The sequence below is a fragment of the Lathyrus oleraceus genome, chromosome 6 (genome assembly GCF_024323335.1).
Source record: "Lathyrus oleraceus cultivar Zhongwan6 chromosome 6, CAAS_Psat_ZW6_1.0, whole genome shotgun sequence".
NCBI classification, from domain to species: domain Eukaryota; kingdom Viridiplantae; phylum Streptophyta; class Magnoliopsida; order Fabales; family Fabaceae; genus Lathyrus; species Lathyrus oleraceus.
Genome location: NC_066584.1, coordinates 334666046 through 334810224, shown reverse-complemented (window position 1 = coordinate 334810224; position 144179 = coordinate 334666046). Strand labels below are relative to the sequence as shown.

The following is a 144179-nucleotide window of genomic DNA, read 5'->3' as shown; positions in this document are numbered from 1 at the left end:
TTGACCTCTGGTCAACCCTAATCAGTTGCATTCTTCTAGTCAGGGTTTTGCAAGGAGATGAGGTCTTTCTTGAGATGGAGATCATCATATGATTTTATTGAGCTTGTATAAGCTAGGGTTTCATTTTTTGTGCCATTTCATCAAGTGGTTGAGGCTCAGAATCATCAGTGCATGACCAAGTCACCTGTCAACCATAAAAGTCAACAGAAGTCAACTATCAGGTCAACTGTTGGATTTGGAGGTGGGAAGTGAGTAGAAATACTTCATTCATGTTCAAACAAGTCTCATTTGACATTTCAAACATCAACATTGAAGAATTTAAAGTCAGGACAAAACTTTCCAAAAATAGAAAGTGACCTGTAATTTGAACTTGCCAAAAATGGAAAGGTTTTCAACTCAAGATTACATCATCAAGAAAGCTTCAAATGAAATTTTGTTGAACATGAAAGTTGTAGATCTTTCTCTCCCATTTCCAAAAAGTCCAAGATCATCAATTTCTCATGTGTGGTTAAGGAGATATGATAAAAACTTGACAAAATGTGCATTGGACTTCAAATGAGCATAACTTCTCAACCAAAACTCCAAATTGGATGGCTCTTTTTGCATTGTTCTTATTTTGACCTATATTTTCCAAATCTTGCATTACATGACATGCATTACATTCACATGAATATTTGAAAATTCACTTGATTTTTGGAGGGAAAATATGGAATTTAAAATTTGTGCATTGTTTGAACACTGTGCCATTGCCTTTAGCTCCAAAACAGATTTTTGAGTGAAAATGAATCACAATTCGTGTACTGTTCACATGCATTTTCATGCATAAGGGTGAAAATCCCAATTTGCATTTACACCTCATATTTGTTAATTCCATTTGCATTGGCTTAAACTTGATTAAGGCATGATTAGTAGAACATATATAAGCCTAATCTCTAACTGTTTTCAGCATTAACAATCACAATTTCAGATCTAGATCAAATTTCTCAAACTTTTTCTCTCAAATTTTCTTTCATTTTCTTCAAACAAATTGCATTTCTCTTGGTTGATTCATCATTTTGAAGCATCATTGAGCAAGTTTGGAGGTAGAATTCAAGAAAATCGTGGCACATAGAAGCATATTCAAAGCATGAAGCATCAATGGTGATTTGAAATTATGGTTGAATTAAGTACAATTGAACCTCAATCTCTCTTCCAATCATCTGTACAAGCTTCATAGAGGAACATTGGAGCATTGCAAGGCTTGAATCAACACAAATCCAGATCTGCTCTTCAAGAGGTCATTGAATCGAATCTCTCATTTCTCAAAATTATTATGCTATTGTTGTAGATCTAAGTGTGCTGATCACTCTGAGCTTTAAATCATGAAATTCCATGCAAAATTGAATTAGTTGGGTTGATTTAAAGTTTTGTGCATAAATGTTGATTGCTTCGATTTGCTCATGTTAGTTTGATTCAAGCTTAGCTATGTGTGTATTCTTGATGTATGATGAAGGATCTTCACATTGATATGTTCAATTTTGAATTCTGGTAAATTTGTTCTTGGTGTGTTTGAATGTTTCACTGTTCATGCTGTGCGTGCAATGAAGAAGATGAAATGCAGGTCTAAGGCCACGGTTTAGATCATTTTTTGCCACGAAAATCTGTTGCAAAATGTTTCCTTAGGGCTTCAACGTGATTGGTTCATGTAATATCCCATGCGCGCTTCTGATTGGCTTATGGCTTTGAACGTGCCCTTGGCTGGCAGCACATAAGTGAAACGCTGCGTTTCACTTGCTGGCGCCAATTAATTCAAAATTAAATCAATATTTCATTTTATTTCATTTCCATTGTCACATTTTATTTCATTTCATTTTCAATCTTTAAAAAATCATATCAAATCCAAAACACATCCAAAAATTACCAGGTTTTTTGCATCATGATCCTGATTCTCTCTAGTTTTTTATCATCATATTTTCACAAATTGTGCTTGGCTGAATAATTTTTGGTGCTAGAATGTTTGAACACATGTCCATATTTGACCTACCTTGCTTATACATTTGTGAAATGCTGGTCTTTGATCCAATGAATCTGAAATTTTGCATGCTATAACTAGACTCATTGCTTGAAATTATGGTGTTGATTTGGTATTTTTATCATGTGTCATTGCTGTTTTATGAATGTGCTAAGTTAGGTGTGACAATTTGTGTCACACCTTGTGATGTTCAACTTGTCTGATGAGTTTGCCATGCCAAATGATCTCCAATTGCCTTGATTTTATGTATGATGCATGATATGAATGTTGTGATTGCTTATGATTTTTGTTGGAATTTTTGGGATCATTTCTGATTTAATTGAGATTTTTCATTCTGGATGATCACATTTGAGCTTTTAAATTGCCTTGAACTTCATTTGATCATGAAATGCTTGTTCTTTATCCAATGAATGTGAAATTTTGCATGCTATTTCTAGACATGTTGAGTGTTGTTTTGGCTTGGGTTTGAGGTTTTTACCAATTATCATTTCTGTTTTATGCCTATGCTAACTTGGTGTGACAATTTGTGTCACACATGTGCTTGTTGTGCTTGTCTTGACTTATGCTATGTGATTGCCATGCCTAGTGATGTCCAATGCCTCTAATTTTTTGTGTGATGATCATGTTATATGTCCTGTTTACTCATGAATTTTTCCAAGATTATTTGAATCATTTTTTATTTAATGTGCATTTGTTTCTTCTGATGTCACAATGTGGTCACAATTGGCATACCTTGCCATGTTTGGTTCATGAAATGCATTTGGTTATTGATATTGATATGGGACTTTTTGGATTGTGTTCTTGATTGAATGAAGTTGATCCATATTAAATTTCATGTTCTGTTTTGAATGTTTGACCCTCTTTTAACCCTAGGCTTTGACCTAGTGGTTTGGACTCACTGTTTGGATTGTGGATTTCAGGTTAAGAAGCACATTACCATGGTGAAAGTGGTTCACTCATTTGGATTGATTAGTTGATGGATGTTGGCTAACCTTATGTTGTTTTGTAGGTTGATGCCAAGTTATTTGTGTTGTGCCTATTGGCTTAGGGCTTGCACATTGTTGCTTAATGCCTTATCTGTCTGATTGTGTGATTGACTGTTGTTTGATTGTCTGAACTTTGTACTGATTTGTCTGATGTTTCCACAGGTACATTAGTTGCTTTAAGTTCAATTTGAACTTGCTTTTGCTTGGTTGCTTAACCACTGAGGTATAACTCTCTGACTTCATGTAGTCTGGAAGACCTGTCCTGTTATGTGGGCAGGCACCTATCTGAAGCCCTCCTTAAGAGGCAATGTTTGTGTTTGTTTATTTTGTGCCAAGCAGGAAAAGTCCTCTTATGAGGCAATTGGCAGATAAAAGAGGTGTGTAATCCATCTTCTGCTATTCAGTGTGTCATCCACTTTGCTCACACCTTGTGTTGATGCATTGTGGATATTAACTCAAGATCTTTGTTGTGTCAGTCATATATGGAGAAGAGTTCCTACTTTCTGAACTCCCACACTTTCATTTGTCTGAAGCTCTCCCAGGCCAGGGATAAGAGCTGTGAGGTCTTACCCTCACTTCCCATTTCATCTGCTTCACCCTAACTCTCAATGTTAGGGTTAAGAGCTAACTACACCCGATTCCAGTTGGCTTGTGTTTCACAGCATAACCTTGTATGAGCCCATTTGTTTGCATATAGTGTGTGTGCTTGCTTTTTGTGCTTGTATGTGTTTGCTTGTGCTGTTTAGGATAGCTTGCTGCCTGTGCAAGTTAGATAGAAACCTCAACCTAGGACCATTGTGGATTGCATGATAACTATTAGGCTCGAGTCAGTCTCCCTTTTAGTTTGTCATTTCCCAGTCTCTGGTTAGGAGAAAGTTTCTGTTGGTGTAAGCCCTAGAGGCCAATACATTTTGGTACTTGTATCGAATAATAAAAGGCATTCTCTTTATTATGGTTGATTAATAAAGTCCCTGGAATATATAGTCCGTTTAATGTATTAAGTGTGACTTAATCATGAGAACACATTAAACATAAGGACATTATTCCTAAAGTATCCGTAGTCGAGCTTTAGTGTGAAGTGGGATAACATTAAAGCATTAAGACTATTATGTTTGTAGACTGATGATCACATCTCATGGATCATGGATAAAGAGTTATCAAGTCTTAAACATAGGTATGAATATTAGGAGTAATATTTATACCGGATTGACCCGCTATGAGAATACTATATAGAAAGTTATGCAAGGTGTCATAAGTTATTCTCATGGTGATAATAGTGTATTCCACTCTTCGACCTGAAACCACTATGGATCCTAGATGTAGAGTCGAGTGCTTTATTGCTGATCCAACGTTATCCGTAACTGGATAACCATAAAGGCAGTTGATGGGTACTCCACAAAGCATGCTGAGGGACATGAGTGACCTAGATGGAATTTGCCCATCCTGCATAACAGGATAAATGTCTATGGGCCCAATATTGAACTGGACAAGGATGACACGGTCTATGCCTTGTGTTCAATATAGACATAAGGGCAAAAGGGTAATTATACACATAATTATTATCACAGATGGTTTTGTCAGATCACATGACATTTTCGTGTCTTGGGTAGCAGTGATGTGTTGCTAGATACCGCTCACTGTTTATTATATTAAATGTGTGATTTAATATAATTGCCAACGTCACGAAAACCTACAGGGTCACACACAAAGGACGGATTGATGAGAGATAGAGTAACTAAGGAATACCGTAAGGTACGGTGCCCTTAAGTGAGTTATAGAGCATCGTAAGGTACGATGTACTTGAGTAGAATACGAAATATGGTAAGGTACCATGAGCTTAAGTGATTTTGGGCATATTATAAGATATGGGCCAAAATACACTTAAGTGGGCTTTTAGCTTGAAGCCCACACAAATGGTTCTATAAATAGAACCCTTGTGCAGAAGCAAAAATTTGCGGTTGCATTTTTTTCGTTTTCACTCTCTCTCTCTCTCTCACTCAAAGTCTTCATTCGTACCAGCTAGCACTGAGATTGAAGGAACCCGTTCGTGTGGACTGAGTAGAGACGTTGTCATCGTTCAACGTTCGTGATCGCTTTGTGGATCTGCATCAAAGGGTTTTGATCGTCACAAGAGATCCGCACCAAAGGTTTCAACCGTCACAAGAGGTAAATATTCTATCACTGATCATGACCATTCGTAAGGATCTCTAAAGGAGAAATTTTAATTTCCGCTGCGCTTTGGGTCGCAATTCTCCTTCAGTTTCTCCCCTGTTAAGGGGAACTACGTTGCCCTGATCTTCATACCAGATGAGGTACGTAGGCAGGAGATCGTACGAGATCTCTTCGGGCACCCTTTTTCTTTGTGTGTGTGTTTGCTTGACAGTTATTAGGCTCGAGTGCCAGACTCCCTATTAACTTGTTTGTTAACCTTCTTGTGTGTGTTAGGAGATGGATGTAAGACCAGCGATTGGCATTCTGTATCCTATTGGTGTTTGTTTGTGTGGAGTCTGACGTAAGTCCAGCGATTGGCAGTTGGTTTCCTGGGTGTGTTTGTTGGTTCGGAGTCTGATGTAAGTCCAGTGATTGGCATTCGGTTTCCATGTTTTCCTGTGTGTGTGGAGTCTGACGTAAGTCCAACGATTGGCAGTCGGTTTCTTGTGTGTGTGTTTTGTTTCGGCGTGCGTGAGCCGAACTACGGTAGCTCTGATTCTCATTCCAGATGAGATACGTAGGCATAGGATGCGATATCCTAGCGAGCCCATTTCCCCCTCTTCTTCCATCTGTGTTTTATTCCAGTGTGTGTGTGTGCATTCTTTTGAGCAGTGTTGAGCAACCTTATTCTATTTCTTTTGAGCGTGGATCCCGTCGAGTACGACGGACGTGAGGGGTGTTAATACCTTCCCCTTGCGTAACCGACTCCCGATCCTTGTAATCTCCGGTCGTAAGACCATTTCCTTTCCAGGTTTACTTCGAGCGTTTCCTTTCCCTCTTTGGGATAAATAACGCACGGTGGCGGCTCTGTTTGTTTTGTTTTTCCCGCCGGTTGTTTTTCGCGGATGCGAAACATCTCCACAGTAGTGAACCAGATAATTGATATTTTTGTTGTCCAAACTGCGTCGTCGTCATGGTTAACATGATGATCAATACCTAAATATGACCTCCAGATAAACTGTACAAGAATATGACGTGATTAAATGATATGTAATTGGATAATTTGTTTTAAATCAAATGTAGAGTTGTGCAGTAGTATTACATCGTCTGGTCCAATGTGGTCTAAAAGATTGCGATAGACTACTACAGCGTGTTTCAGACATCTGTTGTAGTTCATCCCTTTAACTGATCTCCTAGATCGAAAAGATTGGAAAAATATTATTTACAGTTAGTTGTAGTATAAAGTCTAATAAATTAGATGGTAAAATTTTAAACTTACTTTGTTGCAAAGGGAAATATGAATGGCTTCTCGTTGACCGGGGCGAGTGACAACAGTCTTGACCAACCCCATGCTTGTAGCAAATAGGCGTAAGAATAAAACGTATAAGTATTTTTTTTGGAATTTTTACACAACAAACTATATAGATGAGACACAACAGCTGAACCCCAACTATATGTGCTTACCTTATTTATGTTCCGTAACAACGACAAATACATAATATTTACCGTATTACCAGTACTTTCAGGAAATAAAAAATTACCAAATAGAATCATAATATAACACCGAGTTTTAATTATCTTTTCATACTCGGTAGATTCTCCGTTTAATGTTATACTTGCATAATATTGTTTAAGATATTTTAAATTAATACCTTGACCCCTAGCTTGACCAGAAGTCTCTCCCGTAGTCGTGTCTTCACACAAAGGGGAATCCAACAATTCATCATATATAGAGTTATCTTGGTTAACTCTACCATTTACGGTCTTACCATCGATACGTAGACCTAACAACATGTAGATGTCCTCAAGTGTGAGGATACACTCACTGAAATGAAAGTGAGTGTGTAGGTCTCGAGTCTCCATCTCTCTAACAAAGCAAGAATAAATGTATAGTCAATCGAGTATGAGACTATGTTGATTATACTCCATCATACAAGAAGGCTTGGATAACTAGGACTACGGCGGTTAAACATTCTGCTCCAAGGACTATTGTCAATTTGGAAACGTTGTCGGCGTATACCCCAAATGGGGCTTGTGCTATTGGTAATGGAATATTCCACCGACTCTTCTGGGCGTATCAACCATGCATCAAAGGTTTTGCTTCCTGTAAACCTATTATACAAATTAATGGTACATGGTTCTACGTGAAATATAAAGGAATGCTACTGATGACAGTGGCATAAGATGACAACAACAACATTTTTCCAATCGCCTTTTCCCTAGTTGAAGGGGAGACTGTTGAGGGATGAAGTATTTTCCTAAAAAATCTCTGATTGCACATTAATCCTCAACCTAACTTATGTTTGATCTCAGACCGACACCCTTCAATAGTGAGTGCCTACAAAAACATTGATAATGACTGTCAGGATCCTCCGTCGACGCATGTCTACTGCATTAGACATATCGTGCAAAATTTCATGCGGGAGATCAAAGATAAAACGTTTCGGAAGAAGGTTGTCAATGCAGGGTATGCATTAACAGAACCTTCTTTCAAACACTACCGCAAAGACATTAGATTGTCAAACGCATATGCAGTACGCTGAATCGACAATATTACATTGGAGAAGTGGACTAGGGCATACGACAAAGGTCAACGTTAGGGCCATATGACAAAAAATCTTATGGAATTAATGAACTCTGTCTTCAAAGGTATCTGAAACCTACCTATAACCGTTTTAGTGCAAGCAACCTATTTCAGGCTAGGGGCATTGTTTGAGACCAGACGTTCCAAATGGAGTCTAGTGTTATAATCTGGACAGTTGTTCAGTGATGTTTCAATGAAATTCATTAGACAGGAAACTACCAAAGCTAAAACCCATGTGGTCACTGTGTTTGACCGTACTAAAGGTTGATACAATGTTGCTGAGTCCATGGATCACAATGAAGGCATGTCGAGGGGACACTGTAGAGTGGAACTAGATAGACGTTGGTGTGATTGCGGAAAGTTCCAAGCCTTTCGTATTCCCTTCTCCCATGCCATAGCGGCATGTTCAAAGGTTTGACGAGATCCATCATACTTACTATTCGACGTTTACAAAGTCATAAGCCTTTCTAATATTTACAAAATTAATTTTTCAGTGGTAGAAAAAGAGGATTACTGGCCTGCATATCAAGGGGACATTCTCTGGCACAATGAAATAATATGAAGAAAGAAAAAGGACCGCCCAAACAACACCCGTATTTATGATGACTCTTTTTGCAATATTTTAATAATTATAGGTCATTAATATGTTATTGTTCACGGTGTTTCTCAAGAATCGCAAACACAAAACTCAAGAATCGCAAACACTTTTGTGTTTTTAATGTAATTGACACCTATTACAAGTGATACTTTTTTATTGCAAAAATTATTCTTTAATTTTACTCCTTAGGAATGAAGTGTTTTCATATACTATGTGGCAAATTGGCAATGTATGATTCATCTATAGTGCTCTTAACTTTGTTGTGTATGAAGATGCTCGTCTTTAGTGGCTACAAATCAGTGGTTCACAGGACAAGTTATATTGGTAAATTCACCACCATTGCATTTTAATGTATCTCCTGAATCCAAATATGCAGCAGACAAGAAAAAGAAGGAAATAAAGTTATATTTTAAGTTTTAGAATCTAGAAAGAAAGAAAGAAAAAAAAACCTAAATCAAAATATGTTTAAGGGCCATAGTTTGGTATACCCAACTTGCACTCTTAGAGACGGACATTTATTATATTTTTTTCTTTGCATTAGAAATGCTATTTTAAGGCATTGTGATTGTGCTTACTTGCTGTAATCACATTCAAGGTTTTAATAATCAAGTTGAACAGAAGAATAATATGATTTTTGTGTTGAATATTTAAATCACACACTTTGCATATTTCTAGAACACTAATATCAAATAGTAGGAGATTAAGGTATGGATAATTGTTGCTTTAAATAATGTAATTATCTATCTGATTCAAATTCGTACGGATTTTGTAGATTAACTCTCGTTTATTCGTATCTTATATAATAATCATGTAAGAGATCGTTTATTTGATTTTTAAGATGTTTAAGAATTAAGAATAAAAAGCATAGATTGGTACTTAATAAGTACTAGCTTTTTCAAAAAAGATAGAAGAGATATAACTTAAAAAATTTGGTACTTTGTACCACTTATTAGTAAAAATATTATTGGAAAACTAAGAAGCACAGTCACAAATAAGAATCTAACGTGCAAAATTCTTAAATTAAAAGAAAAGAAAAACAGTGGTTCTCTATATCAATATGATAATAACATTGTGATAAAAAATTTACAACACATAAATTTCTCTTCAACACTCCATGGCTTTGGTATATTCAACACTTTTCAAAATAAATATTTAAAATATATATATATCTTAATATTTAAGTTAAAAGTAATACATAAGAGAGGAGAGAGAAATAAAATGTAGATACAATCTTTTAGATATATCTTGTAACATGAATTAGAAGATGAACATGTCCTACTTACATGCACACCTGGTCAGGATTGATTGTAGAATTCTTTGAGCAAGTTTTCCTTAAAGAAAATATCATCCAATGTTATTTGACGTTGTTGAAATATTAATATTTATTAATACTGATTTGGCAAGATAAGATGATCAATCTATCGATATGATTAGTTGGAACAAGATTATTAAACCTAAAAAATTAGGTGATATAGATATTTGTCTGACCCAATTGTAAAACACTTCTTTGCTAGACATACTTGTTTAAAGCTTAATGCAATCATGCACTTCTAAATTTCTTAGGCATTTATAATTCATATATTAAGAATGGAGGAGATTGAAAAACATTTCGTAGAAAATAAGAAATGGTTATTCTAATATTATTTTAGTTTAATATATAAAATTTTAAAAGTTCTTAGAATTTGTTCCGAGATGGAACAAAAAATATATAATATCGAAGAAATGAGCTCTTCCTATGCATAGGGGAGCTTTAGGTACGAAGGAGTGAAGTGTTGGGAAACACTTAATACAAGGTCAGCAGATAATTAATTATTCTATGATTATACTTTTCCTTACTGTGAAAAATAACAATAATAACAGTGAAACAAAACAATGTCTTTTTTTTTTAAATGAATGAGAATACAAAAAATATTTATTACAATCTCACTTATATAAGATGTGGCTAAACTCTTTTTTGAGTTTTTCCTCTTAAAAGATTTTCTCTTAAACTTATTGAAGTGTTGTAATTGGTGATGATTTAAAATAAGACATGAAAATGGTTTTTATAGTAATGAAAATTAGTGAGTAATGACTATAGTTAATGGAGAAATTTTCTCCTTATGCATTTTTTCCTTTAATTATATTTATTAAATTTATTTCCTAATCCTTAATTTTCTTTTCATCTAAAGAGGAAAACATTATCAATGTCCCCTTCCTAATTTAGGCGGAGGGTTCCAACAGTCTAACAACTCTTCTAGAGAACTCATATATGTCCCTATGTAGGGACTTGATGATCATATCTAAACAATGATCATCAGTATAAAGTTTTTCAAATTGTAATTGTGAAGAAAAATTCTTCTTGTCCTTGGTTATAGTTTTCATGAAGACAAACGCATCAAAAAAAGAAGTCAAAGTTTAAAAACTAGAGCAATTAAGTTCAAATGATCATAAACTTTGGAAAGTCAATGAAAGAATCAAGATGGTTGAGTATTCTTTACAAACCAAATATATATATCTTAATTACTCAAAATTATCATGATCTTTTCATCTTGTTCATGCATCCATTTTAGCATCAGGTAGAACTTGTTTGAAAATTTATTTTTAAGTAATTTTCACTTTCATAGCAGGTGTAACTGGTTACACCAGTTGATTAACAGGTTACATAAACGTAAAAATGGTTTTTCAGAATATTGTTTCGAACATTCTGTTTTTGGTGAGTTATTTGAAACCGCCGTAACAAAACTTTAAAACCTCCACAATTTGCACCAGTTATACATTTTCTGGTAACCCGTTACACCAAATTTTTATGAAAAGTTTGATTCCAACATTTTGCAACCTTCATATATCAAACATGAAAATGTTTCATGAAAATGTTTCATGAAAATACATAACGGTATATATCATGTATATATATATATACACATGATTTCAGTTTCAAAAAAGAAACTCTTAGACACAAAACTTTTATATTTCAAAAGAGATTTTTTTATAACTTTCACATCTCATAATTCAAACAAGTTTCTAAACTTTTAAATACGAAACTTTCTGCATGAATCTTCATACATATTCACTAAAGTTTCATTCATATTATTCTTAGCATGTAGGTGTATATGTTTGGATTGTGATCAATATAAAGAGAAGATCAATTAATATATAATTGATTCAGGAGCTATAACTTCTGTTACAAACTCAGATTTAGGTATACCTTTTTGTCCAAGATTGTTGGAAACAAGAGAGTGAAAAAGAAAAGATTGTTTTTTTCTCTTGTGTTGCTTATGTTAGAAGATTGTAGAATAGGTCTTGGTGGAAGACTTGTACAAAGATCTGACATAGTGGAAAATCTCTTACTGTATAAGGGGATTGGATGTACTCTCGGATTCTGAGGGGAACCAAGATATATCGTCGTGTTCTTTTACTTTCTCCATTTATTTTTTAGCATATTTACTTTCATATCAATTCTGAAAAATAACAAAATCAGTGCTAACGCTTCAAATCGATAAAAGTCTAATAACGATGCTTTAAATGTAGAGGACACCCGAAATTATTCCTTCTCCTTTTAAACCTATTATTTTTTCGGTTCCTGATGAATTCATACTTCTCAAAGACGTGTTGATCTGATCTCTTCTAATCCTCTCAATTTAATACGATCTAAAGTGTGAAACCTTCTTAATCAACCTGCAACGGAGGACGCTTTGTACCCATGCAACACACACGAATAGGGTCCCTCGAGGGGAGAAGTTAGCAAATAATGCTCTTCTAGGGGATCCGTTCTTAAAAAGACCTCGAAGAGTGGAGTTGAAGGTGGACCTAGAAAATTCTGGTCTTGGTGGAAGTTCGTTAGTGATCTCGGTCAACTTGTCAATATTGTTCCTAGCTCGTCCTAATCCTAAGACAACTAGGGAGCTTCAATCTTTTGTCTTTGAAGAGAAATAGTATATGCTTATTTCACAATAATGTTTTATTAAGAGGATTTACACACCCATGCAACCATAGCCAAGGTTAGGGGTGGACAAAATATCTTGATCCATCTGAAATCGAATAATCCGAATAAAAATATTAATTAATGGATGGGTCGGATCGGATGCATAAATAAATATACGAAAAAAGGCAATTTCATGTGGATTAATTTGGAAGGATGTGGTTTAAACTTTTCAGCCCAACGAATTCCACATCTGACCGTAGAAGCATATTGTACATAGTTTAACATTTATAATTAAAAAATACCATGTGTCATACTGTTGTTAGTGCGTTATTTCAGAATTTATAATAATATAGTGTGTGCCTATTTTTGTACTAATTAATACCTATATTCTTTAATACCATCTCAACTCTAGCTGCTATTTTATAACCACACATAATCAGTACTGTTTCTTTATGAATATGGAGTAGTTTGTTTGTCAAAATTATTTATGTAGTTTTTTATTATATTTTAATTAAGCTTCGTAGTACTTTTCCTTCTAAGATCTAACTCCTCTCTACTCATTCATTCTTTTAGTGACGTTTTTTAATTAATTTATAGGACCCTCCATCCTAAATGGCGGAGGCCCCAGAAATGCAGTTGGGGTGTGTCATCTGGGATGGAGTGCTCTTTTTTTTTTTTTCTAATTTCTGAATTAATTTTAAATGATTAAAATAATTAATTAATATTAAATATTAATTAAAATATTATATTTAATATAAATAAATTTTAAAAAAATATTAATAAAATTAAATACTTTTTTATATATAATATTTTTAATAATTATTTAATATTAATAAATTATATACCTTTTTATTTAATATTTGTAATAAATATTTAATATTAATTAAAAATTAATATTAAAAATAAAATTTAATAATAAATTGTTATTTCATATAATTAATAAATTGTATTAAAAATAAATTGTTAGTTCATATAATTAATAAATTGTATTAAAAATAAATTTATTAATAAATGGTTACATAATATTAAAAATATATTTATTAATGATTATTTAATATTAATAAATTATATACCTTTTTATATAATATTTGTAATAAATATGTAAGATTAATTAAAAATTAATATGAAAAATAAAATTTAATAATAAATTGTTATTTCATTTAATTAATAAATTGTTATTTCATATAATTAAGAAGTTGTATTAAAAATAAATTTAATAATAAATGGTTACATATTATTTTTAGTAAAATTTAAAAATTAAACAAAAAAATTATTATTTCATATAATATTAATTAAAAATGATACTTACAATGTTTACATTCTTAATACTATTTAACTATAATAACAAATTACAAGAGATTAAAAAGAAATTAATTTTGACGTTGATTGGGATCTTTATTGAAGAAATGACTATCAATTCCACATCTTGCACGAATTCGAACCCGGTGACCACGACCTAATGGTTGTGTTGAGGTAGGTATAGGAGGGGGTGTTGTTGTGGACGGATAAGCAGTGGTTTGAAAAATGGGTGGTTGCCACGAAAAATTTCGAATGCCTCAAAATTCTCGAAATCCATATTAGGAGAAAAGTTATTTAATATTTGTGTAAATGAGGCGGTGTTTGGGATTGAAGGTTCTATGGTTGCGATGTAATAGTCGCTCCCATCGGTGGTTGTTGATTGTTGATGTGTAGTTGAATATTCAAAGTTAGGTGGTGGGATGGGTGTGTAGTTATGTGGGGGGCGTAGGTATGGTTGTTGTTGGGTTTGAGATGTGTAGTTTATAGGGTTTTATGGTGTTTGGTATGGGTAATTAGTTGGTTTTTATTGTGTTAGTGTATGGTAGTTTGGTTGTTGGTATGAGGTGTGTTGTGTTTGGGTTTGGTAGTTTGGTTGATGGTATTGGGTGTATTGTGTTTGTTGTTGGTAGGGTTGTGTATATTGAGTTTGTGGTTCATATTGGATGGAAGTCGAAGTTTGTGTATAATGTTGGTTGGGAGGGATTCTTGTTTGGGGGATTGTTAATTGTGGTTGTGGTGTAGTCGACATTTGTGATGTGTAACAGTGCTGACGGGGGTCAATAAGTAGTTGTTCAATTGACGTGTATTGTAATAAAAGATATCGAAGCCAATTAATATATTCTTCGGTTGGCTTCATTTCTCCCTGAAACGTTACCCCAGTCAAACACAGTTGGTGTCTGTTTTCCGAAAGTTATTGTTCATTTCTATTCAATGTTGTGTAGCTATAATTCCATGACTCTTGCATAGTCATGGTATGTTGTTCTTGGAGGCATTTAGGAGGATTGGGTATGTCTTGATAATACCCAAATTGCAATTTTACCCTATCCGATTGATGCATTTCAACGATCCAAAAGCACAAGATAGGTGTCGTTGCACTCCAAATCAAATGATCATCATTCTCCAAGGGGGGTATCCAAGATATGGCCTCCATATAAACTGTTATTGTATAAAAAAATACGCTACTTTACCATTTATTGTTTGAGTGACATGTAATAAAAAAGTAGAGAAACCAATATTACGTTGGTTGACGACATGTGATCGAACATGACACGGTAACCGTCAAGGTAATGACGAGGATTTTTAGAGCAAATTTTTTTTCTTGTTGGTCGAAGCCCATCTAAAAAAATTGAGATTACATTGAAAAATTAACATATTATATAACACAGAAATGTAATATAATAGATTTACATGAAAAAATTAAGACTTACATTGATGCATATGGGTGACTTGGAACGACTGAACTAATTGGTGCTATAAATGGGAATCGTGTAAATTCCCATGTTTGTAGCAGAATAACACCCCCCCATACCATCAATATCAATGTTAGCTGCTTTTCACATTTCCCTATATAGAAATGCTAACACAGTTGATCCCCAACTATATTCACCACACCGACGCAAATCCTGAACAAATGGTATCCACATACTATGTATATCAATATTTGAAACCACATAGCCACTTCAGATAGATGGGGGGTTGCTTGGCATGGAATTTAATAGCAAAGAGGGATGTGTATTAGCCATTCGCCAATTTCACATCAGAAATTGTCTTGATTATTCTGTTTATAAGTCTGATTCTAAACGACTCATAATCAAGTGTGTTAACGAGGAATGCACCTTCAAATGCAGAGCATATGTGGGGAAGGGGAGTGGTACATGGGTGATCACTAAGGTTAGTGGTCCGCGCACATGCATGTCTTCCACAATGTCTCAAGATCATAGAAAACTTGACTCTTATCTAATATGTGACAGTATCAAGTCTCTAATCAACAGTGATGCCTCACTAAAAGTGAAACACATCATCGCTCATATTCGGGAGACATTCAACTACACAATCTCTTACAAAAAGGCATGGATTTCAAATAATAAGGCTATCGCTGCTATTTATGGAAATTAGGAGACTTCATACAATGACCTTCCGCAATGGTTGTTGGTCATGAAAACATTTCTACCAGGTACTATAATGGAACTCGAGACCCTTCCTGTATTTTCAAACGAATGGACTCAAATTAGTGGTGCTAGAGTTTTTCACCGTCTTTTTTGGGCTTTCCAACCATGCATCAAGGGTTTTGCATTCTGCAAACCGGTGGTTCAAGTAGATGGCACATGGTTATATGGAAAATACAGGGGAACTTTGTTAATGGTTATGGCACAAGATGGAAATAGGAACATATTTCCAATAGCTTTTGCATTGGTAGAGGGTGAAACTGGAGAAGCATGGAGTTTTTTCTTGAGAAATCTTAGAATGTATGTTACACCACAACCCAACCTATGTTTGATATCAGATCGACATGAGTCAATAAATAGTGCCAATAATAACCCGGATAATGGCTGGCAACACCCTCCCTCATCACACGTTTATTGCGTCAGACATATAGCGCAAAATTTTATGAGGGAATTCAGAGACAAGGAACTTCGAAAAAAATTGTTAACATGGGTATTTTCCTAAACATATCTTTGTTAACATATCTAACAGTAACTTTTATATACTAATTTATTTTTCATTTTCATACACAGGGTATGCATTAAACGAGGCAACATATGAATACTACATGGGAGAGATACATAAAGTTAACATAGCAGCATTACAATGGGTAGACAATATTCCAAGAGAAAAATGGACGAGATCATTCGATGGAGGGAAACGTTGGGGTCATATGACTACCAACCTTGTTGAATCAATGAACTCGATTTTAAATGCCACACGCAACCTACCTATTACTGCTTTGGTAAAATCAACATATTATCGATTGGGCATACCGTTTGAGAAAAGAGGACATGACTGGACTAAAATGTTGGGTTTTGGCCGACTGTTCACTGAAAATTACATGAAGGGAATTGAGGAGGAGGTAATCAAATCAAATAGCCACACAGTTATGCAATTTAATCGTGAGAGGTTTGTTGATTGTATTTTTAAGTGTCGGGTTTTTGTTATCGTCTCCACAGGGATTGTGAGATATCGCCGCCGTTCGACAGTTGTTTCAATTCTTAACTCGTAGTAACAAGGGGGTTTTGGTTTTAGTCACGGTATCTTGCATAAAAGTGTGAGAAATGCGGTAAAAGATTTGGTTTTAATATTTGAGAAATATTGCCAAAGTTAGGGTTCGACGATCACTTTGCATGTATATGTTCGATCAACAAAACTTATAAACTCCTTTAGATGATAAACTATTTCACAAAGTCCTCCCAATGTGTTTATCTCTAACACACATTGTGAGTTTTCCCATTTTGATCCATTGTTTATCTCTAACACAATCTATCAAAATGACAACTTTTTGGTTCAACCTTATGGTGAACAAAATCATTCATTACTATCTCTAGCTAACAAACAAGATTGGATGAAAACCTAGGTAAAGAGTTGGTAAACATCTCTCGATCATAAACCAACACAAAGAGTTTTCAATAAAACAAAGTTTTCACCATATATTCATCATTAAAGAGTTTAAAAATGAAGATCATCTCATATACACACAAAGCTTATGACCATCTACATCTAACCTTGACAAAATGAAGAACTTAGCTACTCATTTTCATGGTAGCTTGGTCAACAAGTTTCAGAAGAAGGTTGATCAACATCCGAGTCGAATAATCGAGATTGGATGGGAATCCACCTTCTTTTTGTGAAAGATTGTTAAGAGATTAAGAGAAATGATTTCTAGGTCACAAAGTATCTCTAGAGCAGTGTTGGAAAAATATCTCAAAAGTACAAAAGTATGGAAGTGTAAGGTATGGCTCCAAAAAGTAGCCCCTGCTACTTATAGTGCTGCTACTGAGCTGTCATGCTCGCTAGGTGAGCAGAATGGCTCGCCTAGCGAGCCCCAAAATAGGCACTTGAGGCACCTGCGCCCAAAGAAATATCATTTGCCAGATTTGCATGTTCGCTAGGCGAACAAAACCTTCGCTAGGCGAAGCCCACGCTTCAACCTTCGCTCCAGCGAGCTTAGGAGGTTTTGCTACTGGAATTGCTCGCTGGGAGCTCGCTAATGGCTCGCCTAGCGAGTGAGTGTTGGCTGCGCTTTTGACCAAGTCTAGACGTGTTCGCTACCACCTTCGCTGGTTGCTCGCCTAGTGAGTTTGTTGATGTTTGCTACTGTAAAATACTGGAGATGTTCGCTGGGTGCTCGCCTAGCGAGCTCTTCGCCACAGCCCTCGCCTAGCGAGCAAGCTGATGAATGCATCCTTTTTTTGGTCCCTTTGCCAACTTTCTTGTGCCTTCATTTTCTATTATTTCATGCCTAATTCCTGCACAATAACACACAAATCAAAGGTACCAAGATCGTTTATCATTGTATTGCAATTCATCTAAAACAAAGGTGGTTTCGAACACTTTAGCAAGGAAATGGAGTGAAAGATGCCCATATTTGATAGCTCAAATAAGCACTTTTGGGTATCTAACAACTCTTCCCAACTAGATTCTTGCTTGTCCTCAAGCAAAGTATGCCTCTTGAAGGACAAGAGGATTTGCTTTAAGAAAAAGGTTTCTCCGAAGTCGGATAAAACAGCTCAAACACAAGTGAATCAGCAGATACAAATTTCCAACGGTTAGAATAGCATAATACACAAGAACTAAAACTTAATAGCAATGCGAAATATGTATCTATCCACAACATATTATCTTGAATGAATCACCCTATCTCTCCTCTTCGAATAAGGATTGAAGAAATTACGCGTTTGCAACCGCGGGAATAATCTCACTCTCCAACAAACAATGAAGAAATCAATTCAATTCATACAATGTCTAACAATTATAAATGGTAATGTGGAAGCACGAAGATCACTAAGGACTTTTCGGTTGAAGATCGGTTAGGTTAACAAACAAGGGTCATTTCTAAGGCCATTGAAAACGAAATTGCCGATGCAAAAGAGACATTCACTGTACATTATTCACACATCTCAACTTCGTTCCATTTGTTTCTCCTTTGAAACCTTCACAACTCTTATTTCACAACTCAATTTTTGTTTTTCACTATTTTTCTTCCAAGCAAGCATTCATTTTTATTTTCTCTATTTTTTCTTTTCTTTCACATCATATTTACAAAACAGATGTTTCTCTTTTCTATATATATATATATATATATATATATATATATATATATATATATATATATATATATATATATATATATATATATATATATATATATATATATATATATATATATATATATATATATATATATATATATATATATATATATATATATATATATTTTATGCTTGCTCGGTTTTTCAAGAGTTGTGGCACTTACCGATTCTCATTTTCGTTCTCCCCAACTTATTTCTTACTCACCCTAAGTGAATGCTCTTGACTTTTTACGGCAAAAGAACAATTATCAAAATTTTCCAGGTTTCAAGAAAAAAAAAAGATTTTTGAAATCTCGCTTTATTTCAAGCTGAGATTCAACTGTTTAAGCTCAAAGGGGTTAACGAATACTCTCTCTGCTCACAGGTAAGTTGTATTTGGAACTGGTTGTGCTCGATAGAAAACAAGTGCCTTGATCATTTCTAATTGCTTCCACATATTCACAATAATAAAAGACAAAGCATGAATCAAATGAATCAACAAAGCTTATTAGAATCCAACATTTAAGTGTACAATGGAGGTTTCCTCACAATTTGTGGTTTTAAGTCCTAGATGAAACATTCATTCAATTATGTTGCAAAAAGACAATATTCAATTACAAAAAAGAGTAAAGTTCTTAATGCATTCTAAAATTCTAGCCGGAGGTAACCATGTACCTTAGCATTATTCACTTGTTTATTTTTATCATTGCCATCCAAGCTCGGATGCACCTTCATTGGATACTTCTTTGAGGAGCAACCAATCTAGAAGGTTTGACACTCAACCAACCAAAAATTTATTAAAACAAAAGAAATTTAAAACATAAATAATAACATTACTTCAAAATTTAAAATTGTGCATGGGGGACAAAACACCCCAAAAGTACATAACCAAAATCAAAATACACAAATCTGAAAATACAATAGAAATAAAACATAATATGAAAATTAAAATAAACTTAGCCCTCCAAGAACTCATAACCCTCATCACTACCGGCTTCAGAACCGGTAGCATCATCATCATCGTCATCATCACCATCATCCTCAGCACCATCTGAAACACCAGTACCAGATGCATCGGCACCTGCCCCCTCTTCAACATAGGCCTGTCCACAGGCCAGCTAGCGTTCTGCAGAAACTTAGCGAAAGAGATTGATTGAATTTGAAGTGCACAATGAGGTTTGCAATGCAATGTAACCGTTTAGGGTTTGAGTGAGATGAAAAGTGAGAGAGTGTTTGTGAGTGCTAATTCAGACTACACCACTAAAAAGAAAAATGGTATTTGGGCCCAAAATAGTGGCCTGCTGAAACTTAAATTGGTTCTGTCACGCAGCGCTCGCTACTGCGTCACCTAGCGAGCAGCTAGCGAATCTTCGCTACTGCCTTCGCCTAGCGAGCAGCTAGCGAGCATGACAGTATTTTGCTTTTCAAAACAGAATGCAATGCACAATTCAGCAAGTTTCTTCAAGTTGAACACCAATACCAACCAACAACTGTAAATACTTACAATGTTGGGGTGCCTCCCAACAGGCGCTTGTTTAACGTCGGATAAGCTCGACGGTTCGATGCTCACTGAGGAGCATCCAAGGGAATTGTGCAGCTTCCGCGATCCACTTTATTGTTTGAGCTTCCGGGATCCATTTTGTTGAGAAACTTCCTCAAGGGCTTTGTTGTCTTCAAGAGGTTCTTGATGATCCTTCGATAAAATCTGATACCACCCTTTTTCGGAACTATTTGCACAACGCTCACCCATTCACCATCGGTGATAGAACAATTCATCCCGGCCTCTACTAGTTTGACAACATCCTTCTTTCTCAGCACCCACATCAATTGATTCTCCTCCTTTGTGAACAAAGTGCTGCTAATGATTACCGGTTTGGTACAGTTATCACTCAGGAACACATACTTCAAATTTGGCTCTAGTTTTGGCTCCTCCACTTTCTTTGTCATATCCAAGCCTTCCCTTGTTTCTTCATGATAGACAAGTTCCCCACAAGCCTCTAATTCATGCAACAATGCTTCCATCTCTTTTCCTTTATTTTTGGTCGAAACTTTGTAGACTCCGATAAGAGATCTTTCGGAAGGATTAGAAACACGAACCTGGTTTGCGACCTCCACTAGCTTCTCCTTGGTGGCATCGATTCGGAAAGAATCATGCTTCTCATTAAGATGCTTTTTGGCTTCAAAAAGATGGAAGGCTACCTCTTCATTTTGGACCCTTACTTTCATCTAACCGTTGTCTACGTCAATCATCATGCGTGCGGTTTTCATGAATGGTCGGCCGAGAATAAGCGGAGCATCATCGTCCTCTTCCATATCAATAACAATGAAATCAACCGGGAAGAAGAATTTATCAACTTTGACTAACATGTCTTGAGCTACTCCATATGGTGCAGTGGTAGACTTATCAGCTAGTTGTAAAGTCATCTTAGCAGGTTTGATATCAACATTTCCCAATCTTTTAACAATGGATAGGGGAATTAAATTGATGCTAGATCCCAAGTCAATCAAGCCATTACCCGTGTAGGTGTCTCCGATGGTTACCGGTAAAGCGACTCGTCCCGGATCGGATTCCTTCCTTGGGAGAGTTTTTTGAATGATGGCACTACATCGTGCATCAAGCAAGATTTTCTCTGGTTCCGTGTACCTTCGCTTTTTAGTAAGTATGTCTTTCATGAATTTTGCATACTTAGGCATTTGCTCTAATGCTTCGGCAAACGGAATGTTCACTTTCAATTGTTTGAAAATATCCATGAACCGGGCGTAATGCCGTTCATTCTCCCTCTTAGATGGAGCATGTGGGTACGGAAGGTTTTGGATTGGAGTAGCGCTCACTACCTCCTTTCCTTTAGCAACTCTAGAACTCCTCCATCTAGGCTTTTTCACTGGCTCCACCTTCACTTCATCACTATCGTTTTTCTCAATTTCCACACTTTCTTTATTTTCGACTTCACCGTTCTTTTCATCCTTTTCAACTTCTTCATCACTCCACTCCCCAACTTCACCATCAATATTATCCTCCAATATTTCCTCCTCATTTTTTTTCTTTTCCTCTCTTTGTTCACTCTCATCTCTTTTTTTATTCTCACTAATCAACTCCCTTCCACTTCTCGTCGTGAGCGCTTTACAATACTCTTTAGGATTTGTTTGCGTGTTCGCCGAAAAAGATGGACCGGGTTGTTGTTCCGCTAGTTGCTTAGCAAGTTGTCCAACTTGAGTCTCGAGAATTTTGATTGCCGCATCGTTGCTCTTTTGATTAGCCATTGACATTTGCATAAATTGTGTCAATGTCTCTTCTAACTTTGAAGTTACGACCGGCGGTTGTTGAGGTTGATAAGGATTTTGGGGAGGGTTTTGACGGCTAGAAGAACCACCCCCATAACCTTGGTTATGGTAATAGTTACTCCTAGGTTGGAACCCTTGATTCCCTTGGAAGTGTTGTTGTTGATTTTGAGGATGTGGTTGATAAGGTTGTTGTTGTTGTTGTTGTCTCGGTTGGTAGTCTCGTTGGTTCGCCATGTAGTTTACTTCTTCGAACCCGGGAGGTGGACAAAATCCGGTGTCATGCTCACCTTTGCAAAGCTCACAACAAGCTATTTGTTTAGCTTTTGAAGGTTCTCTCAACTCTTTTATTTGCTGCGTTAAGAGTTCCACTTGTTGTGAAATGAGTTTGTTTTGGGCAAGAATGGCATCGTTCGTCCCAAGTTCAAGTACTCCCGGCTTCTTCAAAGAGTTGCCTCTACTTTGACTTTGGAGATCATTTAGAGCCATTTGATTTATGATATCTGTAGCTTCTTCGGCGTTTTTAGACAATAAAGAACCACCCGAGGCAGCATCCAACAAAGTCTTGCAATTTGGTTGAAGTCCATTTTTGAAAATATGGATTTGAGTCAATTCATCAAAACCATGCCCTTTACATTTCCGAAGCATGGATTTGAATCTTTCCCACGCCTCATTTAATGATTCGTTGGTTCCTTGTGAAAACACTGAGATGGCCGTCTTGGATTCCATGAACCGGTTGTGGGAGAAAAATCTTTCGATGAACTTCTCTTCCAACATGTTCCAATCTGTCATGACGGCAGGTGTTTGATCTAAGTATCAATCTTTTGCTTTGCCGAGCAAAGCGTGGGGAAATAATCTTTTGAACAACGGTAGCTCTTGAGCTTGATCAACTCCGGCCACCAATGTTATCTCATAAAATTTGGTGAGAAAAGCAAAGGGATGTTCATGGTCCATTCCGGTGAATGGACTTCCATATAGTAAATTAAGAGTTCCCGTCTTCATCTCGGCTTGCCTTCCAGTGTGGTTGGCAAACTGAGCAGTATTCCTTGGACTGTTTACACATGGAGTGGAAATGGGCGGTGGTTGTGGTGGTTCCATGATAGGTACGAACGGTGGCGGACGTGTGGTAGAAGAACTTTCTCCTTGTTCTTGTCGTTGTCTAGCTTGTTGCCTCCTTCGTCTCGTTCTGCTATTCAGCCTCCTTGCAGTTCTTTCGATCTCGGGATCAAAAAGAAGTTTGTCCACAGGAATCTGCCCTCGCATAAAACGAAAGCTGCACACTAAACCAAACAAATTACAAGCACAAGTCAAAAATTCGAAAGCTAAAAATTAAGCAACTATTGCGATGCTCGCAATATCAATTCACAATCCCCGGCAACGGCGCCATTTTGTTGATTGTATTTTTAAGTGTCGGGTTTTTGTTATCGTCTCCACAGGGATTGTGAGATATCGCCGTCGTTCGACAGTTGTTTCAATTCTTAACTCGTAGTAACAAGGGGGTTTTGGTTTTAGTCACGGTATCTTGCATAAAAGTGTGAGAAAATGCAGTAAAAGATTTGGTTTTAATATTTGAGAAATATTGCCAAAGTTAGGGTTCGACGATCACTTTGCATGTATATGTTCGATCAACAAAACTTATAAACTCCTTTAGATGATAAACTATTTCACAAAGTCCTCCCAATGTGTTTATCTCTAACACACATTGTGAGTTTTCCCATTTTGATCCATTGTTTATCTCTAACACAATCTATCAAAATGACAACTTTTTGGTTCAACCTTATGGTGAACAAAATCATTCATTACTATCTCTAGCTAACAAACAAGATTGGATGAAAACCTAGGTAAAGAGTTGGTAAACATCTCTCGATCATAAACCAACACAAAGAGTTTTCAATAAAACAAAGTTTTCACCATATATTCATCATTAAAGAGTTTACAAATGAAGATCATCTCATATACACACAAAGCTTATGACCATCTACATCTAACCTTGACAAAATGAAGAACTTAGCTACTCATTTTCATGGTAGCTTGGTCAACAAGTTTCGGAAGAAGGTTGATCAACATCCGAGTCAAATAATCGAGATTGGATGGGAATCCACCTTCTTTTTGTGAAAGATTGTTAAGAGATTAAGAGAAATGATTTCTAGGTCACAAAGTATCTCTAGAGCAGTGCTGGAAAAATATCTCAAAAGTACAAAAGTATGGAAGTGTAAGGTATGGCTCCAAAAAGTAGCCCCTGCTACTTATAGTGTTGCTACTGAGCTGTCATGCTCGCTAGGCGAGCAGAATGGCTCGCCTAGCGAGCCCCAAAATAGGCACCTGAGGCACCTGCGCCCAAAGAAATATCCTTTTCCAGATTTGCATGTTCGCTAGGCGAACCAAACCTTCGCTAGGCGAAGCCCACGCTTCAACCTTCGCTCCAGCGAGCCTAGGAGGTTTTTCTACTGGAATTGCTCGCTGGGAGCTCGCTAATGGCTCGCCTAGAGAGTGAGTGCTGGCTGCGCTTTTGACCAAGTCTGGACGTGTTCGCTACCACCTTCACTGGCTGCTCGCCTAGCGAGTTTGTTGATGTTTGCTACTGTAAAATACTGGAGCTGTTCGCTGGGTGCTCGCCTAGCGAGCTCTTCGCCACAGCCCTCACCTAGCGAGCAAGCTGATGAATGCATCCTTTTTTTGGTCCCTTTGCCAACTTTCTTGTGCCTTCATTTTCTATTATTTCATGCCTAATTCCTGCACAATGACACACAAATCAAAGGTATCAAGATCGTTTATCATTGTATTGCAATTCATCTAAAACAAAGGTGGTTTCAAACACTTTAGCAAGGAAATGGAGTGAAAGATGCCCATATTTGATAGCTCAAATAAGCACTTTTGGGTATCTAACAAGGTTCTGCTTCCTGGTCCAGGAAACTCTACATCATAATGACGGAAGGCCGATTACCCATTACAACGTCGACCTTCGGAATCTGACGTGTGAGTGTTGAAGATTCCAAACGTTTCATGTCCCTTGCTCACATGTTCTTGCAGCGTGTTCAAGCATAAGACAAGACTATTATGTGCATATAGCTGATGTGTTCAAAGTTGTAAATGTATTTAAGGTCTACGAGAAGAGTTTCCTCGGGATCCCGACCGAAACAAGTTGGCTACAATATGAAGGTGACACGCTTTGCCACAACGACAACATACGGAGAAAAAAGAAAGGTCGCCCAAATAGTTGTCGAATTAGAACTGAAATGGACAACGTTGAAAAAGAAAAAAAGGAGGTGTGGTATTTGTCGAGAAATCGGACATATGCGCAGAAAATGTCCAAACAGGCCTGGCCCTTCTACTTAGTTATGTCTGAAGTTTTAGTCTATTCAATAGTCGTTATATTTCGTGTATTTTCTTTTTCAACAACGAGTTTTATTTAGAGCGTAACATTTTCGTCTACAACACAAGAAAGGTTACAACATAATAACAACTTCAAATAAAGATAAAAACACAACAATTATTCCAACACGTTATAACAGCTAATCACTCCAACACCTTTTATCATATTATCATTTTAAACGACAACAGCTAAAACAAGTGGATCTTCAACACCTCGACTAACTTCTCCATTATGCGTAGAAAACATACAAGTATCATCCAGATCATTTTCTACACGATCCCAACAATGCATGTATGTACCATCTGAGCTAGCATCCGTCAGAGTTATGTAAGGACAATAATATTCAATTTTTCTAACACGTCGAATCGGATCACCCAGTTGTCCAAAACTAGTGTTGATGGCAGAAACCAATTGTCTGAACTTCCATTGTGGATTCAAACAAACCCTCATCTGCTTATCTGTTTCAAAGAAAACAATACAACATACAGACATGATTCACAGATATGTAGAATAATTATTTGATACAACTAATATATTCATCTATCATATGCTTCCTCTATTTATAGAAAACCTAATGGAAAATAAAAAATAATATTATAATATTGTTTAGGCGGGAAAAATCTATACCAAAAACTTATTTGGGCGGGAAAAATTATATTCTATGTTTATGTACAAAACATACTATTAATTTTTTATTTAATTTTTCATATTTATTAAAAATATTATGTAACGATTTATTTAATTTGTTAAAAAAATATTAAGTAAAAAAATATTATGTAACGATTTTTAATTAATATTACATATTTATTACAAATATTATATAAAAAGCTATATAATTTATTAATATTAAATAATTATTAATAAATATATACACATGCATAGAATGAAGGAAGGGAGGCCATTCACAAATCAGATATGAATGAAGTTTCACCGATTTTACACCAGTTAAGTTACAGTGATGTACTTTTTACCAGTACAATTCATATTCTAATTTTTTTTTATATTCTTCATTTGTGCCTTTTAAATTGCCTTCTAAAGTTTAAATATCTTTTGAGCAATTAAAAAGTTAATATTAACTTTGAAAAAGTTGCATTTTGATACTGGTTAGAGTATGACTGTTTTTTATGATATTACAAGAATAACTCTTTTATGGTATTGATAATATGTTTATAAGTTGTTTTATTTATAACTTAAATAAACAACAATATTTTTTAAATTTTGTATATTTCTTTTATTGAAGGTCCAAATTTTGATATTAAAAATAAAATTTTAAATTATTTGTGATGACTCTTTGTTGCAATATTTTAATAATGATACATTAATATGTTATTGTTCGTAGTCTTTCTCAAGAATAGTAAACAATTTTAGTATTTTTAATGTAATCAACACCTTTTACAAGTGACACCTTTTTATTGCAAAGATTATTCTTTAATTTTACTCTTTAATTTTACTCTTTAAGAGTGAAGTGTTTTCATCCTATGTGAGGCTGGAAATCCATCAAAAATTATGGAGAATTTCAATCAATCTTGATGAACAAGATTGTTCTCACTCACATAATAACAATGAAAAGAGAAGAATAATGGAGAAAGAAAGAAAGTAAAGAACGATGAAGGAGAAGAAGAATTAAAATTCTGCAGAGTTTCTCTCTGTCCAAAAACTATGGAAAACTTCATATTCACTTTGCAACTGCAAAATACTGTGAATTACAATGTTATGAATACTCTATTCATTTTATTACAAAAATAAGGGTTACCTCTATTTATAGATTTAGGTTAACTTGAACCTCAAGCCAAAACCCAAAATTATAAAAGGCCAAAATAGCTAACACTATTAAAATAGGCCTAAGTCGAAATCCCGTGTGAAGCAATCTGCTTCGGCACTTCGACACACTAACACAACTCAACACACTAGGTGGTTCGACACTTTCTTGCTCTGTCGAGCAACCTGCTTCGACACAAGGAATTACAATTCAACATACCACCTAATTCATTGTGTCTAAACTATCTACATTCATCATAGCTCTTAGTCTTCTGAACACTTCGACCTGCACTCCCTTCGTCATGATGTCTGCAATCTGATTATCAGTTCTGCAGTGTTCCACATTCATCTTCACATCTGCTACTTGCTCTCGAAGATAATGGAACCTCATCTCGGTGTGTTGCCTTCGACCATGTGCTATCGGATTCTTTGCCAGATTGATAGCTGACATGTTGTCGATCTTCATGGTAATTTCTCCATGACTCTTCGTTGTTATCTCTTCGACCAGATTCACCATCCATGTTGCTTGACATGCACAAAGAGAAGCAGTTATGTATTCTGCTTCGCACGACGATAATGCCACTGTTGGTTCCTTTCTCGAACTCTAAGCAACTGGTGCACCATCTAGCATAAACACCTAGCAAGTTGTGGATTTTTTATCCTCAACATCACTACACCAACTTGAGTCGGTGTATCCTACTAATTTTCATTATTTTCCTTCATCAGCTGCAGGAAACAAAAGGCATAGTCGAGAGTTTCTTTCAGATACCTTAGTATCCTCTTCGTCGCTACTAGATATGATACATTTGGCTTCTGCATGAACCTACTCACCATACCTACACTGTACGCTAAGTCGGTTCTTGTATGACAAAGGTATCGAGGTGACCCAATAAGTCTTCTATATTGGTTTGGGTCGACATCATCTTCATATTCATCTTTCAACAATTGTAATTTGGGCTCAATTGGAGCCGAAGCCGAAGTTAGGTTGCAATCTTGCATCTCAAATCTCTTGAGTATTTCGCCTGCATATCTTCTTTGGTGCATCATCAAACCTCTAACACTCTTGTAGAATTCGATGTCAAGGAAGTATGAAATGTCACCCAAATCTGACATTTCGAATTCCTTATTGAGATCACCTTTGAAGTATTCAATCTCCTTCTTGCAACTACCTGTTATCAACAGGTCATCGACATAGAGACATAATATAAGCAATTCACTCTTGCTTATTCTTACATATACTCCATGTTCATATTTGCACTTCACAAATTCCTTCTCCCTTAGAAATCCATATATCTTCTTGTTCCAAGCTCTTGGAGCTTGTTTAAGTCCGTACGGGGCTTTATGCAGCCTGTACACCTTTCTTTCTTCGCCTTGTTTCATAAACCCAACTGGTTGTGCAACATAAACTTCTTCTTCTAATGGGCCATTTAGGAATGCACATTTCACATCCATCTGGCACATCTTCCAGTTGTTTATGTTTGCTAGACCAACAACCAACCTGATTGTTACGATCCTAGCAACAGATGCAAAAACTTCATCAAAGTCGATTCCTTCTTTTTGAAGAAATCCTTTCGCCACAAGTCTCGCCTTGTGTCGAGTCACTTATCCTTTGGGAATCAACTTCAATTTATATAACCAATTCACATTGACTGCCTTCTTGTCTTGGGGAAATTCGACAAATGACCAAGTGTTGTTGACTTTGATTGACTTCAGCTCTTCGTCCATTGCTTTCATCCACTTCGAATCTTTCAATGCCTCAGTTGCATTGACTGGTTTGACATCTGCGTAGAAAGCATAGTGTACTAGCTCATCTTCTTCATTGACCACATCATCTGATGTAATCACACATTCTTGAAACCTTGGAGGCATGTGTCTTGTTCTTTGAGGTCTGCTTGGGCCTGCTTCACCTCTGACTTCTTCCTGTCGAACTTCTCTTTCGACTTCACTAGTTGGTTCATCACAAAATATTCTCACTGGATCTTTCTTGACATTCTCAGTCTAATCCCACTCTTTAAGCTCATCTATGATCACGTCCCTGCTGATCACCACTTGCTTATTCATTGGGTTGAACAACTTGTATCCTCCAGTCGAACGATATCCTATCAGGATCATCTGACTCGACTTGTCATCAAGTTTTCTTCTCAACTGATCTGGCACATGTCTATGTGTTATAGATCCAAACACCCTAAGATGACTCAAGCTAGGCTTAACACCAGACTAACATTCTTCTAGCGTGATTCCTTCTAGCTTCTTTGTCGGACATCTGTTCAGGATATATGTCGCAGTCGATACAACTTCTCCTCATAATTCTTTGGATAGATGCTTGCCTTTCAACATACTTCTAACCATATTCATGATGGTTTTATTCTTCCTTTATGCGACTCCATTCTGTTGTGGAGTGTAGGGTGACACCACCTCATGCACAATCCCTTCTTTCATACATAATGTGTCAAAGTCTTTCGACATATATTCTCCACCACCATCAGTCCTCAAAATCTTGATCTTTCGACCGCTCTGTCTTTCGACCATAAATTTAAACTTTGAAAATACCTCGATCATTTCACTTTTCTTCTGGATCAGGTAAGACCACAGTTTTCGACTGAAATCATCTATGAATGTAACAAAGCATTTGTTACCTCCAACCGAATCCACCTAGAGAGGGACACATACATCAGATTATATGACTTCAAGAATTTCCTTCGAACTGCTTCATGCATCCTTACTGGAGTTGTTCTTATGATGTTTCGCATGCACACATTCTTCATACACTTTGTTGGGAATGTCGATTTCTGGTAATCCTGAAACCATATTTTTTTTCTCTTCAAATTTGTTATGCCTTTGAAATTGAGATGACCAAGTCTATAATGCCATATCCATTCATCTATATTGGCTGCTGTTGCAAGGCACTTATGCTCCATCACATTAAGCTCAAACTTGAAGGTTCTATTTTGAGAGATTGGAGCCTTCAAGATCAACCTTCCATTTTGAGTCGAGAACTCTCATCATCTTGTCTTTGATCGACACTTTATAGTTCTTTTAGACTAACTGCCTTATACTGAGCAAATTGCTTTTCATGCCTGGTATGTACAACATGTTTAAAATTACTAACCTCTTGCCATCTTTCCTCATAATCAGAACATCACCAATACCTTCAGCTGCTAGAGTGTTGTCATTTGCAAATTTCACCATGTTCTTCATTGAGGGTTTTATGTTGACAAACCAATCTTTCCTTCCATACATATGTGATGAGCATCCTGAGTCCAAGTATCATTGGTCCTTGAATCTCTCTTCATCTCTTGTTGTAACCATCAACAACGTCTCTTCTTCTTCATGTTTCGCCAGCTTTGCATAAGTTTCTTGATTCTTCTGCTTTTCTGGACAATCACTAGAATAGTGACCATATCTTTGACAATTGTAACATTGAATGTGACTCTTGTCTGGCTTTTGACCACCACCTCTTCCTCTACCTACAACACCACCTCTTTGGTTGCCTTGGTTCCAGGGTTTTCTCTGATTCGACCAGTTTCCTTCTTGCTGATTTCGACCAATCGAATTGTTGTAACCTCCTTTGTCTTTGTTGCCATTCCAGCTTCCTTTGCCTTTTCTTTCTTTTGTTGATTGAGCCTGCAAAGCCATTTCACTCTTCGACTTTCCTGCATCTCTTTCAGCCATTATTTGTTCATGAGATTCAAGTGTCCCTTGAAGCTCTTCCTTTGTCAATTTTGACAAATCTTTCGACTCTGCTATGGTTACTGCCATGTGGTCGAACTTTGGATCCAACGACCTCAAGATCTTTCCAATAACAGATCTTGATGTCAACATTTCTCCACATACCTTTATTTGATTCACCAGTTTCGTAACCTTGGTGAGGAAATCAGTTATCTTTTCATTGTCTTCCATCTGAAACAATTCATACATTCTTTTGTGAGTTTGTAACCTCATCTCTTTCACCTTCTCCGCACCTCCAAACGATTTCTCCAGAATTTCCCATGCTTCTTTTGCTGACTCTGCATCACTAAACTTTTCAAAGTTATCTGCATCAACACATTGATGGATTATAAAGAGATCTTTATAATCTTTCTTCTCCAATTCTTTATGTGCAGTCTTTTCTTGATTTGTCGCGTCTTCTGCAAATGTTGTTACTCCTTCCTTCACAAGATCCCAAAGATCTTGATAACAAAACACAACTTTTATCTGCTTGCATCAATTCTCATTATTATTTCTCTTGAGAATCAGAAGATTTGCTAGAAAATACCCATTTGGATGATTCGTTGCCATGGTGATTTTCTTCCCACGAATCGATTAAATCGGAGCTCTTGATATCAGATGTTGGAAATCTACCAAAACCTATGGAGAATTTCAATCAATCTTGATGAACAAGATTGTTATCACCCACACAATAACAATGAAAAGAGAAGAACAATGGAGAAAGAAAGAAAGTAAAGAACGATGAAGGAGGAGAAGAATTAAAATTCTGCAGAGTTTCTCTCTGCCCACAAACTGTGGAAAACTTCTTATTCACTTTGCAACTGTAAAATATTGTAAATTACAATGTTATGAATACTATATTCACTTTATTGCAAAAATAAGGGTTATTCCCTCTATTTATAGATTTAGGTTAACTTGAACCTCAAGGCAAAGCCCAAAACTATAAAAGCCCAAAATAGCTAACACTACTAAAATAGGCCTAAGTCAAAATCCAGTGTGAAGCAACTTGCTTCGACACTTCGACACACTAACACAACTCAACACACTAGGTGGTTCGACACTTTTTTGCTCTATCGAACAATCTGCTTCGACACAAGAAATTAAAATTTAACATGTTGCAATCTATGCTTCATCTATAGTGTTCTCAACTTTGTTGTATAAAGATGCTCTTTAGTGGATACAGATCAGTGGTTCATAGGACAAGTGATAATGGTAAGTTAACCACCATTACATTTTAACATTCCCCGTCTAAATATGAAGCAAACAAGAAAATGAAGGCAATCAAGTTTTACTTTAAGTTTTAGAATCTAGATAGAAAGAAAGAAAGAAAAAAACACCTAAATTAAAATATGTTTAAGGGCCATAGTTTGGTATACCCAACTTAAATGCTATTTTAAATCATTGAAATTATGCTTACTTGCTGTAATCACATTCAAGGTTTTATAATCAAGTTAAACAAAAGAATAATGTGATCTTTGTGTTGAATACTTAAATCACAAGCTTTGCATATTTCTAGAACACTAATATCAAATGAAAGAATAACACTGGTTATCATAATTTTTGTTTTAAATAATATAATTATCCATTTGATTCAAATTTGTACGGATTTTGTAGTTTAATCATTGTTTATTCATATCTTATATAATAATCAGACAAGAGATCGTTTAATTGATTTTAAAGATTTCTAAGTACTAAGAAAATAAAAAGCTAGATTGGTAGTACTAATTAAGTACTAGCTTTTTCAAAAAAGATAGAAGATATATAAATGAAAAGGTTAAAAAGGTACTGAAAAAAGGCTGATTAATCTATCGTGGCTATTTAAACTAAACAAGAATAACAAATTGCTTCTGGCACAAAATAAGAAAAAACAAGTTGCAACCGGATAACTCAAACTAGCTAATCTATATCATTATAAAATGTATTTACTTTGCACCACTTAATAGTAAAAACATTATTGGAAAATTAAGAAGCACAAACACAAATAACAATATAACGTGTAAAATTCTTAAATTAAAGAAAAAAAACAGTTGTTGTCTAGTACAATAGGAAAATAACATAGTAAAGAAAATTTACAACATATAAGTTTCTCTTAAACACTCCATGGCTTTGGCATATAATCTTTTTTTAGATAATACATCTTTTATATATATATATATATATATATATATATATATATATATATATATATATATATATATATATATATATATATATATATATATATATATATATATATATATATATATATATATATATATATATAAATAAATTAGGAGATGAAATGCTCTTCAAGCACACTTGATCAAGGTTGATCGTCCATTAGAAACTATCGGATGACAAAAACTTGTAGAATATTTTTTAGGCACTTGCTCCTAAAGAAGATTTCAAGATCTTTAAATCATAGAATTTGACTATGAATTCTAAGTAATAGCCCTAACTCAAGTACATACTATTCAAAATCATAAACTTCTCACTTATGACATTCACTAATTTGATTGTTTGAGTGCTTACAAATACATTCATTTTTTTTTACGATATAAGAAACCTCGTTATGCCAGAGTTTATGAGCATCAAACAACAACACTTGAAAGACAATATCCTCTGATAACACTTAGCGTTGTTGAGATATTAATATTTATTATAATTGATTTGGCCAGGTAAGATGGATCAATCCATGTATATGAATTGTTGGAACAAGATATTAAACCTAATTAAACACTTCTAAACATCTTAGGTATTTAAGATTCATATATTAAAAATTAAGGAGATCCGAAAACGCTTAGTACAAAATAAGAGAAGTTTAGTCTAATATTATTTTACTCTAATATATAATGTTTTGAGATTTCTTAAAACATGTTTGAAAGTGGAACGAGAAATACGTAATGACAAAAAGTTAAGTTCTTCTGGGGCAGCGGTGAGATCAACAAGTACGAAAGAGCGGAGAGAGTCGGTAAGATTAGCACTTCAAAGTCAAATTAATAAAGCCAAAGAGATGTAGTTTGAGAGTGATAGGGAGATAATACTTAAAACGGCGTGTCGTTAGGCTTATATATGGCCGACGGATAAAATTACTTGTGTTTAAACCGACGTGAGATGTGGGGAGTCTTCCAATTAAATATGTTAGTGGATAATGCACTAGTAGTTGGGATCAAGTGTATGTCTTTTGGAGAGTTTTCATACGTTCCTTTGTTTATTGAATGGATACTACAAATTAGGCCTGATAATTGGAACTTTTTCTTTAGGCCTTCGACCGGTCCTGAAGAGTTTTCTCTCAAGTCCTTGCTGATATTTGGTGAAGCGGAGATTGACATTGTCGAACCGCCCTATGATGTTGTTGTATTCAAATTGGGCTAGTTGTCCATTCGCGAAAGAGGGAGAATTTGGTTAGTTAGGGGCATGTGGTCTCAGTAACACATATTAAATGTATAACTTGTAACTGCAACGTTTCACAGAGTGAACTTGACATGTGGCCCTAGTTCTGACGGTAAAAGTGACTTTTTTAGGGGACCTGAATATCTATGTAAATTGATGTTCGATCAGGGTCGTTGATGGCATGAATATGTTTCCCCGTGTCTTCTAATGTTGATCGTGTAGTAGTCGATTAAGAAATATATGGAGATTCTAGGATGAACTTCCTCTTCTTTCAACTTCTGGTGCTTGTGAGGTTTAGAGATCCTTTTGTTGCTTTTTATGTTCTCGACTCCATATCTTGTTACATTTTCTTGTGAATTACTGTTTTGACACATCTCGCGGTGCTCTAGTGGTCTGAGTCGCATGCGCGTCAAGAATCCCCATTTTGTAAACAAGCAACATTTATTTTCCTTAAGTACTTGTCTATCATTTTCCAGGGGTTCTTATCGCTGCACGGAAAATAATCGGGCGTTCGCACACTCGAAATAATAACAAAGTCACCACCAAAGTTTATTTATTCCAAAAGGAAATGGAAAATATCGATAAAACTCCAAAAATAAAAAGAAAATGGCCATTGCAACCAAATTTGGGCTCGGGAGTCATTAATGCGAAGGGAAGGCATTAGCATCCTTAACATCCGTTGTACTTAACGGGAACCATTTAAATAACTTTGCGAATAAGTGTGTTACCTTCATGTTATTTATTTTCTTCTAATTATTAAAAGTTTTGAAAGTAAAAAGAAAAGGACTAAAACTAAGTTTTTTATTAGGGTGTCTGACGAGACATTGAATCTTGCTCCTACATATCCTCAAGTGCAATGGGGAACTCAAGGATATGTAGTTCTGGGTAGCAAATGTTTATTTGTTGTTCGATTTTAGCGAAAGATATTTAGTCGCATTCAAACGGAAAACATTGCTTGCTATCCAAAATATGGAAAAATGAACATTTTCATTGCATCAGAATGGATAACATAATCTGGATTCTCACAAATTTATGTTCTCATCGTATTCGAGCGGAAAACGTTCTTACTTCTTGCACATGGTAGGAGAGAAATGTTGTTTGCATCGTCTCAAAATGGATGAAGCATCTTTAATTTATCAAAAGGTTTTGACCTCGCATTAAGGCAGAAATAGATGGTTTGATTGGTTGGATTGTTTTTAGGTGGATGACGAGTATTCAAAAAGCGAGCTCTACAACCATTATCCAAATACTCGGGAAGGAAAGAGGCATATTCCTAATTAATCCTTTTTCATCCAAATTTATCATGAAAGATGTGAGGTGAATTGAGTCATGGTTCCTTAACAGAAGACGAGTATTCGAAAAGTGAGCTCTACATCTAGTATCCAAATACTCGGGGAAGAAAGAGGCATACGCCCAATTAATCATTTTTCATCCATGAAACAATTGACTAAATTTAGTTAATTATTGTATTTTATAATGGAAGATGAGTATTCAAAAAGCAAGTTCTACAGCTAGTATCCAAATACTCGGGGGGAAAAATGCCTACACCCAATTAATCCTTTTCATCCAATTTTAATTTAAAAGATTTTAAAGCGCTTTGAATAGGTGGAAAAGAACTTGATATTAATCAAGTATTTTGATTCGCGTTGGTATAAAAATAATTTGATTTGGTTTTTGATTCGATGATGAAATGGTTGTCAAATTGAATGAAATGCCAGTGAAATATTTTTGAAAATCGCTTGATGTTGATCAAGCACTTTTACTTCTAAAAGGTTGATTTTAATTAGTCACCTCGATACATTTGAGTGAATATACATGGTAAAATCATAAGGGCGTTCTCATAAAGTAACATGGTTAACACATACACACATAAACAAGTTTTCAAACTAATTTTTCTCAAGAAAACATTTCGAAAATTTCCTTGAAGTCGTGTCAGACAAGTTAGGAACTGTCAGAAAAAGATATGGGCAAGCTTTTTCTCTTGCCAATCGATTAGCAGCTTATCGCAATCGATTGGAGAAGATCATAAATCTTAGGACAATCACTTAATTACTGGTAATGGCTAAATATATTTTCTTACCTTTTTTAGCTTATTAATCGATTAATTTATGCCTACTAATCTATTGGAGCATGATAATGCCAATCGATTGACTTATCATTATTGGCCATAAAACTTTTCCTATTTTGTTGTCAACCTCTAGCCTATAAAAAGAGACCCCTTCCCACATATTTTCACATCAAAAAACGTGGTTTCATTTCTCACTCCTCACTCTCCCTCTCTCTAAAAAAATTATTTTGTTTACTTTTTCTCACTAAAAGTTTAGTCGTAGCGCTTTCAAGAAAGTAAGTTTTCGAGTGAGGAACTTGTAATTCTAGAAGGGTGGTTTTTTAAGATCACCAAGGAAGTTTTGATTTTACCTTGGTTAAATATTTAATCTATTTAGGGATAATTTGTTTAAGTTCGAAGCTAAACCCGTGAAAAGCTTTGGTTCGGTGGTTGTGTGATCAAGTCTCCGTTTAGGTTCGAAAGTTTAGCACGTTCAAAAGTTCTCAAGGTTCGAGATCATCCCAGTGGTGAAATCTCATAGGTTCTTGGTTAGTTCGGTATAAAACCAAGTTTCAGTTAAAGCTCGGCCCGGTGTTAAAAGCTTGTTTCGGTTTGAGATCATCCCAATGGTAAAATCTCTCAGGTTCTTAGTTGGTCTGGTATAAAACCAAGTTTCGGTTCGCGAGCTCAACCCGGTGTTAAAATCTCTCCAGGTTCAAGATCAGACTGTGATAAAATATTTATTTGAAACTTGAAGACTAACCGATCTAAGTTTATTGTGGAAAGAAGACTAACTGCTTCGATCTAGCGTTTGGAAGGAAGATTCGTCGTTTCTTTCCTTGTTTGTTATTTGGTTTGAAGTTAGCCACAAAATTCATTTTCTTATATAAGAGGGTTCGAGAGTTCAAACTACTAAAAGCTCTTAAGTTTATAGATACTCTCAAGAACGGTTCTTGGGGGGAGGATTAGGTCTCATTCTTTTGACTGAACCTTATAACATTTGGTGTCTTCTATCTTTCCTTAACTTTTTATATTTATGCATTTTATCTTCTGCAGTTTTATTTTCTGCTACTTGCTTCTAAAAAAGAAACCTCATGTTTAAGAAATTGTGAATAGGAAGCATCTTCAAGTGGAATCTTTGAAAGAAGAAAAGAAGGAAAGGCATCAACCTCAGGGAGGATATAAAAGAATCTTCTTCCAACAAAGAAGATGGAGTTTTCTTAGAGGCATTGTTAGATACCCAAAAGTGCTTATTTGAGCTATCAAATATGGGTATCTTTCTCTCCATTTCCTTGCTAAAATGTCGAAACCACCTTTGTTTCAGATGAAATGCAATACAATGATAATCTATCTTGGTACCTTTGATTTGTGTGTTATTGTGCAGGAAGTAGGCATGAAATAATAGAAAATGAAGACACAAGAAATGTGGCAAAGGGATCAAATGAAACAAGCATTCATCAGCTTCCTTGCTAGGCGAGGGCTGTGGCGAAGGACTCGCTAGGCGAGCGTCCAGCGAGCGTGCAGCGAAATGCTCCAGTATTTAACAGAGGCAAACATCACCACACTCGCTAGGCGAGATTCCAGCGAGGAGTGTGGCGAACACGTCCAGACTTGGTGAAAAGCGCAGCCAGCACTCACTCGCTAGGCGAGCCATTAGCGAGCTCCCAGCGAGGATTCCAGTAGAAAAACCTCTCAACCTCGCTGGAGCGAAGGTTGAAGCGTGCCCTTCGCTAGGCGAAGGTTTTGTTCGCTAGGCGAACATGACAGTCTGAGATAGGCTGTTTCTCTGGGCGCAGGTGCCTCAATTAGGGGCTCGCTAGGCGAGCCATTCTGCTCGCCTAGCGAGCATGACAGCCCAGTAGCTGCTCTATAAGTAGCAAGTGCCACTTTTTGGAGCCATACCTAGTTTTTTTACACTTTTGTACTTTTTCCAGATATTTTTACAGCATTGTTCCAAGGATCTTTTGTGACCTAAAAACCATTTCTCTTCATCTCTTAACCATCTTTTACAAAAAGAAGGTGGATTCCCATCCAATCTTGATTATTCGACTTGGATGTTGATCAACCTTCTTCCGAAACTTGTCGACCAAGCTACCATGAAAATGAGTAGCTAAGTCCTCCATTTGTCAAGGTTAGATGTAGATGATCATTAGCTTTGTGTGTAAATGTAAGGATCTTCATTTGTAAACTCTTTAATGGTGAATATATGATGAAAACTTTGTTCTTATTCAAAACTCTTTGTGTTGGTTTATGATCGAGAGATGTTTACCAACTCTTAACCTAGGTTTTCATCCAATCTTGTTTGTTAGCTAGAGATAGTAATGAATGATTTTGTTCACCATAAGGTTGAACCAAAAAGTTGTCATTTTGATAGATTGTGTTAGAGATAAACAATGGATCAAAATGGGAAAACTCACAATGTGTGTTCGAGAGAAACACATTGGGAGGACTTTGTGAGTTTATAAGATTGTTGACCGAACAAATACATGCAAAGTGATCGTTGAACCCTAACTTTGGCAATATTTCTCAAATATTCAAACCAAAACTTTTACCGCATTTTATTACCTTTTTATGCAAGATACTGTGACAAACACCAAAACCCTATTGATACCTTAAGCTAAGAATTAATACAACCATCGAAAGGCGGTGATATCTTACAATCCCTATGGATACGATAACAAAAACCCGACACTTAAAATTACATCCAACAAAATGGCGCCGTTGCCGGGGATTGTAAATTGATATTGCGAGCATCACAATGGTTGCTTAATTTTTAGCTTTTGAATTTTTGACTTGTGCTTGTAATTTGTTTGGTTTAGTGTGCAACTTACGTTTTATGCGAGGGCAAATCCCTGTGGACGAACTTCTTTTTGATCCCGAGATCGAAAGAACCGCAAGGAGGAACAATAGCAAAACGAGACGTAGGAGGCAACAGGCTAGACAACGTCAAGAGCAAGGAGAAAGTTCTTCAACCACAAATCCACCACCATTCATACCTAACATGGAGCCACCACCACCACCTATTTCTACTCCATGCATAAACAGTCCAAGAAACACCGCTCAGTTTGCCAACCACACGGGAAGGCAAGCTGAGATGAAAACGGGAACTCTCAATTTATTATATGGAAGTCCATTCACCGGAATGGACCATGAAGATCCCTTTGCTTTTCTCACAAAATTTTATGAGATAGCATTGGCGGCCGGAGTGGATCAGGCTCAGGAGCTCCCGTTGTTCAGAAGATTATTTCCCCACGCTTTGCTCGGCAAAGCAAAAGATTGGTACTTAGACCAAACACCAGCCGTCATGACAGACTGGAACGTGTTAGAAGAGAAGTTTATCGAAAGATTCTTCTCCCATAACCGGTTCATGGAATCCAAGACGGCCATCTCGGTGTTTGCACAAGGAATCAATGAATCCTTAAATGAAGCGTGGGAAAGATTCAAGTCCATGCTTCGGAAATGTAAAGGGCATGGATTTGATGAACTGACTCAAATCCATATCTTCAAAAATGGACTTCAACCAAATTGCAAGACGTTGTTGGATGCTACCTCGGGTGGCTCTTTATTGTCAAAAAGTGCCGAAGAAGCTACAAATATCATAAATCGAATGGCTCTAAATGATCTTCAGAGTCAAAGTCGAGGCAACTCTTTGAAGAAGCCGGGAGTGCTTGAGCTAGGGATGAACGATGCCATCCTTGCCCAAAACAAGCTCATCTCACAACAAGTGGAACTCTTAATGCAACAAATTAAAGAGTTGAGAGAACCGTCTAAAGCTAAACAAATAGCTTGTTGTGAGCTTTGCAAAGGTGAGCATGACACCGGATTCTGTCCACCTCCGGGATTCGAAGATGTAAACTACATGGCAAACCAAAGGGACTACCAACCGAGACAACAACAACAACAACAACAACAACCTTATCAACCGCACCCTTAAAATCAACAACAACATTACCAAGGGAACCAAGGGTTCCAACCTAGGAGTAACTATTACCATAACCAAGGTTATGGAGGTGGTTCTTCTAGCCGTCAAAGCCCTCCCCAAAATCCTTATATACCTCAACAACCGCCGGTCGTAACTTCTAAGTTGGAAGACACATTGACGCAATTCATGCAAATGTCAATGGCAAATCAAAAAAGCAACGACGCGGCTATAAAAAATCTCGAGACTCAAGTTGGGCAACTGGCTAAGCAACTCGCGAAACAACAAACCGGTCCTTCCTTTTCGGCAAATACGCAAACAAATCCTAAGGAGCATTGTAAGGCGATCATGACGAGAAGTGGTAAGGAGTTGATGAGTGAGAATAACAAAAGAGTTGAGAGTGAACGAAGAGAGAAAAAGAAAGAAAATGAGGAGGAAATAGTGGAGGAAAATATTGATGGTGAAGTGGGGGAGTGGAATGAGGATGAAGAAGTTGAAAATAACGAAAAGAATGGTGAAGTTGAAAAGAAAAAAAGTGTGGAGATTGAGAAAAATACGAGTGATGAAGTAAAGGGGGAGGAAGTGAAAAAGCCTAGATGGAGGAGTTCTAGTGTTGCAAAGGGAAAGGAGGTAGTGAGCACTACTCCAATCCAAAATCTTCCTTATCCTCATGCCCCGTCCAAAAGGGAGAATGAACGGCATTACGCCCGGTTCATGGATATTTTTAAACAACTACAAATCAACATCCCGTTTGCCGAAGCCTTGGAGCAAATGCCCAAGTATGCCAAATTCATGAAGGACATACTTACAAAAAAGCGGAGGTATACGGAACCGGAGACCACCGTCCTTGATGCGAGCTGTAGTGCAATTATTCAAAGGACGCTTCCTAAAAAAGAGGTTGATCCGGGAAGAGTGACTTTGCCGGTTAAAATTGGCGATATCTATGTCGGGAAAGGACTAATTGACTTGGGGTCAAGCATTAATCTTATACCTTTGTCTATTATAAAAAGGCTTGGCAACATAGAAATTAAGTCCATCCGAATGACGTTGCAATTGGTGGATAAATCGACAACCCATCCTCATGGCGTAGCCCAAGATGTTTTGGTTAAAGTCGACAAATTCTTTTTCCCGGTCGATTTTATTGTTATTGATATGGAGGAAGATGATGATGCTCCGCTCATCTTGGGCCGACCATTCATGAAGACCGCGCGAATGATGATAGATGTTGATGACGGTTTAATGAAGGTGAGAGTCCAAAATGAGGAAGTAACATTCGATCTATTCGAAGCAATGAAGCACTCAAAAGATAGAAATGATAGCTTTCGCATCGATGTGACCGAAGACGCTATTTTGGAAGTTTCAAAGCATATTCATGAGATATCTCCTATGGAGTTAGCTCTTGACGACTCATTGGAGGTTTTCACCGTTGATGAAGAGCTAGCTCTTGAGGAATGCTTAAAGGAACTTGATAGTTTAGACGACCTACAACCGTGGGAAGTAGAGGAAGAAGACTTGAAGAAGGAGGTTATTGACGAAAAAGCGCCTATTGAATTGAAAATACTACCCTCTACTTTGAAGTATGTATTCCTAGATGAGACCGAGGCAAAGCCGGTCATCATAAGCAACCTTTTGACAAATGAAGAAGAATCCCGTCTGATCACTGTGCTAAAAACAAATCAAGAAGCCATGGGTTGGACTCTTTCCGATCTAAAAGGAATTAGTCCCTCCTATTGCATGCACAAGATTTTGATGGAAGAGGATTTTAAGCTGGTGGCTCAACCACAACGCCGCTTAAATCCTACCATGAAGGAGGTTGTTCGAAAGGAAGTTGTAAAGCTGTTGGATGCGGGGATGATTTACCCGATCTCGGATAGTCCGTGGGTTAGTCCTGTGCACGTTGTTCCGAAGAAGGGTGGAATTACCGTAATCCGAAATGACAAGGATGAATTGATCCCTACTAAAGTTGCAACGGGGTGGAGAATGTGTATTGATTATAGGCGGTTGAATACCGCAACTCGAAAGGACCATTTTCCACTCCCATTCATGGATCAAATGCTCGAAAGATTCTCGGGCCAACAGTACTATTGTTTCTTGGACGGCTACTCCGGGTATAACCAAATTGCGGTTGACCCGGCCGATCATGAGAAGACGGCTTTCACGTGTCTGTTTGGAGTGTTCGCATACCGAAAAATGCCCTTTGGGCTGTGCAATGCACCGGCGACTTTCCAACGATGTGTGCAAGCCATTTTTTCCGATCTGATAGAGAAAACAATGGAAGTCTTCATGGATGACTTCTCGGTATTTGGTGGGTCTTTTAGTCTATGCTTGGCAAACTTGAAAACGGTGTTGGAAAGATGTGTGAAGACCAATCTGGTGCTTAATTGGGAGAAGTGTCACTTCATGGTGACCGAGGGGATCGTGCTTGGCCACAAAGTCTCTTCAAGGGGGCTTGAAGTGGATAGAGCTAAGGTTGAAGTGATAGAAAAGTTACCTCCTCCGATGAATGTGAAGGGCATCCGAAGCTTTTTGGGGCACGCCGGGTTCTATCGGCGCTTTATCAAGGACTTCTCAAAGGTGGCTAAGCCTTTGAGCAATTTGCTAGCTAAGGACCAGGTATTTCTCTTAACTGATGATTGTTTGCAAGCTTTCGAAACTTTGAAAGAAAAATCGGTTACCGCTCCAATAATAGTCGCTCCCAATTGGAATGAAAATTTTGAACTAATGTGTGATGCGAGCGACTACGCAGTTGGAGCGGTACTTGGCCAAAGAAAAGATAAAAAATTTCATGCGATACATTATGCAAGTAAGGTTCTTAACGAGGCTCAAATAAACTATGCCACCACGGAGAAAGAACTACTTGCAATAGTGTACGCGCTAGAAAAGTTTAGGTCTTATCTTATAGGGTCTAAAGTCGTAGTGTATACCGACCACGCGGCGATTAAATATCTCCTAACCAAACCGGATTCGAAGCAAAGGCTCATCCGTTGGATCCTCTTGTTACAAGAATTTGATGTGGAAATCAAAGACAAGAAGGGGTCGGAAAATTTGGTGGCGGATCATTTATCCCGCTTAGTAAATGTGGAGGTTATAGCGTCAGAGAAGGAAATCCGGGAAGAATTTCCTGATGAAAAACTGTTTAAAGTTCAAGTTAGGCCGTGGTTTGCAGACTTTGCGAACCACAAGGCTAGTGGTTATGTGCCTCCCGACCTAACTTCGAACCAAAAAAGGAAGTTTCTTTCGGATGCCAAGTATTATGTTTGGGATGACCCGTACTTGTTTAAGTTGGGTAGTGATAACCTATTAAGGAGATGCGTTACTGGCAATGAGGCGCAGAGCATCCTTTGGCATTGTCACAACTCGCCTTACAGCGGACACTATAATGGGGTGAGAACGGCCACTAAAATCCTCCAATCGGGATTTTATTGGCCCACTATTTTCAAAGACGCATATACCCATGCGCAAAGTTGTGATAGTTGCCAGAGAAGCGGAGGGATTGGTAAGAGAGATGAGATGCCTCTCCAAAATATCCAAGAAGTCGAAGTATTTGATTGTTGGGGCATCGATTTTGTAGGACCATTCCCGCCCTCTTATGGGAACGAGTATATGCTTGTCGCAGTTGATTACGTTTCTAAGTGGGTTGAGGCGATTGCCTCACCTCGGGCGGATGCGAAAACGGTGATAAATTTTTTGAAGAAAAACATATTTTCCCGTTTCGGAACCCCCCGAGTGTTGATAAGTGACGGAGGGTCACACTTTTGTAATGCGCCGTTGGAAAGCATTTTAAAACATTACGGTGTATCACATAGGGTGACAACTCCGTATCACCCGCAGGCTAATGGGCAAGCCGAGGTCTCTAATCGAGAGATTAAGAGAATTCTCGAAAAAACTGTGTCAAATTCGAAAAAAGAGTGGTCCCAAAAATTGGATGAAGCGTTATGGGCATACCGTTCCGCCTTTAAAGCTCCAATTGGCCTAACTCCCTTTCAATTGGTGTTTGGTAAAACTTGCCATTTGCCGGTTGAATTGGAGCACAAAGCCTTGTGGGCCCTGAAATTTTTAAATTTTGAAAATGATTTGGCCGATGAAAAAAGGAAGGTGCAGCTACTTGAGTTGGAAGAGATGCGCAATGCCGCATATCACTCAAGTTGATTGTACAAAGAAAAGGTAAAAAAATACCATGACAAGAAGCTCCGAAGCAAAGAATTTGTGCTCGGACAGTTGGTCCTATTGTTCAATTCCAGGTTGAAGTTGTTCCCCGGAAAGTTGAAATCAAAATGGTCCGGGCCATTTCGGGTCAAAGAGGTGAAGGAGTACGGGGCTATTGTCATTGAGGACATGGACAAGAAGGATAGTTGGACCGTGAATGGCCAACGTTTGAAAGTTTATCTCGGCGGTCATGTGGATCGCGAGAGCTGTGCTATTCCGTTGGATGCTCCTCTGTGAGCATCACACCGTCGAGCTTAGCCGACGTTAAACAAGCGCTTGTTGGGAGGCACCCCAACATTGTAAGTATTTACTTTTTTCCTGTTCTGTTGTATTGGGTTTCCACTTGTTAAAACCCTGGTTCCACTTGTTAAAACCATGCTGAAAGTACCTGTAATGCTGCTTTTGAAAAGGCAATTGTTGTCATGCTCGCTTGATGCTCGCTAGGCGAGGCAGTAGCGAGCTGATTCGCTAGGCGAAGCAGCAGCGAGCGCTGCGTGACAGCACTTATTTAAAATCTCAGCAGGCCACTCATTTTGGCCCAAACACAAATTTTATGTTTTTGCAACTCTGCTGAGGCAATTTAACCGAACACTCACCTCACTCTCTCATTTTCATCTCTCTCACAAACAAACACTCAAACCCTAATTGGAAGATTGCAAACCTTACTCCACTTCACATTTCAATCAATCCGTGTAACTAAGATGGAATCTAGATCCGGCGCTTCAAAGAAGAGAAAGGGAGGGAACACTTCCCGTCCCGTAACAATACAGTTTGATACCGACAAGTTTGTCGGCCCGAAGCAGGCTGCACGGTACATTGCTTTGGAGAAGCGGAAAATTCTACCGGAGAAGAGATTCATCATCAACCCTCAAGGCACAAACAGAGCATTCGCCGGGTTGATTGACACAAAGAAGTGGGATCGGTTAATTTCCCCACTCGAGCACTATGATATCGCAACGGTACGTGAGTTCTATGCGAATGCACTACCGGACGATGACGAGCCGTTTACTTGGACATCTCGAGTGGTCGGTTGTCCCGTTGCGTTTGATCGGGATGCCATTAACCGAGTCCTAGGTGAACCGCTCCAGCTGGGAGCCGAGGAGCGAGACACGTACCACACAGACTTGCGGCTTCACCGGGATATTGAAGCAATTTCTGCCGCCCTGCTATTAAGAGGGAAATCAGTTGAGCTGAACCCATCTGGGGTTCCTATGAGATACCACAGGGAGGACATGACTCCCTTGGCTCAACTGATTCTGCTGATGGTGCTGACAAACATCCAACCAAAGTCCACACTTCTACCGTGTCGATCCCAGTGGCACATTTGGTCCATTGTATCCTCACCAACGTCCAGATCGATGTGGCGAGGATTATTGCTAATGAGCTTAAGTCCGTGATTGAGAGCGGGCTAAAGTCGGGGGCTCGTGTGAATTGTCCCCTGGCTTTCCCGTGCTTAATCATGAGTTTGTGCATTCAGGCAAGGGTAAGGCTACCCTCTCGGGGTCAGGTAAGGATCCCGTCGCCGATCGATGACCATTACGTGGCCAAATATTGCAGGGCGAAGAATGTTAGAGGCAGTGCTGCTGCAGAGAGTACCCGGGCTTCTGATGGTCCTGGTACTTCTACTCCTGGACCAGATCCTTACCTGCAAGTTGTGTGCGATTACAATTGGGAATGGATGGCGGCAACCCAGCGTGCCATGATAGATATGCACGATTCTATGCAGCGGTTACAGCTGCAGGGAAGTGGTGCTCATGCATTGATGACGCGTGAGCAGTTTCTGCTTAACGCTAACTGGCCTGTGGACAGGCCCGTGTATGGTGAGGGGGCGGGCGCTGGTGCGTCTTCTGGTGGTGTTGCTGATGATGATGATGATGATGAGGCTACCGGTTCTAAGGCCGGTAGTGAGGAGGGTTCTGAGCCTTTGGAGGGCTAAGTTTTTATTTTTTATTGTTATGTTTTATTTTGATTGTATTTCCAGAATTCTGTATTTTGATTTTGGCTTTGTACTTTTGGGGTGTTTTGTCCCCCACGAACAAATTTAAATTTTGAAGTTTATATTATTATTTCTGTTTTAAATTTTGTTGTTTTAATAAATTTTTGGTTGATTAAGTGGCAAACCTTCTAGATTGGTTGCTCCTCAAAGAAGTATCCAATGAAGGTGCATCCGAGCTTGGATGGCAATGATAAGAATTAACAAGTGAATAAGGCTAAGGTACATGGTTACCTCCGGCTAGAATTTTAGAATGCACTTAGAACTTTACTCTTTTTTGTAATTGAGTATTGTCTTTTTGCAACATAATTGAATGAATGTTTCATCTAGGACTTAAAACCACAAATTGTGAGGAAACCTCCATTGTACACTTAAATGCTGGATTCTAATAAGTTTTGTTGATTCATTTGATTCATGCTTTGTCTTTTATTATTGTGAATATGTGGAAGCAATTAGAAATGATCGAGGCACTTGTTTTCTATCGAGCACAACTACATCCAAAAACAACTTACCTGTGAGCAGAGAGAGTATTCGTTACCCCCTTTGAGCTTAAACAGTTGAATCTCAGCTTGAAATAAAGCGAGATTTCAAAAATCTTTTTTTTTACAACCCGAAAAGTCTTGATTATTGTTCTTTTGCCGTAAAAAGTTAAGAGCATTCACTTAGGGTGAGTAAGAAATAAGTTGGGGAGAATCGGTAAGTACCACAACTCTTGAAAAAAGAAAAACCGAGCAAGCATTGAAAATAAAAATATAGAAAAGAAACATCTGTTTTGTAAATATGATGTGAAAGAAAAGAACAAAAATAGGAAGAATGAAAATGAATGCTTGCTTGGAAGAAAAATAGTGAAAAATAAAAATTGAGTTGTGAAATAAGAGTTGTGAAGGTTTCAAATGAGAAACAAATGGAACAAAGTCGAGATGTGTGAATAATGTACAGTGAATGTCTCTTTTGCATCGGCAATTTCGTTTTCAATGGCCTTAGAAATGACCCTTGTTTGTTAACCTGACCAAGCTTCAACCGAAAAGCCCTTAGTTATCTTCGTGCTTCCACATTACCATTTATAATTGTTAGACATTGTATGAATCGAATTGATTTCTCCATTATTTGTTGGAGAGTGAGATTATTCCCGCGGTTGCAAACGCGTAAATTCTTCATTCCTTATTCGAAGAGGAGAGATAGGGTGATTCATTCAGAATAATATTGTTGTAGATAGATAAATATTTCGCATTGCTATTAAGTTTTAGTTCTTGTGTATTATTTTATTCGAACCGTTGGAAACTTGTATATGCTGATTCGCTTGTGTTTGAGCCGTTTTATCCAACTTCGGAGAAACCATTTTCTTAAAGCAAATCCTCTTGTCCTTCAAGAGGCATACTTTGCTTGAGGACAAGAAAGAATCTAGTTGGGGAGAGTTGTTAGATACCCAAAAGTGCTTATTTGAGCTATCAAATATGGGTATCTTTCACTCCATTTCCTTGCTAAAATGTCGAAACCACCTTTGTTTCAGATGAAATGCAATACAATAATAATCTATCTTGGTACCTTTGATTTGTGTGTTATTGTGCAGGAAGTAGGCATGAAATAATAGAAAATGAAGACACAAGAAATGTGGCAAAGGGATCAAATGAAACAAGCATTCATCAGCTTCCTCGCTAGGCGAGGGCTGTGGTTAAGGACTCGCTAGGCGAGCGTCCAGCGAGCGCGCAGCGAAATGCTCCAGTATTTAACAGAGGCAAACATCACCACACTCGCTAGGCGAGATTCCAGCGAGGAGTGTGGCGAACACGTCCAGACTTGGTGAAAAGCGCAGCCAGCACTCACTCGCTAGGCGAGCCATTAGCGAGCTCCCAGCGAGGATTCCAGTAGAAAAACCTCTCAACCTCGCTGGAGCGAAGGTTGAAGCGTGCCCTTCGCTAGGCGAAGGTTTTGTTCGCTAGGCGAACATGACAGTCTGAGATAGGCTGTTTCTCTGGGCGCAGGTGCCTCAATTAGGGGCTCGCTAGGCGAGCCATTCTGCTCGCCTAGCGAGCATGACAGCCCAGTAGCTGCTCTATAAGTAGCAAGTGCCACTTTTTGGAGCCATACCTAGTTTTTTTACACTTTTGTACTTTTTCCAGATATTTTTACAGCATTGTTCCAAGGATCTTTTGTGACCTAAAAACCATTTCTCTTCATCTCTTAACCATCTTTTACAAAAAGAAGGTGGATTCCCATCCAATCTTGATTATTCGACTTGGATGTTGATCAACCTTCTTCCGAAACTTGTCGACCAAGCTACCATGAAAATGAGTAGCTAAGTCCTCCATTTGTCAAGGTTAGATGTAGATGATCATTAGCTTTGTGTGTAAATGTAAGGATCTTCATTTGTAAACTCTTTAATGGTGAATATATGATGAAAACTTTGTTCTTATTCAAAACTCTTTGTGTTGGTTTATGATCGAGAGATGTTTACCAACTCTTAACCTAGGTTTTCATCCAATCTTGTTTGTTAGCTAGAGATAGTAATGAATGATTTTGTTCACCATAAGGTTGAACCAAAAAGTTGTCATTTTGATAGATTGTGTTAGAGATAAACAATGGATCAAAATGGGAAAACTCACAATGTGTGTTCGAGAGAAACACATTGGGAGGACTTTGTGAAATAATTTATCATCTAAAGGAGTTTATAAGATTGTTGACCGAACAAATACATGCAAAGTGATCGTTGAACCCTAACTTTGGCAATATTTCTCAAATATTCAAACCAAAACTTTTACCGCATTTTATTACCTTTTTATGCAAGATACTGTGACAAACACCAAAACCCTATTGATACCTTAAGCTAAGAATTAATACAACCATCGAAAGGCGGTGATATCTTACAATCCCTGTGGATATGATAACAAAAACCCGACACTTAAAATTACATCCAACAGGCATCCTATGAGGAAGACACTATTGAGGTAACTAAACCATCTTACAAGCAATTATTTAGAATGAATACTGAGTTGGTTAAAGAGAATGATAAACATAGAGAATGCAACTTAGTTCTTAAAGAGCATTCAAGATCTCTTGAAGAATTCAATAAATTGTTAAAGATAGAAATAATAAAAATTAGAAACTCAAAAGAAAATTGTGAGACTTGTGTCTCTTTGAAAAAAGAAGTAATTGAATTGGATGAAACCCTAGGTAAGTTTATCCAAGGGAAAGAAAAGCTTGACTTGATCCTATCAAGTGAAAGATCTTACTTAAATAGAAATGGACTAGGATTCAAGAATGATTAAAAAAACCTAGTAATGATGTAGATCACAAGAAAAAGAATCGTTCGGTTTATAAATGCACACATTACCAAAGAATTGAAAAGATCTAAAGGTAACAACCTTAGATCTTTTGGAAATAATGCACATGGGCCCAAGAAGATTTGGGTATCAAAGGTGAAACCTTAGTGTTTTGTAGGTATGCTTTGCAGCTCGAAGCTTTAGCAATTATTAACGTAGTTGTACAAAGAAAGAGTATACTTCTAAGTATACAGTATGTATGAAGTATATAATCCAAGAAAGTACGATGATGGAAAATATCAATTATAATTATCAAAGCAAGTGTTCTTGAGAATATCTCAAGGTGTGTGATCCTCAGTGTTCAGTTGAGTGGATATGTCTGTAATGGAATTATTCATCTCGTTTTTTATACCAACATTGTGTAGATAAGGACACACCACAATTTTTTGGTGTTTCACTTTAAGGGAAGCTTTTATCAGAGCCTTTCGATATGAAAGATAGTACAATATTCTAAGGTTGAAGTGATTGAAAAATTCTGATTAATCCTTTAAAATAGTGATTTTAATTTTTCTCATCTCGATAAAATATTTTCACTAATCAAAAAGGTGAGTGTCTAAATTTTTTATAGAAAGGAGGTGCAATAAGGCTGAATAGAGGTTCATAAAAGGAATAAAATCCAGCACAGAGCCTAAAATGCTTCAAGGAAGCTGAACAACAAAAACCCAATCGATTTGAACCTTATGGAAATCAATTGGAGAAGCTTGGCCAACTTATTTTCATATCAATTCCAAGCCAAACATGTACTCCAATTCAATCAAATCTCAGCATCAATGATGATCGCTCAAAATCCTGGAAGATTTTATTAACCAATTGATTTAGGCCATTAGCCAATCGATTGCAATCCCAATTTGAAATTATTTTGCTTGATTTTCAATCAGCACAATCACCATTGATTACTTTCCAAAAATGCACGATAAAACGTTAGAATACGCATTATAAATATGTATGATCTATCATTATTTCTTGCATCTCAAAATTTATCTCTTCTAGTTTCTCTCTTATGTGAGTTATTTTGCCGTAAGCATCATCATGGCCTCCTCAAGCCAAAAACACATAGAAACACCAAGAAGGAATGTGTTTACTGCGTGATTGATAAATAAAAAACAATAAGAGAATATGGAAATTCTATCAAAGAAGGTAATTCAACCCTAATACACGGAGTCAAGCCTCTTTAAGAGTCACAAACCTTATCATTGAATATGTCAAGCCTCCATGGAAGATTTCTTCGCTCGGGTACCTGATAGATCCTTCCCAAATTTGTTAAAAGAATTCTACCTAAACCTAAGGCTTATAGGAACCTCCCTAAGAACATATGTAAGGGAAGTAGAAATAGACTTTCACAAAGATCACTCTGGGAGAATCTTTGAGCTACCTATTGTAGGAAAGTCCTAAACCCTTGATGGACCCCTAGGTATTAGAAACATCAAACACTCCATGGCCCTTAATATCATTGTCATTAATCCTATGGATAAGAAGAAAGACCCTTTCAAATCCACCCACTTGAAACCAAAGGTTAGGATCCTTCATTACCTTCTAACTAGGATCTTATTTCCATGGAATATGAACCATAGTTATTTCATTAGAGAAGATGTAATACCCTTGTAGATCTTGACCTAAGAAAGTCCAACTAATTTGGTAGAAGGAATTTTTAACCACGTGATTCGGTGCAAAGAGATCCAATTAGAAGTACTCCCCTATGGATCAATTATCACAAGGCTCCTAACTACCTACAACATTGACACCATGGATGAAGCTGGAGACTCAACCAACCAAAGGATCACCTATACTTATCTTTGAGAAATTAAAGTTCTCGTTAAACATGGAGAAATACAGGGTAACTTGTCAATCAAGAAAGAAGGAGAAGAAGAATTGGAAGACGAAAAATACATCAAGATCGACAAAGTATTAAAAATTTGTCAAAATTTAGCCGAGGATATGAAGAAAATCATGACAAGGATGGTGATGATTATGGCATTGAATTATCTCACCTATGTGTTTTAGAATGCTTAGTCTATCAATCTGTTTCCGTTTTCCGTAATTTCCCTTTTGTACTTTGAATTCCTAGTAATTTCTACTAATTAATAAAATAATGTATTCCTTTTCCTAGATGTTTAATTACCTATGTGTGCATATTTAAATTATCGCATTGCATCTTTACCCGCCTTTTTGATTCAAATGAAATGGGAGAATTACACTCTCAGGGAGAGTAAAGTACACTCTCTACTTAATTGAGTGGGGTTTAATTACTCCAAACTAATATTGTTTATTTCTTTTACCACCTCCAGGAGAGATGTGTTATCATCATCAAAAAGGGGGAATGTAAAACCTTGTTTTGCAGGTCATGGAACATGCTTTCGATGATGAAAACTATCAAAGATGAACATACCTCTGATAATGACGACAAGTCTCTGATGAAAACAAAAGAGCTGTTAAATATGAAACAAGATTATTAGGGTTTAATGGACTTGAGTCTCTAATGATGGCAACGAAATGGAATACTCAAGCCTCATCTCAAGCTCAAGCAAGTGTTACAAGGATGAATCATGTGACAACTCTTGAATCATGTGAAATTCTGCCTCAATATGTCTGAGTGAATATACATTGTAAAAGCATAAGATTGTTCTCGTAAAGTAACATGGCTAAAACAAACACATACAGACATACACACACACACGCACACATGCACACAAACATGCATACACACATACATACGTGCGTGCGCACGCACACACACACACAGACAAATTCTCAAACTTATTTTTCTTAGAAAACATTTCCAAAAATGCCCTGCAGTCATGCCATACAAGTTAGGAATTGTCGTAAGAGATATGGGAAAGTTTTTGCTCTTGCAAACCGATTGGCACCTTATGGCAATCGATTGGAGAAGTTCAAAAATGTGCCCTAATATATTAGGGCATTGCCTTAATGACTAGTAACGGTTAAATATATTTTTTTATTACCTTTTTTAGCTTATTAATCGATTAATTTAAGCCTATCGATTGATTGGAGCATGATTCCAATCGATTGGCTCATCATTATTTTTCCATAAAAGTTTTCCTTTTTATGTCAAACACTAGCCTATAAATAGAGGGCCCTTCTCACATATTTTCACACTCAAAAACATGGTTTCATTTCTCACTTCTCACTTTCTCTCTAAAAATTATTTTGTATACTTTCTCTCACTAAAAAAGATTTAGTCGTAGTGCTTTCGAGAAAGTTATTTAGCAAGTGAGGAGATTGTAATTTTGGAAGGGTACTTTTGTAAGTTCACCAAGGAAGTTTTGTTTTTACCTTGGCTTAACATTTAATCAATTTAAGGATAATTTGTTTGGGTTCGAAGCTAAACCCGAGAAAAGCTTTGGTTTGGGGATTATGTGGTCAAGTCTCCGTTTAGGTTCGAAAGTTCAACCTGTCAAAAGATTTCAAAGGTCGAGATCAGTCTGATGGTAAAATATCATAGGTTATTAGTTAGCTCGGTATAAAACCAAGTTTCGGTTAAAGCTCATCCCTGTGTCAAAAGCTTGTTTTGGTTCAAGATCTGCTCAGTGGTAAGAATCCCACATGTTATTGGTCACCCCGGTATAAAACCAAGTCTCAGTTCTCGGGCTCAGTCCGGTGTTAAAAGCTCTCAGGGTTTAAGATCATCAACCGATAAAATATTTGTTTGAAGCTTGACAATTAACCTCTCCAAGTTTCTTGTGGAAAGGAGATTAACCGCTTCGGTCCATCATTTGGAAGGAAGACTTGTCATTTCTCTCCTTGTTTGTTGTTTGGTTGAAAGTTAGCCACAAACTTCATTTTCCTTGTATAAGGGGTTTCAAGAGTTCAACCTACTAAAAACTCTTAAGTTTATTAGATACTCTAAATAACAACTATTGGGGACAGTATTAGGTATTTTTCTTGACAAAACCTCTATAACTTCTGGTGTATTGTCTCGCCCCTTAACTTTTTATACTTTCGCATTTTATCTTCTGCAATTTTATTTTCCGTTGCTTACTTCTAAAAAAATTCTAAAAATAATTTTGAACTCTGATTGTAATCCTAAAAGTTTTTCAAATCCAAGATTTTTTTTAACTCACAATTCACCCCCCCTCCCCTCTTGTGTGCGAAGTCACATGTTCAACAACTTAGAAACTAAGACACATAAGTGAAACTACTATGCATCATCAAAATAATCGTCAAAGAATAATCATGGAGGTAGTTTCCCCGGGTCTTTGACAAAATGGTGAGTTAGGAAGTTTATTTTTCCATTTTTCTTATCCAGTTTCTTGATTGTGATCTTGAGTAGGTCTTCTGTTGAGGGTAGTCGAGGGATCTCATAGTTAAAATCTTCCAAATTTACATGTGCTTCTTGATCTTTTATTTATCTCTTCTTTACTTTGGAGGGTTTTTCAATCACCTTTTCATCGATGATCTCATACCTCATTGTTTCTAGAGTTGTTTCTACTATTTTTGTTATATCTTCCACAAATTCTTCATTCCAAAAGTTGAATCTGGTGTGTTCCATGATTTTTACGATCATATTTCCATATCATAGGAACATTCCTTTTCTCTATCTTCACAGCATGTATTGGATTACTCCATTTTCCCAGTGTTTTTTATTTTGTTTGCGATCATCCATATAACTCCAACATTAAACCTAGTTATGAGGCAAAAATTGATTTTCCTTGGAAAAAGTATGTGATTGGTCACATAATAGATCAGGAGAATGTCGGGGGGAATAGACCCTAAAGTGAAAGGATTGAGTATTAAGGATTATGAGTTTTTCAACAGCGAGGTTGCAACACACTTGAATTTGAAGTTGTTATCTTGTTCTTTTGGCTTGAACATAGGACATTCACGGGGAAGATCCAAGATGTTTTCAAATATTCCAATGATATAGATATCTTATGTCTTCTTACTTCAGAGTAAATTAGTCCATTAGTGAAGTAGATATATGAGTAGAACATCTTAACCAATGACGGATACACCTTTCTTTAGGGGTTGTAGAGGAGTGTGGGAAAATTTAACTCTTCAAAGTTCTTACAGAATTAACATTCTTTAAAGACTCATGAATCCAAGGAGTGAATTCTCAATACAGTTTTGTTGGTGAGGTCATGAAAAAATCTGCCTTCTTGTTATTGAGAGGTGAAATCATCGGTGAGAGGGCTAAAGGAAAATTTAAGCCTCCTTGGAGCCATGATAATGATGATGGATAATTTGAAGGAATAGTCTCACACACAACTACAGAGAAATTAAAATATGTAATGCAAAATAATAAGAAAGGGTTAACTATTTATAATGGAGCTTATGCCGATTTGGAGCGTGTAAACCTTGCATAAAACCAATGAAGATTGTGCTTAATAAAACTCAAAACCATATATTTCCAAAACTTCTCTCTCAATCGGTTTGATTAAGGCTCGAATTGATTGGGTCATCAAATCTTCAGAGATCCTGAGAAATTTTCATCAACGCGCAAATTTAATTGACTTGGAAAGGAAATTTCAACCATATTGGATTTGAAAATATGTGTGCCAAGGTGATCCAATTGATTGGGATTTTACAGATTATCCTTTTGATGCTTTTGGGTCTTTTTCTAGATTTAGATTTGGCTTTCTCACTTTTTGCACCCCTGGTCAGTTTGTTTGAACCCATTTCTATAAAACAATAAAGAACTCGTCTATTAAATGATGAGAAAATATTAAATGCACTATTTTAAAGGATTATCAGATTTTTATTATTATTCAATCTTTAAGATAGTGTACTACCATGATTACCATGTAACCTTGATAAAACCTCCCTTTCTAGAGGAATGCCAACATAATGTGACATGTCCTTCTCTACGGATCATTGGATGTGAGAGTTGGTTAAACCATAATATAGATATGTCCACTACAAACATATCTTTTCAATCTACTAAGAGGTTAGCAGATCATCATAGATCAGAGATGTTGAGACCGTCATCAACGAAAGATTAACTTTGATCACGAACGTTAATATACATCATCAATGAGCATCCTTGGATCAAAGAATAAAAATCATAACCTATTGTATACTCAAGAGTATACGCTTTACTTTGCACAACTTTATTTAATATTCATTAAGGCTTCATAAAAGTTGCAAAGCATCCCTGCAAAAACATATTAGGGTTTCACCTTTGGTACCCAAATTTCTTGGGTCTTAATGCTTTAGTGGTTCTAGAAGTTCTAAGTTTACTACCTTTAGACCTTTTCAATTTATCAAAACAAAAAGAGTCTAAATGATCCAAATCTATTACAATGAGAGCATTTAAAAACATATCAATTAATTTTCTTCCTATTTACTTATTTATTATATGATCTACTGAATTTGAACCCTAATCTAGTTTTATTTAAAGAAGGAATTTGACTTGATAAGATCAAGTCAAGGTTTTATTTTCCTTTAGTAAATTTACTCAAGGTTTCATGCAAATCAGCCCCTTCCATTTTCATTGAGACACAAGTCTCGCATATTCCAGCTGAGTTTCTAATATTAGATATTTCGAACTTAAGTGTTCCATTGCTCTTTTCAAGAAACTCCAGATAATCCTTAAGGTATAAGTTAAGATTTTTAATTTTATCATTTTCTTTAATAGACTTATCACTTAATTTAAACACTTTCTTGTAAGATATATTTGTTACCTCATGGTCATCTTCCTTGTGAGATACTTTCAAACATACTTCATAGTCTTTGTTGGAAGAAGATTCTTTAAAGGTTCTAATTGAGGTTGATTATTATTTATTATGGAGGCATTATTTTCTCTTTTTCTTTTAAAGATTCCACTAGGTGATGCTTCTTCTTTACATCCTCTCACAAATGAAGTTCCTTCATTTGATGTTGAATCCTCCAAAGATATTTCAATTACAGATATTGTTCTTTCAAAGGAAACCACGTGAGTTGTTTTGTAGGAGTTTTATGATGTTGTTGAGGATTTTTTAAGCTTCGAGCTTATACCTTCATCTATAAACAATTTAACTAATTCGCTCAACTTTTCTACGATTTATTCCTTCTTAAATTTTTATTGAATATCATATACACTCACATCTCTTGACTTAAGGATTAGATCAGATTTCTGATTCCAATTCCTAAATCTTATATATTTGTTAGTGACAAATGTTCCAATATAATTTCTAACATTTATAAACTTGAAATACACTTATGAATGATGCATTCATCTTCGCCTCGTGTGTTCATTTTCTCTTGTTCGATACTCGGAGAAACTCCTTGGTGGTATGTTAATTATGAAAATAAAATAATTGATTATCATCTAAGGTCATAACTAGAAAACTCTTTATTTTGAAGTCAATTTCAAATTTTCTCTTTTCCTTTATGGTCCAAAAGAAATCAAGTTTATCTACTGCTTCTCCATTCATGGTGTGAGTAGGGATAAACTGACCATTAATTATAGTTTCCATAATTAAAAATTAAGGCTTTGAATGAAGATTTTAAATCTAGCTTACCATAGTTCAAACATCTTACCATTAAACAATGAAGGTATGTTTAGAACAGATCTCTTGTTAGAAAAAATGTTGGAAATCATCTTCCTCTTAAGACGATTAATCTTTGAATATGAGTTAGACTCTGATGCCACTTGTTGGACATGTGACTCCACACACAAGAGGGGGTGAATAATGGGGGTTTGAAAAATAGTTTAAAAAGAAAGTATTTTCATTTTCAGAGTTTGAAAACATATTTAAGAAAAGGTTTGAGTAATAGCATTGGAAAGAAAATATACGTAAAATAAAAATATAGGGGAAAAGAGAAGACACACGAAATTATAGAGGTTTGGTCTAAATTAAGTGGCCTAATCCTCTCCCAAATACTTGTTCTTAAGAGTATCAAGTAATGTTTATGTGTTTTTAGTAGGTTAAACTCACGAACCCCTTTATACAAGGAACATTAAAGTTTAAGGTTAACTTCTAACCAAACAACAAATAGTGGACTGAAGCAGTTAGTATTCCTTCGAAACATGAATGAAGCTTTGAGCGGTTAGTCTCTAAGCTTAAACCTTGAGATTTTACACAGTCTGATCTCAAACCAAATTGATATTTTACACCAAGCTTATCTCAAAAATAGTTGAGCTTTTACATAAGTTGATCTCACAAACCGAACTGATGACTTAATACTAAATCCCCAAACGAAGCTTTTAACAAGTTTAACTTTGAACCCAAACAAACACTCCCTTAAGAATATATACTCACCCAAGAGAAAATAGATCTTGCTGAATTTACAGTATCACCCTTTCCACAAGAAAAATCTCACTTAAACACAAGAACCTTCTTGAAGCGCAATGGCTAAATTTTAGTTAGAGAAAGTAGAAAAATATTTTTAAAGAGAGAGTGAGAAGAGTGAGAATGCTCACGTTTCTTGATGTGAAAAAGTGAGGAAAGAGGTCTCTATTTATAGGCTAAAGGTTGGCACAAGAAAGGAAAAGATCCATGGGACAATTTAATGTTCCAACCGATTAGGAACTTATGGAAATCGATTGGATGCCCCAAATAATCAATTACAATGGCTCATTTTGGAAAAATCGGATAGGGAGTCGTTTCCCTTCATTAAGACATTGTCACGATCGATTATGGACACAATTTGCACTACCCATTGGGAATATTCTTCAATTATTTGGACAATTCAAAATACTTGTACAAACTATTTTGATAGTTCTTGGTTCATCTGGGTAAGCTTCAAAACATATTTTGATGTTTTCTTTGAGAGATAGAGGCTTTTAAAAAGTTTGTGTGTATGTGCGTGCTCGCACGTGTGTGTGTTTATGTGTGTGTGTGTGTGTGTGTGTGTGTGTGTGTGTGTGTGTGTGTGTGTGTGTGTGTGTGTGTTTGTGTGTGTGTGTGTGTATGTGTGTGTGTGTGTGCGCGCGCGTGTGTGTGTGTGTATGCATATGCGTGTGCATGTCTGTGTGTATGAGCGCGTGTGTGTGATTTAGACATATTACTTTATAAAAATGCTCTTAGTTTTTACAAAACATTGATCACTTAGACACGACTAAGAAAGCTTTAACATTTTCTCTTTTTCATATTCTGAAGATTCAAGACTTTGCTCAATATACTAGTAATAAAAGCACTTGCTTGAATCTTCTTGGAGATGAGACTTGAGATATCTTTAAGTTGAATGCCATCATCAGAGGATATTACTTAAATCATCAAACCTTAATTCACCAACTTGATTCAGAGGATTAGCTTGAATAGATTGTCTTATGCATCTTTAACCGTTTAACATACTTGTTTGGCTTTATGCTTTAAGTTTGCATCTTCATAGGTTTTTAAGTCTTTATAGGTTGATCCTTCACATGTTGTCATCAGTAAAACCAAGTTGTCATCATCAAAACCAAACCATGATAGTCATGTCTTGCTTTAACTTTGATCACTTCTTGAATTGCCTGCAAACACATGGTTCCACAACACGCACACACATATGCATGCACACACACACACACATTTGGAATCGTTTTAAATCAATATCTCTTTATAATCATGTCATTTATATTTTTCGCTACTTATTATTTGCTTCTAATATAAATCGTTTTAAATCAATAATATTTATAAAATGATGTTTGAAATCCAAATATCATAATTCAATCTTCTCCATTCTTTTGTTTGGAGCCGCTTGTTGAACATTAGATATTATCATGGCTTACGCAAGACTGATTGAATGCTATCTTACATTTCAAGTCCTTGTAAATTATAGTTCAAAATTTTAAAGTAAATTATCTTATATTTTAGTTAATGTGAGATATAAAATAAATTATCTACTAAACCAATTTTAGTTTATGCGATTTATTTTAAACAGTTTTAATATATCATTTTTTTTTGGCACCCCAAGAAAATTTCTCAAGATCCGCCATTGCGAGAGGTTCAAGTAAGACAGAGAGAATTTATAAAGTTAACATTTCAACGTTCAAGTCAATAGAGTAATAGAAATATAGTTTGAAAGTAAAAGTGAAATAATACTTAAAATGGTGCATCGCCCGACACATATATGACAAACACTTAAAAATTAGAATCAGTTGTCTAACTTTCGGCAAAGTTTCACCTATTCCATTGTCTGCTGAATGGGGAGACTCATGATTGAGCCTCCTGTTTAGCCTTCGGTCAGCCCCAAAGAGAACTAGATATTACTTATTATTAACGAAATATAATTTATTTAAACAAAATACGGGTATCTTGTTTTTCTCATTTTAAAAATAATGTATTTATAAAAATAAAGATAAAATTACTTTTAATTGGTCTAAATATTTTAAGAGAACTTGAAACTAAGTTAAATTCTGGTTGAAACACGAAGTTTTAAAGCACTTTTTTGTTTTTTCACTCTTAAGTCAATAGAATCGGGTTAGTGGTAAGGAGTTTGAATGGTATGCATAAACTCATTATATACACAAATGTTTTAGAATTTTTTACTCAAATATCCCACATTTTCAAAAAAAATCGCAAAATAACCCAATTTTCAAACAAATTCTCAATCTATCCCAATTTCAAAAAAAAAATCTTAAGGCATAGGCGCCAGACCAATTGGCGCCTACCTTTAATTTTTAAGAGAGGCGCCAATTAAATTGGCAACAACACATGGTGCTGCCAATTCAATTGGCGCCCATGTATACAAATTGAGAGGAGGCGCCAATTGGTTTGGCGCCTCAGTGTAATGTGCAATTTTTTTTATAAATAGAGGTGTTGTGTGATTCATTTTTCCACATCTTTTTTCGTTATATTGCAAACATGTTTGGTGTTCATCGCTGCTATGGAAAAGTGATTTATTCGAGAGACTAACCTCTGATGTTGATGCTCTTCTGGAACATTTGTCATTTCGATCAACTAAAGAGGGAGCTGGTTCATTGGTTAGATGGAAAAATACAAGAACGGGAAAAAATTAGAAGTATTGAGAGACTCGATAGTATATTTGATTGGGTGCGAGTAAAAACTGATAAGGATGCTAGAGAAATGATGTTTGAACCAGATGACATCAGTTTGATTGTTGTAATCAGTTAGAAATGTTGTTTTTAAATATTGTGGTTAAGTATTTTCATCTGTATTCAATATTTGTTGTTTGTGTTGTTTATTTAGACTTGTTCGGTTTTAAGTGTGCTTATGTTGGAGTGATGTTTGTTGTTAACCTTGTTGTAACAAAAATTTGTTCGGTTTTCAGTGCGTTTCACGGTGAAATCAGCAGAGTCATTCATGTGAAAATTTTTGATAGCTCGCACACATTCTTATTTAGTGTGGAACATGTCTCCCACTTTTAACTCACCCTCTAATCGTGGATACGGGTTATAAAAAACATTGTTGAATGTTCCATCGTCATGTAGATCCATGTTTGTCATATGTTCAGGCGGATTATATGCATGACTTGGAGGTAATGGCGTTGGATGATCGCCATCTTCAATGTTATTGTTCAACATATGATCGACCTGTGTCTCAGTTTCTTCTTCTTCTTCATCAACGACGTTGACTTCTACTTCTGCTTCTAGGTCGGCTTCATCTGAGTTTTCTAAATCAAATTCATCAAATTCAGCTTGATTGGTTATCTGAGATTGTTGAGATGGTATACTTTGTTGAAGAGTAATATATAACTCAATAGAGTTGCAACCAGAATGTTCGTGACTAACAAACATATATTCAATATATTCATCGTCTTGTACCTTTAGTGGGTAAAATTTACATTGATTGTTCTCAAAATAAATTGAATTTTGATACGTGGTTTGTGACACAAGACCAAATCTTATGCAGGATTTTATTCGTTTTTTCAAATGCAAGAAATTTGAATTTCTCTTGATCGTAAGTCGGATAGTATCGGTGTTTCGAAAATAAATTCCGTATACATCACACTCACATGTCTCATTGTTGCAGTGAGCATTGATAATATATTTTGGTGCATATGACATTGTAATATTTGGGTGCAGATGAATAGTAAAATTTTCGGTGCAGATGAATTTGTGTTGGTTTAAGGATGACATAGAAAGACACTTAAATAGAAGGTGATGTGGCATGCATGCAAGACCTAGAGACATTCCATTTGGCGCCTGCATGCATTATTTGTACATGATCGTCAGTCCATATGGCGTCTTGTATGTCCAGACCTTGAGATTCTACATTGCATGCAAATAGCCATGCAGCCTATGTCAAGACCATGCATGCAAGCTGCCACGACCTAGGAGGCGTTAGTCCATATGGTGCTAGCTATGAAATTTTGCATGTGCATGCCAAACCAATTGGTGCTAGCTTGAATGCCCATTTCTCCATGCATGCAAACTTTTGCATGTCTCTCATTATAAATAGCCATGCAATAATCACTTCTTCATCACCAACAATCACTTCTACATCTGCAACAACCACTCTTTCATATGCAACAACCACTCTTTCAACTGCAACACTATGACAAGATGTCTCTGCTCACTTTGGGTGAATCGCATAGAGGCACAGTTGCAAATATAACAACTTATGTAAGCGTTTACTTCTTATATTATTTTTCTAACACAATTTTGTATAAAGTAACTTATTTTGTTGTTTATTTTTTAGGATGTTTCTAGGTTTCGAACCCGTGCCCATGAATTTGTTCACATGGACGCGATGATTCAACCTTATGTCGAACTCGTCAATTTTGGACATGTAAGCAAAATAACGTCTTGGTCGGTTGATACTAAATTTATTCTTGCATTATGTGAAAGATGGCCTCCCGAGACACACACATTCTGGTTTCCAACCGGTGAATGTACTGTGACGTTAGAAGATGTTTACATGTTATTGGGTCTGTCTATCGAAGGTAAGGCGGTAAATGATAAAACCAACTATGTGAATTCAATTTGCATGGACCTCTTGGATGCTGACTTGTTAGATGATAACTCAAGAGGTCAAGGTAACTCCTTTCACGCCTTAAGGCATATTACAACAGCTTACAGTTAGATAAAAATTCTACCGAAGACGCTCGAATAATAAAAACTAGGTGTTATATTATGCTTTTAATTGGTTTATTTTTATTTCCCGAAGGTAGTGGTTCTAGTATGCATGTTATGTATTTACCTTTACTACGACATGTAGATAGAATAAGAAGTTACAGTTGGGGGTCCGCTTGTTTGACTTATCTTTATAGTTCTTTGTGTAAAAATGAACACAATGACACATCTACATTTTATGGATGTGCTATTTTGCTCCAAGCATGTGGTTGGTCCAGACTACCGTCCCTAGCGTCCGTCAACCATAACCCGTTCACATTCCCGTACGCGCAAAAGTAAGTTCTTAACAAACGACTATATTTACTTACTTTACCGATTATTATCTCTAAATAATATATTTACTTTTATAGTGCAGATAGTCGGCACGTGGTATGAGTTATAATAGATGTCCTAGACAATGTATTACCCAGTATCGCAATCTCTTGGATCACCTTCGACCGACAAATGTATTGTCATTAACCTAATTAATTCGTAATAATTTGTTAATTTCTTCTAACAAATTTATAATCTAATACATGTTCACATTTCAGTTCATTTGGCATCCATATCTAAGTTTGGATCATGACCATGAAATCAACGAATAAGACGCAGTCGTTTGGACTGCATGCACACGATCATAAGATTCACCACTGTGGAGATGCACAATAGTGATCGTGTTAAATTGCAGTTCGGTATTCTTCAACACATCCCAGATCCTCCGACAAACCTCGGAGAATGGCATCTACGAAAAGTTAATGACCAATGGAACTTTAACCCATGGCAAAGCTTCGCTAGATTTGAGTGTCAAAAATGGAAGCACCAACAAGACCATGTCTTAACTGACGATGTCATGCCAACCGAAGAAAAACCAACTCGTAATTATATGGCTTGGTACATATCGGTTGAATTTGAGTTCATCGCCGAGGATATGTACATATACGACCCACGTCAGACAACTTACACACAAGAAAGTTCAACATCTAACCCCTAACAATATTGTCAAATTGGTTACTCACAACCCCTTATGCATTAAAATTTCCGATCCACGAACACACAAATCTACGACCCTAACATGCCAAACACCGAACCACAATATCAAGAGCATACCCCGTACCACCAACAACAAGTAGATCATCATCAAGACACCCAACATCGTTATGCACCCAACGTCACCCTACCATAGCCGCCTTAGCCAAAACACTTAGCGATCATTTAACATCAATCGTCCATCCTCCTACTATAGCCAAGAAGCCCAAACATCACAAAACCAAAACATGCAACAACCATATGACTACCAAACACCACAACAATCATTTCAACCTTTCCTCGACGCATCTTTCACACCAATGTCTCCCTTCAATCGTCCTGGTCGCCCTCCAATAACTCAAACACAATTTAAGTACTCAAGCATGGGTCATGAACTCAGCTATGGCAGTAGCCCTTCAATGCATACACAAGACTACACAGATTTGTCTGAATATCTCAGGTAATCTCCTGCAGTTGGTGGTGATGTTCTTGGGCCCTTAGATACTCAAACATTTGGGGTGAATCATCAATGTGGGTTAGAACCACGAGTTCGAGTAGTTAGGGGATGTGAGACCGAAGGTCGGTTAGGTTATCCTGATCAACGACATTAGTCTTTTTGTGTAAACGCGTATTAATATTAATATGAATTTGTCCGATTTCGACTTTTATCTAAAATGTACAATATTTTTAAAAGAAAATTACCAAACACACAGGTGTCAGACCAATTGACACCTCCTTTATAAATTAATACACAGACGACAATTGGATTGACAACACTAGATGCACTAGCCAATCCAATTGACGCCGCCTCACTAAGTTTAATAGTTGACGCCAATTCATCTGGCACCACCTCTTCAAAGTGAGGTATTTTGGAAAATAATCTGAAAAATGGATTATTTTGAAGAAAAAAATGAAAAATTAAATTACTTTGATAAAAAATTCAATCTTTTATGGCCACTACTTTACACAGAAGATTAATTACAAACAATTTGACAAATATATTAGTTTATAAAATGAAATAATCCTACAGATAGTAAATATATTCTGCCAACGATGCATTCTATTTTTCATTTATTGTTGGGCTAAAGTAAACAACTTAATGCATTACAAATACACGATACTTTATCACAGATAGTTTCACATATATATATATAAATACATACAAGAATCCATAAAGTAAACCTTCACGTATATAAATCCATAAGAGCTTATTTACAACACATACTAAAAGCTCATAAAAGATATTCCTACATAATAATAATCTACCAGAATCTCACTAGGCAGCTTCAGCAAAACCAAGTTGAAGATTTCCATAGTCAAAGATAGTGTGATATACCCTCATAAAAATATCACCAAGAATCCTTCAGAAAAGAAAAAATGACAAAGTTTAGAACATGATATATTTTTATATTACAAGCATGGTTGTAGTGTACTAAGCAATTCAAGTGTATTTATGCATATGTCCGCAAATCCAATGAAGTTAGGTTAGACACTATAGAATTCAAATCCTGGTATTCACGGGTGTGTGTGAGTTTCTAGTGGTTATTACCACTTCGTCTAGAGACCCTATAAAAGTGTATTTATGCATATAATTAATGTTGTAAGAGCAACATACCATAGAGGACCCCTTGGAGGAGGAATGTCAAACGCAATAAACCCACTAAGACAGACTTGTGTAATACCTTCTCCGGTTTTCAAAATATACTGAAAAGTACACAGCATTTTCAGAACCAACAAAATAAATAAATCAACAAAATCAAGAGTTATCGAAATTTCAAAAGCTAACCTGCTCGGGACTGAGGACGAAAGATTTATCTCCGATGGTAAACGAAATGTTTGGCAATTGATAAATGCTATTGCAGTCTACTACGGACTCTCCATTTGGACTTGGCAAGCTCTCGCACAGCTGCAAATAGTCGAACAAAGTAAATCAATGCATCATGTAGTGAGATAAATCTAAGCAATAACGCAGGTTTCTGGACAGGATCATTCGAAAGGCTTACTTGATTTACGTAGTTGAATATTCTATCTTTGGTTGTCTTTCGCTTTAGTTGATTCTGGATCCAAATCACAAGCATTTGACAGGAAGAGCACAAAGCAGTATCTTTAGCAGATAACTCTCCCTCTTCCTTTTCGGTCACCATCTCAATTCCCATGCTGCATAAGATTCATTGAAAAGTTAGAGTTGCATAAGCCAAACTCTTGTAGAATTGCAATGCTAGAATAAGAGAACTTTCTAACCTCTTTGATTGATCTCTTTTGGCAACACATAAACCAACTTGTGAACATACATCACCAGGTCGTACCTGAAATTCGAGACCAAACTCATTTAGGTTGCATAAGGGGAAAGAGCAAAAGAGTGCAAGTCAAGGCAAAAAGAAAAACATTAAAGGGTCGGCAAAAGAATATACCCCTGCTACCAAGAGATCCCAAATCATTTCTCCATATTCAGTAACGATTTCCTTACATTCTACGCTCAGAACCCCTTCAGCTCCAATAGCATGGTTGATTTCGGTCACAACAGTCTGAAATATACTCGGTTAATAAAAAGTATAAATAAAAAGCTATGCGTGAATAATATTTGAAAAGATGCGAGTAAGTACAGTTGGACCAGCAAGCAAAGATGTTCCTGAATCCACAATAGCAGCACAGCCACCTTCGCAGACACCTAAAATTAGCATTGACATGATCCACAATTAGATGCATTTTGTAATCAAATTTACAATTACCAAAAACAAGTAAACCACTCCCTTATTTTTCAGTATTCCCCAAAATAAAACTATTGTATTGTTGAAGAAAAATGAAGTCACCTGTTGAGAGACCTCCAATGAAAAAATCTCCCATTTCAATCTGAAAAAGGTATATCTTCGTGTTAAGTTTTTCTGCATTAAACTATACATTTGAAAAGAATTTATGATCAAACTAAATTTTGTTTTTTCGAACCTGCCAATAACCTTTTTGAGTGACAGGAACATATGTATGTTTTCCTTTGTAGTGATTGGGATCAGCACCCCCCAAAATCAGCTCACCACCCTTTTTAGCTTTTGGATTTCCATTGAGCCAAAAAGAGAACACCTTCTCACTTACAAGATTTTGCTGCACCATTTCGTACCTGTGATTTATAATGGATCACTAGTTTATCTACTGACATAAACACTTGTGAGTTTGTTTGGAAGAGCTTATAGAAACAACTTATGACATATTCATAAGCTGAGTTCAGCTTATTTCTATAAACTCTCTATTATAGCTTATGAAAAGCTTATAGTTAATATGAAAATAGTTTTGACTTTATTTTATCTTTTGTTATAGAAATAACATATACATAAGCACTTATATGATAAGCGCTTATGCTATAAATGCTTAGTTAAGTTGTTTACCCAAGCATGGCTAATTTAAAGGACATATCAAACTCACCATACTGGGACAGCATTTTCAACAGAGATCTCCTGAAACCCAAGCCCAAATAATCCATCAAACTTTGCTAGCACAAACGAAATACTTCCTTCACGGGTAGCCTCAATGAAATCCTACAATTTCGAGGATAACATCATAGTTAAGTCTTTAATAACTCATGTATAATTGTGTACATAATATCTTGATGCACGAGCTCGTAGGTAAAGAAGCACTCACCACATCCTTGACAACAATATCACCAAGTTTAACATTATCTTGACTGAAAAAACCAGATATTGCTCCAGATCCATAACGTATTTTACATGATGTTCCTGAATTGATAATGAAAAAGGGACATTCGAATGTATTAAATTGCATTCATACAGAAACATGTACTGTAATTTACACTTTGGGTCATATCATCTGCCACTAAAAATGAATATGAATATAAGTAGCGACAACATGACATTACCGTTTTTGGTATACGTTTTGGATTTCTTTGACTTGTACGAACGATGGGTCAAGCAGGCAAGCTGTAAGAGAACATTAGTTAATAGGACACAAATATAAATACATATTTGTGATGAGTGACGGTGCGGGTGTTAAGATGAACTTACAGAAAAATAGCACTTGGACGATGGAACCCAAAGGTTTGAACTACCGGTATCAAATATGACATTAAAGGTCTGAGGGGGTGAGCCAATTCCAATCTCTCCATAATATTGTGCGTCCAAATAATTCTTCAAAGGTACTATGGCATCATCATCGGTTAGTTTCCCGGTGTACTGATCATATGCGCCCAACACGGGTCTGCCTAACCTTAGCTTTTCTCTTACCATTCTAGCAGCTTTAATACTATCAAGATCAAGAGTTCTCTTCTTCAAATCAATTCTCATAAATCCATAAGAGAAAGAAGGAAGAAGTGAGCATGTTAAAGCCCACAAAAAGCAAGCCACCCACAAATACTTGTGCTCCATAGGGAAAATCTGCAAGACAGTGTAAGAAGAAAGTAAATGGAGCCGCATATAGTACCAAACAAGGTTTCAAAAAATGATTCGTTACTGCAAAAACGGCCGCGACAAAACGGTATCGGAAGGTGCCGATACCGATACTGTTATTCACCGTTTTTATGATAAAGAACAAACTGTGGTTAATTCATATTGCAATGAACGCAATCATTGTCACAAGACCGAAATCGCGAAAGCCTTTATCCGACCGTCATTTAAAACCTTAGTCCCAAACTCTCAATTTTACATAAAAAGTACCATCTTCAATTCTATTGAAACTAACCACTCACACTTCAATTCTAACACTTGCCTACGGAGTTAGGAATTAAGATATGGTCTCTTCTAAAAGGAATTATCATTTTTTGAAAGAAAACAGTGCTAAAATGGGGGCAAAAAAGTGCACTTAGCAACAACAATCTTCTTAACCAAGCTAATTTATTAGTGTGATTAAAAAAACTAAGTTATTAGAATCCCAAATCACATCTTATAAATAGAAACTTGAGTGATTTCCTTCTACTCTTGTCTTCTTCATTTTTCATGCATCAATTTCTAGGTTATTTATTGATCTATAAGTAATTGGTTTAAGCCACAAAGATAAAGATCATAGAAAACAATCAAACAAAAAAAAACAACTTTTTCCATAATCATATCTTGCGGATTCACGTCATCCATAACCTGAATATTCGAAAAGATGCATCAAAACTCAAAAGACCAAAAAGAGTGAAATAGGAGAAAAAGCATGCTTATCCACAAATGGAAGTGAATCAAATATGATAATCACAAAATAAACATTAAAAAACAGAAAATCAAACCTGAAGCATAGGAAAAAAAATAGATAATCACAAAAAGTTGAACTCAACCACTATCTTCTTCTACTTATTTTTTTGTAATATTTAAAGATTGGATATTAGAAATTGAAAGAGAAAAAAGTGTTACCGTTAGGAGAAAGTTGAAGTGGAGTAGAGAGTGGATGAGTTAGTTGAAGAAGAAACAAAAGTAGGAAGGTGTCCGGAAACAGTGGACTCTTTCCTGCTCGTACAATCAATCAATGGATATACTTGGATACTCTAAAATACACATGTTTATTTATATATTATAAATATATAAATACGTAACCTATAAGAAAAAAATATCTACATTGATAAAACCGATGCCCCATGCCCTCTCGTATTATTTATATGTCATAAATCATTTCTGTTTTTATAGGTATGGCAAGTAAATGTTACTATTACTTTTATAGGTATGGCAAATATACATATATATATATATATATATATATATATATATATATATATATATATATATATATATATATATATATATATATATATATATAAAAGACTAATAAATACATACAATCGAGGTCTATAAAGTAGTATGATATCAAAATAAAATACAGACCATAGTACTACTGTTATATACTAATATACTACTATGTATGTTTTACTACCTCTCCTCTACCTCCTTTGTCTCCTCTACCTCCTCGACCATCAATCTCCCCCGTCCTTCGTCGTTGTCTCTGATACATCAATGCCCATCAGTGCCTCCGTCATGATGGCATCTAGGACCTATCTCACATCAGACTCATCAAGAAAGATATCTTTGTAAATGTCTGCCTGCAAAATCTCCATAATGCGACGACGTCTAGGCAAAACATCCTTAGCATGATCTAATTGTGTTTGCTCCTTCTCTAGTATCTCCTGATGAGTTGGTCTAGTTGGGTCTCCTGGAGCAGCATGCACCATGTACGAATGTGACAACCTGAAGAACCATTTGGTATACCATTCGACGTAGCTCCAATTGTTCACAGCTATGATACTCCGTGTCTCCTCCGATACTAGATGACTCTCAAAATCAGCAAACATGTCATTTATCTGCCTATATGTCAAGGCAGGAGGAGCAGAGACAACATGGTGTCTGGGAATGGTTTGAGTGTAGCCGAACTGCCGCATGACGCACTCGGGAAGATGAGAAGCAGTGAGACGGGATCCGCAGGTCAACCATCAAGAGTATTATGCTATCTCGTTAAATGGTCACGTTTGACGGTGATCAACATTGTTGTTGAAGTGCATATCCTCAACAGCCAAACAATCAAGATACACTCTAAAAGGCTCAGTCTCCTGGTTCTCTCTGAGCAGGGAAAAAGCAGTAACATGAAGCTATCCTCAGCGTAAGTCTCAACACTCGCCCAACGGGAGATGTGCAGGAAGTGCTAGTGGATCCAAGCTTGAAATGAAAAGTTTGGATCACACGAATTATCAGTAATGGCTTTGCATGAAGATGAAATGAAAATGACAAAGAAACATTAAAAGACAAATAATTATTACCGTCAATAATGTCACGCTTCCTATGACTCGTTTCGTCTTCCACGTAAAACCCTATCTCAACTTCGAGTACAGGTAGAGCAAACAAGCGCCCCATAGTTGTACTCATGGATCCACTTAAAATCCAGGAAGTACCATAGATAGACGACATTTGTATAAGTGGCACTCTTGTCCACAAAAATGAAAGTGACAACCAAATATATAATGTATGCTCTAATAACATGCGCTTTATGGAACGCCACCTACTCGTCGTCACCCGTAGCCTGCTCTGCTCTAAGGACTCAGTCTCACATATCTTTTTCGGATATTTAAACCTATCATAAGCACCTCTGGTCCTATCCAACTTGTCCTTCGCATCCCCTGGGTCATCCCCCAGATGGTCTACCATCATCTCGAGTGCCTCGTCTTTGATAATCCTCCCATGATCTAGGAGTTTCCCCCTGATTGGAAGATGTAGCAAACACGAGACATCGTCGAGTGTGATATATATCTCACCAAGCAGGAGATAAAATGACGAGGTCCCTAAGTGATATCTCTCCACGAATTCATTAAGCATCTCGTGATTGACCATATTATAATCGGTCATGCACAAGTCCTTCAGGCCAGATAAGGATAAAACTTCCTGAAACTAATCCTCATTCGACTGAGGCAAGCTAACAATCTTCCACTTGTGGTTAATAAACTTTTGGGGATCACGCTCCTGGAAAAAAAAATAATTAATGTTAGAAATTTGTCAATTAAAATTAAGTAAAAAATATAATGAATCCAACTAATGTTACGTCTCCGTCCCAGATATGTTTGGCAGTATGGTTTTGATACATAGGCAATAATGACAAATCAAATAGGCCTCATCCATATGTCTTTGGCTTAACATCTACAACAACCTTACCCTCTAGATGTGGCACTGGATTAGCCACATCAGCAGTAAGAGATGGGACTGGATCAGTAGCATTAGCAATAGAAGGTGGGATTGGTTCGGCAACATCTATAGTAGAAGGTGGCACTGGTGAAACATGACGCATGCGGAAGGATATGGGGATTGATGCGTCATATAGTGAATCACGTCTCCTACGGGAAGAGGAAGATGGAGTAGCATGAGGAGAAACACGAGCCCCAGATGTAGATGGCTCTTCCTGACCAGAGGACTGGGAGCCTCCAGAACCTGCTGACTCTTCTCCCGTCACAGTGATGTGTGCTGAACAACCCTCTCGTGCCTCAGTTTATCCTATTTATCATCCATTATGCATGTAAGTTAAAGTAAAACATATCATTAGTGTGGGAAAACAACACACAAGCCAGAAGAAAAAGAAACCGCAAAAAACTTTGGAGATGCATCTACCGAATCTAGAAAACTAAAACGCTGAAAATTTTCGGAGATGCATCTCCGAAATTTCCTGCAACTCAGAAGTTGCGTCAATGTACCCCACGCAATCTCAAAAAAACTTGTTTTGATCATCATTTTCACCCAACAAAGATCTAATACATTATGTCTAAACTATCTTAAATGCAATTTCTACTCATTTCTAACTCTAATCGTTGATTTTTACTCATTTACACAAAAACTCAAAAATTTATCGAAAATTCAAAAAACATACAAGAAATTGATGTTTTAAATGTTGTTTCGGATGTTAGAGATGATGATTGAAGTTCCGTTAAGACTTGATGATTGAGTTTTAAGTTGGTGCAGAGAAAAATTTGAGAGAATTTGAAGAATTGTTTTGAAGAAAATGAGAAATGAGGAAGGAGATGAGTCTCACGCGATTTAATCTCAAAAGTATTCTGGAGATGCATCTCCGAAATATTTTAACATTAATTGACCTTTTGATGCATCTGGAAATGCATCTCTAAAATCTGAGAACATTTATGTATTTTTGTATGGTGCATAAGAAGCATATGGGGTGCATTAAGAATTCTCCTTAGATGTATTAGGTGTATGGTTTGGATATTTTCACCATCGCCTAATTTTAAAAGTCACATTTTTTTTTCTAAAGATCACTTTTAGATTATGTTTGGTAAAAAAGTAGTATGGATAAAATAGAAAATTAAATTTAAATTATTTAATAAAATTAATAATTTAAGTAGTTGATAAATGATGAGATAAACAAAATATTTAAATCAATATTTATTGTAAAAAATAAAATTATATTAATTTACTTTTTTTCGTTTATGATAATGAAGGTGGAAATAAGAGTAAAACGAAATATTATAAATTAATATAAGCTAAAATTATATTTGAAGTTACAAATCAAAAGACACTAAATTATTAAAAATATCTTATAAACTCACAAGAAATTATATTTATCAAAAAAAACTCTATAATCATATGAGTTTATATTATATGTTAGTTGAGAATAGATCTAAGTTGTTGGTATAATGTTCAATCTGATAGTAGTATTTATTTATATTTATATATTAATATTATTGATATTTATAAATCAATAACTTTTCGATTTAACTGGTAAAATATACTCTTTCTAGTTTTATTGTTGTTTCGACGGATTGTTCTTCTAATGTTGGAGTCAAATAACAATCTTGTGTCATGTGCTTCATGTGAGGTTTCAATTGGGTTAGGCTCCAAATGACTGACCATCATGTCGACACCTCCCTCTCGACTAATCCTCTCGTGGTCCAATAATTTTTCTTTTATGCAAAAATGTCGGAGGTGTTGTAAATTATTAACAATTAATAATATTGAGTGTGTTTCAAAATGACACGTAAAGTATTCAAGTGAAGATTAATTTTTGAATTCAAAAATAGGCAACACTCGTGTTGCAGAATGTTTGAATTCATAAATAGGAAACACTTGTGAAGTGTTGTAGTAGGTTTGAATTCGGAAATAGATAATACTTTGTGAAGTGTTGAAGAATACAAAACAACACAACCTTTAAAAATTGTTGTTGTAGGCGGAACATTGCAACATTTGATAAAAATGTTGTTGTAGTCGAAATAGTGCAACGTTTGAAAAATGCTATTGTAGGCGAAACAATGCAAAAAAATGTTGCTGAAAGGGTGTGTTTCATCAAGGATCATAACCTTATTAAACAACATCAGTTTGACCTATAAATTGAGGTTTCCGATTCAAAAAAGTAGAATAGAAAAGCTTATCATCTTCACATAAAATTTTTGATTCCATCTTCCTTACATTCGAGTTTTCATCGGTCTTATGCAAACTCGAGTATAGGCTGAATTATCTTGAGTATTCATGTGTTTCAACTCTAAAACATTTGAGAGTGTTTGAAATAAAGAAAGTGATCCCGTTCACGATTATAGCCTCACTTCATTGATTTAAATTATTTTTCTAACAATCTTATAAGTACTTTAATTTTAGTTTCAAGCATCCAAGAATAAACTGATGTGTTGTAAACACTTTCTAAATACAAGAAGAATTTACATCATGAATCTGAGTATGTTTTTCTTATTGCTCATAGAAATCAGAGCAGGATTATCAATATTATGATTTTCTGATAATAATTAAATTATAAAAAAAATATTTTAATTTAATTAATATATAAATTACTTAATACATGTTGTGTGTTAGCGCTACCCATCCTATAAAAGTATTATGAATTATAAATAACTTATTTTATATTGATAATGTTTTCTATGGTAGAAATGCTTGACAGTATGATATACAGTAACTCATTATAGGTTTATTTTACTTTAACAAATTGTTTAAACATATTATCATATGTCAATTGAAAAAAATAATTGTATATCAATTTTTAAGTTTCATTATTTATTACTGAAACATATATACTGTAATTCACGTAATTCACATGTGTTTCTTTTCAAAAATGATTATGTTATTTAATTTATCATATTTATAAGTTAACGGATCTAGAAACATATCATATCTCATGACAGTATGATACACATACTTATATGTAATTTACTATTTGAACGGTAAAAGGAAAAGTTGACGTATTGAAAGTATATTAATTAAATATAGTTTTATATATGTATTACCATGATTCCGGATTACCGTAACAGTGTTGGTTTAAATATGAAATGTATATATTCTAATATGATGATCATGTACGGCACTGTCGAAGGCTTTTGAATATTTTATTGGATTTAATTAAAATACAAGTGTAAAAATCTATAAAATAATGCAAATAAATGATGGTGATGAATTGATTCTGTAAAATATTTTACACTAATAGTATATAATAATTAATCTCTATTTTATTATATATATATATATATATATATATATATATATATATATATATATATATATATGTTAATAAAAGTTTATGACCGTTAATGTATCATGTAAGAAGGTTAACATATATAAATTTTTAAAAGATATTGTATGAAAGCATTGCCTTGATTCAACACTCGTACCAATGATAAAATTATATTCTCCTGCTACGACACTATGTTGTAATATATATATGTATCATGGTTTTTATTTCGACAAATACAGAAAATTTTGGATACTATCATTCAATTTCACACCATTTTATGTACCTTAAAAAATAATTTTATTTATTATTTATTATTTGTATTTAAATAAATTGTATTTAAGATATTGTTTTTAAAGTAGAATTTTGTTAATCATTAAAATAGTGAAACTCATAAAAACTTTATAATTTTAAATTATAATTGAAGTTAGTCAGAAGCTGTACAAATTATTTGTATTCGATGAAACTTATTATTATAAGACATATAAAGATCATCTGAAAATTGATGATGACTTATATAGACTTTTAAATTTGGAGTCTAATGTAACTATTGAATTCTGAGATGTGGGATTTTGAGAATATTATCAGAGATGATAAGGAATTTGAGATTTTCACAAATGAAGAACCTCGTGAAGAAGGTTCTCCACTGATTGTTGAAAAAATAACCTGAACTCAGAATAAGCAAGAGAGTCCGAAAGGCTAAGGATCTAAGATCGAACAAAATCGATAATTAATTTATTTCTTTTATCTAGTAGAAGAAAATAATGAAAATTTTGTTCGTAAGATTCTTATTATTCTTCAAGTGGAAGATGATCCTAAGATTTACAAGGAAAAAGCAACTTCAAGAGACTTCTCTTTGAATGATGTTATTCAAAATGAAATGGACTCAATAATGACAAACCATACTTGGAAATATGTTGATCTACCTAAAGATCAAGAATCATTAAATGCAAGTGGGTGCTTAGAAGGAAGTATCATATGGTACACTAAACACCTACAAGGCTAGATTAGTAGCCATGGGTTTTAGAGAAAAAAATGTGTTTGTTATTTCAACACATGCACCGGTAGTAAGGATAACTACAATTGAAGTATTGTTTGCATTAGTTTCTTTGCATGATCTTATAGTTTATCAAATGGATGTCAAAACACTATTCCAAAATAGAGATCTCGATGAGGAAATTTACATGAGGCAACCATAAGGTTATGTGCTTCCAAATTAAATAATTAAAGGGGAGACACACAATTTAGGGGAATACTTTTCAATCTTATGAAAACACGAATTCAAAGAGTTTGTCGTTATCAAAAGGGGGAGATTGTGAATAATACATCTTATATCTAGTTCAATTTTGATGAAGACAAAGATTATCAAAGAAGAAAGGGATCAAAAGTGTCATGCACATCAATGATGAAGTTGATCAAGATGGTTGAACATAGAAATTCAAGTGAAGATTTGAGACAAGTGAACATAACTAAGATACTCGTTACAATTCATACTCTATTACTTTAAATTGCTCATAATTTCATCTCTCATTCCATCTAAAAACCTTCTTGCATCATCATGCATGATTATCTAAAAACATTCTTCATCTAATTCTTGTGACAAGTGTTTGTACACAAAGTTGTGTGATGTTATTGTGATATTCCTTTGTCTCTATGTTGATTACATATTTATCATTAGAAATGAGATGACTAGAATTTTAGAAACAAAGAGGTTTCTAACTTCCACATTCAAGATGAATGATCTTTGACTAGTTGACACACTTTTGGGGATCAAAGTAAAACGAAATAGTGGGGGTTTGAACTTAGTCAAACACATTATGTTGAGAAAGTTCTTGATAAGTTCAAACACTTAAGCTTTAAGGAAGTGATCATTTTGTTTGATCCTAGTGTCAAACTTCAAAAGAATGAAGGAAGAGTTGTGGCTCAATTGAAATATGCAAGTGCATGCAATGTACTAGACCCAACATAGAATTTGCAATTAGTAAAATGAGTAGATTTTACTAGAAATCCAAATGGTGAGCACTGGAAGGCCATCATTAGGATTTTCGATTATCTTAGAAAAACCAAAAATATTGGTCTCCATTATGGTTGATTTCCTGTCATATTAGAAGGATATACCGATGCGAGTTGGATATCAAGTGTTGAATATCATAAATCTGAATTTAAGTGGATATTTACACTAACTAGGGGTGCAATTTCTTGGAAGAGCAAGAAACAAATGTGGATCGCTCTCTCAACCATAGAATCTGAGTTTGAGGCTCTTGCTTCCACTGATAAAGAAGTTGAATGGTTGAAGGCCTTATGTTGGAAGTCCCATTGGCTAAAGACAATGTTTCAAAGGTGTTGATACATTGAGGTAGTCAATACACTTTACCTAGAGCATACAATAAGTGTAGAACAGAAAGTCTAGGCAAGTAGAACTTAGACATTCCTTTGTGAGAAAATTGATTAAAGATGGAATCATTTCACTCATCTATATACGAGCAAACTATAATTTGGCTAATCCATTTACTAAGCCACTGGCCAGAGACTTAGTAAAAATAACCTCGAGAGGTATGGGGTTGAAACTCCTTGAGTAAGAGTTTCGACAACGGTAGCAACCAAATATGAAGTTAGCAAATCTTAACCTAAGATTCAATGGGTAACAACAAGTCGTTAATTTGAATGTTTATGTAATATTTTGTGACAATATTGACTATTACATATTGAGGGTTGAGGTTTTTCAAACTCTTAATGAAGTTCTATATCGAGGATATGTATCTCAATAAATAGATACAAAATGAACTTCACCTATATGAATTCCAAGATTGTGCCATCTCAAAGTGAGAGTTAGAGTTTCTCTCATGAAAAATTCACGAAAACAGAAAAAACACATTGCCATAAATAATGTTAGGCGAGAGATGTAGGCGAATAACCACTAAAGAGTGTGTGTAAGGTAACTCTGGTTTAATCACAGGGGATAACGGTTCAAAGCATTGCTACCTAACATTCTGATTAGACTTTGCATCATCCTAACTAATGTTAAGTTCAAATCAAAAGATACTTAACTGTATTAATATTTATTATTTCTCTCTTTTCAAAAATTGGTCTTGTCATTATTAGAACAAGTGGGAGATTGTTGTAAATTATTAACAATTAATAATATTGATCGTGTTCTAAAATGATAAATAAAATATTCAGGTGAAGATTAATTTTTGAATTCAAAAATAGGCAACACTTGTGAAATGTTGCAGTAGGTTTTAATTCATAAATAGAAAACACTTGTAAAGTGTTACAGTAGGTTTGAATTCAGAAATAGGCAACACTTCGTGAAGTGTTGCAGAATGAGAAACACTACAACCTTTGAAAACTGTTGTTGTAGGCGAAACAGTGCAACATTTGGTAAAAATGTTGTTGTAGGAGAAACAGTGCAACGTTTGAAAAGTACTGTTGTAGGAGAAATAATGCAACACTTAGCAAAACCGTTGTTGAAATAGTGTGTTTCATCAAGGGTCGCAACCTTATGAAACAACACCAGTTTGCCCTATAAATTAAGGTTTTCGATTCAGAAAAATAGAATAGAAAAACTTATCTTCTTCACACAAAATTATGGATTTCATCTTCTCTACATTCGAGTTTTCATCGGTCTTGTGCAAACTCGAGTATAGGCTAAATTATCTTGGGTATTCCTGCATTTCAACTCTAAGACAAGAGAGTGCTTGAAATACTTATAAGGAAAGTGATCCCGTTCACGATTCTAGCTTCGATTCATTCAATTTAAATTATTTTTGTAATAAGTGGCATTAGACGTCCTCTAAGGTGATGGACGTCTCGCCTATAGGAAGATGGAAAGACGAAGTCTCTGAATGTCACCTCTCAGCAAAAGTCGTGTGCATCTCGTGGGATATGGTCATGTACGCAGCAAAACATAAATCGGCAAGACCAGAATAACAGAAAACATCCTGAAACCAATTAGTAGTTGGCTACCCCAACTCCAATATCTTCCGCCCATGGTTATTGATTTCGAACACACACTCTTCTGTAAAAGTAGAATATTATCACCAATATTAATTAAATTAGTTGAAAACATATATATTGCAAAAGAAATATATATTTCATTCCCATATATGCCTAGCAGCATGATTTACATACAGGTGAAGTAAAAAGGTATCAAATGGGCCTCATGAATAACTCTCTAATGAGCCAACGACTTCCTCCTGGCCTTGAGGGGCTTCAGGGACCTCAGGGTTTGTTGCATCATCTAGGGACTTCTTATCCACTGAAGTGGATGTTTGAGAGAGACGACTACGAGAAGTAGAACCTAGGCGTTGCAAACTTGATGGTTGTGAACCATCAAACGAGTTATCATTAGCTTGTGGCCTTGCGGTTCTTGCTATCGCCCTCTCACGTCGTACCGACATGGTTTAAGAGACACGTCCCAACCTAACTCTGCCAAGGTTGTTTTCGACATTGTTATCAGCCATTGCACATGCGTTACAAACCTACATAGAGATAAATAACATGTCGATACAAATCCAGAAAACCAGCCAAATTTTAACCTAAGTCCAATCTGGAGATGCATCTCTGAAAATAGCACTGAGAATAATTCCATTAATATATTGGTGACTTGTTTTGGAAAAAAGTTCGATCTTATCTTCATATTATCTCGTTCTTATTGAACCCATATCTTATTGAGCTTCTTTAAGTTCATGATCGAGTTCGAGTTTATAAAATTGATTCAAATAAATGATATAACCTGTTGGTTCTTGTGTTGGCAGCAATTTTGGTAAAACCTAGAGTGTTCACAAGTTGTCACATGTGGTGTCTTGACATAAGATAACATGTACCTGCTGGATGTTTAAAATGTGATTATGCATGATTTTACTAAGATGTCAGACCCGACGTCATGACATCTGTATACAGAACATTCAGTCTGAATGTTATGTATTATGTGATTGTGTTTTTAATGCTAATTTGTGTATGATTGATGAGATGATTAAACACGCTATCAATCAGTAATTACAACGAGATTAACTTATTTTCCAAAGAGATCTAATCAACTGTCATGAGAAGATATGAATGGAAAATAATTTTAGGGTTTTATGATGTCCAAGCCCAGCCAATTGCTTCTATAAAAAGGACATGGAAAACCTGATTTTATACACAAGAAATAATGAACGAAATATTGAGAGAGAATAAGGGTTTTAGTCTTGTGTGGTCGTGTGAATTGTAAGCCATTCAATTCATCCATAGATGATTGAATTGGTCTGATTTTTTAGTTGTAATTTGTCACTCTAAGCTTTTAAGCATGAGTGTGTGTCTACTTGATTGAAGCTTTTAAGTAAGATCAAGTGTGTGTCTTTGAAGAGTGTATTCTTTTCATTGTAATTCTTATCTTATATCACTGTTGTGATTGAGGGGGAGTGAGTAGGATCTCATATCTAAGAGTTCTTAGGTAGAAGTCATATGGGTAGAGATTAGGTGAAAAGACTGTAACTTGAAGTTGTTTACTGAGAGTCTTTGAACTGATTCTATTTAGTGGATTTCCTTCCTGGCTTGGTAGCCCCCAGACGTAGGTGAGTTTGCACCGAACTGGGTTAACAATTGCTTGTGTCTCTTGCATTATTGTTCCCTATCTTTTATTCTGTTTGTATTATTCAGATATTAGTGTCGTGACATTACCTTCGACATCTCATATCTGATACCAAAATTTCAATTGGTATCAAAGCAGGCATCCTGCTTTGGTTCTGGGTGAGATCTAGGGATGTTACTTTCTGGTACTATAGAAAGAGATGGAGGATCTGTTCACAGACCACCTATTCTGGATGGATCCAACTATGACTACTGGAAACCTCGAATGGTAGCCTTCCTAAAATCTCTGGATAATAAGGCTTGGAAGGCTATTTTAACAGGCTGGGAACATCCATTTATTACTAAGGATGGAGAAGCTACAACTGATAAGAAGGCTGAAGAACAATGGACTAAGGAGGACGATGATCTAGCCCTTGGAAACTCTAAAGCATTGAATGCTATATTCAATGGAGTAGATAAGAATATCTTCAGATTGGTAAACAACTATGAGGTGGCTAAAGATGCTTGGGACATTCTCAAAACCACTCATGAAGGCACCTCTAGAGTGAAGATGTCTAGACTGCAGCTGCTCACTACCAAGTTTGAAAATTTAAGGATGAAAGAAGATGAAAATATTCATGAATTTCATATGAATATCCTTGAAATTTCTAATGCCTCAGGAGCCCTGGGTGAGAAGATGTCAGATGAAAAATTAGTGAGGAAAATACTCAGGTCACTCCCTAAGAGATTTGCCATGAAAGTGACAGCCATAGAAAAGTCTCAAGACATTTCCAATATGAGAGTTGATGAGCTAATTGGATCCCTCCAAACATTTGAGATGGGAATGTGTGATGGATCTGGAAAGAAAGTAAAAAGCATAACCTTCATGTCAAACATTGAGGAAAAAGAGGAGGAAAGTAGTCAAGATATTGATGAAGATCTGGCAAATGATGTAGCAATGCTGGGAAGACAGTTCAACAGACTTCTGAAAAAGATGGATGTAAGGTCTAAGGCTAATGTCAAGAACATCTCATCTGACATCAATAAATCCAACAATGCTGGAAGAAGAACAAGATCAGATGAAAAGCCCAAAGAAGGAAAAGGAGTTCAGTGCCATGAATGTGATGGGTATGGACACATTAGAACTGAATGTGGAACCTACCTCAAGAAACAGAAAAGGAGTTTTGCTGCCACTTGGTCTGATGAAAGTGAAACAGAAGAGTCTGCAAATCTTGTGACTGCCTTGACTGGAAGATGGGGTTCTGATGAAGACTCAAGTGATGATGAAGTAACCTTTGAAGAGTTAGCCACTACCTATAGAAAGCTGTGTCACAGAAGTGCAGAATTGTGTCAACAAGTTGAAAGCCAGAAGAAGGTGATAGCTCAGCTGGAGAATGAAAAGGCAGAACATTTGGAAACCATCTCTAAGTTAAAAACTGAAGCAGTATTCTTGAATTCCAAACTTGATGAGATGACAAAGTATGTCAGAATGCTAAACAATGGATGACACCTTAGACAAAATTCTCCAAACTGGACAAATTGCAGGAGACAAGTCTGGCATTGGGTTCAATGAATCTAAACCTGAGTGCAGTCACACTGGTAGCAAGCTTAAATCCAAACCTAAGTGCAGTCATACTGATAGCAAACCATAAATGTCACATCATATGTCACAACATCATAAAGGAAGACATCAGAAAGGGAAACACCAAAGATGGAGATGTCATTACTGTGGAAAATTTGGCCATATAAAACCATTCTGCTATAAGTTCTATGGCTATCCTAGTCCTTCTCATCATCAACCTAGACCCAAACAACACAGACCTGTCAACAAAAAATAATGGGTTCCTAGGATTGATGTTACAAGTCTGATAGCTCACACTTCCTTCAGAGTTTCAGCCAAAGAAGATTAGTATTTTGACAGTGGAGGCTCCAGACACATGACTGGAAACAAAAACCTGCCAACTGGCCTTCATCCTCATGCCACCAGCTATGTAACCTTTGATGATGGAGCAAAGGGTGATATCGAGGGAATTGGTAAGCTTAATTTCCCTGGAGTTCCTAATCTTGACAATGTCTTACTTGTTAAGGGACTGACTACAAATTTAATAAGCATTAGTCAACTATGTGACCAAGGTTTAACTGTAAACTTCACAAAAGATGAATGCCTGATTACTAATAAAGAAAATGAAGTGATCATGAAAGGAGTTAGGTCTAAGGACAACTGTTATATGTGGAGTTCTCAAGAAACTGGTTATTCTTCAATGTGTTCTCTATCCAAAGAAGAAGAAGTGAAGATATGGCATTAAAGATTGGGCCATCTGCATCTTAAAGGAATGAAGAGGATTATTTCTGTTTAAGCGGTTAGAGGAATTCCCAACTTGAAGATTGATGAAGGAAGAATTTGTGGAGAATGTCAGATTAGAAAACAGACAAAGATGTCACATCAAAAGCTCAGACATGACACCACTTCTAGAGTGCTGGAACTTCTCCATATGGATTTGATGGGTCTCATGCAGGTGGAAAGTCTTGGTGGGAAGAAGTATGCTTATGTAGTGGTGGATGTCTTCTCCAGATACACCTGGGTTAATTTTATAAGAGAAAAATTTGATGTATTTGAAGTTTTCAAAGATCTTTGTCTAAAACTTCAAAGAGAAAAGGAAAGTCAAGTTGCCAAAATCAGAAGTGATCATGGGAAGGAATTTGAGAACAACAAATTTGCTGAATTATGTTCATCAGAAGGAATTCATCATGAGTTCTCATCTCCCATTACTCCCCAGCAAAATGGTGTGGTGGAAAGGAAAAATAGAACCCTTCAAGAATCAGCCAAAGCTATGATTCATGCTAAGAAATTGCCCTACCACTTTTGGGCTGAAGCTATGAACACAACCTGCTATGTTCATAACAGAGTAACCTTGAAGAAAGGGACTCCTACTACCTTATATGAAGTCTGGAAAGGGAGAAGACCTACAGTCAAATACTTCCATGTGTTTGGCAGTAAATGTTATATCTTGACTGATCGTGAACAGAGAAGGAAGATGGATCCCAAAAGTGGTGAAGGAATATTTCTGGGCTACTCAACAAACAGCAAAGCTTATAGAGTCTTTAATTTCAGAACAAAAGTAATGATGGAATCTATCAATGTAGTGGTTGATGATCAACAGACTGATGTCACAGACGATGTTGAGACATCTCTAACTGATTCCCCAGTTGATGTCTCAGACAAAAATAATGAGAGTGAACCCCCTCAAGCTGAACCTGACGATGACAAAATCAACAAGGGACCCTCCATCATAATTCAGAAGGATCATCCCAAAGATCTCATTATAGGAGACCCAAATAAAGGGGTCACAACTAGATCAAGGGAAGTGATCTCACATGGCTTCTTTGTGTCCAAGATTGAGCCTAGGAATGTCAAGGAAGCCTTGACTGATGAGTTATGGGTCAATGCCATGCAGGAGGAGTTAGGTCAATTCAAGAGGAATGAAGTATGGGAACTGGTTCCTAGACCTGAAGGAATAAATGTCATAGGTACAAAGTGGGTGTATAAGAATAAATCTGATGAACAAGGGGTGGTTACTAAAAAAAAGCAAGATTAGTAGCACAAGGATACACTCAAGTTGAAGGAGTTGATTTTGATGAAACATTTGCCCCTGTAGCTCGCCTTGAGTCCATTAGACTATTGCTTGGAGTGGCATGTATTCTGAAGTTTAAAACTGTTCCAAATGGATGTAAAAAGTGCCTTCTTGAATGGCTACTTAAATGAGGAAGTATATGTTGAACAACCTAAAGGATTCACAGATCCAAATCTTCCAAATCATGTGTACAGATTGAAGAAAGTCCTCTATGGTTTATAATAAGCTCCTAGGGCTTGGTATGATAGACTCACAGTGTTCCTCATTGACAATGGATACAGGAAGGGAGGTATTGACAAGATCCTATTTGTTAAGAATGAAGGAGGAAAACTCATGGTGGCTCAAATATATGTGAATGATATTGTGTTTAGTGGGATGTCAGATAAGATGGTCGAACATTTTGTTAAATAAATGCAGTCTGAATTTGAAATGAGCCTTGTTGGAGAGCTGACCTATTTTCTTGGGCTACAAGTCAAGCAGATGGAAGATTCTATCTTTCTATCTCAAAGCAAATATGCCAAAAACGTTGTTAAGAAGTTTGGCATGGAGAATGCAAGTCATAAAAGGACACCTGCTCCTACACATTTGAAAGTCTCCAAAGATGAAAATGGTGTTAGTGTAGATCAAAGTCTGTACAGAAGCATGATAGGAAGTCTGTTATATCTCATAACAAGTAGACTTGACATTGCCTTTGTTGTAGGTGTTTGTGCTAAATATCAAGCTGAACCAAAAGTTAGTCACATAAACCAAGTGAAAAGGATACTGAAATATGTCGATGGCACCAGTGACTATGGGATGTTATATACTCATGGTTCTGGATCCATGCTGACTAGATACTGTGATGCTGACTGGGCTGGAAGTGCTGATGATAGGAAAAGCACATCAGGAGGATGTTTCTTCTTGGGGAGCAACTTGATATCATGGTTTATCAAAAAAAAATTGTGTGTCCCTATCCACTGCTGAAGCTGAATACATAGCAACTGGGAGTAGTTGTTCTCAACTGGTTTGGATGAAACAAATGTTGACTGAATATAATGTCACACAAGATGTCATGACATTGTACTGTGACAACCTGAATGCTATAAATATTTCTAAGAATCCTATTCAGCACAGCAGGACAAAGCACATTGATATTCATCATCACTTTATTAGAGAACTAGTGGAAGAGAAAATCATAGCCCTGGAGCATGTTACTACTGAAATGCAATTAGCTGACATATTTACAAAGGCTTTGGATGCTAATCAATTTGAATGTTTAAGAGGGAAATTAGGGATTTGTATTCATGAGAATTTATAGCAATTAATTTGGAGTGAAAAAGGTAATAAAAATATTGTCTGCCCACTTAAAAGAAAGTGCCCCATTTATGGTAAATCATTACCTAGTATTAGAACTACCATCTATACCATTTTCTCACTCAACCTCAGCACAACCACTTCCATCTTCATCAAACTGTATCGACCATCTCTGCCAGGGTAACACAAATTCTTTCACAAGCTCAACAAGATGTCACAAAATCCTTCATCTTCTGGTTCTAAACCTACTCACAAAGCAAGACATCTCTCCTGCCAAAAAGAAAACTGTTAGAAAATCCCCTACCAAGGTTGCTGCTGTGCATTTGGATAACATTTCCTTCCATCTGGAAGATGGTGCAGCCAAGTGGAAATTTGTTATACAGAGGAGAGTAGTTGTGGAAAGGGAACAAGGAAAGGATGATGTGGAAGTGAAGGAGGTTATGGATTTGATCAAGTCTGCTGGTTTAATGAAAACAGTTAGTGCATTACCCCAATGTTTTGAAGGTCTTGTTAAGGAGTTTGTGGTGAACATCCCGGAGGATATTGCTGACAAGAACAACAAAGAGTTTTGTAAAGTGTTTGTTAGAGGAAGGTGTGTAAGGTTCTCCCTTACTGTGATCAATAAGCTCCTAGGAAGAGGAACAAAAGGTGTTGTTGAATTAGAGGCCACAGACAATGAAGTCTATAGGACAATCAATGCTGGACAAGTCAAGGAATGACCAAGCAAAAAGCATCTCTCTGCTGGTAAATTAACTGTAAAATATGCTATCTTGCATAAGATAGGGTCAGCCAACTGGGTACCAACAAACCACATCTCAACAATCTCTAATGCTCTTGGAAGGATAATATATGCTATTGGAACCAAGCTCAACTTTGATTATGGAAGGTTCATGTTTGAACAAATTATTAGACATGCTTCCACAAATGCAGTGAAGTTGCCAATTGCCTTTCCCTCAATTATTTGTGGGATAATTCTAAGCTAGCAACCTGGTATTTTAAGCACAAGTGATATCCCCAGTAGAATAAAGCCTCCATTGTCAGTCATTATAAGTTATTTGAAGGCAGTCATGTCAATGACATTGTCATGACATCTGCAATGAAGAAGCTAGCCTCTCAAGGTGGCCTGATTGCTAAATTGAAAGAGACCTGTAAGGAATTGGAGACTGAGATTAGGGTGGCTAAGGCTAGGAAAGAGGCTTTAGAGGTTCTGATTAATAACTTGGAGCAAGGAGATATGGATAATGTTGGTGAAGCCAAGGAAACAGATGCACACACCTTAAGTGAGAGGTCTGATTCTCAAGACAAATCTAGTGGCAGTTCTGGATCTGAAGGTGAAGAAGATGCTAGCTCCTCAGACTGAGTTGTGGTGAAGATGGTCCCCCTGTTATGATGTTGTTCTGGATGCTTTGATGTTTTGATGTTTTTTTAGGCAGTCTTGTTATGATGCCTTGATGTAATTTTTGGGTTCTTTGTGATTTCTCTGGATTTCTTTTTATCTCAGATTATATGGCTGTGTATAATTATGGTTCTGTAACACCTGACATTATGTTTTAACATTCTATATGTTATAACATTCTATGTGACATTCTCTGTTGGACTAATTGACATTTATTTTGTCTAATTGGTCTCTTTGGTCTATTTTGACTAAAAAGGGGGAGAAGTTAATATATGGAGAGCTGCAGTTAATACGTGGAGAGTTGCAGTTAATATGTGCTGAAGTAGCTAGGCTAAACAGATGACAGCTGATGTTGAACAAAATAATGTTTTGTGTTGTACAGGTGATGTTGAAAGAGGTGTCAGATGGTGATTTTGAATGTTACAGGTGTTGTTGTTGTTGTTGAAGGAGATGTCTGTGTAGAACAGACTTAGGAGGAGAAGAAGCACTTATGTGTTTAATGTGTGTTTATTATTAGTTGCTATTATAGCTAGTAATTGTGTGGTTATTACTTCTGTTGCTGCTTAACTGCTGATACGTTTTTACTCTTGTGAACAAATGGACTGATATATGTTTTAGCCAAAATTTGCCAAAGGGGGAGTTTGTTGGTTCTTGTGTTGGCAGCAATTTTGGTAAAACCTAGAGTGTTCACAAGTTGTCACATGTGGTGTCTTGACATAAGATAACATGTACCTGCTGGATGTTTAAAATGTGATTATGCAGGATTTTACTGAGATGTCAGACCCGATGTCATGACATCTGTATACAGAACATTCAGTCTGAATATTATGTATTATGTGATTGCATTTTTAATGCTAATCTGTGTATGATTGATGAGATGATTAAACACGCTATCAATCAGTAATTACAACGAGATTAACTTATTTTCCAAAGAGATCTAATCAACTGTCATGAGAAGATATGAATGGAAAATAGTTTTAGGGTTTTATGATGTCCAAGCCCAGGCAATTGCTTCTATAAAAAGGATATGGAAAACCTGATTTTATACACAAGAAATAACGAACGAAATATTGAGAGAGAATAAGGGTTTTAGTCTTGTATGGTCGTGTGAATTGTAAGTCATTCAATTCATCAATAGATGATTGAATTGGTCTGTTTTTTTAGTTGTAATTTATCACTCTAAGCTTTTAAGCATGAGTGTGTGTCTACTTGATTGAAGCTTTTAAGTAAGATCAAGTGTGTGTCTTTGAAGAGTGTCTTCTTTTCATTGTAATTCTTGTTTTATATCACTGTTGTGATTGAGGGGGAGTGAGTAGGATCTCATATCTAAGAGTTCTTAGGTAGAAGTCACATGGGTAGAGATTAGGTGAAAAGACTGTAACTTGAAGTTGTTTACTGAGAGTCTTTGAACTGATTTTATTTAGTGGATTTCCTTCCTGGCTTGGTAGCCCCCAGACGTAGGTGAGTTTGCACCGAACTGGGTTAACAATTGCTTGTGTCTCTTGCATTATTGTTCCTTATCTTTTATCCTGTTTGTATTATTCAGATATTAGTGTCGTGACATTACCTTCGACATCTCATATCTGATACCAAAATTTCATAACCGAGTTCAGATTACATAAATCTGAATTAACTCATCCTTTGTACTAATCATTAAATTCATCTGAAAATTTATTTTCAAACTTTAGTTAAAATATTACTACTTCTATCTTTATTACAATTTTTTCACATTTTAAAAATGAATTTTAATTTTCCATTATGTGTATAAGTATGATCTAAATATTTTTTAAAAATTTCATACATCGTGATTATCATAAATACTTATATTCGATTGCCTCTCTTTCTAAATATGTGATTATTTTGAGAAATTCTCTTGTGATTTTTATAAAATTCTTTTTAATTTTTAATTATATACGTTGATGAGATTTTTTTTTTTAAAATAACCAAGTTTTTCAATTAAATTTCCAAAATAACCATTGTTTAAAAGTATTTACCAAAATAACCACTTTTCATGCATCCCTCTAAAGCATGCGCCAGTTGGATTGACGCATGCATATTGACATTGAACTAAGGCGCCAATTGAAATGGCGCATTCATGCAGATGAAGTCAATGCAATTGTCACATGCTTTATGACATGAAGATCATGCGCCATTGCATGTGGTGCATGCTTTGAATATATATATTTTTTATTTTTATATGTTATACTTATATAAAATTGAAATAAATAAAATAAATTCGAGATGATGACAATGTTCATAATATGTTTCTCAGTCATGAATAACCTGGGTTAAATGATATTGAGTTATATATTTTAGCACAACAAAATCAATTGTCTCAGTTCATTGATCTGTCACAAGTGTTTTGTGAAACTGATGACGGCGAACAAGCTTAAGTTGATGTTGTTGACGAGGAAGAAGAAGAAGACGTGTTATTGGTTGATGAAATGGTGAACGATGAAACTATCGACAACCAGCAAGAGTCATTACCAGCTAGTCATGTATATTGTCTACCTCAACACATGACAAACTTGAATTTGGGTGCAGATGAACCTTCGTCAGATATATTTCACAATCCTTATGTGCAAATTCAAGGATCATTGAAAGAAGGAAATAAATTTTGCACAAAAGAAGACTATGTCAGAGCCATTAAAAAGTATCACATGGAATTATCAGCAAATTATAGGGTTGATTGAACTAATGCAATGAGGTATAAGATCTATTGTCGTAATGAGCTCTATCTGTTCCGGTTGTCAGCATCTTACCGGAAGAGGAGTGATTCTTAGGAGATAGGTTCTATGAGTCCAGTTCACACATGCTTAATCACAAACCCGATGCAAGACCATCACAAACTCAACTCTTAGTTAATATGCGATGGAATTCTATCTGTCATTAGCGACAATCCATCGTTAAAGGTGAGTACAATAATCTCGCATATTGTTACACAATACAACTGTACTCCATCATACAGGAAGGCATAGATGGGTAGGACTAAGGCAATTGAAAAAGTGTTTGGAAATTGGGAGGAGTCATACAAAGAACTTTCAAAATACTTGGTGGCACTTAAGCATTATGCTCCAGGGACTATTGTCAATTTGGAAACGTTGTCGGCGTATACCCCAGACGGGACTTGTGTTAGTGGTAATGGCATATTCCATTGACTCTTTTGGACGTATCAACCAAGCATCAAAGGTTTTGCTTTCTATAAACCTATTATACAAATTGATGATACATGGTTGTACGAGAAATATAAATGAATGCTACTGATGGCAGTGATATAAGATGGCAACAATAACATTTTCCAACCGCCTTTGCACTAGTTGAAGGGGAGACTGCTGAGGGATGAAGTTTTTTCCTAAAAAATCTTCGATTGCACGTTGCTCCTCAGCCTAACTCATGTTTGATCTCAGACAGACACCCATCAATTGTGAGTGCCTATAAAACATTGATAATGACTGGTAGGATCCTCCTTCTATGCATGTCTACTACATTAAACATATTGCTCAAAATTTTATGCGGGAGATCAAAGACAAAATGTTGCGGAAGAAGGTTGTCAACGTAGTGTATGCATTAACAGAACCTTCCTTCAAACACTACTACGAAGACATCAGATTGTCAAACACATATGCAGTAACGTGAATCGACAATATTCCATTGGAGAAGTGGACTAGGGCATACGACAATAGCCAACGATGGGGCCACATGACAACAAATCTCGTGGATTCAATGAACTTTGTCTTCAAAGGCATCTGAAACCTACCAATAACCGATTTAGTGCAAGTAACCTATTTTAGGCTAAGGGCACTGTTTGAGATCAAATATTCCAAATGGAGATTAGTGTTACAATCTAGGCAGTTGTTTAGTGATGCTTCAATGAAATTCATTAAAGAGAAAGTTACCAAAGCTAACACATATGTGGTCACAGTGTTTGGTCGTACTAAAGGTTGGTACAATGTTGTTGAGTCAATGGATCACAATGAAGGCATGTTGAGGGGACACTATCGAGTGAAACTAGATAGAGGTTGGTGCGACTGCGAAAAGTTCCAAGCCTTTCGTATGCCCTGCTCCCATGTCATAGTGGGATGTTCAAAGCTTCAACATGATCCTTCCAACTTACTATCTTCCGTTTATAAAGTCATAAACTTATGCAATGTTTACAAAATTAACTTTTCGGTGGTAGTAAAAGAGGACTATTGACCTGCATATCAAGGGGACATACTCTGGCACAATGAAATAATGCGAAGAAAGAAAAAGGACCGCCCAAACAACACTCGTATTCGAACCAAAATGAATACCACGGACAAAATGGTTAGATTATGTAGTTCATGTCGCCAGTCCGGTCATAATTGTACAAACTATCCCAGTGCTGGATCAAACACAACAACATAATTTTAATTGTAACCCTTTTGCTTTATATTTAAAACAACATTCATTTAATAAATATCATAAGATTCAATTACAATAACTTGAAAGCAACAATTAAACAATAATTTAAATAATAATTTAAACAAGAATTAAACAATAACACAAACAACTACAACAGTAAATTAACATCACAAACAAATGCAACAAATAAACAACATAATTATGCGATTACAACCATCAAAACAATTTTGTGAGAAGTATACATTATCATGTTAACGTCTCCGTCAGTTTTAACATTCACCTAGAAATGAACTTCTCCATTTTGGTTGAACATGGTATCAAGCCATTGAATTCTTCTGATCTTTTCACCCTCTGCAATTTCTACATCTAACTAACGGTTCAAGGTCATGTTAAGATGTTCGAACGTATCTACATTCCAAAATCGGATCTTCATCGGAGGCTGCATTACTGAAAAAATTAAATCGACATTTCTCTTGTGAGTATAAGGACACATATATGAATATGAAGACATTTTAAAGAAAATTGAAAGGAGAATGAAGAAAAATGGAAGAAGATAGTAAGAAGATGTGTGAAAAATAGGTTAAAGGTCATGCTGTATTTATAGATGGAGTGCGAAAGCAATAGCCACATGCATTGACGCCTCCGCTGAGTGACTATGCATGCGCCATTGCATGTGGCGCATAGGACATGAATGTGTCACTCCTAGTGGCCTTTGTATAATATTTCCATTGGATGCACTAATGCACCAGATGCATTTGTTTAATTTTTTTTTGAAAAGTAGTTATTTTGATAAATATTTTCAACCAATGGATATTTTGAAAATTTACTTAAAAAACTTGGTTATTTAAAAAAATTTCGTTGATGAGATATCTCAAAAGTTAAATGGGTGTAAAGTTCTAAAATTCAATTTTTAAGAGGAAAATTTATTTATATTTATATTTTAATATAATATTAATATTTTTTAGAAAAATTATATTAAATTTTTTTATCAATAATACTCATAACTATTATATTTTCTATAACTTATAATTAATATTAGGATAAAAATATAGATAAATTCTTTCTTCCTTAAAAATAAATTTATAAAAATAAACATCAACTATTACTACTTTATTATGATTAGTTGAAGTATTTCAGAAAAAAAGAAAGAAATAGTCTCGGTATTGAGTGGAGAAAGAGTAACTCTCAGCAAGTGCATATTGCAACTTTCTGGGTTCTCTTCTTCTATACGATATCAAATCCAAGTGAACCACGCCACAACAGGTAGAAAGAACAATAATTTACTTCCATTTCAGCGGTGAAGGCTTCAGAATTCGTCACCGTAAGGTGCTATAACTCTCTAACCCGCTAAGCCCTTACTGAATGTTTTGATTTTTCCGATGATGGTGTAGTGAATATTTGGTTATTAGAATCCTATGATTCTCTAGTTTCATTTCGAAAGGATGAAAACTGTTCTTAATGTTTGTAACTGTTTGATATGCACACTTATGAGCTATTTGTGAAAATGTCTCAACGAGTTTCTTTCTTGGATTGTAAATGTTTGCTTTAATAACTCCCAATTTGTTAGAGTTGGAATGGTGGAACTTTTGTTTGAGCTACTTGGTTGAGAATTGTAGAATGGTGGGACTTTTGTTTGTTCTATTAACTCCCACATCCCACTGCCTTTTAGTGTCAAAAGAATTATGAATTATTGCTGGTTTGTTTGGAATGGGATGGGATGTAGAAGATGGTTGTGCTATTGGCATCCTAAAGCAATTCCGTTTTATTTGGAAAGAGATGTTATTAAGGGTGTTGCGAACAAAGGCTATTGAGATTTTAGTTTTGATTGAATGCTTGTTTTGGTTATGAGTTGCTCCAATTAAGTAATGCCTATCCAATGTCTCTTCTTGTTTTGGTTATGTGTTGCTCCAATTAAGTAATGCCTATCTAATGTCACTACTTTTCACAATGCCAATTACATGTCATATGCCTAATCTCAAGTTCCTGTTGTAACTTGTAAGCATGTTAAATGGGGGTAGGTTGTAATGATTTAACACGGAACTTATCTTAGCCAATGGCGGTGGTTAGTTTGTGGTTTGTTCTTGTAAATTTTAAGTTTGGTGGTTAGTTTGTGGTTTGTTCTTGTAAATTTTAAGTTTTTAACTAGCCAAGGAAGCAAGGCTTTTTTTTAGTTGAAATCTGAATTTGAATTTTTTTTTTTGTCTCTTGGTACCTGACTTGGAACTAGCCAAAACATCAAGAGGCTTGTGTTTTTTTATTTGTCACACATTTCATCATCTCGGGATGAGTTACTTTCTGTTTATTTTTGTGCCAAATAGGTTTCTCTGCCTTGTTCAACTTCTATCCCCCCCCCCCCCCCCCCCCCCCCCCCCCCCCCTCCCCTTGCTTCTTAGTTTTATTTTAAAATTTATTGCTTGCTTGACCATTGTAATTCAGTTGTTATGTATGACCTATTGCAGAGTAAATACTGGTACCACCACCGAGATTTAGCCAGGCTCTCGCAGGTAAACAAATGATACTAAATGTTATTTTGCTTTACAAAATTGGTGCCACACTTTTTTTATTTTCAGCTATTTACTAGGATTTTAATTTTTGTTTAGTGTTCTGTTCTTGTAATTCAGAGGGTGATAATAATATGAGAGGCTTTCCTTACTGTATCTAGTACTGCAATTTTTCTGTCACAAAAATGTCTAGTACTGCAATATTAAAACTCAAAGACTGCATTTTCTTGAATTACATTTTTTCAATTTTTTGAAGTACTTTTAGTTTATTTACACATTGAGCTTTTGGAGTGGGATGGCCCATAGAATAAGCTTGGCCAATTTGTTTTCGTGAAAAGTTTTATTGACAAGGTACATGGGCTGCCTGTGTAGGCCACAGATTTGTGAAAATTTTGGTCCTGATCCACATGGGCTAGAGTTGGGTGTTCTAATACGCTGTCGTTGCAGGTAACTGATACAATGTCACTAAGGCGTTTCTTAGGCTATTCTGATGGCGAGGTCATGAGGTCTGATGCAAAACCCTGTTCTAGACTAATGAGACATACAGCCGGAATCTTTAGTGTTGGTGGAGCATTGGGATTTTGGGTGCTTTGCCGAATGCATTATGGTTCGTTCTACTTTTTGTCATTGCTTTATTTCTGTTCTGCATCTATTTCTCAGTTCTTGCAGGCTACAGCTTTTGAAAGTTCAGTTCTAATATATAAATGTCTTAAGCTCTGCTTTCTGATGCGTCTTCCAATATGTATTGCATGATTCCTGTTATAAATTTCTTGTTAGTATGTGGTTACGACTTATAAATTTTGAGCCCTTGCATATATCTAGTCCTTGTTTTTAATTATTCATACAATATTGCTGCTTAACATTGCTTTCATGAAGATGATGATCAAAGCAAATACAGCATTATGGTGCATTTGCTTGCCAACTTAAAATAAGTAAAAAAGGCAACAAAATCACTTTATCAACTGTAAGCCAACATGACTATTGCAATTCTCTGCTCTGGTCTTTATGCCTTTACATACTGTTGTTTCACTGCAACTGAATTGAGAATAGATATTAGCATCTTCTTCAATGCTTCAAGAGTCAATTCAGACAGCTTTTTCAAGAAACACTTACTGAAAAATATTTTTGTTTTTAAATCTCACAATAACCTCAAGTTTTTATAAGTAATAAATTTTCGTAGTAAAAAATGAGGGTGTTAGTATTAGGTTACAAAGATTATTTTACAACTTAATTTAATTGAGAAGTTCCCATAAATTTTAAACTAATCCAACCTAGACCAAACTCAAATCTTCTCACGCTCACACACACTCAAACGCAGAGTTCAATGCAAGAGAGTGGCAGGAAAAATGAGGGTGGTAGTTTTCGGTTCACCCATCTCCCAAGCTTGGATGGAAGGACTTCGTCTTAAAAAGATTTTATGAAATTTTAAATATCATTTAACTCTTTCCCTTCATACCGTATCTTTGGTCTTTGGTGTATATGTCAAATGAAATATACATTGTAAGCCCTCATTTCGTTCTATATTTTTCTTCTTTCCACGAATAGATGATGCTCCCAACAACTTGTTTTGTACTTTCACTTGTATTGAATTTATTTACATATTCACACTTCATATATTTTTTAATAGTAGAAAAATATTTATCACAAGTTCACACCCCATTTTTCACAATCCCTAGGTCTTTCATTCCAGTTCATCGAACTTTTACTTTGCTGGTCATGCAGGTCCTCGAATTACAGTTCCAAGGAGTCTCCGTTGGGCTGCATGTGGAGCTGTGACCGTAAGTTCAAGCACAGCTTTGCTGGTTCGTTTGTTTAGTCCTGAATGTGAGCCCCAGAATATAGCTGCTTATGACAATAAAAAGTACTAGCACTGTTGGTAACTCCCCTTTTCCCCCACATACAGAAATACGGAAATGATAAAATTTGGAGGCGTTGCATGAATGAAATTGTATTACTGTTTTAACTTTGTAATCTACATCAGTAGGGCTACCAGTATGGTATAGATGAACCTTTTATGGCATCACGAGGCAAAATTAGGCTAGTTACTTTCATAAGTTTTGGAGCTATTGCACTTGCAAAAGTATGTTTTATACTTTGTTTTTTCTAACTAATCTTTTAATACTTCTGAACTCTAGTTATTTGTAATTTATATGACAAGTTCATCAAGGCTACTTTTAGGACACTAAATATAACAACCCCAATAAACATAATTTAACATGTAGGAGACCCCCAAAACACTCGTACCATAATGATTTTATGGACTTGTGAATGACAATTATTGTCCTTATGGATCGACTCTGGAAAGAATTGGGAAATACAGTAGAAAAATAGGGCAGTTAGTGGTAATAGATAGAAGAGAGAGGGAAAGGATCTGCTACCTAAAGGTAGGCAATCCAGTTCCGTGAGGACAAAAAAATGAAATAAAATTATTCTTGTGATCAATCACAACGGCATGCAAGAAGATGAAGTTTAGTGCTGTTGTGACAGATATGGACAACAGAAAGAGGACGAGAAAGGATTGTTAGTTAGAGAGAAGGATTGAGAGCATAAAGGGATGCGTGACCTAGACTGACAAGTAGGATGCTGCCGGCGGTCGACTGGCGAGTGGTTACACTTGCAAAACATTCTCTACTAAATTGTGTGCAAGGCGCCTTAACTTTGAAATATTAAAAGACACATTAAGCCAGGTACCATTTTGTGAATGAGCTTACAAACCAATTTCTCTCTGATTCAGTCATCACGCCTTTCCAAATTGTTTTTGAATGATCGGAAGAGCACAATTCGTTATGATAATCAATTCTAACGTGTCTTTTAATATTTTTGTGAGTCGTTTTGTGCCTTTGTAACTACTACTGCCCAAATAGTTTGTGTGAAACAATGAATATTTCTAGAGATCGCAGTGGTTTTTGACATTCAAGGAATTGGAGGCATTCAATTTCGATGCTCAAAGAAAATGTTGTTTGGCTGTGGTGTTTTCAGAACCAGCGATATTAAATGACGACACCGGTGGAAATCTTGGAAATCGAAGACGTTGACAGAAACTACATTGTTTACTGGTGTTCACTCATAAAACCAGTGATGTTCATTGTTTGATTGAAATTTGAGTTTTAATTAAAACCAGCTGATCCAAACCAGTTTGAATCCATTTCACAAATTTAAACCGGTTTTCTGAAATAATGATTTGTTTTATAAACCTTAACTTAAAAAATGGTTTGATTGAAATGATTCAGTTAACATGGACAGTACTAATCAAAATTGACAATGAGTGGAAAATGAAGCCCCAGACATTTTTTTCTTCTAGAGTCTAAAGTACATTGGTACATTGACTTCCATGCTTCTGTTTGAAAGCAATTATTCAACGTCATTTGAAATGATCCAATTTTCCTTGTTAAAAAGAACAAAAGGAATGGTCAATTTTATCTAAAAGATTGTTTTTCCTTAAAGAAACATAAAAAGATCTGTAATTTTCTTTTTTGAAATTTTGGTATTTCAACTTAAGATTAATTTAAAGGGAGGAATTTCAAGACTCAAATCTTTACCATTAATCCAATCTCTCAAGATTGACATGCAATAATTTATATATGTTGGACTCAAATTGATCATGTTTGTTTTGATGAAATGATGCAGAATGGAATAGAATAATGCTATATTTTATCGAAGCAATTATATCCAATTTCATTATTTAGTCTCATTTTTGTCATCCCATTTAGATGGAATAACATTTTTTATTATATTCCATCATAAAATATTAAAGCAATAGAATAATATTCATTTCATTGATTCCATTACATTCCGGTTCCATTTGTTTTGAAAGATCCAAACTAACATGAGAGTTCCACTTCGTTTCGTTTTGAAAACTATCCCTTAATAATTTATAAAGAATCTGCGTGGAGAGTGAATAAAAGAGATAAGATAAGTTTCATAAACCATGTTTAATTAATTAGATTAGCCGATTAAGGAGGTTTATGTTCAGAAAAGGAAACCAACCTAGTTAGATTTAATTAATCATAGTTAGTTAGTGAAACACGACACGACATCAAATACGATGACAGAAAGAACAAAATATTAATGGCTGTCAACATAGTTCTATGCACTATGTATAGTGAAAGATGGAGACGTGAATAAAAAAACCAAACGTTCATGATAATAAAATTATAAAAACAAATAAACAAATGGCCACTATCGGCATTTTAGTTGCTTATTCCGTCATGACTTTGTATTTCCTCTAATCTCACCACTCTGTTTTTTATTCTCATTCTCTAATGGCTTTCCACGATCAAACTCACAAAAACGGCACCGTTTCAAAGAAACCCAAACTCCTTCCCTCTCCGATCACCGACGTTGAAATCCAATCGGAATTCTCCCACCACGACCCCACCGTCGCGCGTCTCAACAACGGCGCCTTCGGTTGTTGTCCATCCTCCGTCCTCGCAGCTCAGCGTGAATGGCAGCTCAAGTTCCTCCGTCAGCCAGATCACTTCTACTTCAACTACCTCAAAAAAGGAATCCTCCATTCCCGAACAATCATCAAAGAACTCGTCAACGCCAACCATGTCGACGAGATCTCCATAGTCGATAACGCTTCCACCGCCACCGCTATCGTCCTTCAGCAAGCCACCTGGGCTTTCCATGAAGGAAGGTTCAACAAAGGAGACGCAGTCGTCATGCTTCACTACGCTTACGGTTCCGTCAAAAAAGCCATCGAAGCGTACGTCACACGCGCCGGTGGAAGAGTTATCGAGGTTCATCTCCCCTTCCCGGTCACCTCCGAAGACGAAATCGTTCGCGAGTTTCGTCACGCGCTGGAGAAAGTAAAGAGAGAAGGTAGCAATAGTAAAGTTAGGTTAGCGGTTATCGATCACGTGACTTCCATGCCGAGCGTGGTGATTCCGGTGAAGAAGTTAGTTGAGATTTGTAGAGAAGAAAGTGTTGATCAGGTTTTCGTCGACGCGGCTCACGCGATCGGATGCATCCCGCGCGTCGACATGCAAGAAATCGGAGCAGATTTTTACACTAGCAATTTACATAAGTGGTTCTTTTGTCCATCTTCGGTAGCTTTTATCTACGCGCGTAAATCGGTTAATTCAGTTGATTTGCATCACCCTGTAGTGTCACACGAGTACGGAAATGGATTAGCAATAGAAAGTGCATGGATTGGGAATAGAGATTACAGTGCTCAATTAGTGGTTCCCACTGTTATGGAATTTGTGAATAGGTTTGAAGGTGGAATTGAAGGAATAAAAAAGAGGAATCATGATTGTGTTATTCAGATGGGTGAAATGTTGGTGGAAGCTTGGGGGACACATCTTGGGACACCACATCATATGAGTGCAAGTATGGTTATGGTTGGTTTGCCATCTGGTTTGGGGATTATGAGTGATTGTGATGCTATGAATCTTAGGACATATTTGAGGGACTTTTTTAAGGTCGAAGTTCCTATTTATTTTAGGGATGGAGTTGGGGAAGATGGAGGTGTTACTGGGTATGCTAGAATTTCTTATCAAGTGTATAATAAAGTTGAGGATTATTATAAGTTTAGGGATGCGATTAACAAGCTTGTAAGTGGTGGGTTCACTTGTGCTGATCTTTCCACTTCAACTCCTGGTAGTGTGGTCTAGTGATTGCCACGGTCTTACCAAGAAAATGTAACATTTTAATATGTAGTACTATTTTGCAAGTACTGAGTTTTTGTTAAATAAAACAACACTTTGGTGGGGTTGTCTGACACACTGTGTAGTGCTAATTGACTTTTTCATTATGAATACGACAATTTTACGGTAATTATTTTGGAACTTTTCAAGATTTTTTTCATTTAAAATTTAGTATCCCTGCTGAACAAATTCGGTGCTATCTCTAAACTTTTGATGTGGATGTTATAAAGGGACCAAAATGATGAATATGTCAAAAGAGTATAAAGAAAAATGGTAGGAAAGAGTTATAGCAACAACAATAATCCAAAAAAAAGAAGATATAGAGCAATTAGATTATGAGTAAACTATCAAATTGTTATTGGAAATCCACCACAATCTACGAAGAAATTCTATCAATCTTGATGAATAAGATTGTTATTACTTACACAATAATGAAAAAGAGAAGAACAATTTAGAAAGAAAAGAAAGAACGGTGGAGAAGAAGAATATTTTCTATAGAGTTTCTCTCTGCCCACAATCTGTGAAAAACTTCTTTATTCACTTTGCAACTGCAAAGTTCCGTGAGTACAATGTTATGAATACAACACTACAAGAATAAGGGTTACTCAATCTATTTATAGATTTATGTTAGCTTACTCACTAAGCCAAAACCCAAAATTAAAAAAGCCTAAAATAGTTAATACTACTAAAAATAAGCCTAAGTCGAAATCCTTTGTGAATCAACATACTTCGACATACTAATACAACTCGAGACACTAGGTGATTCGACACTTCCTTGCTTTTGTCGAGCAACCTGCTTCGACACAAGGAATTACAATTCAACGCACTACTTAATTCATAGTATCTAAGCTATCTACATTCATCATAGCTCTTAGTCTTCTGAACACTTTGACCTGCACTCCCTTCGTCATGATGTCTGCAATCTGATTCTAAGTTATGCAATGTTTCACATTTATCTTCCCATATACTACCTGCTCTCGAAGATAATGGAACCTCATTTCGATGTGCTTGCTTCGACCATGTACTATCGGATTCTTCGCCAGATTGATAGCTGAAATATTGTCGATCTTCATGGTAATTTCTCCATGACTCTTCGATGTTATCTCTTCGATCAGATTCACCATCCACGTTGCTTGACATGCAAAAAGGGAATCAACTATGTATTCTGCTTCCCACGAAGATAATGCCACTACTGGTTATTTTCTCGAACTCTAAGCAACTGATACACCACCTAGCATAAACACATAGCCAGTTGTGGATTTTCAATCCTCAACATCACTACACCAACTTGAGTCGGTGTATCCCACTAGTTTGCATTCTTTTCCTTCATCAGCTGCAGGAAACAAAATGCCATAGTCGGGAGTTCCTTTCAGATACCTTAGTATCCTCTTCGCCGCTGCTAGATGTGATACCTTTGGCTTCTGCATGAATCTACTCACCATACTTACATTGTATGCTAAGCCAGACCTTGTGTAACAAAGGTATCGAAGTGACCCAATAAGTCTTCTATATTGGGTTGGGTCGACATCATCTTCATCTAAATCTTTCGACAATTGTAATATGGATTCAGTTTGGGTCGAAGTTAGGTTGCAATCTTGCATCTCAAATCTCTTGAGTATTTCATCTACATACCTTCTTTGATGCATCATCAAACCTCTACCACTCTTGTAGAATTCGATGCAAAGGAAGTATAAGATGTCACCCAGATCTGACATTTCAAATTCCTTGTTGAGATCGCCTTTGAAGTCTTCGATCTCCTTTTTGCAGCTACCTGTTATGAACAAGTCATCGACATAGAAACATAGTATAAACAATCCGATCTTCCTTCTTCTTACATATACTCCATGTTCAGTTGTGCACTTCACAAGTTCCTTCTCCCTTAGGAAGCCATCTATCTTCTTGTTCCAAGCTCTTGGAGCTTGTTTAAGTATGTACTGTTGGTGTAAGCCCTAGAGGCCAATACTTTTGGTACTTGTATCGAATTATTTATTAATAATAAAAAGGCATTTTCTTTATTATGGTTGATTAATAAAGTCCCTGGAATAGATAGTCCGTTTAATGTATTAAGTGTGACTTAATCATGAGAACACATTAAACATAAGGACACTATTCTTAAAGTATCCGTAGTCGAGCTTTAATGTGAAGTGGGATAACATTAAAGCATTAAGACTATTATGTTTGTAAACTGATGATCACATCTCATGGATCATGGATAAAGAGTTATCAAGTCTTAAACATAGGTATGAATATTAGGAGTAATATTTATACCGGATTGACCCGCTATGAGAATACTATATAGAAAGTTATGCAAAGTGTCATAAGTTATTCTCATGGTGAAAATAGTGTATACCACTCTTCGACCTAAAACCACTATGGATCCTAGATGTAGAGTCGAGTGCTTTATTGCTGATCTAACATTGTCCGTAACTGGATAACCATAAAGACAGTTGATGGGTACTCCACGAAGCATGCTAAGGGACATGAGTGTCCTAGATGGAATTTGCCAATCCTGCGTAACAGGATAAATGTCTATGGGCCCAATATTGAACTAGACAAGGATGACACGGTCTATACCTTGTGTTCAATACAGACATAAGGGCAAAGGGGTAATTATACACATAATTATTATCACAGGAGGTTTTGTCAGATCACATGACATTTTCGTGACTTGGGTAGCAGTGATGTGTTGCTAGATACCGCTCACTGTTTATTATGTTAAATGCGTGATTTAATATAATTGCCAACGCCGCGAAAACCTATAGGGTCACACACAAAGGACGGATTGATGAGAGATAGAGTAACTAAGGAACACTGTAAGGTACGGTGCACTTAAGTGGGAGACGAAATATGGTAAGGTACCAAATACTTAAGTGATTTTGGGCATATTATAAGATATGGGCCAAAATACACTTAAGTGGGCTTTTTAGCTTGAAGCCCACACAAGTGGTTCTATAAATAGAACCCCTTGGATAGAAGCATTGTCACTCCAATCCACTCAGACAGAAATTCAAGTAGAGACTTGGAATTTTGTTTCCCTCTTTCTCTCACTCAAAGCCTTCATTCATAACAGCTAGCACTGCGATTGAAGGAATCCGTTCGTGTGGACTGAGTAGAGACGTTGTCATCGTTCAACGTTCGTGATCGCCCCGTGGATCTGTATTAAAGGTTTTGATCATTATCAGAGATCTGCACCAAAGGTTTGAATCGCCACAAGAGGTAACGATTCTATCACTGATCATGCCCATTCGTAAGGATCACTAAATGGAGAAAATTTTAAATTCTGCTGCGCCTTGGATGGCAATTCTCCTACATGTACAAGGCTTTATGCAGCATATACACCTTTCTTTCTTCGCCTTGTTTCACAAACCCATATGGTTGTGCAACATAAATTTCTCCTTCTAAGGGGTCATTCAGGAATGCACATTTCACGTCCATCTGATACATTTGCCAGTTATTCATATTTGTTAGACCAACAACCAACCTGATTGTTTCGATCCTAGCAACAGGTGCAAAAACTTCGTCGAAGTCGATTTCTTCTTTTTTAAGAAATCCTTTCGCCACAAGTCTTTCCTTGTGTCGAGTCACTTATCCTTTGGGATTCAACTTCACCTTGTATACCCACTTCACATTGATTGCCTTCTTGTCTTGGGGCAATTTGACAAGTGACCAAGTGTTGTTGACTTCGATTGACTTCAGTTCATCGTTCATTGCTTTCACCCACTTCGAATCTTTCAATGCCTCAACTGCATTGACTGGTTCAAAATCTGCGTAGAAAGCATAATGTACCAGCTCACCTTCTTCATTGACCACATGATCTGATGTAATCACACATTCTTGCAACCTTGCAGGCATGTGTCTTGTTCTATGAGGTCTGCTTGGGCCTGCTTCACCTCTAACTTGTTGTCGAACTTCTCTTTCGACTCCACTAGCTGGTTCATCACATAATATTCTCACTAAATCCTTCTTAACATTCTTAGTCCAATCCAATTCCTTAAGCTCATCTAAGATCACGTCCCTGCTGATCACCACTTGCTTGTTCACTGGGTCAAACAACTTGTATCCTCAATTTGAATGATATCCTATCAGGATCATTTGACTCGACTTGTCATCAAGTTTTCTTCTCAATTGGTCTGGCATGTGTCTATAGTTCAAAGCACCTTAAGATGACTCAATCTAGGCTTGACATTCGACCAACATTCTTCTGGCGTGATTCCTTCTAGCTTCTTCGTCGGACATCTATTCAGGATATATGTTGCAGTCAACACAACTTTTTCACATAATTCTTTGGGTAGATGCTTGTCTTTCAACATTTTTCTCACTATATTCATGATGGTTATATTCTTCCTTTATGTGACTCCATTCTATTGTGGAGTGTAGGGTGGCACCACCTCATGCATAATCCGTTCTTTCACACATAATGCGTCGAAGTCTTTCGACACATATTCTCCACCACCATCAGTACTCCGAATCTTGATCTTTTGACTGCTTTGTCTTTTGACCATAGATTTAAACTTGACAAATACCTCGATCACTTCACTTTTCTTCTTGATCAGGTAAGTCCACAGTTTTCAAATAAAATCATCTATGAATGTAACAACGTATTTGTTACCTCCAATCGAATCCACCTAGATAGAACCACATACATAAGAGTATATGACTTTAAGAATTACCTTCAACCTGCTTCCTGCATCCTTACTGAAGTTGTTCTTGTGTTGCTTCGGATGCACACATTCTTCACACACTTCATTTGGAATGTCGATTTCTGGTAATCCTAAAAACATATTTCTTCTCTTCAAATCTCTGATGTCTTTGAAATTGAGATGACCAAGCCTATAATGCCATATCCATTCATCTCTGATGGATGCTGTTGCAAGGCACTTATACTCTATCACGTTAAGCTCAATCTTGAAGATTCTATTCTGAGACGTTGGAGCCTTCAAGATTAACCTTTCATATGAGTCAAGAACTCTCATCATCTTGTCTTTGATCGACACCTTGTAGCTCTTTTCAACTAACTTCCATATGCTGAGAAAATTTCTCTTCATACTTGATATGTACAATACATTTGAAATTACTGACCTCTTGCCATCTTTCCTCATAATCAGAACATCACCAACACCTTCAGCTGCTAGAGTGTTGTCATTTGCAAATTTCACCATGTTCTTCATTGAGGGCTTTATGTTGACAAACCAATCTTTCCTTCCAAACATGTGTGATGAGCATCCCGAGTCCAAGTATCACTAGTCCTTGAATCTCTCTTCATCTCTTGTTATAATCATCAGCAACGTCTCTTCTTCTTCATGTTTCACCAACTTTGCATAAGTTTCTTAATTCTTTTGATTTTCTAGACAATCACTAGAATATTGACCATACTTCTGACAATTGTAACACTGAATGTGACTCTTGTCTGGATTTTGACCACCACCTCTTCCTCTACCTGCAACACCACCTATTTGGTTGCCTTGGTTCAAGAGTTTTCTCTAATTTGACCAGTTTCCTTCTTGCTGATTTCGACCAGTCGAATTGTTGTAGCCTCCTCTGCCTTTGTTGTCATTCCATCTTCCTTTGCCTTTCCTTTCTTTTGCTGATTGCGCTTGAAAATCCATATCACTCTTTGACTTTCCTGCAGTTCTTTCATCCATTCTTTGTTCATGAGATTCAAGCATCCCATGAAGCTCATCCTTTGTCAGTTTTGACAAATCTTTCGACTCTTCTATGGCTACTACCACGTGGTCGAACTTTGGAGCCAACGACCTCAAGATCTTTCTAATAACATATCTTGATGTCAACACTTCTCCACATACCTTGATTTGATTCACCAGTTTCGTAACCTTGGTGAAGAAATCAGTTATGCTTTCATTGTCTTCCATCTGAAGCAATTCATACATCCTTTTGTGAGTTTGTAACCTCACCTCTTTCACCTTACTATGATTGTTTTGGACGCAACACGCTTTGCTAGTTGTCTAGAATTTTCACCTCCGTCCATAGACTTTAGTGCAATCTAATCATAAACCTTTTTCATAAACCCTTATTCAAGGTAAAAACAATACAACCCATCAAATCTCATTTTGTGTGCCTTAGGGCACCACTCTGAAAACTATTTTCTCAAAGGTAAAATCAACCAGCACACATACATTTTTTACTCCGAACTATGGGGCTCTGATTCCTTATCAGCCGATGAGTGATACGTAGGCATAAAGGCCACAATCCTTGGCGAGCATAATAACAAAACCCCCCAAAGTCCTATCATTTCACACTCTTTAGAAAATAAAACAAGAATAAACAAATAAATACCCATATATGGAGACAACCTAAATGGTTCCCATGGAGTACGATGGACTTGAGGGGTGATAATACATTCCCTTTGCGTAACTGATTTCCAAACCCAAGTCTTAGTTGCGAGACCGATTCTTTATCCGTAGCACACTTCCTGTGTGCACCCTTTTCTTTTTGAGGGTTTTACCGACTATTTCCACTCTCATCTCCCATAGAGAAAATCCAAATAAAATTTGGTGGCGACTCTTCCGATTTTACCTTTGAGGAGGCAACTCTTTTGTCCAATCCGTCTGGTTCCTCGCTCCCGAAACCCCGGTGGCGAAAAGTATTCCAAATCGAGGGGCCTTATGGGCTCGAACAAAAGCCTATAGTGTACCTATAATGAAATCAAATATCATGAACATCATCAAAGAATGAACATGAATCAAAGAATTAACAAAGTTGAAATAAAAATAAAATAACCTTTTATGCAAAAAAAAAAAAGAATAAAATTAAATGGCCTAAACTAATCTAAAATTGAAAATAAAGTTAAAAAAACAAAAATGGCCCAAGCAGGTCTCAAACCTGCGACCTTCGCGTTATTAGCACGACGCTCTAACCAACTGAGCTAATGGGCCACATATATTCTTGGTGTCAGAATTTTATTATGCAATAACTTAATCTATGAGAAACCCAATGTTAGTGATTCTTTATGTTTTTAGTTATATTCATGCCTTATGGTTAAATGATATGCTTCTATTTGGTTGTTTGTTTGAGTATTGTGACAAGAAATTCAATAAGTAGATTTTTTATTATGGTGTGCACATGAATGCTAATTTCACTAGAATAATACTCTCAAACACTACATCCATATTAAACCTTGTATTTGGGGTCCTGCATATTGATATAAACACAATGGGACAAGAGTATAGAATCAAGTTGCACAAAATGGGCCTTAATCTAAAGCTTACGACCCACTATGCCTATACATACAATACTTAAACATCAAACTAGATAGAAGCAATGACACAAGACTAGCCATTAACCACCCCTTAATGGCTTGAGACCCTAGTTCTCCATAAGTCTAACCCAAAGAGAAAGAATGGGATAACGACCGCCCTACCCCATTAGGAAAGTTGACCACATCCATGGTACAACATACTTGAATGAGAAAGGAACCAATCATAACCCTCGTACACATCCACCAGTATGGGGAACACGTTATCAAATCATCATCATAAAGACTATCTAGAGACAGAATTGCGAGTTGAATGTAAATAGAGGATATAACATGAACCCAATATTATCTCATTCATAGCATTTACCAACCATAAAATTTAAATCCTTCATGTACATTTTTGAGTCATTGTCTCTAGAATACTACTAGCAGAGTCTTACCAAGTTCAACACGAACATTTGATATTCCTGTGGGGATGGGTAATAATAATTCCCCGATCACTCGTCCAATGATCAAACTGACAAATAGAGATAAGTGTACCCACCCAAATAGATGATACCTTGGTCTCAATTTGGACTACCATGGACGAATCACGAGTAGGAAAAAATACAACAAGAACATGCGCATGAGGGTGACTCTGACTACGATTTGAAGGTCCCCTAACCACTATGCGAGGAAATATGGGATGCCCTAGTACATGAGATTTTTCAAACCATGACACTTTGTGACCTTTGAAAGGAAAATGACTCCTAGGAACACTTAGTGTCAATCAACACACATATGGCGATCAACTGAGCCACAAAACTACTCAAGTGCAAGTTACTCTCAAGTAGCCAGAAGTAGGAAAAAATTAGGTGTTACATGAACCTATCCTAATACTAGTCAGTGGGCAAATACTCCAATATCTCCCAATAATTGGTACATCCGCTTTTGTAAGTAAACATCAGAAGATAATTGCTACATTCTTATTCAAAGATCGTCATGGTAACTAAGAAATCATGAAGGAATATCTAGTTTGATTCAACAAAGCCATGATAGGGGTTTACAACCCCGCCTAAGAAATGTTTGTGGAAGCATTTCAAAATATACCGAAGGTTTAAAATTCTAATGAGTATCTGGCCTATTAGTCGCTCGATGACGTGCGAAAAACAATTAAGAAAGGCATAATGACATATAAAGGGAGGGGAGATCAACACAGAGAAGAGAAACATATAAAGTAAATAAAGAGCCTCATGATGGAATGGCTCACTAAGGCTAATATAAGGACAAGTGAGCACATGTAACACTATAAACTAAACTATAAGATGTAAAACATGCAACATATGATTTACAAACATCAAGACTAAACATCCATATGTACCAAGTGTTGAATGAAATAAAAATAAAATAACCTTTTACGTAAATAAGGAATAAAATTAAATGGCCCAGACAGATCTAAAAGTGCAAATAAAGTTTTAAAAAATGGCTTATATAGGTCTTGAATCTGCAACCTTCACATTATTAGCACGACAATCTAACCAACTGAGCTAATGGGCCACATATATTCTTGGTATTAGAATTTTGTATGCAATAACTTAATCTATGAGCAACCCATTACTAGTGATACTTTATGTTTTTAGTTATATTCATGCCTTATGGTTAAAATGATATGCTTTTATTTGGTTGTTTGTTTGAGTGTCGTGACAAGAAGTTCAATAAGTATATTTTTTTGGTAGTGTGCACATGAATGCTAATTTCACTAGAATAATACTCTCAAACACTACATCCATATTAATCCTTGTATTTAGGGGCTTGCATATTGATATAAACACAACGGGATAAGAGCTCAAAATCAAGTTGCACAAAATGTGCCTTTATCTAAAGCTTATGACCCATTATGCATATACATACAAGACCTAAACAACAAACTATATAGAAGTAATGATACATGACTAGCCACTAACCACCCCTTAATGGCTTGATATCCAACTTCTCAATAGGTCTAACCCAACAAGAAAGAATGGGATAGCGACCATCCTACCCCAATAGGAAAGTCGACCACATCCATGGTATAATATACTTGAATGAGAAAGGAACTAATAATAACCCTCGTACACATCCACTAGTATGTGGAACACGTTATCAAATCATCATCATAACGAATATATAGAGACATAACTACGAGTTGAATGTAAATAGAGGATATAACATGAACTAAATATTATCTCATTCTTAGTATTTACCAACCATAAAATCTAAACCCTTCATGTACATTTTTGAGTCGTTGTCTCTAGAATACTACTAGTAGAGTCCTTACCAAGTTCAACATGAACATTTGACATTCCTGTGAGGATGGGTAATAATAATTCCCCGATCACCCGTACAATGATCAAAGTGATAAATAAAGATATAAGTGCACTTTCCCAAATAGAGTGAGACCTTAGTCGCAACTCGGACCACCATGGACGAATCGCGAGTAGGAAGAAATAAAGCAAGAATAAGTGCATGAGAGTGACTTTAACTACGATTTAGAGGTGCCCTAACCACTATGCAAGGAAATATAGGATGCCCTAGTACTCAAGATTTTTCAAACCATGAAACTTTGTGACCTTTGAAAGGAAAATGACTCCTAGGAGCACTTAGTGTCAATCAACACACATATGGAGATCAACTGAGCCACAAAACTACTCAAGTGCAAGCAACTCTCAAGTACCCCAAAGTAGGAAAAAATTAAGCGTTACGTGAACTTATCCTAGTACTGGTAAGTGGGCAGATACTCCAATACCTCCCAATAATTGGTACATCAGTTTTTGTAGGTAAACATCAGAAGATAGTTGCTACATTCTTATTCAAAGATCGTCATGCTAACTAAGAAATCATGAAGGAATATCTAGTTTGACTCAATAAATCCATAATAGGGGTTCCCAACCTCAACCAAGAAATGTTCGTGGAAGCATTTCAAATTATCCTGAAGGTTTAAAATTTTAATGAGTCTCTAGCCCATTAGTCAGTCGATGACATGCAAAAAATAATTAAGAAAGGCATAATTACACATAAAGGGAGGGGAGATAAACACAAATAAGAGAACCATATACAATAAATAAAGAGCCTCGTGATGGAATGGCTCACCAAGGCTAATATAAAGACAAGTGAAACACATACAACATTATAAACCAAACTATAAGATGGAAAACATGCAACATATGATTTACAAGCAGCAAGACTAAACATCCATTGAACCAAGTGTTGAAAAAAAATCTCCACACAAAATTGATAGATGAGTATTCCAAGCCGATGGGCCATATGGGCCCAAACAAAATCCTACAGTGTACCTATCATGGGCTTAAATATCATGAACATCATCAAAGAATGAACTTGAATCAAAGAATTAACAAAGATGAAATAAAAATAAAATAAGCTTTTATGCAAAAATAAAAATAAAATTAAATGACCCACACTGATCTAAAATTGCAAATAAAGTTTAAAAAAACAAAAATGTCCCATGCAGATCTTAAACCTACGACCTTCGCGTTATTAGCACTACGCTCTAACCAATTGAGCTAATAGGCCACATATATTCTTAGTATCAAAATTTTATTATTCAATAACTTAATTTCTGAGCATCCAATTGCTAGTGATTCTTTATGTTTTTAGTTATATTCCAACCTTATGGTTAAATGATATGCTTTTATTTGGTTGGTTGTTTGAGTATTGAGATGAGAAGTTCAATGAGTAGATTTTTTTGATTGTGGTGTGCACATGAATGCTAATTTCACTAGAATAATACTCTCAAACACTACATCCATATCAAGCCTTGTATTTTAGGGCTTGCATATTGATATAAACACAATGGGACATGAGCTCATAATCAAGTTGCACAAAATGGGCCTTAATATAAAGCTTATGACCCACTATGCCTACACATACAAGACTTAAACATCAAACTATACATAAGCAATGATACAAGACTACCCACTAACCACCCCTTAACGGCTTGATACCTAACTTCTACATAAGTCTATCCTAACAAGAAAGAATGTGATAACTGCCACCTACCCCAAATTGGAAAGTCGACAACATCCATGGTACAACATACTTGAATGAGAAAGGAACCAATCATAACCCTTATACACATCCACGAGTATAGGGAACACGTTATCAAATAATCATGATAACGAATATATAGAGACATACTTGCGCTTTAAATGCAAATAGAGGATATACCATGAACTCAATACTATCTCATTCTTAGCATTTACCAACCATAAAATCTAAACCCTTCATGTACATTTTTGAGTCACTGTCTCTAGAATACTACTAGCAGAGTCTTTACCAAGTTCAACACAAACATTTGACATTCATGTGGGGATGGGTAATAATAAGACCCCGATCACATATCCAAAGATAAAATAGACAAATAGAGAGATAAGTGTACCCACCCAAATATAGTGAGACCTTGGTCGCAATTCGGACCATCATGGGCGAATCACGAGTAGGAAGAAATACAGCAAGAACATGTGCATGAGGGTGACTCTAACTACGATTTGGAGGTCCCCTAACCACTAAGCGAGGAAATATGGGATGCCCTAGTACATGAGATTATTCAAACCACGACACTTTGTGACCTTTGAAAGGAAAATAACTCTTAGGAGCACTTAATGTCAATCATCACACTTATCACGATCAACTGAGCCACAAAACTACTAAAGTGCAAGCTACTCTCAAGTACCCAGAAGTAGGAAAAAAATAGGTGTTACATGAACCTATCCTAGTACTGGTTAGTGGGCAGATACTCCAATATCTCCCAATTATTGGTACATCAGTTTTTGTAAGTAAACATCAGAAGATATATGCTACATTCTTATACAAAGATCGTCATGGTAACTAAGAAATCATGAAGGAATATCTAGTTTGATTCAACAAAGCCATGATAGGGATTTACAACCTCAACCAAGAAATGTCAATGGAAGAATTTCAAAATATCTTGAAGGTTTAAAATTTTAATGAGTCTTTGGCCCATTAGTCAGCCGATGACATGCAAAAAATAATTAAGAAAGGCATAATGACACATAAAGTGATGGGAGATCAACACAAAGAAGAGAAACATATACAGTAAATAAAGAGCCTCATGATGGAATGGTTCACCAAGGCTAATATAAAGACAAGTGAAACACATGCAACACTATAAACCAAACTATAAGATGGAGAACATACAACATATGATTTAAAAACTGCAAGACTAGACATCCATATGAACCAAGTGTTGAAAAAAATCTCCATACAAAATTGGTATATGATTATTCCAAGCCGAGGAGCCATATGGGCCCGAACAAAAGCCTATAATGTACCTATCATGAGATCGAATATCATGAACATCATCAAAGAATGAACCTGAATCAAAGAATTTTTAACAAAGATGAAATAAAAATAAAATAACATTTTATGCATAATAGGAATAAAATTAAATGGCCCACACTAATCTAAAAGTTCAAATAAAGTTTAAAAAAATGGCCCATGCAGGTCTCGAACCTGCGACCTTCGCGTTATTAGCACGACGCTCTAACCAACTGAGCTAATGGGCCACATATATTCTTGGTATCATAATTTTATTATGCAATAACTTAATCTATGAGAAACCCAATGTCAGTGATTCTTTATGTTTTTAGTTATATTCATGCCTTATGGTTAAATGATATGCTTCTATTTGGTTGTTTGTTTGAGTGTTGTGACAAGAAATTCAATAAGTAGATTTTTTATTATGGTGTGCACATGAATGCTAATTTCACTAGAATAATACTCTCAAACACTACATCCATATTAAACCTTGTATTTGGGGTTCTGCATATTGATATAAACACAATGGGACAGGAGTATAGAATCAAGTTGCACAAAATGGGCCTTAATCTAAAGCTTATGACCCACTATGCCTATACATACAATACTTAAACATCAAACTAGATAGAAGCAATGACACAAGACTAGCCATTAACCACCCCTTAATGGCTTGAGACCCTAGTTCTCCATAAGTCTAACCCAAAGAGAAAGAATGGGATAACGACCGCCCTACCCCATTAGGAAAGTTGACCACATCCATGGTACAACATACTTGAATGAGAAAGGAACCAATCATAACCCTCTTACACATCCACCAGTATGGGGAACACGTTATCAAATAATCATGATAACGAATATATAGAGACATACTTGCGCTTTAAATGCAAATAGAGGATATACCATGAACTCAATATTATCTCATTCTTAGCATTTACCAACCATAAAATCTAAACCCTTCATGTACATTTTTGAGTCACTGTCTCTAGAATACTACTAGCAGAGTCTTTACCAAGTTCAAACAAACATTTGAAATTCATGTGGGGATGGGTAATAATAAGACCCCGATCACATATCCAAAGATAAAATAGACAAATAGAGAGATAAGTGTACCCACCCAAATATAGTGAGACCTTGGTCGCAATTCGGACCATCATGGGCGAATCACGAGTAGGAAGAAATACAGCAAGAACATGTGCATGAGGGTGACTCTAACTACGATTTGGAGGTCCCCTAACCACTAAGCGAGGAAATATGGGATGCCCTAGTACATGAGATTATTCAAACCACGACACTTTGTGACCTTTGAAAGGAAAATAACTCTTAGGAGCACTTAGTGTCAATCATCACACTTATCACGATCAACTGAGCCACAAAACTACTAAAGTGCAAGCTACTCTCAAGTACCCAGAAGTAGGAAAAAAGTAGGTGTTACATGAACCTATCCTAGTACAGGTTAGTGGGCAGATACTCCAATATCTCCCAATTATTGGTACATCAGTTTTTGTAAGTAAACATCAGAAGATATATGCTACATTCTTATACAAAGATCGTCATGGTAACTAAGAAATCATGAAGGAATATCTAGTTTGATTCAACAAAGCCATGATAGGGATTTACAACCTCAACCAAGAAATGTCAATGGAAGAATTTCAAAATATCTTGAAGGTTTAAAATTTTAATGAGTCTTTGGCCCATTAGTCAGCCGATGACATGCAAAAAATAATTAAGAAAGGCATAATGACACATAAAGTGATGGGAGATCAACACAAAGAAGAGAAACATATATAGTAAATAAAGAGCCTCATGATGGAATGGTTCACCAAGGCTAATATAAAGACAAGTGAAACACATGCAACACTATAAACCAAACTATAAGATGGAGAACATACAACATATGATTTAAAAACTGCAAGACTAGACATCCATATGAACCAAGTGTTGAAAAAAATCTCCATACAAAATTGGTATATGATTATTCCAAGCCGAGGAGCCATATGGGCCCGAACAAAAGCCTATAATGTACCTATCATGAGATCGAATATCATGAACATCATCAAAGAATGAACCTGAATCAAAGAATTTTTAACAAAGATGAAATAAAAATAAAATAACATTTTATGCATAATAGGAATAAAATTAAATGGCCCACACTAATCTAAAATTTCAAATAAAGTTTAAAAAAATGGCCCATGCAGGTCTCGAACCTGCGACCTTCGCGTTATTAGCACGACGCTCTAACCAACTGAGCTAATGGGCCACATATATTCTTGGTATCATAATTTTATTATGCAATAACTTAATCTATGAGAAACCCAATGTTAGTGATTCTTTATGTTTTTAGTTATATTCATGCCTTATGGTTAAATGATATGCTTCTATTTGGTTGTTTGTTTGAGTGTTGTGACAAGAAATTCAATAAGTAGATTTTTTATTATGGTGTGCACATGAATGCTAATTTCACTAGAATAATACTCTCAAACACTACATCCATATTAAACCTTGTATTTGGGGTTCTGCATATTGATATAAACACAATGGGACAGGAGTATAGAATCAAGTTGCACAAAATGGGCCTTAATCTAAAGCTTATGACCCACTATGCCTATACATACAATACTTAAACATCAAACTAGATAGAAGCAATGACACAAGACTAGCCATTAACCACCCCTTAATGGCTTGAGACCCTAGTTCTCCATAAGTCTAACCCAAAGAGAAAGAATGGGATAACGACCGCCCTACCCCATTAGGAAAGTTGACCACATCCATGGTACAACATACTTGAATGAGAAAGGAACCAATCATAACCCTCTTACACATCCACCAGTATGGGGAACACGTTATCAAATAATCATGATAACGAATATATAGAGACATACTTGCGCTTTAAATGCAAATAGAGGATATACCATGAACTCAATATTATCTCATTCTTAGCATTTACCAACCATAAAATCTAAACCCTTCATGTACATTTTTGAGTCACTGTCTCTAGAATACTACTAGCAGAGTCTTTACCAAGTTCAAACAAACATTTGAAATTCATGTGGGGATGGGTAATAATAAGACCCCGATCACATATCCAAAGATAAAATAGACAAATAGAGAGATAAGTGTACCCACCCAAATATAGTGAGACCTTGGTCGCAATTCGGACCATCATGGGCGAATCACGAGTAGGAAGAAATACAGCAAGAACATGTGCATGAGGGTGACTCTAACTACGATTTGGAGGTCCCCTAACCACTAAGCGAGGAAATATGGGATGCCCTAGTACATGAGATTATTCAAACCACGACACTTTGTGACCTTTGAAAGGAAAATAACTCTTAGGAGCACTTAGTGTCAATCATCACACTTATCACGATCAACTGAGCCACAAAACTACTAAAGTGCAAGCTACTCTCAAGTACCCAGAAGTAGGAAAAAAGTAGGTGTTACATGAACCTATCCTAGTACAGGTTAGTGGGCAGATACTCCAATATCTCCCAATTATTGGTACATCAGTTTTTGTAAGTAAACATCAGAAGATATATGCTACATTCTTATACAAAGATCGTCATGGTAACTAAGAAATCATGAAGGAATATCTAGTTTGATTCAACAAAGCCATGATAGGGATTTACAACCTCAACCAAGAAATGTCAATGGAAGAATTTCAAAATATCTTGAAGGTTTAAAATTTTAATGAGTCTTTGGCCCATTAGTCAGCCGATGACATGCAAAAAATAATTAAGAAAGGCATAATGACACATAAAGTGATGGGAGATCAACACAAAGAAGAGAAACATATACAGTAAATAAAGAGCCTCATGATGGAATGGTTCACCAAGGCTAATATAAAGACAAGTGAAACACATGCAACACTATAAACCAAACTATAAGATGGAGAACATACAACATATGATTTAAAAACTGCAAGACTAGACATCCATATGAACCAAGTGTTGAAAAAAATCTCCATACAAAATTGGTATATGATTATTCCAAGCCGAGGAGCCATATGGGCCCGAACAAAAGCCTATAATGTACCTATCATGAGATCGAATATCATGAACATCATCAAAGAATGAACCTGAATCAAAGAATTTTTAACAAAGATGAAATAAAAATAAAATAACATTTTATGCATAATAGGAATAAAATTAAATGGCCCACACTAATCTAAAAGTTCAAATAAAGTTTAAAAAAATGGCCCATGCAGGTCTCGAACCTGCGACCTTCGCGTTATTAGCACGACGCTCTAACCAACTGAGCTAATGGGCCACATATATTCTTGGTATCATAATTTTATTATGCAATAACTTAATCTATGAGAAACCCAATGTTAGTGATTCTTTATGTTTTTAGTTATATTCATGCCTTATGGTTAAATGATATGCTTCTATTTGGTTGTTTGTTTGAGTGTTGTGACAAGAAATTCAATAAGTAGATTTTTTATTATGGTGTGCACATGAATGCTAATTTCACTAGAATAATACTCTCAAACACTACATCCATATTAAACCTTGTATTTGGGGTTCTGCATATTGATATAAACACAATGGGACAGGAGTATAGAATCAAGTTGCACAAAATGGGCCTTAATCTAAAGCTTATGACCCACTCTGCCTATACATACAATACTTAAACATCAAACTAGATAGAAGCAATGACACAAGACTAGCCATTAACCACCCCTTAATGGCTTGAGACCCTAGTTCTCCATAAGTCTAACCCAAAGAGAAAGAATGGGATAACGACCGCCCTACCCCATTAGGAAAGTTGACCACATCCATGGTACAACATACTTGAATGAGAAAGGAACCAATCATAACCCTCTTACACATCCACCAGTATGGGGAACACGTTATCAAATAATCATGATAACGAATATATAGAGACATACTTGCGCTTTAAATGCAAATAGAGGATATACCATGAACTCAATATTATCTCATTCTTAGCATTTACCAACCATAAAATCTAAACCCTTCATGTACATTTTTGAGTCACTGTCTCTAGAATACTACTAGCAGAGTCTTTACCAAGTTCAAACAAACATTTGAAATTCATGTGGGGATGGGTAATAATAAGACCCCGATCACATATCCAAAGATAAAATAGACAAATAGAGAGATAAGTGTACCCACCCAAATATAGTGAGACCTTGGTCGCAATTCGGACCATCATGGGCGAATCACGAGTAGGAAGAAATACAGCAAGAACATGTGCATGAGGGTGACTCTAACTACGATTTGGAGGTCCCCTAACCACTAAGCGAGGAAATATGGGATGCCCTAGTACATGAGATTATTCAAACCACGACACTTTGTGACCTTTGAAAGGAAAATAACTCTTAGGAGCACTTAGTGTCAATCATCACACTTATCACGATCAACTGAGCCACAAAACTACTAAAGTGCAAGCTACTCTCAAGTACCCAGAAGTAGGAAAAAAGTAGGTGTTACATGAACCTATCCTAGTACAGGTTAGTGGGCAGATACTCCAATATCTCCCAATTATTGGTACATCAGTTTTTGTAAGTAAACATCAGAAGATATATGCTACATTCTTATACAAAGATCGTCATGGTAACTAAGAAATCATGAAGGAATATCTAGTTTGATTCAACAAAGCCATGATAGGGATTTACAACCTCAACCAAGAAATGTCAATGGAAGAATTTCAAAATATCTTGAAGGTTTAAAATTTTAATGAGTCTTTGGCCCATTAGTCAGCCGATGACATGCAAAAAATAATTAAGAAAGGCATAATGACACATAAAGTGATGGGAGATCAACACAAAGAAGAGAAACATATATAGTAAATAAAGAGCCTCATGATGGAATGGTTCACCAAGGCTAATATAAAGACAAGTGAAACACATGCAACACTATAAACCAAACTATAAGATGGAGAACATACAACATATGATTTAAAAACTGCAAGACTAGACATCCATATGAACCAAGTGTTGAAAAAAATCTCCATACAAAATTGGTATATGATTATTCCAAGCCGAGGAGCCATATGGGCCCGAACAAAAGCCTATAATGTACCTATCATGAGATCGAATATCATGAACATCATCAAAGAATGAACCTGAATCAAAGAATTTTTAACAAAGATGAAATAAAAATAAAATAACATTTTATGCATAATAGGAATAAAATTAAATGGCCCACACTAATCTAAAATTTCAAATAAAGTTTAAAAAAATGGCCCATGCAGGTCTCGAACCTGCGACCTTCGCGTTATTAGCACGACGCTCTAACCAACTGAGCTAATGGGCCACATATATTCTTGGTATCATAATTTTATTATGCAATAACTTAATCTATGAGAAACCCAATGTTAGTGATTCTTTATGTTTTTAGTTATATTCATGCCTTATGGTTAAATGATATGCTTCTATTTGGTTGTTTGTTTGAGTGTTGTGACAAGAAATTCAATAAGTAGATTTTTTATTATGGTGTGCACATGAATGCTAATTTCACTAGAATAATACTCTCAAACACTACATCCATATTAAACCTTGTATTTGGGGTTCTGCATATTGATATAAACACAATGGGACAGGAGTATAGAATCAAGTTGCACAAAATGGGCCTTAATCTAAAGCTTATGACCCACTATGCCTATACATACAATACTTAAACATCAAACTAGATAGAAGCAATGACACAAGACTAGCCATTAACCACCCCTTAATGGCTTGAGACCCTAGTTCTCCATAAGTCTAACCCAAAGAGAAAGAATGGGATAACGACCGCCCTACCCCATTAGGAAAGTTGACCACATCCATGGTACAACATACTTGAATGAGAAAGGAACCAATCATAACCCTCTTACACATCCACCAGTATGGGGAACACGTTATCAAATAATCATGATAACGAATATATAGAGACATACTTGCGCTTTAAATGCAAATAGAGGATATACCATGAACTCAATATTATCTCATTCTTAGCATTTACCAACCATAAAATCTAAACCCTTCATGTACATTTTTGAGTCACTGTCTCTAGAATACTACTAGCAGAGTCTTTACCAAGTTCAACACAAACATTTGACATTCATGTGGGGATGGGTAATAATAAGACCCCGATCACATATCCAAAGATAAAATAGACAAATAGAGAGATAAGTGTACCCACCCAAATATAGTGAGACCTTGGTCGCAATTCGGACCATCATGGGCGAATCACGAGTAGGAAGAAATACAGCAAGAACATGTGCATGAGGGTGACTCTAACTACGATTTGGAGGTCCCCTAACCACTAAGCGAGGAAATATGGGATGCCCTAGTACATGAGATTATTCAAACCATGACACTTTGTGACCTTTGAAAGGAAAATAACTCTTAGGAGCACTTAATGTCAATCATCACACTTATCACGATCAACTGAGCCACAAAACTACTAAAGTGCAAGCTACTCTCAAGTACCCAGAAGTAGGAAAAAAATAGGTGTTACATGAACCTATCCTAGTACTGGTTAGTGGGCAGATACTCCAATATCTCCCAATTATTGGTACATCAGTTTTTGTAAGTAAACATCAGAAGATATATGCTACATTCTTATACAAAGATCGTCATGGTAACTAAGAAATCATGAAGGAATATCTAGTTTGATTCAACAAAGCCATGATAGGGATTTACAACCTCAACCAAGAAATGTCAATGGAAGAATTTCAAAATATCTTGAAGGTTTAAAATTTTAATGAGTCTTTGGCCCATTAGTCAGCCGATGACATGCAAAAAATAATTAAGAAAGGCATAATGACACATAAAGTGATGGGAGATCAACACAAAGATGAGAAACATATACAGTAAATAAAGAGCCTCATGATGGAATGGTTCACCAAGGCTAATATAAAGACAAGTGAAACACATGCAACACTATAAACCAAACTATAAGATGGAGAACATACAACATATGATTTAAAAACTGCAAGACTAGACATCCATATGAACCAAGTGTTGAAAAAAATCTCCATACAAAATTGGTATATGATTATTCCAAGCCGAGGAGCCATATGGGCCCGAACAAAAGCCTATAATGTACCTATCATGAGATCGAATATCATGAACATCATCAAAGAATGAACCTGAATCAAAGAATTTTTAACAAAGATGAAATAAAAATAAAATAACATTTTATGCATAATAGGAATAAAATTAAATGGCCCACACTAATCTAAAAGTTCAAATAAAGTTTAAAAAAATGGCCCATGCAGGTCTCGAACCTGCGACCTTCGCGTTATTAGCACGACGCTCTAACCAACTGAGCTAATGGGCCACATATATTCTTGGTATCATAATTTTATTATGCAATAACTTAATCTATGAGAAACCCAATGTTAGTGATTCTTTATGTTTTTAGTTATATTCATGCCTTATGGTTAAATGATATGCTTCTATTTGGTTGTTTGTTTGAGTGTTGTGACAAGAAATTCAATAAGTAGATTTTTTATTATGGTGTGCACATGAATGCTAATTTCACTAGAATAATACTCTCAAACACTAGATCCATATTAAACCTTGTATTTGGGGTTCTGCATATTTATATAAACACAATGGGACAGGAGTATAGAATCAAGTTGCACAAAATGGGCCTTAATCTAAAGCTTATGACCCACTGTGCCTATACATACAATACTTAAACATCAAACTAGATAGAAGCAATGACACAAGACTAGCCATTAACCACCCCTTAATGGCTTGAGACCCTAGTTCTCCATAAGTCTAACCCAAAGAGAAAGAATGGGATAACGACCGCCCTACCCCATTAGGAAAGTTGACCACATCCATGGTACAACATACTTGAATGAGAAAGGAACCAATCATAACCCTCTTACACATCCACCAGTATGGGGAACACGTTATCAAATAATCATGATAACGAATATATAGAGACATACTTGCGCTTTAAATGCAAATAGAGGATATACCATGAACTCAATATTATCTCATTCTTAGCATTTACCAACCATAAAATCTAAACCCTTCATGTACATTTTTGAGTCACTGTCTCTAGAATACTACTAGCAGAGTCTTTACCAAGTTCAAACAAACATTTGAAATTCATGTGGGGATGGGTAATAATAAGACCCCGATCACATATCCAAAGATAAAATAGACAAATAGAGAGATAAGTGTACCCACCCAAATATAGTGAGACCTTGGTCGCAATTCGGACCATCATGGGCGAATCACGAGTAGGAAGAAATACAGCAAGAACATGTGCATGAGGGTGACTCTAACTACGATTTGGAGGTCCCCTAACCACTAAGCGAGGAAATATGGGATGCCCTAGTACATGAGATTATTCAAACCACGACACTTTGTGACCTTTGAAAGGAAAATAACTCTTAGGAGCACTTAGTGTCAATCATCACACTTATCACGATCAACTGAGCCACAAAACTACTAAAGTGCAAGCTACTCTCAAGTACCCAGAAGTAGGAAAAAAATAGGTGTTACATGAACCTATCCTAGTACAGGTTAGTGGGCAGATACTCCAATATCTCCCAATTATTGGTACATCAGTTTTTGTAAGTAAACATCAGAAGATATATGCTACATTCTTATACAAAGATCGTCATGGTAACTAAGAAATCATGAAGGAATATCTAGTTTGATTCAACAAAGCCATGATAGGGATTTACAACCTCAACCAAGAAATGTCAATGGAAGAATTTCAAAATATCTTGAAGGTTTAAAATTTTAATGAGTCTTTGGCCCATTAGTCAGCCGATGACATGCAAAAAATAATTAAGAAAGGCATAATGACACATAAAGTGATGGGAGATCAACACAAAGAAGAGAAACATATACAGTAAATAAAGAGCCTCATGATGGAATGGTTCACCAAGGCTAATATAAAGACAAGTGAAACACATGCAACACTATAAACCAAACTATAAGATGGAGAACATACAACATATGATTTAAAAACTGCAAGACTAGACATCCATATGAACCAAGTGTTGAAAAAAATCTCCATACAAAATTGGTATATGATTATTCCAAGCCGAGGAGCCATATGGGCCCGAACAAAAGCCTATAATGTACCTATCATGAGATCGAATATCATGAACATCATCAAAGAATGAACCTGAATCAAAGAATTTTTAACAAAGATGAAATAAAAATAAAATAACATTTTATGCATAATAGGAATAAAATTAAATGGCCCACACTAATCTAAAATTTCAAATAAAGTTTAAAAAAATGGCCCATGCAGGTCTCGAACCTGCGACCTTCGCGTTATTAGCACGACGCTCTAACCAACTGAGCTAATGGGCCACATATATTCTTGGTATCATAATTTTATTATGCAATAACTTAATCTATGAGAAACCCAATGTTAGTGATTCTTTATGTTTTTAGTTATATTCATGCCTTATGGTTAAATGATATGCTTCTATTTGGTTGTTTGTTTGAGTGTTGTGACAAGAAATTCAATAAGTAGATTTTTTATTATGGTGTGCACATGAATGCTAATTTCACTAGAATAATACTCTCAAACACTACATCCATATTAAACCTTGTATTTGGGGTTCTGCATATTGATATAAACACAATGGGACAGGAGTATAGAATCAAGTTGCACAAAATGGGCCTTAATCTAAAGCTTATGACCCACTGTGCCTATACATACAATACTTAAACATCAAACTAGATAGAAGCAATGACACAAGACTAGCCATTAACCACCCCTTAATGGCTTGAGACCCTAGTTCTCCATAAGTCTAACCCAAAGAGAAAGAATGGGATAACGACCGCCCTACCCCATTAGGAAAGTTGACCACATCCATGGTACAACATACTTGAATGAGAAAGGAACCAATCATAACCCTCTTACACATCCACCAGTATGGGGAACACGTTATCAAATAATCATGATAACGAATATATAGAGACATACTTGCGCTTTAAATGCAAATAGAGGATATACCATGAACTCAATATTATCTAATTCTTAGCATTTACCAACCATAAAATCTAAACCCTTCATGTACATTTTTGAGTCACTGTCTCTAGAATACTACTAGCAGAGTCTTTACCAAGTTCAACACAAACATTTGACATTCATGTGGGGATGGGTAATAATAAGACCCCGATCACATATCCAAAGATAAAATAGACAAATAGAGAGATAAGTGTACCCACCCAAATATAGTGAGACCTTGGTCGCAATTCGGACCATCATGGGCGAATCACGAGTAGGAAGAAATACAGCAAGAACATGTGCATGAGGGTGACTCTCACTACGATTTGGAGGTCCCCTAACCACTAAGCGAGGAAATATGGGATGCCCTAGTACATGAGATTATTCAAACCACGACACTTTGTGACCTTTGAAAGGAAAATAACTCTTAGGAGCACTTAGTGTCAATCATCACACTTATCACGATCAACTGAGCCACAAAACTACTAAAGTGCAAGCTACTCTCAAGTACCCAGAAGTAGGAAAAAAATAGGTGTTACATGAACCTATCCTAGTACAGGTTAGTGGGCAGATACTCCAATATCTCCCAATTATTGGTACATCAGTTTTTGTAAGTAAACATCAGAAGATATATGCTACATTCTTATACAAAGATCGTCATGGTAACTAAGAAATCATGAAGGAATATCTAGTTTGATTCAACAAAGCCATGATAGGGATTTACAACCTCAACCAAGAAATGTCAATGGAAGAATTTCAAAATATCTTGAAGGTTTAAAATTTTAATGAGTCTTTGGCCCATTAGTCAGCCGATGACATGCAAAAAATAATTAAGAAAGGCATAATGACACATAAAGTGATGGGAGATCAACACAAAGAAGAGAAACATATACAGTAAATAAAGAGCCTCATGATGGAATGGTTCACCAAGGCTAATATAAAGACAAGTGAAACACATGCAACACTATAAACCAAACTATAAGATGGAGAACATACAACATATGATTTAAAAACTGCAAGACTAGACATCCATATGAACCAAGTGTTGAAAAAAATCTCCATACAAAATTGGTATATGATTATTCCAAGCCGAGGAGCCATATGGGCCCGAACAAAAGCCTATAATGTACCTATCATGAGATCGAATATCATGAACATCATCAAAGAATGAACCTGAATCAAAGAATTTTTAACAAAGATGAAATAAAAATAAAATAACATTTTATGCATAATAGGAATAAAATTAAATGGCCCACACTAATCTAAAATTTCAAATAAAGTTTAAAAAAATGGCCCATGCAGGTCTCGAACCTGCGACCTTCGCGTTATTAGCACGACGCTCTAACCAACTGAGCTAATGGGCCACATATATTCTTGGTATCATAATTTTATTATGCAATAACTTAATCTATGAGAAACCCAATGTTAGTGATTCTTTATGTTTTTAGTTATATTCATGCCTTATGGTTAAATGATATGCTTCTATTTGGTTGTTTGTTTGAGTGTTGTGACAAGAAATTCAATAAGTAGATTTTTTATTATGGTGTGCACATGAATGCTAATTTCACTAGAATAATACTCTCAAACACTACATCCATATTAAACCTTGTATTTGGGGTTCTGCATATTGATATAAACACAATGGGACAGGAGTATAGAATCAAGTTGCACAAAATGGGCCTTAATCTAAAGCTTATGACCCACTGTGCCTATACATACAATACTTAAACATCAAACTAGATAGAAGCAATGACACAAGACTAGCCATTAACCACCCCTTAATGGCTTGAGACCCTAGTTCTCCATAAGTCTAACCCAAAGAGAAAGAATGGGATAACGACCGCCCTACCCCATTAGGAAAGTTGACCACATCCATGGTACAACATACTTGAATGAGAAAGGAACCAATCATAACCCTCTTACACATCCACCAGTATGGGGAACACGTTATCAAATAATCATGATAACGAATATATAGAGACATACTTGCGCTTTAAATGCAAATAGAGGATATACCATGAACTCAATATTATCTAATTCTTAGCATTTACCAACCATAAAATCTAAACCCTTCATGTACATTTTTGAGTCACTGTCTCTAGAATACTACTAGCAGAGTCTTTACCAAGTTCAACACAAACATTTGACATTCATGTGGGGATGGGTAATAATAAGACCCCGATCACATATCCAAAGATAAAATAGACAAATAGAGAGATAAGTGTACCCACCCAAATATAGTGAGACCTTGGTCGCAATTCGGACCATCATGGGCGAATCACGAGTAGGAAGAAATACAGCAAGAACATGTGCATGAGGGTGACTCTCACTACGATTTGGAGGTCCCCTAACCACTAAGCGAGGAAATATGGGATGCCCTAGTACATGAGATTATTCAAACCACGACACTTTGTGACCTTTGAAAGGAAAATAACTCTTAGGAGCACTTAGTGTCAATCATCACACTTATCACGATCAACTGAGCCACAAAACTACTAAAGTGCAAGCTACTCTCAAGTACCCAGAAGTAGGAAAAAAATAGGTGTTACATGAACCTATCCTAGTACTGGTTAGTGGGCAGATACTCCAATATCTCCCAATTATTGGTACATCAGTTTTTGTAAGTAAACATCAGAAGATATATGCTACATTCTTATACAAAGATCGTCATGGTAACTAAGAAATCATGAAGGAATATCTAGTTTGATTCAACAAAGCCATGATAGGGATTTACAACCTCAACCAAGAAATGTCAATGGAAGAATTTCAAAATATCTTGAAGGTTTAAAATTTTAATGAGTCTTTGGCCCATTAGTCAGTCGATGACAGCAAAAAATAATTAAGAAAGGCATAATGACACATAAAGTGATGGGAGATCAACACAAAGAAGAGAAACATATACAGTAAATAAAGAGCCTCATGATGGAATGGTTCACCAAGGCTAATATAAAGACAAGTGAAACACATGCAACACTATAAACCAAACTATAAGATGGAGAACATACAACATATGATTTAAAAACTGCAAGACTAGACATCCATATGAACCAAGTGTTGAAAAAAATCTCCATACAAAATTGGTATATGATTATTCCAAGCCGAGGAGCCATATGGGCCCGAACAAAAGCCTATAATGTACCTATCATGAGATCGAATATCATGAACATCATCAAAGAATGAACCTGAATCAAAGAATTTTTAACAAAGATGAAATAAAAATAAAATAACATTTTATGCATAATAGGAATAAAATTAAATGGCCCACACTAATCTAAAAGTTCAAATAAAGTTAAAAAAAATGGCCCATGCAGGTCTCGAACCTGCGACCTTCGCGTTATTAGCACGACGCTCTAACCAACTGAGCTAATGGGCCACATATATTCTTGGTATCATAATTTTATTATGCAATAACTTAATCTATGAGAAACCCAATGTTAGTGATTCTTTATGTTTTTAGTTATATTCATGCCTTATGGTTAAATGATATGCTTATATTTGGTTGTTTGTTTGAGTGTTGTGACAAGAAATTCAATAAGTAGATTTTTTATTATGGTGTGCACATGAATGCTAATTTCACTAGAATAATACTCTCAAACACTACATCCATATTAAACCTTGTATTTGGGGTCCTGCATATTGATATAAACACAATGGGACAGGAGTATAGAATCAAGTTGCATAAAATGGGCCTTAATCTAAAGCTTATGACCCACTATGCCTATACATACAATATTTAAACATCAAACTAGATAGAAGCAATGACACAAGACTAGCCATTAACCACCCCTTAATGGCTTGAGACCCTAGTTCTCCATAAGTCTAACCCAAAGAGAAAGAATGGGATAACGACCGCCCTACCCCATTAGGAAAGTTGACCACATCCATGGTACAACATACTTGAATGAGAAAGGAACCAATCATAACCCTCGTACACATCCACCAGTATGGGGAACACGTTATCAAATCATCATCATAAAGAATATCTAGAGACTGAATTGCGAGTTGAATGTAAATAGAGGATATAACATGAACCCAATATTATCTCATTCATAGCATTTACCAACCATAAAATTTAAATCCTTCATGTACATTTTTTAGTCATTGTCTCTAGAATACTACTAGCAGAGTCTTACCAAGTTCAACACGAACATTTGACATTCCTATGGGGATGGGTAATAATAATTCCCCGATCACTCGTCCAATGATCAAACTGACAAATAGAGATAAGTGTACCCACCCAAATAGATGAGACCTTGGTCTTAATTTGGACTACCATGGACGAATCACGAGTAGGAAAAAATACAACAAGAACATGCGCATGAGGGTGACTCTGACTATGATTTGAAGGTCCCCTAACCACTATGCGAGGAAATATGGGATGCCCTAGTACATGAGATTTTTCAAACCACGACACTTTGTGACCTTTGAAAGGAAAATGACTCCTAGGAACACTTAGTGTCAATCAACACACATATGGCGATCAACTGAGCCACAAAACTACTCAAGTGCAAGTTATTCTCAAGTAGCCAGAAGTAGGAAAAAATTAGGCGTTACATGAACCTATCCTAATACTAGTCAGTGGGCAGATACTCCAATATCTCCCAATAATTGGTACATCCGCTTTTGTAAGTAAACATTAGAAGATAATTGCTACATTCTTATTCAAAGATCGTCATGGTAACTAAGAAATCATGAAGGAAAATCTTGTTTGATTCAAAAAATCCATGATATGGTTTTCCAACCTCAACCAAGAAATGTCCGGGGAAGCATTTCAAAATATCCTAAAGGTTTACAATTTGAATGAGTCTCTGGCCCATTATACAGTAAATGATACATAAAGGGAGGGGATATCAACACCGAGAAGAGAAACATATACAGTAAATAAAGAGTCTGATGATGAAATGGATCACCAAGGCTAATATAAGGTCAAGTGAAACACATACAACAGTATAAACCAAACTATAAGATGGATAACATGCAACCTACTTTTTACAAACAACAAGACTAAACATCCATATGATCCAAGTGTTGCAAAAAATCTCCACACAAAATTGATATATGAGTATTCCAAGCGGAAGGGCCTTATCGGCCCAAACTAAAGCCTACGATGTACCTATCATGAGATCAAATATCATCAAAGAATGCTCCTGAATCAAAGAATTAACAAAGGTGAAATAAAAATAATATAACCTTTTATGCAAAAAAATGAATAAACATAAATGGCCCACACTGATCTAAAAGTGCAAATAAAGTTTAAAAAAAAACAAAAATTGCCCATTTAGGTCTTGAACTTGCGATCTTAATGTTATTAGCACAATGCTCTAACCAACTGAGTTAATGAGCCACATATATTGAAATATTTACAATTAATGTAAAAAGATCAAAGTCAATGAATATCATCGAGAAGTATATAACAATTTCATCATCAAGAAAATAAACGAACCTTCTTTTTCTTCCTCAAAGAATCACTACCATATTTCCAATAACGACTTCATTTCTTGAATAATTCAATAAACAGATCAAATCACTAATGAATTCCTATCATAAACTCACACTCTCTAAGTTGAGAAAACTTCATACACAAGATGGAGTTTTGAAGTTTAAGGAAAAATGAATTTTTAGAAATAAAAAATCTCTATTGTAAGTGTCATGAAAAGTATTTATACACGTGTGTTATGAATCAAATCAAATGATGAAGTGAATCAAATCAAGCAATAAAATTATGGAACTTTTGGGAAACAACTTGAGTCATAAATTGAGTCACGTGACTTGAGTAACATAAGTCTATGAATGTGAAGGAAAATTTTGATGTAAAGCAAATTGAAAAATAAAAATTTCCATAAGTAATTCTTACGAATGAACATGACCAATGATATAATATTTACCTATTATGGCATTAACCATTGTTGAAGAATCCATATAATGATCACCAGCGTTGAAAAAAGAACAATGCATCTACTCAGTCCACACGAATAAAGTGTCTTCAATTTAGGTGTTAGGTCATACAAATGAAGACATTAAGAGATAGAGAGCGAGAGAGAGAGAGAGAGAGAGAGAGAGAGAGAGAGAGAGAGAGAGAGAGGCTAGGGTTTCATAAACAAAAATTTGGTCAAGCAGTAAATACTTTAGCATACAGTTTCTATTTATAGAACCGCTTGTGTGGGATGCAAGTTATTTAAGTCCAACAAGCACAATGTACCTTACGATATACCTTATTTCACTTAAGTGCATTATATATTTTGGTGTTATGTATTTTACTTAAGGATATGATACCATAAGATGCTCCTTATTTCACATAAGTACGCCATACCTTAAGATGTTCCATATTTCACTCAAGTACATTGTAACCTTATGATGTACCTCTTTTCTCTAATTAACACTAACACATTGAAAGTCTGCACAATCGAATAAGTTTCACTTATTTATTTTCACCCCTCAATTTGTCCTTATATGCGTGACCATGTATGTTCTCGTAAAATTAGTAATTATATTAAATCTAGCATTTAGTATAATAAATAGTGAGCAATATCTAGCAACATATCATTGCTACTTGTTCGCGAGATTATGAGTCTATCGGATTAACTAACTGCAAGTGTACCGTCTATTGCGTAGTTTTAAAAGATATCGATTCCACAAAGACCAATAGTCAAATCTATCGTTTCTAATTATCACAGTGTTTATCTAAGTAAATTAAGAATGGAAAAAGATGAAATAATAAACTTTAATAAATTCGGACAAGTAATACTAGAACGTGGTTCACATAAATTAACAATACTCTTGATTGTTTCTAAATAAGATTACTGTACAGGGAAATATTTTCTACCTTGAAAAGAATTCAATTAAACAGGAAATGTCACCTTCACGTATTCAAAACTGAATTTTACTCCTTAATTTATACTGTCCACTGTCACATATGACCGACGCTTATCGCGTTAAAGTAGTAAAACCTATTTTAAGGAATTATACTCTTTACTCAGTTGAAAAGTGATTTTGATTGGTAAGTTCAAATAAAAAAGGTCCCCCGCTTCCTCTCAGGTGTCTGGGTCCTAATCCTATATGCGCGCGCATTCGCAAATAGTTTTAAAACCACCTTTTAGAAATATTAAACCTCCTAGATAATTAATAAAGTGTTTTCATGGTATTTACTAACAAAAAATAAACCAATTTAAATCTTTAGTGTCATACGGCTTTCTATCTTACCCCGACGTTATCACTATCCTGCTTTCGTAGTAACATATTAGATTAAGTTTAGAAAAATTGCATAAAAACCAAAACAACCCACAATTGTAATCCTAAAGACATAATGGACAGATTACCATCAAATGACGGTCTTCACATTCTAGTACGAACAGATTACCTAGAGATAATTACGGTAAACAAATAGGCATCTGGTTTGGATTTAGAATTAAACATAATAACAGATTTAAATAAAACGATTTTAAAAGAAAAACCGAGGAAAGTAAAGTGAGAAAATTAAATAGACAAGGCAATTAAAACGTAAATAAAGCCGAATAAAATAAGAATATACTCCAATCGAAGACTTGAATCTGGTACAATGCAAGTAGACGAAAATAAACTTCGACGAAATATAAATGCGAGAAGATAAATAACTTCAAAATAAAGGTGCTCCAAACTTGATACACGAACAAAATGCGATAACCTTTTCATGTAAGGAGTTAAAGCTCTAATGATACTAAACTTTATGGCTTATGTTTGTGCTAAGCTTGGATGGATCAAAAAGCAAAATAAAATCACTATTTATAATGTTTCAGAACCCTAAAATGTTATGTGAAACTTTCTTAATTCGTGGGAGGAAATATAGGAAAACATGGGTTGAGTGAAAGACCAAGTAAGGCCCATTTTCAACTGCAGCGCAAAACAAATGATGGCGGATGCCACCCCCTTCATGGAAAACTCCATCTTCATAACTTGGGCATGATCGAGTCTTTCAACCGTTGAAGCATGGGACACATCATTCTCCTGGTGGCTACCTCCACGGCGAATGCCATGCAGGTCGCCTTGAGTGCAAATTTCCATTTTTTCTTTGTTTTGCATCTGAATTGCTTCATCTCTTCTCACATGGCTCCTGAATGGTCAAATACCTAAAATACAGACAAAGTACCCACATAACACTAGAAATAAAGGTAAAATGATAATAAAACATGTACGAAACGAGTCAAAATAATGGTATAATTTGGTGTTATCAAACTCTCCCACACTTGAACCTATGCTTTTCCTCAAGCAAACATTTATGAGTATATGAAGAAAAACAGTGGTGCTCTTGTAATTATTCTAGGCTAAAGACTCTGTAGCGGTAAATTTGTGACCATTGAGCTATTGGTTAGCTCAACGTCAATAAAACAAGAGTCTCTACTTCGCTTTTATTGTTTCCAAAGGAAAAGGGAAAAAGTACGAAGAAAACTCAAAGATAAGAAGTTTTCAAATCAAAGCTAATAAAACGTCAGAGATTACAGGTAAGGGGGTTGGTTACACAGAGGGAAGATATTAGCATCCAAAGTGTCATAGGTACTCCTAGGGAGCCCTTTTTTGTGTGTAAGTGTTTTAGCTGAAAATATGTTGGTTAAAAAATAGAATGGGGGGATGAGAAAAGAATTCATTTATTATATTTTTGTGTTTGACAAGACCTTCGGTCTTATGCCTATGTACCAACATAAAAATGAGGGATCAAAAACTCGTAGTTCGTGGTAAAAATTTCAAAGATTGGTGGATTGATTTTAACAAAAAGCTTAAAGATCTTTTATTATCAATGGGAGAATACTCAACCAAACATCCACCGATAATGAGTGTTTTACAACATTTAAGAGAGAGGGCTCTAACTTGGATTTAACCAACAAGTATGCCACTGACCCCTAATAAATGGAAAGTGTTACAATCAATATATCATGGAATGGGAGAATTATATCTCAACCAAAGATAACTCAAATCTAGATACTCTCTTTTGAAAAGTTTAAAAGAAAAAAGGCACAAAATGACCCAAAAGATTAGATGAGGTTGTTAGTTCTTTTTGTCTTTTTGAAATTAAAGTCAATATGATTAAGTTCATTTATAAGTTTAATTTTAAGAAAAGATTTTGAAAATCAATGGCATAAGGCCAAAGTTTCTACTCATTAAAACAAGTCTAAGTTGAAAACACAAACAAAGAAGGTTTTGAAATGAGGGAGAGATTTTAAAATTTAAGAAGGAAAGGAGGAGATGAAGGGACTATCCTAGACAATATTTAAAATTTTATGGTTGAAAAGATCTAACCAATGAGAAGCATCCACAAGACAATAATGTCAGATAGAAACCTATATCCTTTGGACTATTGAGAAAGCAACAAGCATAATCACCCAAGCAAATAACAAGAAGTCCAAATGGTATCAAATAAAGTTAGCCAAATATCCAAGCAAACTCTCCAAAAGCAAGCAGTCTTCAATGTCTTTTAGATTGTATCAGATGAAATACCCCTTTTGAAAACATACTCAAAGAGAAACATCAGATGATACCAATAAGATCAAAATTACGAATCCAGACAAAGATATAATATATGGATGAATTAAAGGAGTCTCCCAAGGCTTGTCTCATATGAATGGCATTGGCCAAGATAACTCAGTCTCAAATAATAGCATTGGCTAAGTCCTTCAAAGTTCAGGGATGTTGCCTACTCTAAGTCCAAAAATTCAGATCAAGTCTCAGATAGAGGTTCAACAGTCCACCAATGTATTTTTTTTGAGTTTTTGTTGTTATTAGATGTTTTAAGGTCCTAAGACCACAAAAAAAACAAAGTCACAAGCACAAAAATATATTACAAGTACAAATGCAATAGCTCAAGTGAGCAAAGTGAAAATGACTGAAAAATAAACAACTTGCATGAATGTAAATGACAATGAATGATAAAGTACAAGAATTTAAATTGCATTAAAGTAAATTACATTAAAAATAAAGTAAATACAAAGAAATGTTAGTGAAATGTTAGTGGAAGAAGCAATTGTTTAAGTCATTCTTTGGAGAACACTCAACCATCCACTCATAAGCATGAATATTGAACCTATACATCATCCATGAGAAGGGATCCAACTTGGATAAAATCAACAAGTATGCCACTAGCTCTCATAAATGGAAAAGAGGTCAAATTTTCACACAATACCATGGTGAATGGGAGACTTACAATCTCACTTACAAAAATGCTATTGCTTTCGGGACAAATTTAGCTCTATGTTAAGCAATCGTAATTGGACTTATGTAAAAGTCACTTCTATTTGAGGTCGGGGGATAATAATGTTGGTGTTTACGCATGCTAGAGACAAAGTACAAAAAACCAAACTCCTAAAGCATACCACATACAAAAATAAAATGGGATGAACCTATCTCAATCAAGCTCATGTTGATTCATCTGACACAAGGCCATTGATGAATCAACTAGCATTTTATTCATTGAGAAGTCATTGGCCATGAAGGGAATGAGAAAGAATTGAGATGAAGATGAAGAGATGAAATGAAATAGAATCCCAAATTGATCAAGGGATTAACGTCACTTGATCAATACTATTCATTCATCTTGAGGGATGAAGCTCAAACTTCATCAACCCCCAAAATCCAATAGTATTGGTCAAATTTAAGTCCAATTCAACCAAGATCAAGGTCAAACAGAAGATGAGTCAACACAAAGTCAATAAAATGGCTCAACAAAATATTAAAGCAATTAAACAATTTAAAAATGAAGAAAAATAATTTTTAAAAGGGGAAAAACCTAAAATCTCTTCAAATCACCAAATAAATGGCCAAGGGATTTATCATAGGTCAAACAAGGTCAAAGGACCTTAGACAATTTTTTTTGGTATATTTAAAAAGTGAGAAGTATTTAAAATCAATTAAAAACAAGTCAAAAAATATTAAATTCACTAAAAATATCAAAGTCAATCCAAAAAATAATTTTAATTCAGAAAATGGAAGAGGAAATCATTTGAAGTTATTTGGTGAAAGTCCCATATTTTTTGGATTAAAATTGGAATTAATATGAATTTAATAAGAAAATGGTATTAAAAATAATAAAACCGAAAATGAATTAAATAAAAAAAGGAGGGCCATCAGATCTCCCTCATTAATTGAGGTGGCAGATCTGATGGACACGCGCATTAAGCCCACCATGCACATGAGTCAACACACGCGTAAGGGTGGTAATCAGAAAGGAGGGCTAGGATTAAAACATGGACCAAGGATCAGATGGCCTAGACACTGTGATAACATGAAATAGTATCACATTCTAGGACTCAATTTAATTAAATTATATTATTATTTACTTCAATTTATTTCATTTTATCAGATATTATGCGGTACTTTCTTTCTATTTATCTCAGGTGGTTTATTTGAAGCACAAGTAAAAAAGGAAGAAAAAGAGGTGCAAAAAGGAATGAAAAGAAGCAAATATCAAAAGCCAAAGCCCAGCCCAAAAAAGCACAGGCGTTGTGCCTGTGACGAGCGTCACAAAGGCTGTGACGAGCGTCACGCTTTGCACACTCCTGTGACGAGCGTCACACATGGTGTGACGGACGTCACACCATTCCCCTATATTTTTGGCACCAGGAACGCAACAGACCACGTTGAAGCTACTTCCACGCTTGACCCTTGGAACGAAAAGACCGTGTACACGGAAAACCCTTGGAAGCAGTTACACAAGTAGCAGTATAAATAGTAGCTTTTTGGAAAGCTCTCGGTTCCACGCTTTTTCCAGATTTCTTTGCCGTTTTCGCTTTTTTGCATTTTTTCTCTTCCAGCAGCATAAGTATTTTACAACATTATTTTTACAACTTTTATATTATTTCCCTTGCAATTTCTATTTTCCTTTTTAGCATTTAGTTAATTCTTTTTCGCACAATAGTTTCTACACCGGAAACTATTGTGTACCTTTTACCGGATCTAACCTTACGTTAGAATCTAGTTTTTTTTATTCCTTCGCTTTTATTTTCCTGCCTGATTGAAGAATTCAAGAACAAATCCAACCGACCTGTGGTGGAGTGTTCAAGACTGCTATTTAATTTCTCAGGTTCTTTAATTATTGTTTGAATTTACATATGCCCTGTTTTACTGTTTATTTATATTATTTGCCTGAGATGAATCTGTTTATGCATGATAATTATTTAAGTCTGTTTAGCATGTCTGGCTGATTTACTTAGGTATCGGTATGTAGAGTAAGCGGAATGAAGGAATCAAAACCAAATTGGTTTAATTAAGTTTAAAATTAAAATCACTCTTTTTACGGTCTCAATTTACAGGTTTAATAACAAGGTTTTTGTACGAAAGTAAAAGACATAAAGAAGTTAAAAGCAATTAGGCATGGCAACATAACCCATACCCGTGGGTACCAACCCGAACCCGCTCCGAAGTTGACGGGGAAAACCCGCTTTGACTGGGTTTGGGTTCGGGTTTGGGTTTTCCCCGATTTTAAAATATGGGGATGGGTCGGGTAATGGGGACACTAGTACCCACCCCGAACCCGTCCCCGAACCCGCCCCGTTTATTTCATTATGTACATTATTATTTATTTTTGAATATTTAGAGTATTAAATATGTGGTCAATGTTTTGATATTTTAATTTGAATTTATTATTTAAAATATTTGAAATGTATGTATGGAATTTTTTTAGATTGTTTTATTTTATTATTTGTAATGTAATTTTATTTTAGAAAAATAAATATTTCTATTTAAAAAATTGATTTCACTAAATGAATGGTGGCGGGGCGGGGATACCCGAACCCAACCCGAACCCGTTTGGGACGGGTTTGTGTTTTGATTCTCCATCCCCGTTTGGGTTTGGGGTGGGGAATGGGGATTGTTTGGGGGTTTGGGTTTGGGTTTGGGGGAGGTAAAAACCGTCCCCGACCCGCCCCGTTGCCATGCCTAAAAGCAATAGAGCGAGAGTTTGAGTTTTTGACTGGACAATGTAAATTGGACATTAATTCTAGATCAGGGCGAGAGCAATTTTTAGAGTTAATTAAATTCTAACCTTTTTCAAAAAGTATTTTTAAAGATTGAATGTGAGGACGAGAGTTAAGCATTTGAATTTAATTATATAACCTAAGTCAAGAGAGCGAGAGTTTGAGATAAGGGTGTTTAAACGATTAATGTTTTCTTAAAAAGAGTTTCTACGGATCCTATTGTTTCAAAAAGTGATTTTTGACTTAACTATAAGTGACAGCTACGTTAATATAAAATCATAGTTTATTCAACAGAGCGAGAGTTTGAGATAAGACTTTTAATCAATAGTGTCAACTGAAAAGATTTATTTTAAAACCAAGAAACCAACAAAGAATTGATTCCCTAATTACGACGAACTACATACCGATATCCGCTTATTAGATATTTATTTTAGATCTTATTTTAGTTTTAGCTTTTCCCCCAACCAATCAAAGTATTACCTGCCTTAGCTTTACGAAGTAACCTTAGATAACGGTATATCGATTCATAAGTCCCTGTGGGATCGATATCTTTTAAAACTACGCGATAGAACTGTGCACTTGCAGTTTGTACCCCAAATTCGACTCATAAAGTCGCGATCAAGTTTTTGGCGCCGTTGCCGGGGACTTTTATTTAGTCGATATCGTAACTCTTCTGTTACGCTGTAGAGACTAAGGCTTTTCTTTCTTTCGTTGATTTGTATGCCACACACTCGCTCACAAGGCGAGCCGTTCTACTTACGAATCAACGATATCGAACTATATCTTCGAGTCTTACGACGAATTCGGGAATATCGTGCTGCAAACAATCTCCCTCCTGTTGAACTTCCTGATTTCAAAAATATTTTCCCTTCGATACCCGAGATGGCAGAACCAGCTCGTGCTCTTAGAGATTACGCCGCTCCATCGCAAGATGAGCCGCATTCAAGTATTGCTCCACCCGCAATCGAAGCAAACAACTTTGAACTCAAACCTTCACTGTTGCAGGCAGTACAACAGAACCAATTCTCTGGAAATCCTACCGAGGATCCAAACCTTCATTTATCCGTATTTGTCCAATACGCTGATACTGTTAAAGCTAATGGTGTCACTTCAGAGGCAATTCGACTTCGTCTTTTTCCTTTCTCATTAAGAGATAGTGCTAGAAGATGGCTTCAATCTCTTCCTTCCAACTCAGTCACCACATGGAACGAGTTGAAGAAAGTTTTTCTTGCTCGATACTTTCCGCCAAGCAAAACAGCTATGTTAAGAGCCCAGATAAATGGATTTAAACAGAAAGATAACGAGTCTCTTTTCGAAGCATGGGAAAGATACAAAGACATGATGAGACTTTGTCCACACCATGGTTTAGAGGACTGGTTAGTAATTCATACCTTCTATAATGGTCTCCTGTACAACACGAGGTTAACAATAGACGCCGCCGCAGGTGGTGCACTAATGAACAAACCTTATGCTGACGCTTACCAACTTATCGAAAGCATGGCTCAAAACCACTATCAGTGGGGAAGCGAACGAACAATGGTAGAAAAACCTCAAACAAAAACTGGCATGTACGAGATAAGTAACCTTGATCATGTTAATGCAAAAGTGGATGCTCTGGTCCAGAAAATTGAAAGTTTAAATGTATCACCTCCAACCACCGTAGTTGCCATAACTCAGAATTGCGAAGTCTGTGGAATCCAAGGTCACACTCCTGCAAATTGTCAACTCCTAACAGGAATCCAAGCGGAGCAAGTAAACTATGCTCAAGGAAGCCCCTACTCGCACACCTATAACTCAAATTGGAAGAATCATCCCAATTTTTCATATAAGAGTAATAATGCTTTATACGCACCTGGACAATCTCCAAATCAAGCCCCAGCTATACCTCCGGGATATCAAAAGCCGATCCCATCTACACCTAACAATAACGCCCCTAGGAAATCCAACTTGGAAATCATGATGGAAAACTTTATAGCTTCTCAACAGCAAACCAATAAAGATTTCTTAAACCAGAATGTACACACGGGCGAACAAATTAAACAACTAGCAAGTAAAGTAGATGCCCTGGCTACTCATAACAAAATGCTGGAAACACAAATTTCACAAGTAGCTCAACAACAAGCGCCTACTGCTGCCCCAACTGGTACATTTCCTGGCCAACCCCAACCTAACCCAAGAAGCCACGCTCATGCAATTATACTAAGAAGTGGAACAGAAGTGGAAGGACCGTCTGACCCAAGGATAGAAAACCAAAACTCTAAAAAGTCAACTGAGGAGGAAAGTGAACCTAAGGAAAAGGAAGAGAGTAACAAGGAAACCGTAGAAAAGAAGGAACCTTATGTACCTCCACCACCTTATAAACCGCCTATCCCTTACCCTCAAAGGCTTATTAAAACCAAAGATGCGGGCCAATTCAAAAAATTTGTTGACCTACTAAAACAATTAAACGTCACAATTCCGTTTACAGAAGCTATTACGCAGATGCCCTCATATGCCAAGTTTTTAAAAGAAATTCTTTCTAATAAAAGGAAACTTGAAGATAGCGAAACCGTTACACTCACCGCTGAATGTAGCGCTATAATCCAGAATATGCCTCCTAAACTTAAAGACCCAGGTAGTTTCTCTATACCCTGTCACATAGGAAAATTTGTCATTGACAAAGCCTTATGCGATTTAGGAGCCGGTATTAGTGTTATGCCTTTATCCATATGCAAGAGACTTGAAATGGGAGAATTAAGACCAACTAAAATGTCTGTGCAACTAGCAGATCGTTCCGTCAAATATCCTGTAGGAATTCTTGAAAACGTTCCAGTGCGCATAGGTCAATTCTACATTCCAACTGATTTTATAATTATGGATATTAGAGAAGATGAAGTTACACCCATTATACTGGGAAGACCGTTCTTAGCAACTGCCGGTGCAATCATAGACGTAAAACGAGGACGACTCACTTTTGAAGTAGGAGAAGAGAAAATTGAGTTCATTCTTTCCCAATTTTTGAACGCACCTGCAATAGAAGATACATGTTACTTCATGGATATCATCGATGAATGCATAAAAGAAATGGAGTTAGAAAAAGACAAATCATCTGACTATCTTGTAGAGGACAAACTTAACCAATGTTTAGCAATAACACCGGACCCTACGCAATGCCTTAAGAAACCAACCTTAGACCTGAAAACACTTCCCAAAAATCTGAGATATGAATTCCTAGACTTAGAGCTTGAACGACCAGTGATAGTTAATGCTGACCTAGGAAGACTCGAAACAGAAAATCTCCTGCATATCTTAAGAAAATATCCAACCGCACTAGGTTACAACATCACCGATCTTAAAGGAATAAGTCCCTCTATTTGTATGCACCGCATCATGTTAGAAGAAGACTGTAAAACTTCTAGGGAACACCAGAGGAGACTAAACCCGATCCTGAGTGAGGTAGTGAAGAAGGAAATAACCAAGTTATTAGAGGCAGGTATCATATATCCTATATCTGATAGCAAATGGGTTAGTCCTGTACACGTAGTACCAAAGAAAGGAGGTGTAACAGTCATTGAAAATGAAAAAGGAGAAACTATAACCAAACGAATCGAATCGGGATGGAGAATGTGCATTGACTATAGGAAACTAAACAAAGCAACCCGAAAAGATCATTTCCCTTTACCATTCATTGACCAGATGTTAGAACGATTAGCAAAACATTCTCATTTCTGCTATCTAGATGGTTACTCAGGTTTCTTTCAAATACCAATTCACCCTGATGACCAAGAAAAGACAATGTTCACGTGCCCTTTTGGTACCTTCGCTTATAGACGAATGCCGTTTGGCTTGTGTAATGCTCCTGCAACTTTCCAAAGGTGCATGATGGCAATATTCGCCGATTTTCTAGAAAACATCATGGAAGTATTTATGGATGACTTTTCCGTATGCGGACAAAGCTTTGAAGAATGCCTTGAAAACCTAGAGAGAGTTCTAGAGCGATGTGTAAAAGTAAACCTAGTACTTAATTGGGAAAAATGTCACTTTATGGTACAAGAAGGAATTGTTTTAGGACACATCATCTCGAACAGAGGAATTGAAGTAGACAAAGCTAAAATAGAGGTAATAGAAAATCTTCAACCCCCGAAAACTGTGAGAGAAGTACGAAGCTTCTTAGGATATGCCGGTTTCTACCGACGATTCATTAAAGACTTCTCTAAAATAACTAAACCTTTAACCGGGTTATTAATGAAAGATGCTGAATTCATATTCGACAATAAATGTTTAGAAGCATTTCAAACGCTTAAACAAGCACTGATCTCCGCACCCATAATGCAGACACCAGATTGGAATGAACCATTCGAAATAATGTGTGATGCTAGTGATTACGCTGTAGGTGCTGTTTTGGGACAACGAAAGGATAAAAAGCTTCATGTTATATATTACGCAAGTAGAACTCTAGATGAAGCACAAATGAATTACGCCACAACCGAGAAAGAAATTCTAGCAGTAGTGTTTGCGCTAGATAAATTTCGTTCTTACTTGGTCGGAGCCAAAATAATCATATACACTGACCACGCTGCTATCAAATACCTCTTAACAAAAAAGGATGCTAAACCTAGACTCTTAAGGTGGATCCTTTTGCTACAAGAGTTCGATTTGGAAATCAAAGACAAGAAAGGAACTGAAAACGTAGTAGCAGATCACCTCTCTAGACTTGAGAACCTTGAACCGGAAAGAACATCGATCAACGATGATTTCTCGTACGATAAACTTATAGCTACTTCGGAAGAAAATAACGCTGATAAACAGGTAGAAACCACTTTAGCTATATCTGTTACACCGTGGTACGCTGACCTCGTCAATTATTTAGCTGCCGGAATAGTTCCACCTACCTTATCCTACCAACAGAAGAAACGATTCTTCTATGACATAAAACACTATTACTGGGATGACCCCTTACTTTTTAAAAGAGGCCCCGATGGTATTTTCCGTCGGTGTATACCCGAAGAAGAGGTAGAAAATATAATCCAACACTGTCACTCCGCTCCTTATGGTGGACACGCAAGTACATCCAAGACCTGCTCTAAAATCCTACAAGCCGGTTTCTATTGGCCAAATATATGGAAGGATGTACATGCAGCTATTAAGAAATGTGACAAATGTCAACGCACAGGAAAAATATCTAGACGTGACGAGATGCCACAAAAGGGCATTTTGGAAGTAGAGATTTTCGACGTGTGGGGAATAGACTTCATGGGACCTTTTCCATCCTCTCTCGGTAACAAATACATACTCGTGGCAGTTGACTACGTATCAAAATGGATTGAAGCTATAGCTTCTCCAACAAACGACACACGAGTAGTAACTAGACTCTTTAAGAATATAATATTTCCAAGGTTTGGTGTCCCAAGAATAGTAGTCAGTGATGGTGGATCACATTTCATATCCAAGGTACTCGAAAAACTACTGCTTAAGTATGGCGTAAGACATAGAGTAGCGACACCTTACCACCCTCAAACCAGTGGGCAAGTGGAAGTGTCTAACAGAGAAATCAAACAGATACTAGAGAAAACAGTCGCCACTTCAAGGAAAGACTGGTCATTGAAATTACCAGAAGCTTTATGGGCTTACCGAACTGCTTACAAAACTCCCATAGGGACAACCCCATTTAAGCTAATTTATGGAAAATCCTGTCACCTCCCGGTAGAATTAGAACATAAAGCCTATTGGGCTATTAAAAATCTAAATTTAAACTATAAAGCCGCCGACGAAAAGAGAATCCTTGATATAAGCGAATTAGAGGAACTCAGAAGAGACGCTTACGAAAATGCCAAAATCTACAAAGAAAGAACAAAACAATGGCATGACAAGCGCATATCAAGGAAAATCTTCAAACAAGGCGATACAGTCCTTTTATTTAACTCCAGACTAAAGTTATTCCCGGGAAAACTACGATCTAGATGGTCAGGTCCTTTTCAAATCACCAATGTTTTTCCCAGTGGAGCAGTAGAAATTAAAGGCAAATCTATGGAACCATTTATCGTAAACGGGCAACGTCTAAAACATTATCACTATGCAGAAAACACTGAAGATTCGCAAGTCTTGCACTTAGACGAAATGCCTCAAGAACTTATAGATTATAATTGATAGTTTTTATGTCGAGCTTGCGACATTAAACAAAGCGCTTAGTGGGAGACAACCCACAAATATTTTATTATTTTCTTCTATTATTATTTTTCTATTTCTTCCTTAATTATTCTTTTAATTTTTGTTTAGTATTCATTCTTAATTTATTTTAATTTATTAAAAACTTTTCTCTTCTTCTTTCGGCATTTGGCCAAATCCTGACTAAAACTCTTGTTTTTCTTTTCTCTAGCTAACACTAACCTGATAGGACAAATTGATCGTATGGGTATCAAATTCAGAGGAACAACTCAGAAACAAAAGTTTGAGGAACTAGCCACGAGAGAGATGCTACCTAGTCTGTATGCTGATGACTGGGCAATGACTGCCCTTGGACTAAGACAAAGTGTCCTGTATTTGCTGAGTCAGATAGGGTGGGAAACCGCTCCTATCCGTAGACAATTTGTCACTTACCGGAGACTGACTCTAGAATTCCTTAGTTCTCTGATCTATCTACCCAGCCATGGAAAAGGAATAAGCAGAGGTTTCATCCAGTTCAGAATGTTTAACATGGAGTACCAATTTAATATTCAAGATTTTACCAACCTTTTAGGTTTCCCTACATCCTTTGACACATTCACAGTGAGCCAAGAAGAACTTTTTGAATATAGAGAACTTGAACACTTTTGGGGTAACTTGACTGGAAATGACGATCCCGAGGAACATGAGTTTCTCTCTAGAAACATACATAACCCGACCTTCCGTTATTTCCATAAGATCCTGACCCACACCTTATTTGGGAAGAAGCCAAACAGTACCACAGTTTCACGTGATGAACTCTTCATCATATTTTGTGCTTCCCAGAACCGTCCAGTAAACGGTGCCACTTTTATGTTGGAAAATTTAGACCACCTTATCCAAGATGAACGAGCACCAATTCGAATAGGCGGTTTGATAACCATGATTGGTAATGCTATCGGATTACGTCAGCCTATGCTTGACTTAAGCCCTTTTTGTGGCATTACTACTATGAGTATACACTTCCTCTTCAACACTATGTTTATAGCGAACCTAGGATCTGATGAGTTTGAGCTTATAATTAATAACCAAGTTCTTTGCCTATTCACCATGCCCGATCCTAGGACTAGTGTTCATAACCGCAATAACTGGCTCTACAATCTGAACGAAACCCCCTCTCCTGCTAGATCCACTGAATCCATCCAGGACTATGAGATTTGTGATGACCTGATTCCTTATGCTGAATCAGACCCTCAGACACCATCTGGTTATTATGATATTGATCCTCCTCCTCAACCTGTTCAGACCGAAGAATCGGCAATACTCGACCTTAGACATCATATGCCCGGAACTGATTATAACACTGCCATTGAAGCTTTGATGTCAGAACAAGACGCCCTCAGAGAAGAGTTTGCTAGCTTGAGACACGAATTTCTGGGATACATGAACAGTATGACAAATCAGTTTCACGAGTTACTATACCGTGTTAACTCCTTTGCTCCTCCGGCCAGAGATCGTGCAGATGGATAGAAGCCGTTTTTCTTAGTTATCTAGCTTTAGTTAGTTTTATTATTTAATGTTATTTCAAATTATGTTCGTATTTGTTTCTCTTTCGCATTTTTTGTTTTTCTCCATTGTTACATTATGATTATTTTATGAAGCTATTGAATTATCCTATTTTATTATGAATTATGCAATATTTATCAAAAAATGCTCTCTACTGTTGCTGCCTACATAAATTATTAACAATATAATACATTTATGCACTATTATACAAAGTAGAATAGCATGCAGGAATATTAAATAGCAAAATAAAATAATCTGAAGCAAAACAAAATAAATAATAATAAAAAAAAATTAATTACCAAAGTTATTCTGAAGAACGCTAGCAGAACCTTGCCAAAAAGACTGTGTGACGAGCGTCACACATTCTATCACGGACGTCACACAAAGTGCTTGTGACGCCCGTCATGCTCCTGTAACGAGCGTAACGCCATGTTAACGTTACAAAGACCGTTGGAGACGAACGTTACAACCCTACAACTTTTTACCTTCCCCATTTATTCACATTTACCCACATTTATTCACTTTTCAACCACTCCCTTTCCAACTTCAAAATTTTTCCCTATAAATACCCACCATACCTTTCTTCCTACATCACAAGTATTCTATACAATCAAATATATTTTCTTTTTCTTTCCTAATTACTTCTTCCAACTCATTCATCAGTATGGCGGGAAATTAAAATTTCGGAAATATCATCTTCCGATCCGAAGATGATAATTATCAAAGGGAGCAATTCGAGCGCTTTCAACAACGAGGTGTCACTTCTACCAGGTATCCTGATTCAACTTGTTTACAACAATTAGGATTACTTCAAGGTATCGAGTGGATGCTCCGCCTTGCCGATCTAACCTTTCTATGCACGCATAATCAACCCACCTACCCATCCCTAACCTTAGAATTCTTAAGTTCATATGCGTACAACACTCCCACCGGTGAGGACGAATTCTTAACCGGTACCGCAACCTTCCGTATGTTCAATACCGAGTACTCCCTATCCCAAAACCAATTGAGTACCATGCTACAATTCC

General features: G+C 36.1%; 4 protein-coding genes and 10 non-coding genes across 15 annotated transcripts; 2 read left to right on the top strand and 12 right to left on the bottom strand.

Moving 5' to 3' along the window:
* Positions 1-64787: 64787 nt before the first annotated feature.
* LOC127091463 (aspartic proteinase) lies at positions 64788-69248 on the bottom strand. 2 transcript variants are annotated; one of them, XM_051030107.1, is made up of 14 exons: positions 69084-69248; positions 67758-68126; positions 67613-67673; positions 67378-67472; positions 67162-67274; positions 66691-66859; positions 66558-66597; positions 66351-66415; positions 66159-66272; positions 65989-66053; positions 65751-65904; positions 65534-65653; positions 65363-65451; positions 64788-65108 (listed from the first exon to the last, which is right to left on the bottom strand). In XM_051030107.1, exons 2-14 carry the CDS (start codon positions 68115-68117, stop codon positions 65024-65026), a joined length of 1530 nt encoding a protein of 509 aa, XP_050886064.1. In that variant the 5' UTR covers positions 68118-68126; positions 69084-69248; the 3' UTR covers positions 64788-65023. The 2 variants fall into 2 exon arrangements, with proteins under 2 accessions (XP_050886064.1, XP_050886063.1); XM_051030106.1 differs by having other exon boundaries at positions 68960-69116.
* A 467-nt stretch (positions 69249-69715) lies between these two features.
* Positions 69716-70099, bottom strand: LOC127095527 (uncharacterized). The gene has a single exon (XM_051034204.1). It carries the CDS (start codon positions 70097-70099, stop codon positions 69716-69718), a length of 384 nt encoding a protein of 127 aa, XP_050890161.1.
* Positions 70100-91987: 21888 nt separating this feature from the next.
* Positions 91988-95547, top strand: LOC127091462 (uncharacterized). Its single transcript, XM_051030105.1, has 4 exons — positions 91988-92238; positions 93372-93416; positions 93861-94020; positions 95136-95547. The coding sequence occupies exons 3-4, from the start codon at positions 93873-93875 to the stop codon at positions 95279-95281; spliced, it is 294 nt and encodes a 97-aa protein (XP_050886062.1). The 5' UTR covers positions 91988-92238; positions 93372-93416; positions 93861-93872; the 3' UTR covers positions 95282-95547.
* Positions 95548-97538: 1991 nt separating this feature from the next.
* Positions 97539-99138, top strand: LOC127091461 (probable L-cysteine desulfhydrase, chloroplastic). Its single transcript, XM_051030104.1, has one exon. It carries the CDS (start codon positions 97676-97678, stop codon positions 99029-99031), a length of 1356 nt encoding a protein of 451 aa, XP_050886061.1. The 5' UTR covers positions 97539-97675; the 3' UTR covers positions 99032-99138.
* Positions 99139-105883: 6745 nt separating this feature from the next.
* Positions 105884-105957, bottom strand: TRNAI-AAU (transfer RNA isoleucine (anticodon AAU)). Its single transcript has one exon. It is a non-coding gene; the product is annotated as a tRNA-Ile (tRNA).
* Positions 105958-111764: 5807 nt separating this feature from the next.
* On the bottom strand, positions 111765-111838 carry TRNAI-AAU (transfer RNA isoleucine (anticodon AAU)). The gene has a single exon. It is a non-coding gene; the product is annotated as a tRNA-Ile (tRNA).
* Positions 111839-113773: 1935 nt separating this feature from the next.
* Positions 113774-113847, bottom strand: TRNAI-AAU (transfer RNA isoleucine (anticodon AAU)). Its single transcript has one exon. It is a non-coding gene; the product is annotated as a tRNA-Ile (tRNA).
* Positions 113848-115782: 1935 nt separating this feature from the next.
* On the bottom strand, positions 115783-115856 carry TRNAI-AAU (transfer RNA isoleucine (anticodon AAU)). Its single transcript has one exon. It is a non-coding gene; the product is annotated as a tRNA-Ile (tRNA).
* Positions 115857-117791: 1935 nt separating this feature from the next.
* Positions 117792-117865, bottom strand: TRNAI-AAU (transfer RNA isoleucine (anticodon AAU)). The gene has a single exon. It is a non-coding gene; the product is annotated as a tRNA-Ile (tRNA).
* Positions 117866-119801: 1936 nt separating this feature from the next.
* On the bottom strand, positions 119802-119875 carry TRNAI-AAU (transfer RNA isoleucine (anticodon AAU)). Its single transcript has one exon. It is a non-coding gene; the product is annotated as a tRNA-Ile (tRNA).
* A 1935-nt stretch (positions 119876-121810) lies between these two features.
* TRNAI-AAU (transfer RNA isoleucine (anticodon AAU)) lies at positions 121811-121884 on the bottom strand. Its single transcript has one exon. It is a non-coding gene; the product is annotated as a tRNA-Ile (tRNA).
* A 1936-nt stretch (positions 121885-123820) lies between these two features.
* On the bottom strand, positions 123821-123894 carry TRNAI-AAU (transfer RNA isoleucine (anticodon AAU)). The gene has a single exon. It is a non-coding gene; the product is annotated as a tRNA-Ile (tRNA).
* A 1935-nt stretch (positions 123895-125829) lies between these two features.
* Positions 125830-125903, bottom strand: TRNAI-AAU (transfer RNA isoleucine (anticodon AAU)). The gene has a single exon. It is a non-coding gene; the product is annotated as a tRNA-Ile (tRNA).
* A 10822-nt stretch (positions 125904-136725) lies between these two features.
* Positions 136726-136832, bottom strand: LOC127099842 (small nucleolar RNA R71). The gene has a single exon (XR_007794309.1). It is a non-coding gene; the product is annotated as a small nucleolar RNA R71 (small nucleolar RNA).
* Between the last annotated feature and the right edge of the window lie 7347 nt (positions 136833-144179).

Excerpts from the sequence above, each read along its gene's own strand:
- LOC127091463 (XM_051030106.1), bottom strand. Across the intron at positions 66,598-66,690 it reads CTCAAAAAGGTTATTGGCAG|ATTGAAATGGGAGATTTTTT; the intron begins GTTCGAAAAAAC and ends TACCTTTTTCAG. Across the intron at positions 65,452-65,533 it reads TCGTCCTCAGTCCCGAGCAG|TATATTTTGAAAACCGGAGA; the intron begins GTTAGCTTTTGA and ends TGTACTTTTCAG.
- LOC127095527 (XM_051034204.1), bottom strand. The coding sequence starts at position 70,099 with ATGCGGCAGTTCGGCTACACTCAAACCATTCCCAGACACCATGTTGTC.
- LOC127091462 (XM_051030105.1), top strand. The coding sequence starts at position 93,873 with ATGTCACTAAGGCGTTTCTTAGGCTATTCTGATGGCGAGGTCATGAGG. Across the intron at positions 94,021-95,135 it reads GCTTTGCCGAATGCATTATG|GTCCTCGAATTACAGTTCCA; the intron begins GTTCGTTCTACT and ends CTGGTCATGCAG.
- LOC127091461 (XM_051030104.1), top strand. The coding sequence starts at position 97,676 with ATGGCTTTCCACGATCAAACTCACAAAAACGGCACCGTTTCAAAGAAA.